Raw genomic sequence first — 101323 nt, 5'->3', positions numbered from 1 at the left:
GTCGACACAACACTGGTTCATCCCTTGAGTTAGGAGCCTTTTTCTGCCTGAATGGTTCATAGGTCAGAGTTAAGTGGCTTAATGAAGAAAAAACACATTCCTCTGAAAAATGCTCAGATACAAGGACTGAAAATGAGGGAAAAAGCAGAAAAACTCTGAAAGAGCTTCAGAAAGCTGCAGAACTGTTGATCAGGACACTTTAAAGGTTAAAGAAACTCTGGCTGCTTGGTGGGAAACAGAAAGAAATGAGGGCTGATTGTCCACTCATGCAACGCTGCTCCCTCACAGTCGCTGCCTTTTGAACAATACGCTGACAACAAGCCAGATGGTCCCATCTCCTCTTTGGGATGCAGCTTCTTCTGATTGGTCAGACCACAAAACTGCTGTCGTGCCCGGAGAAGTTAGCAGTGTTTGTGGATCTTTATGTGTTCATGGTGGAGCTTTGACTTCAACTGTGGACGCAGAAATGAACTTAGTTCACTGACAGTGTTTTTCTTGACCCCACTGATTTCAGGATCATGTTTATCTGATTCTCTAAATCTTTAATGATTTTGGGACGTTTCTTTTATCATAAACTCTTTTCATGCACTTTTCCCACGTCTTTTGCAACTTGTTGCTGAAACCAGGTTGATTTTCTGTCTTTGTGCTGTTTTCCAGTCGAATAAAGAACACAAACGATTGTTAAATCACCGTAAACTGGTTTTATTTACGCCGCTCTGCCACATGTGGACGATGTGTTCAGGTATCTCTGTACTTTTGAGCGTCTTCGGCACATGAGGCGCTCAGCAAAATGAGCTCTCTGTCTTGTCGCAGCTCCTGGTCGACCATTCGTCTCCATGGTGACGGCGGTCAGCAGCACAGCGTGTGAAAGCAGTCGTGAATGAGTCGGTGGGAAAAGCTGCCGCTCGCTCTCTCTCCATCTCCACAGTGTGTTTCTCCCTCGGTCGCCCCTTGTTGTGGTAAACAAGCCTCTGCACCATGTGACCCCTCCCGTCCCCTTCACTCCTTTAACTGGGAACCAGTTAATGACTGGGATGGTTGGTGGGTTACCTAATGGGCTCTTCTCTCTTTTTTCCTCCCCCTTTTTTTCTGGAAAGTGGGGGTAATAAGGAGGAGGAGGAAGGGGAGCAGGATTGTGGTCTTTTGTTGCTGTGTTTCAGGGTTTGTTTGGCTCCAGTCATCCAGAGAATCTGTGCTCCATCTCTGTTAACTGTTTCTCTTCAGCTTCAGATCCCGTTTGGACCCTGATCTGGAGTCTGTGTGTGAACACGGAAGCATAAAAATCCTTCTTCGTGTGTTTGAAATGAACAAATTATCATTAAATCGAAGTAAAACAAAAATGATGCAATTCAGGGACTGTAAAATAAACTCACAGGTGCAGATACTGAACATATAGATGATCTGAGCATGAAGATAAGCGTCATTCGGACACAAAACTGCTGTCATGCCTGAAGAAGTTTGCAGTATTTGTGGATTTTTATACGTTTATTGTGTTCATGGAGGAGCTTTAGACGCAGTTGTGTCCAAATGGAGTGAAGCAGTGTCGAAAAAGAGGAACAAAATGATGTTTTTTTGCAGGAATAAGAAGGAAGAAGGGCTCTTCTCACCCACTATTTACACTGTGTTTGTATCAGTGTGTATATATGCATTTATATCTGTACATATATTAGTTAAGGGTTATAAAACCAAGTTATAAATAAGGAATTATGATGAGAAAGAACATAAACAGGAAGTAAAAGTGACTATTTGTTACTAAATGGGTGGCATTAAATAATCTAAGGCTTCTTCGTACTCCTTTTTTGATCATCATGATTATTATTTTCCTCATGTTTTGTTTTGCCTTTTAGCTCAAAATAAATAATTAAAGCTTTGCTTTCAGAGGAGCAGATTTTGATTCTGATGACCAAGTCTGGAGGCTCCATTTAGAAGCTTCTTCTGGAGCTTTCTGTTAACTAAATTCATTAATTGATTCAGAAGAAATCACCAAAAAATAGTCCAGGAAAGAGAAAATTAAATAAATTAGATTAAATCATTTAAAAAGTTGACTTAGGAACTTAAAAGCTGTTGTTTTCAGTGTCAATTAATTAATCTACTAACATTTCAATTAATTTATTCATCAATTAGTCTCTAAAACACAGAAAAACATAAAAATCAGATGATTCAATGAGTAAAAATCCTTCAGATTTTTTATATTTCTCCTTTAAAACAACCTCATGATTAAAAAAGGCATTCGTGGATCAGTTTCTCAGCTGTTTTTGTGTCATTCTGCTGCCCTTTATTTCATTTCACTACATTTTCCAGTCTGTGATTTATTATCTATCTTTTAGATTTATTGATTGCCTCCCTCCATTTGTCTTCCTTCCCCAAAGGCCGAGGTCACTTCATTCAAGCAGCAGCTGAGGTCTTTTGGCCCCCGTGAACCTTTTCTGTTCCTGTTGCTCTACTCTGCACAGACACTTTAAACTGAGTTTTATATGAATGTTTTAAACTTTTCAGATGATTATTCTCAAAGCAGAGTGTGTTTTTCCATCTCAGGGTTGATCTAAATTAAATTTAAGGGGTTGAACTGACAGGAAATGTAAAAATATGTGGCTTTGTGCTGGTTTGAAAGTGTTTGATATTAGAAGAATGTGAAAAAGAGTTAAAGCGGATGTATTTACATATTTGTGGTGATTACTGTGAACTCCACCCTGCATTCACCATAATTACCCTTGATGTTCCTCTTTTTAATGTTTGATAAGTTCTCGCGTAAATGTCACAAAGAAAATACTTTTACAGATACATTTATCAAGTTGAAATACTGAGGTTATAAAAACCTCAGGGTGTGGACGCCATTTAAAATAAACATAAGAAACAATCCTTTTGTTGGCTGCTTTAAGAGTAAAATATATTCTGTTTTTCACACTTCAAGTCTACAGTTTAGCCTGATTGATAAAAACAGGAAGTTTTGTAAAATTAAAGGGGAACTCTGGTATTTTTAAACCTTATTTCTGGCATTAAATACGTTCATCTGCTCACCGAGAACAGTTTGGTGAAAATACTTTAAGAAGAATGAATGAATGAACGTGTGCTATAGCTCTGTTAGCTCATAGCTGCTGTTATGTGGCTACTTGCAGCTATAGGAGAGCCAACGGAGGGATTTCTACACAGGCACTCTACTGGGACCACTTCATCCACACGCCCCCCTGCAGCACAGTTTATTCACTCCGTGCTCTGTGACAGTCGGCTAACTTCACACAGAGTTTGCTGCTGATAGTTTTGTGCAACATGGCAGGATATTTATCAGATTTTGACAACGTGAACGACGACTTTGAGTAAGATGGACGTTCTTACCGGAGTAAATAAACTGTGCTGCAGGGGGGCGTGTGGATGAAGTGGGCCCAGTAGAGTGCCTGTGTAGAAATCCCTCCGTTAGCTCTCCTATAGCTGCAAGTAGCCACATAACAGCAGCTATGAGCTAACAGAGCTATAGCACACGTTCATTCATTCATTCTTCTTAAAGTATTGGTGAAATAAAGACAGATAATGCCTTATTTAGAGGCTGCATCCTCTAAGCCCCGTTCACTCCGTTATATGGATCTCCAGTTATCTAAATATCTTCTGAAGGACGCCGACTTTCACCAAACTGTTCTCAGTGAGCAGATGAACGTATTTCAGGCCAGAAATAAGGTTTAAAAACACCGGAGTTCCCCTTTAACTTTAAAATTCACAGGATTAACTCAGCTCAAATGAATGGAAGAAAGTCTGACATATATTTGTTCTTTAAAAAAGAACAGCATCACTTCTAATCTTCTAATTTAAACGATATGTAGCTGACAAGTTTCTGATCATTCAGAGACGTTTTCAGAGATGTTTTGTTTCATGATCAGGTTACAAACCAAGAAACTTTGTGAGTAGCCGAACACTGAAGCCTCGTATCGATGAATATCACCGATCTGATCTGAGGTCAGACTGTCTCTGCTGGTGTCAGACAGAAACAGGATTAAACTGATAAAAGTCTGAATGGGATTAAAACTGTTTACTGTTTGTGTGAAGTTTTGATCTGACCTCAGATCAGCCGACACACCTGAAACTAAGAAGATTTCCTATGACAACCAATGTTTATTCATGTTGTATTTAAGTATTTCCTTCAGTTTTGGGCCTAATTCCACCTGATTTTACATCCTTTAAGGCCTTTAATACTCAAGCAGCCAGACTTTACTCTAATCTACTCTTTCAGAGTTTTTCTTTGGACATTTTCTGCTTTTTCACTCATTTTCAGTCCTTGTACCTGAGCATTTTCAGAGGAATGTGTTTTTTCTTCATTAAGCCACTTAACTCTGACCTATGAACCATTCAGGCAGAAAAAAGGCTCCTAACTCAAGGGATGAACCAGTGTTGTGTCGACACAGAACAGACAACTTAGCAAAGAAGCCATTTTAAACTGGATCTTTAGGCACTTTGTTACCAGCAGCCTGTCACAAAGACACATCATTTGTTCCCATTTCTTTAGTTGCATCTATGAAAAACAGCAAAGAAAACACAGTTTGACAGACAGAAAATAGGATTTCTGCAGCAACAAGGTGATTCCCAAAGAGCTATTAGCTGAAAACTTGGCATATCTCAGCATGGTGTGCAGTGTGTCCTTAAAACATTTGAGGAAACTGGACAAGTGGAGGACAAAAGAAGAAGTGTCAGGCCTAAAAAACTATCTCCAGCAGATGAACAGGATCTGAAAGTGATGTCCTTAAGAAAGAGGAAAAAATCCAGCTGTGACCTGACAGGACCTGAGAGATGCATCTGGACCTTCAGCTGATCCATCTACTGTTGGCCCAAGCCTCATCAGAAATGGTCTCCATGGAAGGGTGGCTGTCAAGAAGCCGTTCTTAAGGAAGGGAAACAGGGAGAAAAGGCTGAGCTGTGCCAAATGACACAAGAAGTGGACTGAAAATCAGTGGCAACAGGTCTTATGGAGGGATGAATCCTCCCCAGAGCCCGGACCTCAACATTATTGAAGCAGTGTGGGATCATCTGACAGAGAACGGAACAAAAGGCAGCCCACCTCCAAAGAAGAGCTTTGGGATGTCCTTCAAGAAGCCTGGAGAACTATTCCTGAAGACTCCTTAAAGAAATGACAGAAAGCTTGTCTCAGAGGGTTCAGGCTGTGTTGGAGAATAAAGGAGCTCAGACCAGATATTCTACGAATGCTAATAGTAGCATGGGTCAAACATCTTTGAATGCACCAGTAGGCCTGAATGATTTACAAAAATTTTGGACCAACCATTGCCGCCATCCAAGTGATATCTTTTTACAGGGAAGGTTTTGCTTATTTCAGTAGCACAAACCACTGGAGTCCAGGTGCTTAACTTATTCTGTCACTCTCTGAAGTCCAAACATCGACCAAGAAGGAACTGAACTGTTGAACAGCTGTGGAGAACATGGACAGTTCCTGAGCACTTATCAGAGTATTATTACAAGTTGCAAATCAGTGGTCAAAATGAACATGCATTTAAAAAAGAAACAACAAAACATTTCAATCAGCTTTAAGGATTTTAATGTGTACCATTTAATTAAGCCTAAATGAAGCCTATTATTATTAGTCAACGTTTCAGTGATTTCTGCTTTTACATTTAACACAAATTACCTTTATTTTAAGACTGAGTTACTCTTTAAAAATCCGTTTTAAACTAAAACTCAGCCGAAGAACAACTATAAAGCTGAAGATTATGAATAAGATTGATCAGACAGCAGCGTGTTCTTAGTATCTTCAGATAATATAACATCTGGAGTCAATCTGAAATCTTAAAGTATGAGTTTCTGCTGCAGTTTCTGTTTTTAGACACCTTTTTTCACGTGGATTAATTGGCATTCTTTAAATTTTCCCTTTTTACTGTTTGACCTGTTGAGAAGTATTTCAAATAACTGACGTCATTAACGTCTAACTGAGGATTTCACTTTCGACTAAAATAGCACTGATGAAAAGAAGTGCTCACACACTAAAAGCCGTTTTAAACTGAACTCCAAGAAAACATAAAACTGGATCCAAAGCTTCACATTAACCAACTAAATTAAAATGTAAACATCTTCTCGAAGATGTGACAGATCAAGCTAACTGACACTTTTTGAACAACGAGCCGATTCAAACATTTTTAATCGGTTTAAAATATACTGTTTAAATTACAGATTTGTCTTCTATAAAACAGTATGAGTATCTTCAGTTCGGCATAACTTAATTCCACCATGCATTTATTATTATTATAAAGTTTTAACCTACAAACAACATGCATACATGTATAATAACTAATATAGATTGTGTAAAATTGTGAGATATAAATAATAATTTCATTAGATGTCCACCGAATAAAAGGCGCGGTTTTAATGCAATATGAGAGTGAATGGGAGTGAATATTTTTGGAACAAAGCTCTGCCACCAGACAGTAAAACTTTTAAAATACTGTTTTTCCAATTGAGTTCGGCGTCACGAACTGAACGCGTGAGGGCAGAACGTATGACGGTTGTAACTGTCGTGACTGTAAATATTTTACAGCATGCCGTATTCCAGTTAGAACAGTGAGACCACACGTGAAAGTGGGAAAACGTTAAGTTAAATGCGGATTTATGTCCTTTAGGCTTTATGTGGTGAAGTTTTAGAGCCGCAGTGGTGACACCGGGGCCGGCAGCATGCTGTATCTCATCGGCCTGGGACTCGGGGACGCCGCTGACATCACGGTGAAGGGTCTGGAGGCGGTAAAGAGCTGCTCCAGGGTTTACCTGGAGGCCTACACCTCCATCCTCACCGTAGGGAAAGAAGCGCTGGTGAGTCCAGACAGCCCGGAAAGAGGTTTAAGCTTTAGATAAATATTAGATACACATTTATTCGTATGTAAGGGACTTAAATTGCTATACCTGACACATGAACTGAACCTGATTATGTACCAGCTCACTGACACATTTTTAACATCAACCTCTTCACCTTCTTATAATATTTCTTATTAACTAAGTGAAAAACATTGATGATAATGGTAATAATAATAATAATAATAACAACAATGATGATAGCAGTGTTTTTCAGTGCAAACAAAATAAAATGAATGGATAAAGATGGATATTAGAATCATGGAGGATTAAAAGCGTGAAAACATCCAGTCCTTAAAAACTAGTTCCAGCTGTCTAAGGGAAGAAATATTAGCAATATTATTAAGTTTTAGATTTAACTTTCCTCGTAAACTAAGATTGACATCTAATGTTTATATAAGTTATGTTTTGCGATATGATTTTATACATCATAATCAGCCAAAAAGTTTTTTAAGGAAGTCTAAATGATGTTTCAGATTTGGTCATTTCCTGTAAAATTAGTGTTGATGACTCATCCTGTACATGGGGTATTCCTTTAAAATGATTGGCTGTGCCTTATCAGACTACTCGAGCTGACCAATCACAGTCGACTGAGCTTTTTGGGTGGATGTTGGGCTCTTTAATGCCTTCTCTGTGTGAAAACTCACAAATATTTGAAAACTTTATAAAAAAATGAATTAATTTGCTTGATTTAATTATAATGTGTTGGCTTACTGTGAAATAATTTCACTGTCAGTGCAGCAAAGCTTGCATTAAACCGAACTCCAGTCGAAAATGAATTGGCATCCCAGCTAAAGCCAGGGTCAGTGAAACAAGAGTCATGGCAACCAGGTTCATCCAGACTAACCTTCACTCAACAGATCATAAATAATTAAAGTTAAGTGTCTCATATCTCCATAAGCAGTGTGTGGTGGTTCTGTTAGCAGCTAACATGCTAATGCTGCTTTCAGTCCTTTGATTTTCATTCTCTGCATATTTGATGCACAAAGTAGGAAAACCGTCTGTATGACTGCCTACAGGTTTGTGACTGTGTCCATACGGTGGTTCAAATAATAATCTGTCAGGTTATTTTTGGTTCATCTAGTGTTCTTTCACTTTTACTGGACAGAAATCAGGAGTGAACTTTGTAGATTATCTGACCATTTCTCAATTATCAGTGGCTTCCACATAATGTGATTCAGTAGGCTACAGATGTTGGTCTTATACGTCGTTTACGCCAGTAAATGGATGACTTTCATTGTGAAGTGAAATCATTAACTTTGATGATATTGGTCAATTTTATGTGAGCAAGGATTTAATTAATTATCACACAGCTAAATTCATGAAAAATGATAAAACCTTATTAAGGTTCCGAGTTGTCAGTGGCTTATGACTGCGGTGAATGCTACTTGATATGTGTGTTAGCCACTGTAGCAGAGCTTTTACTCGTGTGTTTACTGTTTTAGCATTGTATTAGCATTTTAGCTGCCATTTAACCGCATAAGTAAGGTATTACCAGTTAGCAGTATGCTAGCATCTTTACCAACGTGCTAAGTAGTTTTGCAGAGTTTTAGCTTTCTTCCCAACTACATTTGAAAAATATGAATACATTTAACTGTGTTTTTTACATATATGTAGGAGCTACCGTAGCACATGATAGCTTTAGCACATTGTCAATTGTTTTAGCAGTTTATTAACTTTCAAGCAGCTTCTGTAGTATTTAATTTTTTTTAAATAATTTTGTTATGCAGGTTGTTGACTATTTGGCAACTAATTTAGCAGCTGATCACTTTGATAAGATAGCTTGGCTTCTTCAGCCGTGTTTTCATTTTTTAGCAGCTATGATAGCACTTAATTACTTTAGCAAAGTGTCTTCAGGAGTATTTTTGTAGTGAGCAAGCCTTTAATTAGTTACTGTATCAATATGTTAACTGGATTAGTGGAGTATTAGCTCTCTGAGCAACTGCTTTGAAATGTTTTGTGTTTTTTACATTTTTAGGAGCTACTTTAGCACATAAAAGCTTTAGCACATTAATTGTTGTAACAGTTTGTCAACTTTCATGCAGTTTCTCTTGTAGTTATATGTATAATTTTGCTTGGCAGGTTGTTGGCTATTTGGAAACTAATTTAGCAGTTTACTATTTCAGAAGGATGTCTTATCTTCTTCAGCAACTCCTTTAGCATCGTTAGCTATTTTAGCAGCTATGCTAACAGATAAATTGAATTTGATCCACCGCTGAGCTGGCTTGGAAGGTCGTTAGCTGATTCTGCAATGCTAGCTTGATGTGTGTCATGTCTTCTTCAGCGTTATGTCAGCTGTGTTTTAGATATTTCAGGAGTGTCTTTGCACTTCAGTGCTGGCGTTTTCATTTTTCAGTGTTCAATCCTTTTTTTTTTTTGCCTTTTTAGCAGCTTTAGCTTTAGCTGTATGTTAGCTTGTTTCACAGATATTTTAGCCGTTGAACATGTTCTTCAGTGGCAAATTGGTTGCTCAAACAATATGTAAAGGCTCTTAAATGTGTAAAGCCCACTAACTGTGTGTTAACTGTTATCTTTTCCTCAGGAGGAGTACTACGGGAAGCCACTGATCTTGGCTGACAGGGATCTTGTAGAACAGGGAGCTGATGAGATCTTGAAGGATGCAGATGTAATGGACGTGGCGTTCCTGGTGGTGGGCGACCCGTTTGGGTGAGTCCACGTCTCAGGACTACGTAACGAGCTGCTCGTATCAATCCCACAGATCTGAGGCCTGCTGCGTCAGCATGTTGGATCACAGCAGAGTTTGATGTGACCACAGAGTTTGTCTCAGGGCTGCTTGGCCCTCATTTCGGCTCATTTCTCCTGAAAACCACCAGATTCCTCTCAGAGTTAATAACAGAGTGCCGAGCTGCACGCCTGCTCCGTCCGACTCTCAAACTCTGTTTGTGTCAGAGTTTACATGAAAAGAGAGGCTGCTGAAAGCTGAAAGTGGGGAAGTTTCGGTCTGTGACATCAGCATCTGGACATCACTCTGTGATTCAGCCCTTCAGTTTTATCACACAAACCTCCTGTTTTTGACCTTTTGTTGGTTAGTTCACTGTCTGTAGGACAGACCAGTGTCTGTGAGCCTGTCATGTTCAGATGTTTTGCTTTTGTTGTCCCTGCAGAGCCACCACCCACAGTGACCTGGTCCTCAGAGCAGTGAATGCTGGGATACCGTACAAAGTCATCCACAACGCTTCCATCATGAATGCAGTGGGCTGCTGCGGTCTGCAGGTATGGCTTTTATTTTATTTTAATCCCACAAACTCTCTCCCAGGCCCATTTTCCTGGGGGTCGGGGTAGAAAATGTAAACATTATCCTTTTCTGTACTAAGTAGGACGGTTCTTCCAAGTCAAATCCTCTTTACAGCCCCTGGAAAAAGCTCTGCAGGACGGAGCCGTCATGCACCATTGTTCCCAGTTTCCACCATAAATCGGAACAGATTCGATCCGATCTGTTGTCCATGTCACTGAGTTGTCTTTCCTGAGAAAAAGCTTGACTGACTGATGCTTTACTTTAGCTTGGATATAAATCTCATTTTCTTCAGTCAGTTTCTTACAATTCTCTCACAAACACTGACTCCTGCTTCTTTTGTTGGACATTTTCTATTTTCAGACATTTTTTTGAGTCTTTAAACCTGTATGTTTCCCTTTTACAACCTTCCCATTTTGTTAGTACCTGCCTCATATTTTAGACGCAGCGGGGAACAAACAACATGATTCGCTGACGTTGCATCTTGGAAACAGCAGCCATTTAGGATCCTTCCTTTACTTTGAGAAACACCTTGTGGTTTATGGTTATTTTCAGCCCAGCATTAGGCTGAAAATAGCCACAAACCTCCTGGGAGTCGGTGCAGAGGGCAGAGACGTCCCTGGTGTTCAGGCCCATCTGCTGCAGCTCCTGATGAAACTCATTAAACTGTATTACTGTTATAACACTGAAAGCATCAAATTAATGTGACCTCATCAATAACTGAGCTGTCAAAGCAGGACCCAGCTGTCCTCACACACACATAAACACACTCTCAGGTTTGATGCTAACACGGCGTCTCCACTGGGAGGTTGTTAATATGCTAATGAGGGGCGGGATATGCAAATGAGGCCAGTTTCCCTCCACTGGGAGTCGGCTTCATCAGCCTCCGCTGTCAGAGGGTCGCCCACTCAGCACAGCACCCCTCCAGGCTTCTGCTGATGTAATATTAAATGTAATTTAGAACAAAAATACATTTAATACGAAGAGATGGAAAAATAAGAAGAAGAAGAAGAAGAAGAAAGGCATAAATACACAGAAAAAAAACATTTATGGTGAAAGAAAACACAGATAAAGTAGAAAAATAGTTTGATCACATAATTTAACATTTCATTGACAGATAAGTTTATAAAACTTGTCCTGGGGGGGGGTTATTACTGAACTATGAGTTCTCGAGTTTGGCTTCATCACGTTTCTGTGAGTTTTTTAATGATCAGCTCGTTGGATTTCCCACGTTATCCCAGTTTTTATAATCAGCACATGTTAGACTGGCTTGGTCCTACATATGTTGTAGGAAACTGATGCATTTTCTACTCTGAGGGAGGAAATGGAAACACAGTTTTTTATCAGTTCTCAGCACCTTTAAAGTGAATCTCTGCTCTGAGCTCCTTTATTCTCCAACACAGCCTGAACCCTCTGAGACAAGCTTTCTGTCATTTCTTTAAGGAGTCTTCAGGAATAGTTCTCCAGGCTTCTTGAAGGACATCCCAAAGCTCTTCTTTGGATGCCGGCTGCCTTTTGTTCCGTTCTCTGGAAGTTCTCATCGGTTCTCGTGTTGTTTTTAATCGGCTGAAGAAAGTGTTTCTAAGCTGTTAAAGAAGAAAAGTCAGAACAGCAGAGTTCAGAGAATAAAAACTAATCATCTGAAGCATGTGGATCAAATCTTTCTGGGTGAGAGACGGAGGAAAGAAAAATTCAAAGAAGACTGGACTCATTTCTCTGAGATGAAGCTGTTTTATTGAAGAAAGTCAAATATTTTCTGCTCTGAACATGAACTCTGAACTTTGTGCTGTTACAGGAAAACGGCCTCAGTTATACCCTCACATCAGTTTGACATTTTCTCCGTCAGATTTCACACAAACACTGAAATGAAGACAACAGAAAACACTTTGTTCACTCCTTCAAAGTGGTGTTTGCTGTGAAAATCTTCACTGGTTCTCACATTAAAGCTGATGAAGGATCTCCTGATTCCTGCTGATCCTGGAAATGACCGTTTCTGAGCACCTCAGAACAGACTTCCTCATCTGTTGGTTGATTTAGAAAACAGCAGCAACATTTGATCTCTGAAACCAATCAAAGTCAGTGTAGCTCCAGAATAATTTTACATTTACAAAGTGATGAGATGTGAACAGAGTCTGTGATAAAGGAAGGTCTGCTGATCTCTCTGTTGGGCTCCATGAAGTGGAAGAGAAACAACAACATACAGACACATCAACACAAGCATCCAACTAACATTTAGAGCTCAGAGAAGTTTAGATTTTCATGTGGAGAAACATTTCTGTGAATAAAACTCATCATTAGCAGTGATATCCTCCATGGCTGCACAAACCCAGGAAAAAGCAGCAAATAAACAGCAAAGAGCTGACAGGATACCTTTATTCCACTTCACACAACTCTGCTGAGGATCCATAATAATAAGGCCTAATCCCAGCATAGAGCGGCTGAGTGAATGTGGTCTGGACTCTGTGGAGGAGAGTCATGGTTCCAGAGACTCTGTAGAAGGACAGAATACCTGCTCTGTGATCCAGGTACACTCCGAATCTGGAGGGCTCAGGAACAGAGATGGAGGTTTTTATGCTGTTGTATATAAATGAATAACTGTTTGGGCCACAATATAATGCCCAAGATTTGTCATTATAACCAAATCCACATTCATTCCCACTTCCTGCTCTGCTGATGTTCTTGTATGCGACTGCTACAACAACTCCTCTCCCTCTCCTCTCCACCTCCCAGTAACAGCGTCCAGTCAGACTCTCTCTGCTCAGGACCTGAGGCCAGTCAGTGAATCTGTCTGGATGAGCAGAATAAGACTGAGTTTGATTCATATATGAAACTTTTCTGTTCCCCTCTGATAGGAACAGCTTTCTGTGTGCTGTGTTTGGATCCAGTTTGATTTCACATGAATATTTTAAGTAGTCAGCTCTGCTCTCTGGTTCTGGTTGAGGCAGTAAAACATCCACCTCAGAGACTCTCAGTGAGATGTTGGTCCATTCCTCTCTCAGGAGGTCCTGTAGTTTCTCTCTGAGCTCTGACACAGCTGCTGTCACAGCCTCAAAGTGCCTCAGAGGACGGATCTTGATGCTGGATGAGGGTGTAGACTCCCTGAGTGCTGACACTGAGGGGCAGTTCTGTAGAAACTGGGTGTGATCCTCTGTGTGTGAGAGCTGCTGCAGCTCAGCATCTTTCCTCTGCAGCTCAGTGATCTCCTGCTCCAGCTTCTCCTGAAGCTCTTTGACTCGACTCACTTCAGTTTCCTGCTGGGATCTGATCTGCTGCTTCACCTCAGAGCTTCTTTTCTGGAGGAGACGGATCAGCTCAGAGAAGATCTTCTCACTGTGCTCCACTGTTTTATCAGCAGACTGATTGATGGCCTCCACCTCCTGCTGAAGCAGCTTCACATCTTTCTCTCGGTCCTGGACTCTCTGCTGGATTTGCTGCCGACTCCCCTCCAGCTCTCTCTGCCTCTCAGTCCTTTCTGCTGCAGCTGACACTGTGTCGTGGCCTTTATGTTCATCCACAGAGCAGAGATAACAGATAGACTTCTGATCAGAGCGGCAGAACATCTTCATCACCTCATCATGAAGAGAGCAGATGTTCTCCTGGAGGTTCTTGGAGGGCTCCACCAGCTTGTGTTTCCTGAATGGAGGTGAATCATAATGAGGCTGAAGGTGTTTCTCACAGTAAGAGGCCAGACAGGCTAAACAGGACTTGATGGCTTTCAGTTTTCTTCCAGAGCAGACATCACAGGCCACATCTTCAGGTCCAGCATAGCAGTGATCAGCAGGAGCAGCTTGGAGTCCAGTCTTCTTCAGCTGCTCCACTAAAGCAGCTAACATGGTGTTTTTCTCCAGGACAGGCCTCGGTGTGAAAGTTTTCCTGCACTGAGGGCAGCTGTGGATTCCCTTCTGATCCTCTCCATCCCAGAAGCCTTTAATACAGTTCCTGCAGTAGCTGTGTCCACAGGGAATAGTCACCGGATCCTTCAGCAGATCCAAACAGATCGAACAAGAGAAGCTTTCTCGGTCCAGCTGAGCTCCTTTCTGCGCCATTTCTCCTCTCAGATCAGCGACTGAGTCGTCTGTGTTCCTGCTATAAAGGACTCCTCACAGCTGCTGCACCTTAAAGACTTTGGACTTTAACTCGTGTCATCAGGCTCTAATCTTTCCAGGAGGAGGAGAAACTTTAAAGAATATCCAGTAAGTAATAAAAACCGAGTGGTTTTATTCATCATAAAGACATAAAAACAGCACAAAGTCCAACTTATTGGATCTGATATCAGAGAAAGAACTGATAAACTTTTCCTTAAGAATGGCTTCTTGTGTCATTTGGCACAGCTCAGCCTTTTCTCCCTGTTTCCCTTCCTTAAGAACGGCTTCTTGACAGCCACCCTTCCATGGAGACCATTTCTGATGAGGCTTGGGCCAACAGTAGATGGATCAGCTGAAGGTCCAGATGCATCTCTCAGGTCCTGTCAGGTCACAGCTGGATTTTTTCCTCTTTCTTAAGGACATCACTTTCAGATCCTGTTCATCTGCTGGAGATAGTTTTTTAGGCCTGACACTTCTTCTTTTGTCCTCCACTTGTCCAGTTTCCTCAAATGTTTTAAGGACACACTGCACACCATGCTGAGATATGCCAAGTTTTCAGCTAATAGCTCTTTGGGAATCACCTTGTTGCTGCAGAAATCCTATTTTCTGTCTGTCAAACTGTGTTTTCTTTGCTGTTTTTCATAGATGCAGCTAAAGAAATGGGAACAAATGATGTGTCTTTGTGACAAAGTGCCTAAAGATCCAGTTTAAAACGGCTTCTTTGCTAAGTTGTCTGTTCTGTGTCGACACAACACTGGTTCATCCCTTGAGTTAGGAGCCTTTTTCCTGCCTGAATGCTTCATAGCTCAGAGTTAAGTGGCTGAACAAAGAAAAACTGGACTGAAAATTAGCGAAAAAGCAGAAAATGTCCAAAGAAAAACTCTGAAAGAGCTTCAGAAAGCTGCAGAACTGTTGATCAGAAACTCTGGCTGATTGGAAGGAATCAGGAAGAAATGAGGACTAAATATTGGGCTGTTTTGGTCAAACTGTGTGATATTCAGTTTGAAAAAGACCAACAGTGACCTCTGTTACATTTACTCTTAGAAGCTGTTCTGTTCCTCCACAGGATGAAGAATGAATCCAGTCCAACTCATTAACTGCTGCTCAGTTACTTTGAAGGAAAGAAATGAATGAATAATTCAAACGTTTTCTCTCTAAACCTTTCATAAGAGGATGGAGCACATGTTAAGACCCTTGGAGGCAGGACTGCACGAGCCCAGTTAAAGGGAGACTGAGGAAGATGTAAAAGCAGAAATGTCGTGGCTCAATAACTCAGATCTGCTGATTGAGGTTTCAGCTTAAAGTGTCACAACACGAGCAGCTGCTGATAAAACAGGAAACAAACTCACACAAGTCTGAATTTCCTCTTTGATTTCCTATTTATTGACACATGTGAAGCCCATGTGGTAACAGCTGATGTCCGTGTGTTTTTATCAGCTGTATAATTTCGGGGAGACGGTGTCGGTGGTGTTTTGGACCGAGACGTGGAGACCCGAGAGCTTCTACGACAAAATCTGCAAAAACAGAGCAGCTGGACTGCACACGCTCTGTCTGCTGGGTGAGAAAAACGGAATAAAACCGTAAAAATGTCCATTTCAGCTTGAATTTGAGCAGCTTCACATTAAAACGACTCACAGTGCATCTTCCTCGCTGCCTTCAGGGAGTCCCCAGGTGTCTGTTAACCAACAAACCATCAATCAACCCGGGGCCCCTGAAGGCCCCCCGTCCCCTAAACCAACAGCCGGGGGGGGGGGGGGACCTGCTGGTGTCTGAGCATTGTTAATATTCATCAGAGGAAATAAAAGAATGGAGTCAGACGCTCATCCATCATCTGCAGAAGCTTTTATTTGGTTATTTCACTGGTAAACAGCTTATAGATCAATAAAATAACCACAGATAAGCAGCCAGAGCCGTAATAATGATGATAAAAGCTCACAATAAAATTCTAAGATGGTCGTGAACTTTGTGCTTTTTGTCACCAGGAAACAAAACATTTGTACATAAATTAAGATGTTTAACATGAGATAAAACCTGTGATCAATATTTTGTGATCGTTTCCTGCTTATTGTTGTTATTTAAGACATTTTATAGAACTTACAACTTATCCAGTTATTAAATGGATCGTTTTTACTTGAGAGAAGCAGAAATAAGCACATATTTGGCCTTTTGTCTCATCGGCTTCATTTAATATGTTCATTAACATAAATTTTTATATTTCAATTCAATTCAATTCAACTTTATTTATAAAGCGCCAGATTACAACAATTGTCATCTCAAGGCACTTAAATAATAAAGTCCAATTCAAGCCAATTGGAATTCAATTCATTGTAATCATAATCCAATTAATTCATATGGAGCCAATTCAAAAATAATATCCGAGCTAAGGAAACCAACAGATTGGACCGAAACTTGTCTTCAGTCCAATCTCCCGTCCTGAGCCTGAGGGACTGTGGAAAGGAACGACTCCCTTTAACAGGAAGAAACCTCTGGCAGAACCAGAACCAGGAAGAAGCCTCTAGCAGAACCAGAACCAGGAAGAAACCTCTGGCAGAACCAGAACCAGGAAGAAACCTCTGGCAGAACCAGAACCAGGAAGGGTGGCCATCCGCCTCGACCAGCTGGGGTTTGAGAAGACAGAAAAGAGGGAAAAGAGGGGGGAAAAACACCATAACACCATTCAAAGGATACCTGCTGGAACAGGGAAACACAAGTTAATAACCACAATAATGTCACAGGGACATAAAATCATTTAGAAATTAAACAGGGGGAAAAGAGAGCAAAGTGAGGAAAGGTGTGACAGATGAGGCCCCCCAGCTTTTCAAGCTGCAACACATTCCAAAAAGAGTGAGAATAAGGCTGATAATGAGGGTTAAAAACACAGGTGACTGTCACCCTGATCTGGTCCTAAAGCAGCCTCCATGAAGGCAAAGATGTTCAGAGGAGCTCCAGTTTGTTTAAAACAAAGTTCCTCAGAGAAAGACTGGAAGGGATCTGCTTATTTCTGCCTCTACAGAGCAGAATATCATTAAAGCATTCAGGGAACCTGGAGGAGTTTCAAGGTAAAGGACGAGGGAGCAAGCCTAAGCTGGACCCCGTGACCTCTGACCCCTCAGACGCTGCATCAAGAACCGTCATTCATCAGCAGCTGATAGAAGCACATGGACAAGGGATTACTGTGGAAACCTTTGTCAAGCACCACAATACAGAGTTCCATTCACAAGCTTTACTGTGCAGGAAAGAAGCCTGATGTTAACCTCGTCCACTTCTCTGGGCTCGGAGGCGTCTGGGATGGACCGTCACACGGTGGAAACGTGTGCTGTGGTCAGACCCATCAGTATTCCACATCTTTGTTGGAAGAAATGGAGCAAAGAGCAAAAGCAGCATCCAGCCTGCTGTCAGCAACCAGTCCCTGCAGCCAGGCTCTGTGATGGTATGGGGTTGGATCAGGGGGCAAAGCTCATTTCCACTTCTGTGACGGCAGCATTAATGCAGAAAAGCTCCCTGAGATTTTACAGCAACATATGCTGCCTTCAAGGCCACATCTTTTCCTGGGACGTCCCAGCATTGTTCAAGCAGACCATGGAAAACCACATTCTGCCACAGTCCAAAGGCCTGGCTGAGGAAGAAGAGGTACGGGTGCTGGACTGGCTGCCTGCAGTCCTGACCTGTCCCCAGCAGAGAAACAACCACCCCCCCGCACTGCTGCACACCTTAAGACCTGTTTAAGGAAGAATGGGACAAAATAACAGCTGGAACTCTGCATCACCTGGTTTCCTCAGAGTCAGAACGGCTTTAAGTGTTGGCAGAAGGACACAAAGTGGGAAAAGGTTCACTGACTTTATGGGATGTTGCAGGTCTGAGGTGTAGAAATGATGTTTGTTCACAGATGAAACAGGAAATATGTTCAGTTCAGACTGTCTGAGAAACTAAACGTAGAAATCACTTTTTTCAGGGTTTTAAAAGCAAGAAAGGTTTGAAAGACTTAACTTAATCATTGATCATATGTATGATCAATGATTCGGACTGATGCTTTACTGACACATTTGAGGGAATATTCAGTTTTTTTTACACATTTTCGATGAGCAAAACACAAAAAATGATAATTTTATCCAGAAAGTTTTCAGAAAATGTAGAAAAATTAATCTCTGTGAATGATTTGATGATCAAAGTGATCACAGATCAATATTCTATCATCATCATCTTTCCAGTATGAGCAGTAAAAACACAGTAAAACCGCCCCCCCCTTGTTTTTTTACAGATATTAAAGTCAAAGAGCAGAGCATCGAGAACATGATGAGGTAAGACACCAGATCGGACCAGAACCAGGTGGGTCACACCGAGGTCTCAGCTGCTCTCAGTCCGGTGATGTCACCGTGGTGTTATTTTCTGAGGTGAACCTCAGGGAGCGCGTGCAGTTCTGAGCCTCAGGGTCGAACCACGGTAACCACGGTAACCACGATAACACGAGGCTGCTGTTTAAGTTGGGATTTTTCACATCAGCTGACTGACTGTATATTTTGCTAGCATCTGCTGCTAACTTAAAGCTAACTGCTAACTTACGGCTAACTGCTAACTTAAAGCTAACTGCTAACTGTTTCCCTCTGGGATCAATACAGTAACTATCAGAATATCTATATTTGGAGCTGGAGTGTTGTTGTTCTGACTGCAGGAACAGCTTCATTATGTCTGTGTTACTGCATTAAATCACACAGCAGGTGTCCAGGTGTTGATGACGGGTAACTATGGAAACAACCTCTCTGGGAGAGCCTTCTTGTTCGGGTCTAATTCGGTTTAAACTGATTTAATTCCACGGTTCTGTCAGAGAAAGTCACTTTCTGTTCGGAAACCTGAAACATCTCAACAAGACCTCAGAAAACTCAAATTGTTTAAAAAAAGGGGCCGAATGTGTCACCTTAAAGGGGAACTCCGGTATTTTTAAACCTGGACCTTATTTCTGGCATGAAATTCGTTCATCTGCTCACCGAGAACAGTTTGGTGAAAGTCGGCGTCCTTCAGAAGATATTTAGATAACTGGAGATCCATATAACGGAGTGAACGGGGCTTAGAGGATGCAGCCTCTAAATAAGGCATTATCTGTCTTTATTTCACCAATACTTTAAGAAGAATGAATGAATGAACGTGTGCTATAGCTCTGTTAGCTCATAGCTGCTGTTATGTGGCTACTTGCAGCTATAGGAGAGCTAACGGAGGGATTTCTACACAGGCACTCTACTGGGACCACTTCATCCACACGCCCCCCTGCAGCACAGTTTATTCACTCCGTGCTCTGTGACAGTCGGCTAACTTCACACAGAGTTTGCTGCTGATAGTTTTGTGCAACATGGCAGGATATTTAGCAGATTTTGACGACTTTTGAGTAAGATGGACGTTCTTACCGCCTTATTTAGAGGCTGCATCCTCTAAGCCCCGTTCACTCCGTTATATGGATCTCCAGTTATCTAAATATCTTCTGAAGGACGCCGCAATTCTCCTTTAATGTTCAAATCATCCATAACTTCCTGTCTGAATACTGATGCTCATAAATACCACCTTAAACTCGTCATTCATGACTCCCTTATTTTGTGACAGTGTTGTATTTGCTATTGATTTCAGAGGGAAGAAGATCTACGAACCTCCTCGCTTCATGACAGTCAGTCAGGCCGCAGATCAGCTGATTCAGATCATCCACAGGCGCAGAGAAGAGGGGGAGGAGCTAGGTGAGTCACCTGATCTGCTTTACAAGAGCCTTCAATCTCAAATTAAATAGAATTCATCCCTCAGTTTACTTTTTAAGAGTTTTGGTCTTGATGCTTAATTTGGTGATGTCAGTAAGTTACAAATATTTAAAATATATTCAGAAATAAGTCGTTCTGATGCAGAGTTGGTGTAATCTGCATGTTTTCTACTTGTTTGAGGCTCTTTAAATTAGTTGTAAAAATATAGTTTTATGGCTTAAAGAACTCGACTCGAAGTTTTTAAGAAAATTGTTATAGTTATATTTTTAAAAGTAGTAGTTTTTAAATATTTTTTAAGTTGTTGATTAAAAAATGTTTCATATTTTCAGAATAATTTAAAAAAAAAATTAAAACTGATATTTGAGGTTTAAATACACAAAAAAAAGTAATGACATTTTCATGAAAGGATTAAATCATGTTAAAGGGAAACTTTATTAAACAAAGTTTGTGATACAACTTTAATCAAAGTGAAATTCTTCATCATACAGAGAAATATCGTCTCATTCTGAGGATTTCAGGCAGTTAAATTAGTGGGTAAATCTAAAAGAAAAGGGTTTGATTTGTTGAAGTTTTGATCAAATATCCCGTTAGCACAGAAACTCGTTAACAGGTCGTTAACTCTGGTTAGCAACGAATCGTATCCGAGTCAAAGGTTGGGTCCAAAGTCCAGGCTGACTGTCGGGGGAGATAAATAAAGGAAAAATATGCTGATAAATCGTTTTTTTTTTTTAAAACTAGCTCTTAATAGAGAGTTTTAAACTAACTTGTAACGCTTTACGCTTCCCATCCCTTAGATAACTTTGAAAAAACTCATATCTAAAGATAAAGCCACAGACTAAAGACCTTGCAAAGATTTCCCATCATGCACCTGGTGGAAACTCATAACAACGATGAAGTCGACCGATAAGCACCTTTAAGTTCACATGAAACATCGTAGAAGCAGTCAGTCGCTCCCCTTTTGGTCCGGTCCAGCTGAACCGTACATTTTTCTGCCTCGTCGCCATGGTTACCGTCAGCCGCAGCTTCCCCTGCTTCCTGTTTGGACTCCCAATACGGGAAGCTGCGGCTGACGGTAACCATGGCGATGAGGAAAGAAAAACGTACCATTCAACTGGACTGTATATTAAACGCGTTTGTTTTAAGGCGGTCAAACACGATGTGAGAAATACCGCCTTAAAACAGCCTGGATCGAGTTTAATGACCACTTAACTCATGGGATTCTTCCTGATTTCATTCAAACTCTGGAAAAGTTAAAGCTTAAACAACTTGAAATTTTCTTGTGTACGAACAGCTAAAGAATCTCAGAAAAAACAACAATAAATCTTTAATTATTTCAAAAATATAAACACAAAATCCCCCCCAAAAATTTTGGGTCTACTTTGGCATAATGCATTGTGGGATATATGCCGAGTTAGTGACGGCCGCGCCACCTTTAATGGTGCATTGTGGGAAATCTGCCGAGTTAGTGACCGCCGCGCTACCTTTGATGGTGCATTGTGGGAAATCTGCCGAGTTAGTGACCGTCGCGCCACCTTTAATGGTGCATTGTGGGAAATCTGCCGAGTTAGTGACCGCCGCGCCACCTTTAATGGTGCATTGTGGGATATCCGCCGAGTTAGTGACCGCCGCGCCACCTTTAATGGTGCATTGTGGGAAATCTGCCGAGTTAGTGACCGCCGCGCCACCTTTAATGGTGCATTGTGGGAAATCTGCCGAGTTAGTGACCGCCGCGCCACCTTTAATGGTGCATTGTGGGAAATCTGCCGAGTTAGTGACCGCCGCGCCACCTTTAATGGTGCATTGTGGGAAATCTGCCGAGTTAGTGACGGCCGCGCCACCTTTAATGGTGCATTGTGGGAAATCTGCCGAGTTAGTGACCGCCGCGCCACCTTTAATGGTGCATTGTGGGAAATCTGCCGAGTTAGTGACCGCCGCGCCACCTTTAATGGTGCATTGTGGGATATCTGCCGAGTTAGTGACCGCCGCGCCACCTTTAATGGTGCATTGTGGGATATCTGCCGAGTTAGTGACCGCCGCGCTACCTTTAATGGTGCATTGTGGGAAATCTGCCGAGTTAGTGACCGCCGCGCCACCTTTAATGGTGCATTGTGGGAAATCTGCCGAGTTAGTGACCGCCGCGCTACCTTTAATGGTGCATTGTGGGATATTTGCAGAATTAGTGACCGCCGCGCCACCTTTAATGGTGCATTGTGGGAAATCTGCCGAGTTAGTGACCGCCGCGCTACCTTTAATGGTGCATTGTGGGAAATCTGCCGAGTTAGTGACCGCCGCGCCACCTTTAATGGCGCATTGTGGGAAATCTGCCGAGTTAGTGACCGCCTCGCCACCTTTAATGGTGCATTGTGGGAAATCTGCCGAGTTAGTGACCGCCGCGCCACCTTTAATGGTGCATTGTGGGAAATCTGCCGAGTTAGTGACCGCCTCGCCACCTTTAATGGTGCATTGTGGGAAATCTGCCGAGTTAGTGACCGCCGCGCCACCTTTAACGGTGCATTGTGGGATATCTGCCGAGTTAGTGACCGCCGCGCTACCTTTAATGGTGCATTGTGGGATATTTGGAGTCAACTGCGAGTATACTCAGTGGACTCCAGAAACTTTTGTTTCTGATTGGCTGTTAGTGGCAGGCCCTGTTCACTCAGCCCAATCAGCTTCATCTTCAGTCTCTGCTCCTCCCCCAGGTGTGACTGAGGACACGGTGTGTGTCGGCGTGGCCCGGCTCGGCTCCGATGACCAGATGATCCGCACAGGGACATTACAGCAGCTGGTGTCATGTGACCTCGGTGGGCCGCTCCATTCGTTGGTCGTCACCAGCCGACTCCACCCGCTGGAGGTGGACATGCTGCGAGTGAACGCAGAGCCGAACGCACTGCAGCACCTGAGCATGATTGACAGCTCAACCTTCACCTCCTAACATGACAGTCTATCTTTGTGGGGACCACTTCTGTAATGATCTGAGGTCTTGAGGCCGAATTGGGCTAAAAGTCCTCACAATGATGGGTTTAGACACGAAATCTGTCCTCATAAAGGCAGCAACCTCACATTTACACACACAGAACAATCGGACGTTCGTTTGTCAATAAATTGATTTCCAAAAAGAATCGTCTGAATCGGGATAAAGATGTGACCGTTCAAAGGAACAGTTCTGATATGAACACACACCTGATATCATCAATAAAGATGGAGATCAATAACGCAGCTCGGAGAAACAGAATTATTTATTACGGCTTTAAAAAAACAAAAAGAAAAAGTGTGAAACCCACCGACAGGTCACATGGTTTGGTCACATGTTTTGGCACAGTAAAAACAGTGACATCACACATACTGCGGACTAATCACGTTCCAGCAGTGATGTCAGCGGTGGTGGGAGGGGCTCAGATTGTCTCTGATTCACAATGAAGGCACTTACCCAGAATGCTTTGCTCCAGTCAACAAAGTGCAGGGGGTGGGAAAGAGAGGGGGGGGCGCTGCCCGACAACCCAGATAGGTAGGTTAAAAAGAAAAGTGGGCGGGGCTGTTTGAGTCCGTCAGTTCTTTTTGCCCCTCCCCCTTTCCTCTGAGTCAATCCTGCAGTGACTGTGAGGGGTCAGAGGTCACCTGCAGCAGCAGATTGAATGCGATTGGTCCCTTCATTTGGAGGAGGAGCTTCTACATGGCGGCCGTGTCGATCTGAACGTACAGCTGTCTAACGCCAGCCTGCGGAGACACGTAAATACCACATTTAAAACGGTTGGCGTCACTACGGCAGGTGAGTCAGAGGAGCGGCGGTGCGTTCAGGTACCTGTGTGAAGATGTTGTGCGTCTGGCTGAGGATCCAGCGAGTGTCGGCGTCCGGCGCAACCAGCAGCTTTAACGTTCCGATATAAACATCAGTACAAAGAGTCCAGAAGTGAGGTTCCTGCAGGTTGTACACGCCCTGCAGCTGCTGCACCTGAACACGACAAACCAGCAATTACACTCGTCCGCAATGCAGGAAATAGACGTATACAAGGGCGGGCTGTCAGTTGGAACCAGTTCTTTTCTGGGTTGACCCCCAAATCCCCAAGAAAGAACCAAACGGCAGATATTTGCTTCTGATTTAACCCTTTTTGAAGAAAACTTCTAGATTTCAACAGGCTGAAGCCTAAAAATGGTCGGAGATAACTCACTACAAGTTGCGGAATCAAAGGCGCCACAATGAAGTGATGTCATCGGTGATGTCATCACATGTAAATTAGGTGACTAAACTTTGGGTCTCACTTAACGTTTTTCCCATTAAATTATTATCTCGACCTTATTTCTGGCATGAAATGCGTTCATCTGCTCACCGAGAACATTTTGGTGAAAGTCGGCGTCCTTCAGAAGATATTTAGATAACTGGAGATCCATATAACGGAGTGAACGGGGCTTAGAGGATGCAGCCTCTAAATAAGGCATTATCTGTCTTTATTTCACCAATACTTTAAGAAGAATGAATGAATGAACGTGTGCTATAGCTCTGTTAGCTCATAGCTGCTGTGTTGTTGTTATTGGCGGCTATCGGGGGGCTTATAGAGGCTTTCTACACACTCGTCTCCTGGGATGACGGTGTAGGGACCAGATCTGCTCGGGGCGCCTGTTGGTGACGTCACATTCTATGATTGGCTGGACGTTGGCACGGTAACGGAAGGGAATGTGATTGGTTCGGACAACTTACTGAAGTAGTAAAAAAAACAACCTGGTGAAGTCGTTTTCGCGGCTCTTCGTAGGAAACATGGACGGGTTTTACAAAGAAATCCAGCTTTATCTTTCGAAAGGGACTTGACCCCCGAGCACATCTGATTCTTATGAAATGTAGTTTGTAATAAAGTTGGAGTTTCTATTAAATAACCTCATATTGGCAAAAAATACATCATTCATAAAATGTAAATAGTGGAGTAAACGTAAACCCAGTACTTTGTGTTTTCTTAGCTGGTTTTTTTGTGACTTTTATAGAAATGCTGACATGATTAGCTCAGTTTCCAAATACATTTTGTATTGAAAAGAAAAGTTTTTTTACGAGTGGCAGATCTGGTACCTACACCGGACCAATCACATTCCCTTATGTCATCGTGCCAACGTCCAGTCAATCGTAGAGTCTGACGTCATCAGCAGGCGCAGGGCCCCGAGTAGATCTGGTACCTACACAGTCATCGACGCCCGCCGCTGCAGCACAGCTTATTCACTCCGGTAAGAACGTCCATCTTACTCAAAGTCTTCGTTCACGTCGTCAAAATCTGATAAATATCCTGCCATGTTGCACAAAACTATCAGCAGCAAACTCTGTGTGAAGTTAGCCGACTGTCACAGAGCACGGAGTGAATAAACTGTGCTGCAGGGGGGCGTGTGGATGAAGTGGTCCCAGTAGAGTGCCTGTGTAGAAATCCCTCCGTTAGCTCTCCTATAGCTGCAAGTAGCCACATAACAGCAGCTATGAGCTAACAGAGCTATAGCACACGTTCATTCATTCATTCTTCTTAAAGTATTGGTGAAATAAAGACAGATAATGCCTTATTCAGAGGCTGCATCCTCTAAGCCCCGTTCACTCCGTTATATGGATCTCCAGTTATCTAAATATCTTCCGAAGGACGCCGACTTTCACCAAACTGTTCTCAGTGAGCAGATGAACGCATTTCATGCCAGAAATAAGGTTTAAAAATACCGCTTTAACAGCATCTTTTTTATCTCTGGCCATTTTTAAGCTGGAGCCTGTTGAAATCTGGTTGTCAGAATGTATGGGTGGGGGTGAAGGTGGGGGTTGAGGAGCTTATCCCAGCTGTTGAAAGGCAGGGTAAACCCTGGTCAAGTCACCAGTCCATCATCGTCAAAATTTAAGGTTTTCTTTTAAAAAAAAAAACACAGAGTTAAAAGTGGAGTAGGACTCTTGGTGGGTGTGGGCCGAACTCACCCTTTGGTAGCACTCTGGCAGGGCGTTGTCCAGTGATGGTGGAGTTCTCTGCATCAGGATCCCAATGGACTCCTTCAGTAGTGGCACCACACTGAGGGTCAAAGGGTAAAGGTCAGGACAATACTGCCAATGTTACCACAACCACTGCTTTACTCTCATACCACCTTAAAAAGTCCTGCTCCTCCCCCCCCACAGATGTGATTACCACACAAAATAACTGTTCCCCCAGAACGGTTCCCCCAGACGGTTAGCTGGAGTTTGGGTTGTACTGGGCCTGTTTTCCATGTGCAGAATCTGTCGGTATTTAACTGGAGTTGAGCTCCGTGGTGACTTCGACTTTCCAGCTGCAGAAACTTGATCCCTGTGGTTGGGTGAAGGCCTCTCAGCTGACCACAGCTCCGCTGTGCTGAGTCCTAAAATATGCAGCTACGTTCTCTTCCAGCCTATCGAACTACATCAGCGCACGTCAGCTTTATTCATCACCGGGCCTTCTGAGAACTCTGACCGCTGCATTTTCATGCCGAGGACCAGCGAGACCAGACTGTTTCCAAAGTCCATACCGGTGGCTTGGCGTGTTAAAGCCCATTAACTCCTAATTGCACATTCTTTACATTAATGGAAACCATTTTCCAAAGTGTCCATCGGGTTTTAGAGTGATTTCCTTCCTTCCTTCCAGGCAGATGCTCACTTCGAGGTAAACCTTCAGTGGAATCTGAAACCTGAGAGTCTGCGTTGACTCATCTTCTAGTTTACTTTGAAGTTCGGTAACTTAAATGACACAGACCACATGTTCTCTGATTCTTTGGGATGTTTTTAATCCAATAAACCATCAAGAATTAATGACAGAAATGACTTCACACCCTGTATGTTTGTTTATTTGTTGAACAGGAGCTTTAAACTGTCAGAAAAGTCCATTTTATTGATCCTTAAGGAGGTTCTATGGGGCAATAAAGACTTTATTTTGTTCTCCAGAAGTTTTAATGGTCACAAAAGAGGTTCTGGGGCTACTTTTGTTGCCAACGACGACGCATTTAAGGCTTCTTCAGAAGGTCTTAAACCACACGGCGAGGTTAAATGGACCCTTAAGGCTGTTGCTGTTTCTAACCACCACTGGAGTGGCTGTGGGGGTCCTTCACATCTTTTAAGAGGTCTTAGAGGCCATTCAAGAGGTTTCTCTGCTAATTAAATATGTGGTTTTACTTGTTTTTGAGGTTCTCGGGGTCTTTGCCATGAACCCTGCTGAGGTCATTCTGATTATTAAGGTTATTTTAAAGAGATTTCATGGTGATCACTTAAAAGATTCTTGTTCTCATATAGAATATAACTTTGTCGTAGATGAGTTGATGGTCAGAGTCATTAATGACGTTAACTTAAGGTGTTAATGGTCATTTCTGGAGGATTTCCTTGTAATTCAGGAGGTTTTGCTGGTCACTGAGGAAGGTCTACGTCGGGGATAATGATGAAATGTTTGGCAGGCTCTTAGTTAATGAGGTTCTTTTGTTTTTAAAAAGTTATTTTGAGGTTTAAATTGCCATTAAAGTGTTTTCACTGAGAGGTTCAACACTGAGCAGGTTAAACTCGTCTATTAAGAGCTCCACAGACCACTGAGGAGGATGTTTGGATGGTTTAGATCACAGAGGAAGTTCTTTTAATCAATTATTTATTTATTTTTCCATATTTAAGTGGACTGTCGAGATCTCTTGGGAGTCTAGCTTTCCTTTAACTTGTAAAAGGTGGAAAAAGATGAAGACGTTGGGGTTGAACCGGTCACTAACGAGGTCATAGAGAAGTTTTATTGGTTTTTCAAGAAGATAAAGGATCTGTAAACCTCTTCGTTTGGTCTGTTGCCAATTTAGGGAGATCAAATGGTTCAGGAACTAATTTATGAAGCCCAGAGGGTCAATAAGTTAAATGTTTTAGCTAAAAAAGAAGGTCTAAAAGCTATAGATGGTTCAGTTTTATGTAAAAAGGTTCCAGTTGTCATTGAATTGATAATAAAAGTTTTTAAAAAAGGTGATTTTAGAGGTCAATTAGGAGACTTCTGGGTAGTTTTTATGTTAATGAGCAGAAGTTTAGGTCATTTAAAGAGGTTACAGTGACGGTTGGGAGGATTATATCAGCAGTGGGAGTTCTCTACTATCTAAGGATTCTGCTTTAAGGATTATCTACATTATCATCATCTGTGGGAAGGTTTTTGGTGGTTAATAAAGATCTAAAAAGGTACTGAAGGGTGGTCGATAACTGGTTAATGCTGGTCCTGATCCAGGTGGTCATCAAACGGGTTCTACTGGTTCCTTAAGCTCCTTTAGTCACTGAGGAGCCTGAAGAAGGATCATCAGCCTTTAAAGCAGCTGCTTGTTCAATTTTCGAACACAAACAGGAAGTGACATCACACTATTGTTCACCTTCCTGTGTCAACACGCACTCAACTGCAGTCTGTCATTACTCGGCCGAGCTGATTGGTCAACAGCGGAGGTGAAGCAGTCCACAACAAAGACGCCGCACATGTTTGTAAGTGCGGTCCCAGCTGACCACAAGGCGGCTCTCGGAGCCCCGCCCACATATGTGGCCCGTTATAGGCTGTAGTTACAGCTGTCAATCAACAGGGTGGAGCTCCTCCTTAAAAACCTTCCGGCCAACGGCGCCACGCTGGAACCGTTACAGTAAATGATGATCAATAAGTCTCACCTCACTCCGATGAGGAGGGCGATCAGCATGGAGCAGATGGGATCTGCGATCATCAGGTCGTATTTCTGCATCAGCAGAGCGGAGATGATCACGCCGATGCTGCCCAGAGTGTCGGCGATGATGTGAAGGAGGACTCCTGCAACGCCAAAACATCAGAGTTCAGTCAGACTTCATCAGCACGACAGTCTGAGACCAGAAGTGGAGTCCAAGGGATCAGGAAACCATTAAAATAGAACATTTTTATATTCAAACAGTTAAAATGTTACAGATTTCCATACATATGAAAAGCTTGAAAACATTAGAACAATGTGTGAAATGGAGATAAAAACAGAATAAAATGATTTGTAAACCTCAAGTTTTATTCATTGTAAAACATAGAAATGTTTAAAGTGAGACATTTTTACCATTTAAATATCATCAAACGACAGCCAAATGGGAAGTGTATGCGTGTGCTTTTCTGTGTGTCAGAAAAGTGAGACATTTTTACCATTTAATGAAAACTTTTAGCTCAACTCGCCTCAAAAAGGAGCAACAAAAGGCTGGAAAAGTAAGAAGCTAAAAAGAAACAACTGGAGGAACATGACTGGGTATAAAAAGAGCCCCTGAGAGAGAAAAAGGGTCAACAATCTGCAACAAAACTGTGGTTTTAAGGTCATTTTACTGGAGTCTTAAAGCTTAAAGCTCACCTGACAGTTTTAATTACACATTCAGAAAGTAAGTGAATAAAATATTAAGGAGCAGGAGCAACATCCTCAGTGTTTGTGAATTCATTTGAGTGACACAGCAGGAGAATTTGGAGCCGTTGTTCTCTGACGGGGATCCAACGTCTCCCAAAATAATGAATAAATAAAACAAATGAGACGCCAGATATTTCAGAAACTTTCCAACATGTTAACTTGATTCAACTTTGTCTAAATTAAAACCTTAAACTGCGGTCGGCTGCAGACATCAGCGAATATATCTGTGTGTTTCTCATCTGTAGATTAATCAAAATTAATGGAAAATTCTATTTAATTATGAAAGAAGACGTTCTGCAGGTAAAAACTGGAAATTGCTGATTTAAAACCAAATGATGACCATTTTTAAACCATGTCTCACTATTTAAAAACACGTTTTAGTCTTCTATTAAAAGACTGTTGCCTGTAACTTCTTGGAAATTAATTTACAAATAAAAATGTAAAGTTTTGAGCAGTTCAGCTGGAAAAATACTGTGTATCCAGCCTTTTTCTCATAGATCTGTGTTCATCTGACATAAATAGAAGGATCATCAGTGGGCTGATAGTGTGAGAGCGCCATCTGGTGGCTCAGAGACGACGTTACACCTCAGGTTCACTGGATTTAGTTTGGACCCTGATTTCACTTCATCTCCTAAAGAAACACGTTAAGAGCCGACCTGAAAACAATTTAACCTCCTAAAACTCATCTGCTTTGAAGAACTCAACATGTTTTTAGATATTTTGTTTCGTCTAAAACCCAAAGAGAGTCAGTTTACTGAAACAGAAGAAGAAGAAGAAGAAAAAGAAGAAGAAGAAGAAGAGCTATTCCTTCTGTTTGAAGCTGAGATTTTAGAAGTTTTCCTTCGGCTCTCACCCTGCAGGATCTGTTTGCTGGCACCTTTTCCAGGCGTGTGCAGCAGGTCATCTGCAAGAAAACAACAAAAGGACAACCGTCAGTGATAATAAATAAGTTTGGCGTAATCTCAACCAACATATAAAAGAGGCTGCAGAAACGGATGAATCAGGGTGTTGGAAAAATTATATAGTTATACTATGACAGAAGAGTCACTCCATCTGTTCACCTTCTATGATTCAAGCAAAAGAGTTTCGACTCTGGTACTAGACTTTCCCATAATATTAACTGGTGAGAAGCACCTCTTATGTTCCTTCCCATAATAATGAATGGGGAGAGAAGCACCTTTCCCCATAACATTGTGTGTTCAGCAAGCATAAGCAACATAAATAGCTGGAGCACCATTTGGTCGGGAGACAACTCTGAGCGGTCTTCCCGACAGGTTGTGTGGATTTGTCTCTTTCTTGCAAGAAATAAATGTTTTGTGTAAATTAATCGTATCCAGCGACTCTGAGCCTAATTTTGAGAGAATTTTTCTAACATATTGGTCCTTCGAGCCGGATTCTAAGTCCTTTCCACCTTCCAGAATCGGAGCTGAAACCGTGCACGGGGGGGTCCAGGACTCCTAACTGAAGTCCTCTCAGCAGGGTTTCTGATAGAGGCCGGCTGCCACTGGCTGGAGGAAAGGTGACAGGATCTGTTTTTGAATCAGTGGACAGACTCGCTGGATTCTTCGTTGTTTAACTTACCAGTGGATTTATGGTAAGGAACCCTTTGTGTTACTATTGTTGGTTGGAAATAGTGTGATTATTAGGGAAAATTTTGATTAATTAACTAGCAATTGATGGTAACTGGAGGCCTTTAAATAGATTGAGTCGTTGCTATTTTCCTAAGAATATTACTATTTCGAATGCAACCTAGTAAAGAAGCCTTTTAACTGGTAACTGTGTAAAAGTTATGGTGGATCACTCACAAATGAAGCAGTCAGAAAAAGTAAGCCTTTTAACTGGTAAACGTGTGTGTTAAACTAATCATGCAACTGAAGACCTGGTTTGTAAACCGGCCTCCAGCTGAGGACAAGTTCATGAAGGAGGTGGGAAAATGTACTGTGGCTCTCAATAAGGTCAAATGCATGAGATTCTTTGTTAAATCCATCAGGGAAGCTGTTGGAGAGGATGCTGGGAGCCAGTTTGACCCTTATTTTCTGGAGCTGTTGAGTCAGCAGAACTTATTGGAAGGAGATCCACGAGCACATAATAAATGTGTTTGAAATAAACTTCCTTTTGTTTTTATTTCACTCTATTTGGGTACAAAATGCTCAATAACTGACACACTAATGACAAAGTAGATGACCACGAGAAAATGGTGAAAAGTAGAAACGCCCACAACTGAAGAATGGATCAAAGTGGTTCATGAAATACAAATTTTCTATTGGATCCGTTCTAATTGGACCGAGTATGAAACAAATTTTCATAACTAATGCTTCCATCAGCCAACGTTGGACCGATCATCGTCCCACGTATTACAAAATAAGTTAATAATGAATTTATTTAATCAAACAGAGAAAATAAACCACAGGTCCTATGACTGGGAATAGATCAGGAAAAGAAAATGGGCTCCAGCCACAACCTCCCCACGAATCCTTAACTGGTGCCCCAAAAAATGTGTCCTCACAGACATTTATGTCACGATACCATCTCTAAGTCAGGGGGGGTCTGTGTTCTTCCACAGCTGGTAAAAAGCCACACATGCTTTTTATTTTATTCGATATCTGAGAGCTCGTTAAGGATCATTTGGACTTTTTCAGCCATCATTTCCTGCTTTAAAAAAGCCCAAAAACGCCTTAAATACCATCAAACGACAGCCAAATGGGACCAAATGGGAAGTGTATGCGTGTGTCAGAGTCTCACTGTGACAGTCTGGTTCCCCGTGACCATCGTGGCTGTGTCCGTGACCTCCGTGACCATCGTGGCTGTGCCCGTGACCTCCGTGACCTCCGTGACCTCCGTGACCTCCGTGGCCGTGCCAGTCTGCCTGTTTGCTGTGGTGGTCGTGTCCTCCGTGGCCGTGATTTACGCTGCCGTTGAACAGAGAGTGACTGTGACCGTGACCTGAGGACACAGAGGGAGGCGTTACCCGTGGTGATGTGCGGTACCGGAGAAAACGCCGCTCAGGAAGGTGCAAACTGATATTTAACTGGGTTTCATTGCAGGTGTGTAAAGCTGAAGTTGAGGTGGATTACCTTCTTCTCCGTGTGAATGGCCGTGGCCTCCGTGCTGGAACACAAAGATCCCGACCAGGTTGACCAGCAGGCCGGCCACGGAGACAGGAAGCAGCCGCTCGTGGTGAACATCAGGCGGCTCCAGAGCTCTCTGACACACACAGGAAGCCTGCTGCATTATCTCAATCTGGAACAATCACCTGCTGGTGCTGGGGGTGTTTTATGGTTTATGGACACATTTATTTCAGGTTTTTAATCTATAATAACTCTGAACAGTTTGACCAACAGATAATGGACGTCTAAAAAGAGCCGATACTGTCCCATCATCACAATAACTAAAAATCACCTCCAGACCCAAAAAACCCTTCAACCACCTATTTAGATGCAGATCTGACACGTCCAGCACAAGAAAAGTCTGTGTTTCTGGCTTAAATGTTTATCTGATAGATTCCAGTTATTTCTTGTACACAAAGTCGCCTCGTGCCGCTCAGGACGGGGATTGGATCAGAGAGAAGTTTCAGTGCTATCTGCTCGCTGGGCTACTTTTTTCTTTCTTTAATTGGCTCTGTGTGAACTGGACTTAATTAACCGGATCTGATTGGATCACAATGAACAACATCTTTGAAGTTCCCTGAGATTTGCTCCTTACAGCATCTTGGTTTGACCGTGTGCTTGAGAAGTGTCGTACAAATACAGCTGAGTTGCATTAATCGGTGCGTTTCTTATTGGTCGGTTGGAGGAAGCAGCAGCTGGTCCCAAAGCCTCAGAGCGTCACAGTTTAACTCTAAATCTTTTGTCTGAGAGCTTCAGGCTGAAAGCCGTCAGTGTGAAACTTATGGGTTAAACGTGTCCGTCTGTGCTACCTCGACTCCTTCAGAGAAGATGAAGAAAGCGGTGAAGATGAGGAAGAGCCCGTTAACGAAGCCCGCCAGAACCTCCGCTCTCACGTACCTGAGACACAACGAGGACACAATGATCAAACAAACCGGTCCGGCCCGGCTGGCGGGGCTCGGCGTGGGGGTCTCACCCGTAGGAGAAGCTGTCGTTGGAGCGCCACCTGGAGATGACCGAGGCTGCGAGGCCTGCCAGCAGGGCGGTGCAGTCGAAGAACATGTGGAAGGAGTCTGAGATCAGACCTAAACTGGACCAAGCAGGAGCAGAGCGACGCATTAATGATGCAAAACTGAAAAGTTTGTTTCTGTCCGACGAAGCACAAAGCCAATAATCAGATTAATCTGGATTACAGCTGCCTCAGAACAAAGGACGAATGCTGCTCCCAAATCTGAGGGAATACCTTCAGCCGGCCCAGTTAAAGCTGATGAAGCCAATTAAAAACATGTCAGGGCAAATTAAACGCATCACATGCACTGAACAGTTTAAACCAGGCAAATACGACCCGTTTAAAACATGTTAAACGGGCCTTTAAATGTAAAACAATGCAGGTTAATTAAAGATGATCAGTTCTAGTTAAATCAATCAAACAAGCATGTCTCATCCAACAGTTTAATGGATAAAAATGTAGTTTTCTCTCCTTTAAACTTCAACCATAAACGGGTTCATTTAAAATTCCTCCATAGATAAAGTGAACATGATGAATAAAGTGGAATCTGAGCCATTTATTCATCATGTTCCTGAAACAAGAAACCATCAATTGTCACGTGAAACCAGACCTAAAAAGTCTTTTCCTTTAATCATTCGTTTCATTCATGTTTTCAGACATAAGAACCACAACTTCTCCAGCTCTTGCTACAATTTCACATGAGATCTGATACTTTTGCACCAATAAACAAAGATAAATAAAGATAAATAAAGATGAATAAAGATAAACAAAGATAAATAAAGATAAATAAAGATAAATACAGATAAATAAAGATAAATACAGATGATTCGACCACAATCTGATCGGTTCACAGCTGTTTTTCCTGTTCAGTGACTCTCATTCAGTCTCATTCATGCAGATAAAACCTGTTTCAAGGTTTAAAAAAGCCGTTTTACACCAATTCAAACAGACTTCCATTCAAAAACTGTCTAATTCTTTCCAGAGAAACAAAAATCAATGATTTTTCTTCCAGAATGAGACACAAACCAAACACAAAAGGGATTAAAGGTCCATTTTCTATTATTCGGGTTAATCTAATGAGCTTATTATCATACTCATGACTATTGGAAAGAGTTTGAAGGACTGGGTTAAAGCAGCGGTGCCAGATTAGACACTCTGGGATATGTTTTAGGATTTAAAGTCACATGAAGAATCACATGAAGGCCAGAGCCTGACGAGGAGGTTTTAAAATGTGTTTCATTTCATCCCGTTTCTTTCCTTTTCTACCAGCAGCAGTTTTCACTTCGATGTCGGAGGTTTACTGATCATCAGAGAGGTCTTTTGTCTACAAACAAACAGAAACGTTCGTGAATCCCGTCACGAGTGCACGGCGCCAGCAGCAACCTCTGACCTGATGACCTCAGAAGAGGGATGAGGTTTCAGCAGGTCGGAGGCGGCATGGAGGAGTAGAAATGGGCAGAAGCATGATGTTACTGAGCGTTTCCAGGCAGGTGAAAGCGTAAAAACAGGCGCTTAGAGACACCAAAAATGTTCTGCACTTACATTTCGGCTTAAAAAGGAGCCGAATCCTTTGTTCTTTGTCTTCTTTGGGATAAAAACTGCATGACTGTGTGCAGAGTATTAAAGAAAAACAGAAAACTTGCCCAAAGAAGCAGAAATCTAACACACAGGACATGAAATCCACTCCGAAATGGTCTCTGAGCCTCGATTTCAGTCGTCTGTGTGAATCTGTCGCCTGCACAGAAGCTCTTTTTCTGTGTTTTCCAGCCAGTTGTCAGAGGCAAACAGTGTGGGGGGGGCCTGAGAACAGCCTGAAGTCTGATGACATCAACTTCCCACTTCTTAGCCCACAGACACAGTTTGATGAATCAAACAAGGTTTCAAAATCAGCTGTGTTGCCTTTTATGGTGAAGAAACTGGATCTTTACACTAAAGAAAACTCTGTCCAGGACAATCATTCAAAAAATCCTGTATTTTTTGTACTTTGTGTTTTTAAGCAGCTTTAGACCCCCTACAAAGTAATTTAGGTCATTTCAGCCTGAAATATTCCTTCCAAGTCGAGTCGATCCTGTATTTTCCTGAATTTACTGTAAGTTTTAATGTAAATTTAACCTCAGAAACGCTAAATAAAACACTGTCAGTTCAATGTTCATCGAGTTTTAGTTTTTATTTGCCTGTCTACATGATAAATGCCACGTTTTGGGTCCACTTTGAGCTGTTCTGTGGCTTAAGCAAACACACACACAGCTGCTCCGTGCTAATGCTAACACATACGTGGCACATCCTCAGCACACGCACACGCACACGCACTCACATGCTGCTGCTGCTAACGCCGTTAGCCTACCTGTTACTCCAGATGCCATACGTCAACTCCACGAAGGCGAAGGACAGGTTGAGACAGAGGAAGGAGAACAGATTCCTGGAGGTTTTATCAGCCAGGATGGACCTGAAAACGACAACAAACGCTGAGAAACTGACACAACTGGAGCCACGAAGCCGCACAAATCCCATTTTTCACCAGCTTTACAGTCACATTTACACTCAAACAGACACGCACTGCCATGGCAGACGCGCACATTAACGTATGACAGGCTGATAAAACACAGTTTTGGTGCAGATGGAGCTCAGAGGACCACGTCAGTTCAGGCTAGCCGGTTAGCAGCATGCTAGCAGCTTATTGAGGCTTCCGCCGGCTCGCGGTTAGCAGCCGTTAGCTTACCTGAACCATCCGGACAGTTTGACCAGCAGGTTGAACTTGGCCGGTTTGTACTCATCGTCTTTCATGGATAAAGGTAACATCTTTACGCCTGAACACTCACACACTCACACAGGACTGAGTCTGAGGGATGCTAACTGTCAACTTCCGGTTTGGGCAGATTTCACAATAAAGGCGCCCGGTTCGTACCCTGTATTTCCACAAAGTACAACAATGAGTACTACAGCTGCTACTTCTACTACTACACATGACTTTATGCTGAACTAGAGCTTGAAATGAGAACAATTTACAGCCATTTTAATTATTTCTAACGTCTAAAGCCTTATAACACTTTCAGTTGATTAAAAAAAAGGAAAATTGTTTGTTTACTGTGTAAAAACATGAACAAAATCTGTTTGGAAAAATAAATTTTCTTTATTGTATTTAATCCATATTCATATTTCAAATAGTATATGTCCTATGTAATGACAAGTACTAATTTCTATTCTTAGAAATGTGATAAAAGTATGAATGAGCATACAGTGAATAAAATAAGAACATGTTAATGGAATATTACCTTAATTTAAGTAAGATTTGTTTAGTATTCTTATGAAACAAAGTAAGTAAACTTTATTTTACCAATCCAGCATGTATTCTTAGTAATACTTTAAGTTGCTCCAGTTTTGCACACAAAAGTGCAATAAATACACTTCAAATTCTGCTTTTTTACAGTTAAATACGGCTAAAATACACTAAAATAAATTTGATAAACTTCGTACTTTTACAGCTGTTCGGTGTCATTTTCATGATGAAACATTTGGATTAAAACCTCACTTCTTTCTTATGAATACTTCATCAAACAACCTTTGATATTTACAGGAAAAGTTGACTGACTTGTTGTTTTGGGGCTCTGAAAAATGACCAGATGTTTCTTTTTGTTCACTCTGTGATAAATAAACCCAAAAACACACATTAGACAGTTTTATAATGGGATGAGTCACGTATCTGAACTAAAGTCACTAAATGTGTCCTGAAAAAGCAGATCTGATATTATTTATGGTTGTTTTTCATGAAAGATTTGACCTCATATTTGTTTAAAGTTGAATAAGCCAAAGAAATATTATTATTATTATATTTTGTAGTTAAAAGTCTGACTTTTCTAACAAAGAAAACTGCTTAAAAAATAGTCAAAAATTGACAAAATATGTTCAAGTCCTCATTTATCTGAACACAACCAGGAGAAAAATGAATAAAATATATTAGATTTCAGCATATCTGAGTCAGACTGACTTATGATGAGTTAACTTCAACTATTGTGGTTTAAACTGGTGATTAAACTGTAAAAAAATATATATTTTATTAATATTTTGCTCAAAGATACTTTTCACACATTTTTACTGATAAAAATTAACGACAATTTACCAACATATTTTGTTCCTTTATGGGTGGAAAGTGTCAAACTTTGGGGTAAATAAAGAAATATATTCCAAAAATATGCTTCCAGTTCACTGTTAAAATACACAAAAATATATTTAACAAACATTTTGACATGAAATACTTTAGTAAAAGCAGATAACTTAAAGTATATTTAAAGTATAATTGATGATTTGTTTTTTAAACCTTCTTCTTCATGTTTAATCAGTAGAATTTGATGCATTTGCTCAGTTTTAAAAGCCTGTCTTATTTCCACCTGTTTTAACAAACATTTTGACATGAAACACTTTAGTAAAAGCAGATAACTTAAAGTATATTTAACAATAAAGTGAAGCAATAAGTCAAAGTGGGACAGCTGCAGACTTCACTGGTAACATTTCTACTGAAAATGTGAATATTTAACAGTTTTATGGTGCAGTTGAGTTGTTTTTAATCAATCCTTCTGAGCAGAAATCGACATAAAAATATATATATTCATAATTTATTGATAATTATTAACATTTGTATGAGGTTTAAGTTTAATTCAAGAGTTTAATCGGATTAAATGACTACGTTTTGCAACAAAATTGACTTCCCAAAGAGATTTTTAGCTAAATAAACTTGATGATTTGTTTTTTAAACCTTCTTCTTCATGTTTAATCAGTAGAATTTGATGCATTTGCTCAGTTTTAAAAGCCTGACTTATTTCCACCTGTTTTAAAAAAACATTTTGACCTGAAACACTTTAGTAAAAGCAGATAACTTAAAGTATATTTGACAATAAAGTGAAGCGATAAGTCAAATTGTGACAGCTGCAGACTTCACTGGTAACATTTCTACTGAAAATGTGAATATTTAACAGTTTTATGGTGCAGTTGAGTTGTTTTTAATCAATCCTTCTGAGCAGAAATCGACATAAAAATATATATATTCATAATTTATTGATAATTATTAACATTTGTATGAGGTTTAAGTTTAATTCAAGAGTTTAATCAGATTAAATGACTACGTTTTGCAACAAAATTGACTTCCTAAAGAGATTTTTAGCTAAATAAACTTGATGATTTGTTTTTTAAACCTTCTTCTTCATGTTTAATCAGTAGAATTTGATGCATTTGCTCAGTTTTAAAAGCCTGACTCATTTCCAGCTGTTTCAACAAACATTTTGACCTGAAACACTTTAGTAAAAGCAGATAACTTAAAGTATATTTAACAATAAAGTGAAGCGATAAGTCAAAGTGTGACAGCTGCAGACTTCACTGGTAACATTTCTACTGAAAATGTGAATATTTAACAGTTTTATGGTGCAGTTGAGTTGTTTTTAATCGATCCTTCTGAGCAGAAATCGACATAAAAATATATATATTCATAATTTATTGATAATTATTAACATTTGTATGAAGTTTAATTAAAGTTTAAGTTTAATTCAAGAGTTTAATCGGATTAAATGACTACATTTTGCAACAAAATTGACTTCCTAAAGAGATTTTTAGCTAAATAAACTTGATGATTTGTTTTTTAAACCTTCTTCTTCATGTTTAATCAGTAGAATTTGATGCATTTGCTCAGTTTTAAAAGCCTGACTCATTTCCAGCTGTTTTCTTTCAGCCGTGCAGGAGTCTGGTGTGAGCAGCAGGTGGCGCTCCGGTGCAGCTGATGTGCTGCTGATGCTCTGCGGTGAATCTGGAGCCTCTCAGGTCGAAGTCCGGTTGAGTTATAACAGAGCTATAGCACACGTTCATTCATTCATTCTTCTTAAAGTATTGGTGAAATAAAGACAGATAATGCCTTATTTAGAGGCTGCATCCTCTAAGCCCCGTTCACTCCGTTATATGGATCTCCAGTTATCTAAATATCTTCAGAAGGACGCCGACTTTCACCAAACTGTTCTCAGTGAGTAGATGAACGTATTTCATGCCAGAAATAAGGTTTAAAAACACCGGAGTTCCCCTTTAAATGCAACATGAAGTCAAACATTTTTAACCTTTCTGACATTTCTGCCTGATATTCACTTCAGTTTCATTTATAAAGCAACCAAATCACAACAGATGTCATCTGAAGGCACTGAGCTCCCCCAGCAGTCTGGGCCTATAGCAACAGAACTATGGGATGTTTCAGGCTCACCTGAGCCATCCCTAACTATAAGCTTTATCAGAAAGGAAAGTTTCAGCCTGATCTTAAAGGTAGAGAGGGTGTCTGCTTCCTGAACTGAGAGAAAGAACAGTTTTTGACTAATTTACTTCTGGTTTTGTCGCTCTGAACAGGATTTTTATGTCTGAGTTAGATTTCAGGGCTGAACAGTGAAGATTCCACCTCCTCCAGAGGCATTTATTCAGGCCACATCTGGATTTATTTAGTTATCAAACATCTCACTCTCACATGTCAAAACACACCAAACCAGCAACAGCTGTTCTCCCAAAACATGTTTAAAATGTTCAGTTACGAAACCCGAGGGTGTGAGTGTGTGCGGTGATGAATAACCAAAGGTCTGGCTGCTCAGTTTCCACGGCAACCACATGCCTCGGCGACATCAGGACGGAGAAGAGGACGCCGACGCTCCTTCTTCCTCCACATAGGGATGAAATAGTGACTGACAACGTCACACAGGAAAGCGTTACTGCTGCTGAAGCTGCTGGATCAGGGGTTCACTTAGTTTTTCACCCACTGCCTCCGTGTTTTGTCTCAGTTTCTGTTCAGTAAATGATGACTCAGCGTGATATCTGAGGTTGTAACTGTTGGATTTTCACAGCAGCTGCTTGTTTTTAGGTCTTTGATGCATCAAACTTTTCTCTTTCACTTCACTCTGTGATTCCTTCCCAAACAGTTAGTTTTAATCCTCAGAACAGCTGAAGGTTGAGCTTTAAAAAACACAGAAAAGTAAGTGAATCTGTGCTTCTTCCTTCAGAGAACAGGCGAGGGGAGCATCCAGAGGTCGGACGCTCTGATGCAGGATTCCTCCCCGTCTGCTTCTTGTTCTCTGACAAAAAGAAACAAATTATAAAAGCTTTTTCCTTTTCCGAACTATGTGCTCAGATAACGGCTCTGACTGATGACCGAAGTCTTCTTATCGCTTTAATTCAGACTGTTACTTCATTTCAAACTGAAGGGCTGCATGTTGTGTCCCTGCAGCCGCTGCAGTTTGTGCCGATTCAGCTGAAACACTTTGAGGACTGTTGATAAATGTCTCCATTCGCTCCATCTGGTGTTTTCCTCCCGTGTGGCGTTCACTGTCCTGCTGTGCCTCCGCGACCTCTCACCTCTGGACGCGGTTGTGTAACGGAGAGATCTGCTGCGTTTTGTCATTTTAATCTCCTGCTCCGCTGGTATTTCCTGCTGGAGAGCAGGGATGATGGGGCTTTTTGTTTTCCTGACCTGCAGCGTCTCCGCCAGCAGTTTTTATTCCCTTTTAGAAACGTCTCCGTGTCTTCAGAGCGGCAGGAATCTTAAGTGCAGAACATCTTTGACCTCTGAGCTATATTTACTGTTAAACATACTCAACATGTCAGCCTGGGTTCAGCACGTGTGCAGAATTGTTATTTCACATCCATGAAGAGCTGCAGAGCAGCATCTTTTTAAACAGCAGCATTCCTAAAAGATCTTTGAAACATTGGAGGATAAATCAGGTCTTAAAGTGATTTACAGCAACAGTTTCTGCACATTGCTGACAGGAAAGAGTCAGCTTCTTTTCAGCTTCTTTTCAATTAGATTCAACTCTATAAACCAGGTCCTGCTCATAAGAAAGGATTCATGCTGCTTCTGATCATCTGGAAAGAAATTAATCGCCTTAAATTTGTTAAAACAGCTAAAAAAAAGTCCCTGAAGCTTCACTTTATGTGTTTTCTTAACATTAAAGCATGAAAACCTGTTCGGGTCGACTCCAAACACAGAATAATGAACCCGTTCTGGAGCAGAATATTAGCTCCCTGAGACAGAAACAGCTGCAGGTGTTCACGAACGAATTAAAGCCGATGTTAATGCTGCTCATCACTGCTGGTCAGTCAGTCCCTCTGAGGCTGGAATGGACCTGGAGAACAGACGAGAAGCCTGACCCAAATTCACACCTCGCATCTAAAAACCCTCGAGTTTCCATGACTACGAGCTCGGGAGCCAACGCGCTTCATGCTGAAGACAAAAGGCACCAAAACACTCTCAGTTCAGCCTGTGACGGCTCCAGGAGTTAGACGGATCCCGCCGCCTCAGCCTAAAAACATCCAGAATCAGAGTTTTTTAGTGAAGTCTCAGAACATTCATCACAGCTGCAGAGTTGAATGATCCCCTGAAGTATTTAAAGGCTTTCTGTGGCAGGTTTGTGCCTCTTTGTGGCTGTTTTCTGTCTTTTAAAATTCAATTAAGTTCAGTTTTATTTATTTAGCTCCAAATCCTAAAATATGTCATCTGAAGGAACTTCAAAGATACTAAAGCCAATTACAGGAAACCAAGAGACTGCATTTAAACTTCTCCCTGATCCAATCCCCGTCCTGAGCTGCACGAGGCGACTGTGGAGAGAAAAAAACTCCCTTTTAACAGGAAGAAACCTCCATCAGAACCAGAACCAGGAAGGGTCCATCTGCCTGGACCAGCTGGGGCTGAGAGGACAGGAAAGAGGGGACAACAAGCAGCGTAACACCAGGCCAGAGACACCTTCTGAGAGAGAGAAACACAAGTTAATGACAGCAATGATGTCAGAGGGAGGAGAGGTGCATCATGGGAGCTCCCCCAGCAGGCTGGGCCTATAGCAGCAGAACTATGGGATGTTTCAGGCTCACCTGAGCCATCCCTAACTATAAGCTTTATCAGAAAGGAAAGTTTCAGCCTGATCTTAAAGGTAGAGAGGGTGTCTGCTTCCTGAAGCCAAACTGGCAGCTGGTTCCACAGAGAGGGGCCTGATAACTGAAGGCTCTGCCTCCCATTCTGCTTTTAGGGGCCTGATAACTGAAGGCTCTGCCTCCCATTCTGCTTTTAGGGGCCTGATAACTGAAGGCTCTGCCTCCCATTCTGCTTTTAGGGGCCTGATAACTGAAGGCTCTGCCTCCCATTCTGCTTTTAGGGGCCTGATAACTGAAGGCTCTGCCTCCCATTCTGCTTTTAGGGGCCTGATAACTGAAGGCTCTGCCTCCCATTCTGCTTTTAGGGGCCTGATAACTGAAGGCTCTGCCTCCCATTCTGCTTTTAGGGGCCTGATAACTGAAGGCTCTGCCTCCCATTCTGCTTTTAGGGGCCTGATAACTGAAGGCTCTGCCTCCCATTCTGCTTTTAGGGGCCTGATAACTGAAGGCTCTGCCTCCCATTCTGCTTTTAGGGGCCTGATAACTGAAGGCTCTGCCTCCCATTCTGCTTTTAGGGGCCTGATAACTGAAGGCTCTGCCTCCCATTCTGCTTTTAGGGGCCTGATAACTGAAGGCTCTGCCTCCCATTCTACTTTTAGGGGCCTGATAACTGAAGGCTCTGCCTCCCATTCTGCTTTTAGGGGCCTGATAACTGAAGGCTCTGCCTCCCATTCTGCTTTTAGGGGCCTGATAACTGAAGGCTCTGCCTCCCATTCTGCTTTTAGAAACTCTGGGAACCACAAGGAAACCTGCAGCCTGAGAGCAAAGTGCTCTGTTGGGGAAATATCCAACTGTGAGATCTTTAAGATGTGATGGAGCTCGGTCATTTAGAGCTTTATATGTGAGGAGAAGAAGCTTAAATTCTATTCTGAATCTAACAGGGAGCCAATGAAGCTAAAACTGGAGAAACATGATCTCTGCTGTTAGATCTCACAGTCATTCAGGTCTTTATATCTTTAAGACATGCTTTCAGTTTTAAATGAACTGATTAGTTTCTCAGCTTTTTGTTTCAGTTTTGTATCAGTTTGTTATTTTTCCAGCTTCCCAAAGGACTTTCTTGTCTGTGCTCCAGGAAAATTTCCTCCGTGAGCCAGAAAAACAAACAGTCTGTCTTTTAAATGTGTGTTTAGGAGCTGAAGGTCTGAGCTGCAGCTCAGACGTCACCACGGCAACCGCCCGAGATTCTCCGATGATGTCTCGCCAACGGAGACAAAAGTAAAAGTAAAAGCTGGGAAATTCCCAGAAATAACAATCCGAGGACATTTCAACATGTCGGCACAAGTCACAGAGGTAGAGTTAAGAAATAAATATCTTTAATAAAAGCAAAGAGGAAACGATTGCACACATCTAAAAACCAACAGCTCATGGACACCAACAGGTTAAGTGTTAAAAAGCTTCAGGCTCTTCCTGTCACCGACGGAGAAAGTGTTTTGATTGGTTGTATTTACATTTCAGAGCTTGCAGACGGTGCTTATAACGCCATCTTGGGACACATTGAACGAATGTAATGATTATGACAAGCGATTGTACGATATAATGAGGTAGAAGTCCCATTTTGGAAGTTGGCAGCCAGATTTTACAACACTGTGGTCTGATTTCTCGGAGGGAGTTGGCCTGCAGTGGGAGCTACATGTTGGGAAATTTAGATTCAGGAGACTTGAGCTGCATGTTAGGATGTAGTAACCACACCTCCTCAGGATGGGGAAACTTAGGAATAGTATCCGCAGACCTGCAGGGGCCAGTCACGAGGATGTGGAAGCTAATGGGACGTGACGGTCACATTTTGAGGCGCCAAAGTCACACTTTTTGGAAGCAAAACCCTCGTCTTGTAAGAATGTTTCTGTTTAGTAACCATCTTCCAGGAGTTAGCAGCCAAATTGGTAGGCAACATCTTCAGATGTGACTTTAAGCCACGCTCTGGATCTTTGTAGCTGAGTCTGTTGGCTTGGTCTCAGCCTCAGGCTGAAGGTGGAGTCGACTGGGGCAGCTGATAAAAGCCTTTCTTTCTGGATCTCCTCATGTAGTCGAGGAGGAGAGCTGAAGCTGCCAACCCGGCGGCCGCACAGATTACTGGGATGACGACGACGCCGAGACTGGAAGGATGTCTGGAGCTGCTCTCTGCTGGAACAGGAAGACAAAAAGGTTGTGATGAACTTCAAACCACAACAAACCAAGTCCAAGACACAGAAAGAGACGGTGAACCAACCTCTGACGCTGATGCTGAAGACTTTGATCTGGAAACCGAGGTCATTGGTCACGTTGACCTGATACAGCCCCGAGTCTCTGGTGGTGACGTTAACCAAAAGGAAAGTGCCGTTGCTGGAATAAAGCTCTGTTCCATTTGTCATTTTCTTCAGAGTCACTGCTGATGGCGGGAAGCTGATTGTTTGGCAGCAGACGGTGACATTTTGTCCCTGCTGGACCACCGGAGAGGGCAGGATGAGGATTGTGGTGTTCCTCGGGGGAGCTGGACAACAAGGAAACAGACTGTCGTCAGATGTGTCAGTGTTATGTGTGCGTTTGGGTGTATTCTGCAGGTGTTGCTGTGTATTCTGCAGGTGTTACGGTGTATTCTGCAGGTGTTGCTGTGTATTCTGCAGGTGTTACGGTGTATTCTGCAGGTGTTACGGTGTATTCTGCAGGTGTTACGGTGTATTCTGCAGGTGTTACGGTGTATTCTGCAGGTGTTAGAGTGTATTCTGCAGGTGTTACAGTGTATTGTGCAGGTGTTAGAGTGTATTCTGCAGGTGTTACAGTGTATTCTGCAGGTGTTACAGTGTATTCTGCAGGTGTTACAGTGTATTCTGCAGGTGTTACAGTGTATTCTGCAGGTGTTACAGTGTATTCTGCAGGTGTTACAGTGTATTCTGCAGGTGTTACGGTGTATTCTGCAGGTGTTACAGTGTATTCTGCAGGTGTTAGAGTGTATTCTGCAGGTGTTACAGTGTATTGTGCAGGTGTTACAGTGTATTCTGCAGGTGTTACAGTGTATTCTGCAGGTGTTACAGTGTATTCTGCAGGTGTTACAGTGTATTCTGCAGGTGTTACGGTGTATTCTGCAGGTGTTAGAGTGTATTCTGCAGGTGTTACAGTGTATTCTGCAGGTGTTACAGTGTATTCTGCAGGTGTTACAGTGTATTCTGCAGGTGTTACAGTGTATTGCGCAGGTGTTACAGTGTATTCAGCAGGTGTTACAGTGTATTCAGCAGGTGTTACAGTGTATTCAGCAGGTGTTACAGTGTATTCAGCAGGTGTTACAGTGTATTCTGCAGGTGTTACAGTGTATTCTGCAGGTGTTGCGGTGTATTCTGCAGGTGTTCCGGTGTATTCTGCAGGTGTTACAGTGTATTCTGCAGGTGTTACAGTGTATTCTGCAGGTGTTACAGTGTATTCTGCAGGTGTTCCAGTGTATTCTGCAGGTGTTACAGTGTATTCTGCAGGTGTTACAGTGTATTCTGCAGGTGTTCCAGTGTATTCTGCAGGTGTTACAGTGTATTCTGCAGGTGTTACAGTGTATTCTGCAGGTGTTACAGTGTATTCTGCAGGTGTTACAGTGTATTCTGCAGGTGTTACAGTGTATTCTGCAGGTGTTCCAGTGTATTCTGCAGGTGTTACAGTGTATTCTGCAGGTGTTACAGTGTATTCAGCAGGTGTTACAGACTACTCTTTATGTGCTGTAGCATTTTCCACAGCAACCTGTCTAAATACAACTTTGTGTTGCCTCATGTTTATTATTCCTTATTAAGTGGCACATTTTACAACTAACTGTTCAATCCATAAACCAAGACAAAGTGGAAAACCCCCATAATTGTCTGGATTTATTGGCTGTTTCTTTCTGTCATGTTTAGCTGAAAAGATAAAATAGCTCCAGTTCTGTGCTTTGTCACTCATCGTGTTTCCTGGCAGGTTAAGATTCACTCTGACACATAACAGGACACTCGAGCGAGAAGAATGTGTGGAGGTGTGAGTGACAGCTAATTTCAGCACTGAGGAGGGTCATACAGAAACCCCAATGACCCCCAGCAACAAAAGGAAAGTGAAATGGCATAAACCTGCTCTGCCAGCTGCTTCCTGGTGAGTTCCACTGATACTTATTGGATCAAACGCAGCCCGGAATAAGTCTGTACATGATTCATTTAAATGCCTTTCAATGGATGGTTATAAACGTCTTCCTTTGTAACAGAGTCGAAGCAGCTCAGCTGAACTTGATGACCTTTTGCTTTGATCTTCACCAACACATCACCACCTGATAGTGGACAACCCCGTCATGTGGGTGGATGTCACGCTGGTTTGCTTCTTTTCAGTTTGCACTTCGTTTCAGATAAACTTGATGAATAAAGTCTGTTTAAGTCGCCTTATTTTGATCTAATGCTTAATCCCTTTTCAGTAACTGATCCTAAATGCTTTAATGCAAGAAACAACAACACTTTCGGACATTTTATTGGTCATTCAGGAGGTTTTTGGAGCTGTTGGGTAAGTGTGAGCTGCAATGTTTTCTTAAACCATGAAGGAAGTCCTGGTCGCTTTAAAAAAAAAAAACATTTAGAAACTCCCTTTCATTGTTTTGAAGGAAGAAAGTAATGTTTTTGTCATGCTGTAATCAGTTCTGTATGATATCTGATGTAACAGCAGCCTGGGTAGATGTGTTAATGTGTGTGGCTGGAACGGTTTCATATTACTCCACATGACTTCCCTCTTCAGAGAAATGGTAGGAACGAGCTTTTCCTTTCATTGAGTTTATCACCCAGGCTCTGGCTGACCCTCATTGTTCTGAAATGAATTAATGTGTCAAACCTGCATTTATTGCAGGTGAAGGAAAGCTGAAAGCGAAAAACATCAAGTGTGGAGTGGAGAGTTTATTTCTGGCCGAGCATCATGTGAGAAAGTGGGAGGTTGACTTCTGACAACATAAAATAATCAGGAAGTAAGAACCGTAAGAAGAACTGAAGCCTAAAAACCGGAAATCTCCAAATTAAAGAGGAAAGAAGGAAATAAAATCTCACCTTTAACAGTGACGGAGCTGGAGACCAGCTGGGAGCCGTGCTGATTGGACGCTTCACACTTGTAGAGGGCGGAGTCTTCCAGCAGGGTGGAGGAGATACTGAAGGTCAACCAGGTGGAGGAGATGACATCAGTCCTCTTAAGCTCCTCCCCATTCCTCATCAGCAACAGCGTGGGAGGAGGAGCCCCCTCAGAGCGACAGGTAAACGTCACCCGCTGACCCTCCACCACCTCCTCACCTGGACTGACCGACAGGGAGGTCGTCCTCGGAGGATCTGCATCACAAACAGAAAAGAAGTTTAACAAAACCAGCTAATCTTACATTAAAAACGAGTTAAAAACAAGCTAAACTTAAATCTGACCCGATGATGAGCCCCTGAAATCCTAATTCTGGGGTTATTAAAACCACGATCGGAGTTTAGCCAAAAACTGGTTGAATTTTAGTTTAACTAACCCAGAATATGAGTTTAAAACACCTTGAATCCGAGTTAAAGTCAACAGCTGATCTTGGATTTAGAGATCTAAAGCGAGCTTTTAAAAAACAATATTCTGAGCCGATTAAAACCCGGATACGACATCTGAATCAGGGATAATTAAACCCAGACTTCATCTGAGATAAATCATGATGATTTGGGCTTCACGGATCCATTAAAACCAGAATCAGACAGTAATTACACATAAACATATGATTTCCATGATAAAACCCACTCACAGTGGACCTGCAGAGGGACGCTGGTCCTTCTGGACCGCCACACGTTTCCGTCCTCCATCAACAGCTCCACTGTGCACGTCAGCTCCTGCTGAACCTCGTCGACCCGGTGTTTCAGAACAGAGGAGATGTTCTGTAAAGAACCGGGGAATCGGAAGAGCTCCGACATCAGCGTCGTGTTCCCCGACAGCCAGCGGACCCTCAGCCGATTGGCTGAGAAGACGTTAATGACATCACAGCGAAAGTCGGCCTCCTGGCCGAGGAGGACAGGACCAGAATCCTCCAGAACAGGATCAGATGGGAACGCTGGGGAGACAAAAACCAGCACAGATTCGTTCACAAATGAAGGATCTGAAAGAAAACGGCTCATTTAAAAGCCAGTCGACCCACAGAGAGCCGACACGAGATCAGGACTGATCTGATATCACCAACATTTCATTATTTGGTTGGACAACATCAACACGAACAAGATGACAGACGGAGGTTCTGGTCTGAGAGTCGGAATAAATGATGGTCTGAACCCTTTAAGGACAAAAGTAACTCATTTTATAGCTGCTGACCCACATGAAGACTTAAAACAGACAAAGAAGAGACAGCCAGCATCACACTACGCTCTAATGTAATTTGTTAATCTTTCCAAGACGTCTAAACTTTCCTGATTCCTTAATTACTGATCTTTAGCGCCTTAAACATCAAAACAGCCCTCTCAGTTAGCTTAAGACCTCTAAAACATCTTCAGCGACTTCTTCAACCTAAGAGACCTCTATAAACTCCTTAAGGATCTCTGGATCTACTTCCGGACCTCTATAAACTCCTTAAGGACTTCTGGGTCTTTTTCCGAACCCCTAAAAACTCCTTAAGGACTTCTGGATCTACTTCCGGACCTCTATAAACTCCTTAAGGACTTCTGGGTCTTTTTCCGAACCCCTAAAAACTCCTTAAGGACTTCTGGATCTACTTCCGGACCCCTAAAAACTCCTTAAGGACCTCTGGATTTCTTTCCGGACCCCTAAAAACTCCTTAAGGACCTCTGGATTTCTTTCCGGACCCCTAAAAACTCCTTAAGGACTTCTGGGTCTTTTTCCGGACCTCTAGAAACTCCTGAAGGATCTCTGGATCTACTTCCGGACCCCTAAAAACTCCTTAAGGACCTCTGGATTTCTTTCCGGACCCCTAAAAACTCCTTAAGGACTTCTGGATTTCTTTCCGGACCTCTAAAAACTCCTGAAGGACTTCTGGATCTACTTCCGGACCCCTAAAAACTCCTCAAGGACTTCTGGATCTACTTCCGGACCTCTAAAAACTCCTGAAGGACTTCTGGATTTCTTTCCGAACCCCTAAAAACTCCTTAAGGACTTCTGGGTCTTTTTCCGGACCTCTAAAAACTCCTTAAGGACTTCTGGATCTACTTCTGGACCCCTAAAAACTCCTCAAGGACTTCTGGATCTTCTTCTGGACCCCTAAAAACTCCTTAAGGACTTCTGGATCTACTTCTGGACCCCTAAAAACTCCTTAAGGACTTCTGGATCTACTTCTGGACCCCTATAAACTCCTTAAGGACCTCTGGATTTCTTTCCGAACCCCTAAAAACTCCTTAAGGACCTCTGGATCTACTTCCAGACCAAAAAACCTACAAAGTAGTTGAAGTAACATGAGGTTTGAGTAAAAGCTTTTCCAGGAAACCCTCAGGATTTAAAGGATGATGTTTTCATTCCTTGAAGGGAGCTTTAGGTCTCCATGGTTTATTAAACATTCTTGTTTAATAAACAAGAATTGTTTTTGCCTCGCAGTGATCGGACGTTGCAGCACTTTGGATCTGGGTTTGAAGGGGGTCATGGTGTTGCTTCCAGCCTCAGTTTCTGAGTGAATGAACTCTTGACTTCAAACCGCTGAGGCTCGGCTGTCTGCTGAAACCATTTCATGTCAGGATTACTGTCAGAGACACTGACTCCTCTCCTCCTGATGTGTGGGAAGGTTTCACAGTGTTTCAATGACTGGTCATGGGGGGTGAAAATGTGTGCGTGGGTGCTGGTATTTGGCTCGATTCTTCATCGTTGTCGCTTCCTGTAAAGTTTGTCCTCCTCATCTCAGACTACAACATTAAGGCTGCTTATTATCTAAAATTCCTGTCAGAGTCTCGACCCCGAGGCTTTCTGTAACTGCTCAAAAACAGTTGTTCAGTTTGAAAAGTCTTATCTGAGTCAGTTTTGAGCTGCGGTTACTCATAAAAGGAGGAAGTTCTGCATTCACTGGGACTATTTTCAGCTCCTGGGAGTATTTTTGGCTCCGTGACGAGGGATCCCTCCGCCCACCGCAGCAGTGCTGTGGTTTTAACAGTCAACAGTGGAAAGTATTTGCTGACAACACGAAAAAACACAGTTTGAGCTCGTTCACACAAAGATGTGTGAGGAAATGTTGTTTCTCTCTAACACTGAATCAACAGTGTAAAACTACCCGACCTTTGACCTCTAAGAGCGCAGCAGCAGGACTGAACGTGTCCAAATAAAGCCGGCTGAGTGGAGATGAATCACGATGAGTCATGTGTGGATTTGTGCACTTCTTAAGAAGCCTCATATCTGATTTATGAGAAGTTTCTCTTTCTCTATTAAACTCTAACTCCTGCTGAGCTTCCAGCATGTCCGGACTGCTGGGAATAATCAGGAAGACGAGCCAAAAGATGGATTTGAATCATTCTTAAGTATTCATTACACAGCAACAACCTACTGGTTCTGCTTCACACGTCCTTTCCTGTTACAGCTCATTTTCTAACACACATATGTCAAAGTCCGGTCCTGGAGGGCCGCTGTCCTGCAGGTTTTAGATGCTTCAACACACCTGATTCAGATTAAATGGATCTCTTCCAAAGATTGTTTCATTCTGCAGAAACCAGCTAATGAGGCATTGATCTGAAGCAGGGAAACAGCTAAAACCTGCAGGACAGCGGCCCTCCAGGACCGGAGTTTGACATCCCTGCTCTTGTTTGGACCAACTTCCGTCTATAAAAAGCTCAAAACAACAAGAAGTTAGCTGGCATAGTTTGGCAGTGAGTCGCAGCAGCGGGGAAACTTTAGTCCAGCTTCCGTTGGTTATGGTGTGTTAACAAGCTCGCCAAAAAGTTCAGTGTTTTTATCACCTGGTTTGAATCATACTTCTAGTTCAGGGATGTCAAAGTCCGGTCCTCGAGGGCCGCTGTCCTGCAGGTTTTAGACGTTTCCCTGCTTCAACACACCTGATTCAGATTAAATGGATCTCTTCGAAAGATTGTTAAGTTCTGCACAAGTCTGCTAATGATGCATTGATCTGATTCAGGTGCGTTGAAGCAATGAAACATCTAAAACCTACAGGAAAACATCTAAAACCTGCAGGAAAACATCTAAAACCTGCAGGAAAACATCTAAAAGATGCAGGAAAACATCTAAAAGATGCAGGAAAACATCTAAAACCTGCAGGAAAACATCTAAAACCTGCAGGAAAACATCTAAAACCTGCAGGAAAACATCTAAAACCTGCAGGAAAACATCTAAAACCTGCAGGAAAACATCTAAAACCTGCAGGAAAACATCTAAAACCTGCAGGAAAACATCTAAAACCTGCAGGAAAACATCTAAAACCTGCCGGAAAACATCTAAAACCTGCAGGAAAACATCTAAAACCTGCCGGAAAACATCTAAAACCTGCCGGAAAACATCTAAAACCTGCCGGAAAACATCTAAAACCTGCAGGAAAACATCTAAAACCTGCCGGAAAACATCTAAAACCAGCAGGAAAACATCTAAAACCTGCAGGAAAACATCTAAAACCTGCTGGAAAACATCTAAAACCAGCAGGAAAACATCTAAAACCTGCCGGAAAACATCTAAAACCAGCAGGAAAACATCTAAAACCTGCAGGAAAACATCTAAAACCTGCAGGAAAACATCTAAAACCTGCAGGAAAACATCTAAAACCTGCAGGAAAACATCTAAAACCTGCCGGAAAACATCTAAAACCAGCAGGAAAACATCTAAAACCTGCAGGAAAACATCTAAAACCTGCAGGAAAACATCTAAAACCTGCAGGAAAACATCTAAAACCTGCAGGGAAACATCTAAAACCTGCAGGAAAACATCTAAAACCTGCAGGAAAACATCTAAAACCTGCAGGAAAACATCTAAAACCTGCCGGAAAACATCTAAAACCAGCAGGAAAACATCTAAAACCTGCAGGAAAACATCTAAAACCTGCAGGGAAACATCTAAAACCTGCAGGGAAACATCTAAAACCTGCAGGAAAACATCTAAAACCTGCAGGAAAACATCTAAAACCTGCAGGAAAACATCTAAAACCTGCAGGAAAACATCTAAAACCTGCAGGAAAACATCTAAAACCTGCAGGAAAACATCTAAAACCTGCAGGAAAACATCTAAAACCTGCCGGAAAACATCTAAAACCTGCAGGAAAACATCTAAAACCTGCAGGAAAACATCTAAAACCTGCAGGAAAACATCTAAAACCTGCAGGAAAACATCTAAAACCTGCCGGAAAACATCTAAAACCTGCAGGAAAACATCTAAAACCTGCAGGAAAACATCTAAAACCTGCAGGAAAACATCTAAAACCTGCAGGAAAACATCTAAAACCTGCAGGAAAACATCTAAAACCTGCAGGAAAACATCTAAAACCTGCAGGAAAACATCTAAAACCTGCAGGAAAACATCTAAAACCTGCAGGGAAACATCTAAAACCTGCAGGAAAACATCTAAAACCTGCAGGAAAACATCTAAAACCTGCAGGAAAACATCTAAAACCTGCAGGAAAACATCTAAAACCTGCAGGAAAACATCTAAAACCTGCAGGAAAACATCTAAAACCTGCAGGAAAACATCTAAAACCTGCCGGAAAACATCTAAAACCTGCAGGAAAACATCTAAAACCTGCAGGAAAACATCTAAAACCTGCAGGAAAACATCTAAAACCTGCAGGAAAACATCTAAAACCTGCAGGAAAACGTCTAAAACCTGCCGGAAAACATCTAAAACCTGCAGGAAAACATCTAAAACCTACAGGAAAACATCTAAAAGATGCAGGAAAACATCTAAAACCTGCAGGAAAACATCTAAAAGATGCAGGAAAACATCTAAAACCTGCAGGAAAACATCTAAAACCTACAGGAAAACATCTAAAACCTGCAGGAAAACATCTAAAACCTGCAGGAAAACATCTAAAACCAGCAGGAAAACATCTAAAACCTGCAGGAAAACATCTAAAACCTGCAGGAAAACATCTAAAACCTGCAGGAAAACATCTAAAACCTGCAGGAAAACATCTAAAACCTGCAGGAAAACATCTAAAACCTGCAGGAAAACATCTAAAACCTGCAGGAAAACATCTAAAACCTGCAGGAAAACATCTAAAACCTGCAGGAAAACATCTAAAACCTGAAGGACAGCGGCCCTCGAGGACCGGAGTTTGACATCCCTGCTCTACTACTTTGAACAGAAACCTGAGACATATTTCTATGGTTTTCAGCTTCCTCTCTGTTCAGTTGAATCTCCTTCAGCTCTAAGAGGTTTCATTGAAAACGATAAAAGCCATAAAGGCCTCTCAGACTCACAGTAGACGTGGACGTGGATGTCTCTGGTCCTGATGACGGCGTCGCACTCGGCCTCACACCTGTATCCGCCCTGATGCTGGAGGTCCAGCTCCAGCAGGTGGAGCTGGGACAGCCCGTCCTCCTGCTGCGTCCTCTGGAGGACGATCCAATCCTGGTCCGTCCTCCTCCAGGTGAGGATTGGGGGGTACAGGCATCCGGAGGCCCTGCAGCCTAGAATCAGAGCCGAGCCCCGTTCTGCTGAGAGCTGAGGACTCGCCTCCACCTGCAGGGGGTGAGCTGAGGGACACGAGTCTCATTAAACTCACATTAAAACTGATATTGATCAAAGCCAATCTATCACGACTGATGACCAGTTCTGTGTCTGTCATACAGCTTTATTAGTTCCTCTCATTTGTGGTTCTACGAAGGTTGAACAAGCTACTGAATGCTATCTGAGCAGCATCCCTCTTTACCTTTAAAGATCATGATATATACGACAGATCTAGTGTTTACTGAGGAAATATCTGAACATACTGAGTCTTTCTATGCATCTTTGCCTGGAATAAGACCCTAAATCCAGATGAGATGAAGAGGAGACGTCGAGGATGCAGAGCAGGAACAAAATGGATAAAAAGGAGGAGGAAGTTTAAAGCATTTCTTCCTTTAATCATCAGGGGAAATGTGAGATCTCTGGTGGATAAAATGGACGAACTTGGAGCCCACAGCAGGAATATCAGAGACCTGGCTGCAGGAACAGCTCTAACAGCTCTCTGCTCAGCTTTAAGACTATCCGGGCAGACAGAGACTGCAGACAGAGCGCTAACAGTAAAGGAGGAGGATCACAGAGCTGGTTAACAACAGATGGTGGAATCCTGGACCTGGCTGCAGGAACAACTCTAACAGCTCTCTGCTCAGCTTTAAGACTATCCGGGCAGACAGAGACTGCAGACAGAGCGCTAACAGTAAAGGAGGAGGATCACAGAGCTGGTTATCAACAGATGGTGGAATCCTGGAGCGTCTCTGCAGCCCAGATGTTGAACTGCTGGCTGTGAGTTTCTGTCTCAGTTCACCTGAGTTACCTGCTGACGCTGTGTGTGACATCATCAGCTGAGTTGTTGCTAAGCTACAGAAACAGCAGCCCAACCCACTGATGGAGACCCCTGAAGGTTCCTACCACACCTTCCTCTCTGCTGCACTTCAGTTTTCTACATTTATGTTTTATTTTGTTATCTGTAACATCTTTAAAAACAATAATTAATCCTGCAGGGGTATAATTTACCTTCAGGGATTAATAAAGGTTTATTGGATTGAAGTGAACACCTTTCTGAACACCCTGAACCTGCCTTTACTCTAAACTACCTTTTCTAGCTTTCACCCGAGTTTTTTACTGCACTGAAGCTTGAGTTGTTCCTCATTTCAAATTCAAAACAATGAATCTTTGAACCACAAGAGAGACATTTGGGATTCAAACTGGCTTCTCTGCAGAGGATGTTTAAGACAAAACTCCCATAACTTAATAAAACTAACTATAAATATCTGATTATTGATCCTGAACATCCCTCTCCTTTATCAACACTTCGTTACGACATCTTCTTTCAGGATGATTACATTTAAATTCTTCTCATCAAAGACAAATAATCTCATCAATCCTGAAAGTTATGAGCTGTTCGGTTATAAAACCAGCTGCTGAAGCTTCAGTATTTGTTTAAATCACAAACCAGACAAACACAGGACAAGACAAACTTCTAAAATATGCTCATAATGCTCCGATTTAAAACCTGAAACCTCTAAATTCCAGCTGTGTCCGATGCTTAAAGTTGGGCAACAACAGTTTTAAGTCACAGTTTGTATCGTTAAAAGATGTAAAAGTGGTTTAAAGTTTGATATATTAACGTTATATCATTCAACATGGCTTCCTAAACTGGCCTGAATTCAAAGATTCACTGATAAAATCACAGATTTTGTGATAATATCCTGAATTTGAAGATTTTCCTTCAGTATGGAGCTAAAAGAGAAAGCAGTAAAAGCACCTCTGACAGTGAAGGAGCTGGACACCATCTGGGAGTCGTACAGGTTGGAGGCTTCACACCTGTAGAGGGCGGAGTCTTCCAGCCGGGCGGAGGAGCGGGTGAACTTTAGCACCGAGGAGGCGGAGTCACTCACCGCAAGCTCCTCCTCCCCCTTCCTCAAAACCAAAGTGGGGGGCGGGGAGCCGTGCGAGCGACAGGTGAAGGTCACCCGCTGACCCTCCACCACCTCCGTACCTGGACTCACGGTCAGGGAGGTGCCGGTGGGCGGAGCTGTGGAGGGGACAGGTGTCAGATTCTCACAGGTGGACAAAAGGAGACAATAAGGAAGCCTGGAAGGGACACAAAGAAGGCAAAAGGACCAAAGGTTCTGACCGTAAACGGTGAGGTTCACCGTGGCGGTGACGTTTCCTTCGCCGTTTTGGGCCTCGCACTCGTACTGCCCAGCATCAGAGAGCCGCGCCTCCATGAAGACGAGCCGACCGCCTGGACCTCGCTGCAGAACCCGGCCGTCTGGCGCCCTGAAGGTCCAGCTGAGGCTCGGCTCCGGGTTTCCCGCCGCAGAACAGCTGAGAGCGAGCGGAGAGTTTTCCATCACCTCCACGGAGTCCGATACTTCCAGGAAAACTGGAGCATCTGCAGGGGAGAGGGAGGAGTCAAGGTTCTGTTCTGTTGGGACGAATGAGTCCGACCAGGGCAGGAAACCGGCAGCAGGAGTCAGGACTCAGAACCAGACCAACGGGATAAAGATCCAGACCAACAGGATAAAGATCCAGACCAACAGGACTCAGAACCAGACCAACAGGACTCAGAACCAGACCAACAGGACTCAGAACCAGACCAACGGGATAAAGATCCAGACCAACAGGATAAAGATCCAGACCAACAGGACTCAGAACCAGACCAACAGGACTCAGAACCAGACCAACGGGACTCAGAACCAGACCAACAGGACAAAGATCCAGACCAACGGGATAAAGATCCAGACCAACAGGACTCAGAACCAGACCAACGGGACTCAGAACCAGACCAACAGGATAAAGATCCAGACCAACAGGACTCAGAACCAGACCAACAGGACAAAGAACCAGACCAACGGGACTCAGAACCAGACCAACGGGACTCAGAACCAGACCAACGGGACTCAGAACCAGACCAACGGGACTCAGAACCAGACCAACGGGACTCAGAACCAGACCAACGGGACTCAGAACCAGACCAACGGGACTCAGAACCAGACCAACAGGACTCAGAACCAGACCAACAGGACTCAGAACCAGACCAACAGGACTCAGAACCAGACCAACGGGACTCAGAACCAGACCAACAGGACTCAGAACCAGACCAACGGGATAAAGATCCAGACCAACGGGATAAAGATCCAGACCAACAGGACTCAGAACCAGACCAACAGGACTCAGAATCAGACCAACGGGATAAAGATCCAGACCAACAGGACTCAGAACCAGACCAACGGGACTCAGAACCAGACCAACAGGACTCAGAACCAGACCAACAAGACTCAGAACCAGACCAACAGGACTCAGAACCAGACCAACGGGACTCAGAACCAGACCAACAGGACTCAGAACCAGACCAACGGGACTCAGAACCAGACCAACAGGACTCAGAACCAGACCAACAGGACTCAGAACCAGACCAACGGGATAAAGATCCAGACCAACAGGATAAAGATCCAGACCAACAGGACTCAGAACCAGACCAACAGGACTCAGAACCAGACCAACGGGACTCAGAACCAGACCAACAGGACAAAGATCCAGACCAACGGGATAAAGATCCAGACCAACAGGACTCAGAACCAGACCAACGGGACTCAGAACCAGACCAACAGGATAAAGATCCAGACCAACAGGACTCAGAACCAGACCAACAGGACAAAGAACCAGACCAACGGGACTCAGAACCAGACCAACGGGACTCAGAACCAGACCAACGGGACTCAGAACCAGACCAACGGGACTCAGAACCAGACCAACGGGACTCAGAACCAGACCAACGGGACTCAGAACCAGACCAACGGGACTCAGAACCAGACCAACAGGACTCAGAACCAGACCAACAGGACTCAGAACCAGACCAACAGGACTCAGAACCAGACCAACGGGACTCAGAACCAGACCAACAGGACTCAGAACCAGACCAACGGGATAAAGATCCAGACCAACGGGATAAAGATCCAGACCAACAGGACTCAGAACCAGACCAACAGGACTCAGAATCAGACCAACGGGATAAAGATCCAGACCAACAGGACTCAGAACCAGACCAACGGGACTCAGAACCAGACCAACAGGACTCAGAACCAGACCAACAAGACTCAGAACCAGACCAACAGGACTCAGAACCAGACCAACGGGACTCAGAACCAGACCAACAGGACTCAGAACCAGACCAACGGGACTCAGAACCAGACCAACGGGACTCAGAACCAGACCAACGGGACTCAGAACCAGACCAACAGGACTCAGAACCAGACCAACAGGACTCAGAACCAGACCAACGGGATAAAGATCCAGACCAACAGGATAAAGATCCAGACCAACAGGACTCAGAACCAGACCAACAGGACTCAGAACCAGACCAACGGGATAAAGATCCAGACCAACGGGATAAAGATCCAGACCAACAGGACTCAGAACCAGACCAACAGGACTCAGAACCAGACCAACAGGACTCAGAACCAGACCAACAGGACTCAGAACCAGACCAACGGGATAAAGATCCAGACCAACGGGACTCAGAACCAGACCAACGGGACTCAGAACCAGACCAACAGGACTCAGAACCAGACCAACAGGACTCAGAACCAGACCAACAGGACTCAGAACCAGACCAACGGGACTCAGAACCAGACCAACAGGACTCAGAACCAGACCAACGGGACTCAGAACCAGACCAACAGGATAAAGATCCAGACCAACAGGACTCAGAACCAGACCAACGGGACTCAGAACCAGACCAACAGGACTCAGAACCAGACCAACAGGATAAAGATCCAGACCAACAGGACTCAGAACCAGACCAACAGGACTCAGAACCAGACCAACGGGATAAAGATCCAGACCAACAGGACTCAGAACCAGACCAACGGGACTCAGAACCAGACCAACAGGACTCAGAACCAGACCAACGGGATAAAGATCCAGACCAACAGGACTCAGAACCAGACCAACAGGACTCAGAACCAGACCAACGGGATAAAGATCCAGACCAACAGGACTCAGAACCAGACCAACGGGACTCAGAACCAGACCAACAGGACTCAGAACCAGACCAACAGGACTCAGAACCAGACCAACAGGACTCAGAACCAGACCAACGGGATAAAGATCCAGACCAACAGGACTCAGAACCAGACCAACAGGACTCAGAACCAGACCAACGGGATAAAGATCCAGACCAACAGGACTCAGAACCAGACCAACAGGACTCAGAACCAGACCAACAAGACTCAGAACCAGACCAACAGGACTCAGAACCAGACCAACAGGACTCAGAACCAGACCAACAAGACTCAGAACCAGACCAACAGGATAAAGATCCAGACCAACAGGACTCAGAACCAGACCAACAGGATAAAGATCCAGACCAACAGGATAAAGATCCAGACCAACGGGATAAAGATCCAGACCAACAGGACTCAGAACCAGACCAACAGGACTCAGAACCAGACCAACAAGACTCAGAACCAGACCAACAGGACTCAGAACCAGACCAACAAGACTCAGAACCAGACCAACAAGACTCAGAACCAGACCAACAGGACTCAGAACCAGACCAACAGGACTCAGAACCAGACCAACAGGATAAAGATCCAGACCAACAGGACTCAGAACCAGACCAACAGGATAAAGATCCAGACCAACAGGATAAAGATCCAGACCAACAGGACTCAGAACCAGACCAACAGGATAAAGATCCAGACCAACAGGACTCAGAACCAGACCAACAGGATAAAGATCCAGACCAACAGGACTCAGAACCAGACCAACAGGACTCAGAACCAGACCAACAGGATAAAGATCCAGACCAACAGGATAAAGATCCAGACCAACAGGACTCAGAACCAGACCAACAGGATAAAGATCCAGACCAACAGGACTCAGAACCAGACCAACAGGATAAAGATCCAGACCAACAGGACTCAGAACCAGACCAACAGGATAAAGATCCAGACAGCTCTGTGGCTTCCATCTGAGTCCTGTTAGTCTGGATCAGAATCTCAGTCTGGATCAGAATCCTGTTAGTCTGGACTCAGATTTAGACCAACAGAACTCAGATTTAGACCAACAGAACTCAGATTTAGACCAACAGAACTCAGATTTAGACCAACAGAACTCAGATTTAGACCAACAGAACTCAGATTTTGACCAACAGAACTCAGATTTTGACCAACAGAACTCAGATTTAAACAAACAGAACTCAGATTTAGACCAACAGAACTCAGATCCAGACCAACAGATCCAGATCCAGAGATCCTCGTGGCCTGAACCCAAGTCTGGATCAGAATGTCTGAGGGGATCCAGTTTGTCAGGACTTGGATTCAGGTGTCAGTCGGAGGCCGACTGGAGCGACCGGACTCAAACTGAGGAAGCTGGACTTACAGCGGATGTTTAAGGAGATGCTGGACTCTCTGGACCGGTTCTGCAGGCCCTGCAGCTCCAGCGTGGCCCTGCAGGTGAAGCTCTCTCCCAAGTCCTGCTTCTGGGGCGTGAAGCTGTACTCGGACCGCACCGAAATGGCTGCTGGATCTCCTGTGATGGCGTTCAGGACCGTGTCTCCTCTCAGCCAGGTGAGGCTCAGGTGCTCGGTGGGATAAAGGTCAAACACCTGGCAGCTCAGGGTGGACTCCGCCCCCAACCTCAGGCGGTCCTGACCTGCGATCACAGGGGCTGAAGGGAAGGCTGGAACCAGAGGAGGACGGGTAAGAATCTGGAAGTCTTTGGGCTCGGATTATTAGAAGGAGGAAGTAAAACTCACAGTAAACCTGAACGTTGGTGATGACGTGTCGCTGCTGCTCTCCGCAGCGGACCTGACACTTCAGCGCTCCTTCGTGCTCCGTCGTCACGCGGTTGATGGTCAGCACCGAGTGAGTCTGGTTGGTGCTGATGGAGGCGCCCAGGGGGTTGTCCCCCATCCAAGACCAGGACACGGCCGGCGCCGTGGGACAGTCCCGGATCCGGCAGACCAGCTGCTGCGGATCTCCCAGGCTGAACAGCGGCCTGGTGGGCGACACGTCCACCTGCAGTCCCTGAACGCACCACGAGGACGTGAGGACCAGCGCTGTGGAGAAAAGCAGGAAAGACTCATTACTTCTCCCATTGTTTCCCACAGAAGTGGAACAGTTTTTAAACGCTTTCGGTTTCATTTTGAAACGCTCCGTTTTCCCACATCAACGCTTCAATGTTCCCGTTTAAGTTGCAATGCTCCGATTTCTGCTGTTTTAAATCATTATTTCAGTGGTAATATTTGACTAAATCGGTCCAGAATCAGCAGCTGCAGCCGGGTTGAAAACCACCAACTTGTTTGAGCTCCACAGGCTTTTTCAGACTTCTTTCCTCGGTGTTTTGTGAGTGATTTGCCTTTTCACCGGTCAGCTACAACAGATATTTATGGTGTCAGAGTTGACTTCAGAGGCCACGAACTTCAGAACTACTTCTGTCCACAAGGACGGAAACACGGGACGGCTCATGTGATTCTTCCTCAGCAGGAAACACTTTTACTTCTGGAAAAGCGTTAAAACTGTGCAAATAGTCTGCAACAGTCAGCAGTTTGACGTTGTTAGTGAGAGTAAAAGGAACAAAAAGGTGGGAAAAGCTTTATATTTTAGGATATTCATTTATCTACAACCCCAATTAAACAAAAGTTGGATTGAAAATTTAAAGAAAAACCCAACAAAATGACTTTAATGATGAATAATTTGTTCAGAACAGAAGATAGAAAACATGTCAGATGTTGAAAATGAGACATTTTTGCTCTTTAATGTAAGATATCGGATTATTTTTGATCCGATGGTCCATGTTTGCCCTCTTCCTTTGACAACATCTGGAACTATGATTCTAAATGTTTTCAGGCGGTGAAACATCTGGACTGCAGGCAGGTCAGTGCAGCAGCTGGAGTAGATGCAGGATGTGGTTTAACTTTGTCCTGCTGAAATATTCAAGGCCTTCCCTGAAGAAGATGTTGCTCTAACACCTGTTTGTACCTTTCAGCTTTGATGGAGCCTTTCCAGATGTGCAGTTATAACACAGTTATTATGTTATAATACATAATATGTTATGTTATAACACAGTTATCCTTTTCTGAGACGAGTTGAGCTAAAAGGTTTCATTAAATGGTAAAAATGTCTCACTTTAAGCATTTTATACGATTAAAAACAGGTAAATTAAAGTGAAAAATGGCTGAATTCTGCTTTTATTCACGCTGATGTTTTACTGAGGCTGAGGAGTCAGAGTCTGGTTGTTTTCTTATTGAACATCTTTGGAAATTCCTTCCAGCAGCTTTTCTTGAACTCGAGTAAAAGGAGGTCATGTTTTCTTCTGCTGTTTTAGAGCTTTTTGCTGTTCAAACACACCTGATTCCAACGACCCGCTCGTTCAGATCAGCTGTGTTTGATCAGGCAAACATCGAAAAACACAGAATTTCCTCTGGAGCAGGACTGGAAATCACTGCTTTAATGCAGTAAAACAGGAACTGGTTCACCGATAATTCAAATTAAACACCAGGAAACACTTTAAAAACACCTTTGTTCAGTTATTTGAATAAACATTTAATTAACTGTGACATAAACAAAGGAAAATAATCAATTTGTGTTGAAGTTTTCCTCTAAAATGATGATTAAAAGGATTTTTTACACATTAACAAAACAATTAATCAGCTCAATACGAGATAAAAGGATAAAGGAGAAAAGGTGAGAAGCAAACAGTGTTTCTCAACCTCCGACCCTTCATGAAGTCACCTGATGAGATTAAAGCCTCTGATAAACTGATATTTGAGTAGAATACGTCTAATTCCTCCTCTGTGTGCTAAAAACAGAGAATATTCTACAGGAACATGTCATAAATGTGGGTTTCAGCTCTGTTTTCACCTCACGTGCGTCCGTTTTATTGATTTAATGAAAGAAATACACAGCAGCTGAAGATATTCCCACTAAAACGACCCTCTGATGGTTCAGAATTACAGAATTAGACTGAAAATAAGCGTAAATCTGTCCATGAAAGCGTCAACACACCCCCTCACAGCTGAGAATCATTCAGATCATGAGCTGAAGCTTACCTGAGAGGAGCTGAACAAAGGTCCTGAAGGACCCCGGCTGATCCATCGTCGGGGGGGGAATCGAACGCGTGACGGATGAATGAATGACTGAGCAGCAGAGCAGCTTCTCCTTTGTGTCGCTGCTTCAGAGTCTGAGGCAGAAAATGAGCTCAACACATGAAACACAGACATGAAACCCTGGGATGAGCCTTTTATGTCCGAGCCCACGGACCACAGCGCCCCCTGCAGGCCGCCACACCTCTCGCATCATCTCCCTTTCTTTCCTTTCCCTTCCCTCCCCCCCTCTGGCTGAAAGCCTGAGTGTTCTCATGAATATAAAGCTGATCGGGGGGGGTTTCCACAAACAAATCAGCCAAAACATCCACTTTAACTTCTTCATTTTTGGTAAAAAATGACATTAAATTAGAGAACAGAAACAAATCATCGTGTTTTCAACCTAAAAACACTTTTTTAAAGACTATTTAACTCTTTTATGGAAATGTTTTTACCATTTTATCGGGTTAAAAATAAGACTTTCCACATTTAAAAACACTAAAGACAGGAATAAAAATTAAACTTTCCATGTTTTTACGATTCCTCTGTTTCATGATCAGCAGCTGATGTTTGGATTGTTGCTTTATTCACAAAAAATGGTAAAATATTGCTCTTTTTTTCCCATTTTTGATTTCTGATGGACTGTACCATTATCAGGCAGCCGGGGGGGGGGGGACCTTCCCCAGAACAAGCAACACACTCATTTAAACATAAATGTAGTTTTTTTTCCTGGACAAAGAACCTCAGAGTTACACGGACCTGAAATCATTTAAAGTTTTAATTCTTCTTCTTGTCAAATAAACACATTTTATGGTTTCAAGCAGTAAAATTAACCTCAAAATGAGCTCATCGTGCCGTTGAGCCGATAAATGAGCAGCAAAAAAAAACACAGAAACAGTAAAAATCCAGAAGAACCGTTTTATTTTCTGTTATTGATCAGTTCAAAGAAATAAAATCTACATTATTTTCTCACTTTTCCCTTAAAAGACTTCAGTTAAATACAGAATCAGCTTCATTTCAGGGATAAATTAACATGATAAAAAACCTTCAAACAAAGTGTTTTAAGGCACTTTGAGCCTCTTTAACTCAAGCTGCTGTTTCCATGACGCCTCAGCGACTTTTAAGCTCTAAAAACAAAACGCACCGATGATGTCATCAGAGAAGGTGCTAAAACTGCTCTGATGTCATCAGCCTGACGTTCGTCCTCCGTGCAACGAGGAAAAGTTTGATTCGCCGCGGTCCCGCCCCCCCACGGACGCATTAATCAGTTTAACTCCACATGTCTGTGATGTCACAGGTAGCTTGAGCCAGTCAGCAGCCGTCACCTGTAACCACATGTCTGTGATGTCACAGGTAGCTTGAGCCAATCAGCAGCCGTCACCTGTAACCACATGTCTGTGATGTCACAGGTAGCTTGAGCCAATCAGCAGCCGTCACCTGTAACCACACGAGTCTGTGATGTCACAGGTAGCTTGAGCCAGTCAGCAGCCGTCACCTGTAACCACACGAGTCTGTGATGTCACAGGTAGCTTGAGCCAGTCAGCAGCCGTCACCTGTAACCACACGAGTCTGTGATGTCACAGGTAGCTTGAGCCAGTCAGCAGCCGTCACCTGTAACCACACGAGTCTGTGATGTCACAGGTAGCTTGAGCCAATCAGCAGCAGTCACCTGTAACCACACGAGTCTGTGATGTCACAGGTAGCTTGAGCCAATCAGCAGCCGTCACCTGTAACCACACCAGTCTGTGATGTCACAGGTAGCTTGAGCCAATCAGCAGCCGTCACCTGTAACCACGTCTGTGATGTCACAGGTAGCTTGAGCCAATCAGCAGCCGTCACCTGTAACCACATGTCTGTGATGTCACAGGTAGCTTGAGCCAATCAGCAGCCGTCACCTGTAACCACATGTCTGTGATGTCACAGGTAGCTTGAGCCAGTCAGCAGCCGTCACCTGTAACCACACGAGTCTGTGATGTCATAGGTAGCTTGAGCCAATCAGCAGCCGTCACCTGTAACCACATGTCTGTGATGTCACAGGTAGCTTGAGCCAATCAGCAGCCGTCACCTGTAACCACGAGTCTGTGATGTCACAGGTAGCTTGAGCCACTCAGCAGCCGTCACCTGTAACCACACGAGTCTGTGATGTCACAGGTAGCTTGAGCCACTCAGCAGCCGTCACCTGTAACCACACGAGTCTGTGATGTCACAGGTAGCTTGAGCCACTCAGCAGCCGTCACCTGTAACCACACGAGTCTGTGATGTCACAGGTAGCTTGAGCCAGTCAGCAGCCGTCACCTGTAACCACACGAGTCTGTGATGTCACAGGTAGCTTGAGCCAGTCAGCAGCCGTCACCTGTAACCACACGAGTCTTTCAGTCCCGTTTGAACTTACGGCATCTTCGTTCCAGAGAGCATGAAGGCTCGCCACGCCGCGTTAAACGCTCGAGCGCCATCTTGTAGGGACGGCCTCTATCGCTTGGTTAGTTTTGTTTGGTTAATAACGGTTAAATCTCGCGGAAAAGTAAAGAAATAAAAGGATTAACTGTCAAAAGGAACGAACTCTTGGTTTTTATGTCAAAACTAAAGATGCGTTTTGTTCTGGAAACTCATCAGAAACAAGTTTTTTTAACAGAAATCGGGTGAAATGTGATTTTAGAGGCCGAAGCAACAGTTTAAAAGTATTAAAATGATTCTGAGGTTTGGGTTCAGAGCCAATCAGAGCCTCTCCAGGGTCCTTACAGGCGTTACGCTGCCTTCAGTGGCAGCTGGGAACTCTCAGGTTTCCAATCTCTGACCCGGAAATCTAGCCACAAGGCGTCTGATTTCCCAGTCGATAAATTTGGGTAAAATGCCCCCAGAAAAGCAGCTTCTGTGGCAATAAAAATGATTTTCAAAGGTCTAAAGAGACCCGATTTTACGCTCCAACATCCTGTTTCTGAGGTCTTCATTTACAAGCATTAACCGAGCTCTCAGGGTCGAGTCGGTGTGGTAAAAACACGGTACCTGATACCTGAGCTGCTGATGTCTGGATCCTCCAGAGCGACAGATTTCTGCCATCACTGATGAATCTTTTCTAAATGACGGTTTAACTTACAGTCAACGAGCTACGACTGCCGAACCCGGTTAGAAAATGACATCATCGCCTATCGCTACATTCAATTCTTGGTGTTGATCGAGAGGCACAAAAACGAAGCGTCTTAAAGGCCGAGCGGCGGCTTTAATCCCCTGAGTTTAGCTGCTGGCGTCCTGTTTCTGGGTCCCTTCTTCTTCTTCATTTATCATTATTGCTGCAGATGAGAATTATAAGAAAACCTGCCGGTAAACGGATCAGGTTGGACGGAAATACTGTATCCGATGCTTCATTTTTATCAAAAAAAACCTCTGAATTATGGTTAAAACGAAAAAAATAGTTCCTCTTCTGTCACAAATAAGAAATATAAAATTATCTCTCATGTAAATATATATCTCAGCCAAACACGCGTGTAGATTACATCATATTTACAGTCAAGCTCATTTACATACAGTATGAACAGGGAGGAGATTCAGTCCTGACAGAAGCCTGATGGACACGCTTCCCCTTCAGCGTCCAACACCAGAGGATTCTGGGAGATGTGGGCGGAGCCTCCTCAGGTCAGACCTGTGGTTTTAGTACTGGATGTACTCAGACTGAAGAGACTGAAAGACAAAACACGACAAGAAGGCTGAATTTCCTGGGTTCACATTTAGCAAAGAGGTCATCGTGTGGAAGCGGAAATTCCAGATCAACTCTGAACGCATCGTTAACAAAACGCTGGATCTGTCACAGCTGCTCTGTCGGTGCAGCTTCCCTCACGTTTATGGAGAGAAAACTGTCAGAGGGGCGAGTTTTCTGCAGCTTTACGGGACCAAAAAGGGGCAACGCAGTGTTTCCAGACAACTTAAAACACAATAAAGAGGAAATAAATGAAGGAAAAGCGTCGATGTGGGAGAGCAGAAGAAGTCAGACATGCAGGCGACAGCTGTGACGGCTCAGGTTAGAGTTAAAGTTTATCTTCAGCTTCAGTCTGTTAGAACAGCTAAATTCATCATGTGACCTCAGTGTGACCTCAGTGTGACCTCAGAGTGACCTCAGAGTGACCTCAGAGTGACCTCAGTGTGACCTCTGTGACCTCAGAGTGACCTCAGTGTGACCTCAGAGTGACCTCAGAGTGACCTCAGTGTGACCTCAGAGTGACCTCAGTGTGACCTCAGAGTGACCTCAGAGTGACCTCAGTGTGACCTCAGTGTGACCTCAGTGTGACCTCAGTGTGACCTCAGAGTGACCTCACCTACATGCGTTTGTGGACTTGGAGAAAGTTTATAACCGAGTCCCCTGGAGTGCAGAGTTCTGCGGGTTAACCGGTTCCTGTAGAACCAAAGTCAGAGCTGTGTCCTCAGTCTGGGTCCAGAGTGGTTCTGGTTAACGGTTGGACTCCACCAGGACTGCCCCTCGTCTCCGGTCCTGTTTGTGGTTTTTATGGATCTGGAGGTGTAGTCGGGGGGAGGAGGGCGTCTGGTTCTGAACCTCAGGGTTCCATCTCTGCTTTCTGCAGATGATGTGGTTCTGTTGGGTTCTTCAGGACCTTCAGTTCACAGCTGAGTGTGAAGCAGCTCCTCCAGATCCGAGGCCCTGGTTCTGAACCTCCGGGTCGGGCTGAGTCTCTGCCTCAGCTGGAGCAGTTTCAGCATCTCTGGTTCTGGTTCTGAGTGATGCTGAGTTGGATCAGAGATGGACAGACGGATCGGGGCTTCGTCAGCAGTAATGAGGGCGCTGCTCCGGTTCGTTTGGTGAAGCTGAGCCGGAAGGAGAAGCTTTCAGGTTCCTGCTCCATCTTTGTTCCAACCCTCACCTGAGCTCACAGATCTGGGTTCTGACCCAAAGAAGGAGGTCGTGGATACAAGCGGGTGAAATGAGTTCCTTTAGAGGGGGGCGGGGCACAGCCTTAGAGATAGGGGGAGGAGCTCCACCATCCAGAGGGAGGAGCTCCACCATCTGGTGGGAGGAGCTCCACCACACAGGGGGAGCTTCATCATACAGGAGGAGGAGCTACATCGTACAGGGGGAGGTGCTCCACCACACGGGGGGGAGGAGCTGCAGCATCTGGGGGAGGAGCTCCACCGTACAGGGGGAGGTGCTCCACCGCACGGGGGGAGGAGCTCCACCATCTGGGGGAGGAACTCCATTATCTGAGGAAGCTCGGAGTTGAGCCGCTGCTCCTCCACATAGAAAGGAGTCAGCTGAGGTGGTTCCTCTGGTTCGGATGCCTCCTGGGAGGAGGCCCCGGGTCAGAACCAGAACCCACTGGAGGGATTATATATCCCATCTGACGCCTGGAGCCTCATTCTGCTGCTCAAAGACCTGAGAGGATCCACCGATTTATTTCTCACGGGACTCGTCTCCATCGATCATCTCAGAACTTTGTGCTGAACGAACAGAACTCCTCTCAGCACAAATTTACTGTCCGAACGGGGAAATCACTGGACCGTCTGAGCCTTTTAAACCTCAGCAGGTTCCTCCGCTCAGCAGCAGCTTCAGGTTAGTGTGAATCAGTTACATTTAGACAATCAGACACCCAGAAACCTGCCGACTTTCACCTCCCACCGATGAACACGCTCAGAACCACAGCTGGAAAGATTTAACACGAGTTACATCACATTTAAACCCCTTAATTCGTCAGATCAAAGATGGCTGAGCGTGCTCATAATGACGAGGTGTCCCTTCGGGCTGTGAATCTGTACGATTTAGTGGTTTTAAGACCAAGAAAAATCAGCTTTGGAGGCGTTTTTTGTGGTGCCAGAGCTCGGAAACGAGCTGTGAGACCGTGATGCGACACCTTGTCATGTGACCTGCCGTTACTGAGCCGTCAGAAGAGTTGATCATGGGTGGAAAGAGCTGAACAGCAGGAAGTCAGAGGTCAGAAACCAGCAGGAATCATCGGATTTTAACCCTTTAACTTCCACACTGAGACCAAATTGTCTCTTGGCGTGTTTTTGTGAAAAACGGGACGTTAAAGGGTTAAAGAGCCGTGTTTTCATTGGCTGAGAGGCAGCTCCAAAGCGGTGAGAGAAAAATGCTGCATCCAGCGTGTTAGTGATGTCATGACGCAAAGAACCAATCAGCAAAGAGGGGGGCGGAGCTGCTGCTGTGTCAGAGGACTTACAGGTATGGAGCGGCTCAGGTAGCGTCCCGAGGGGCCCTTCATGGCGCTGTAAGCCCCGCGGACCCTGTAGGCGCCGAAGTCCTGAGGCCCCTGTCGAATGAAGCCTTTCCCTGCGGGGGGCGCCACGCAGCCGCCGTAGGGGCCGCTGTTGTTGTTGACCTCGTGCTGCATGCTGCGAGGTCCGTTACCAAAGCAAGACAGAGAGGCTGGGGCCAGAGATGAGGGGGAGGAGCTTAAAGAGGAGGAAGAGGAGTACGGGGCCTTCCTGTCGTCCTCGACCTCTGCGGCGTACAGATTGCTGAGAGAGCTGGCCAATCGCGAGCCGAGAGCCGAGCTGAGGTCAGCGGGGGGGCGGGGCACATACGACAAACATGAACAACATGAAACAAACACAAACTGCAGCTGATCCGAGGTCAGAAGCCGTCAAACTGACTCACAAATCCGACCAATGACGTCATCAAGAAAAACAAAAACGTTTCTTCATCAACATCAAACATGTTTTTCAGTTTAATCTCAAATGATGTTTGATCACTGAATCAGAACCAGTTTGAACCAGTTTAAACCGGATTAAAATTAGATCTGAATGATTAATTTAAAATGAATCTATACCAGAATAAACCTGAATTTAATCCTAAACAAGATCAGAATTAAAAAATCTGGATTAAAATCTGATTTAAAGCCATTTTAGGATCAAACCAGAAACTGAAAACCATCTTTAATCTGATATAAATAAAAAAAACAAGCTGCACATGAGCTCTTATAAACAATAAATAATAAATAAGGTACGACAGGTGGGTATGAAACTGAAAAAGTATAGAAAAAAAGAAAAAATTGAAAAACAAACAAAGGAAAGAAAAGAAAGGAGAAAAAAAGAAAAGAAACAAATAAAGAAAAAAGAGAAACAAACAAACAAACAAAAGAGGAAGAAATAAACAAATAAAGAAGAAAAAACAGAAAAATAAACAAAAAAAGGAAAAAAGAGAAAGAAAAGAAACAAACAAACAAAGAAACAAATAAAGAAGAAAAAACAGAAAAATAAACAAAAAAAGGAAAAAAGAGAAAGAAAAGAAACAAACAAACAAAGAAACAAATAAAGAAGAAAAGAGAAAAAGAAACAAAAAGGAAAAAAGAGAAAGAAAGAAAGAAAAGAGAAAGAAGGAAAGAAAGAAAGGAAAGAAACAAGCCAAAGAAAGGAAAGAAACAAACAAAGAAAGGAAAGAAACAAACTAAACAAAGGAAAGAAACAAACGAAACAAAGGAAAGAAAGAAAGAAAGAAAGAAAGAAAAGAAACAAACGAAAGAAGGACGACATGCTGAAGTCAGACTGATGAAGAGGAAGGACGGGGGGATAAGGTGATGAAGAGGAAGGACGGGGGGGGGATAAGGTGATGAAGACGAGCTCTGACCTCCTGATGTTGGACCCTGGTGTCGAGTTCCTGCCGATCCTCTTGGCTGCAGCAGAAGCAGAGGATGCTGGGAACTTGGGGGACTTGAGGGGGGAGGCGGAGCCTTGGCCGGCGCCCAACGACAACCTGAACAGAGACGCACGATCAATACGATCAATACGATCAATACGTTTGTTCATCATGGATTAAACGTGTGGAGGCAGACGGTACCTGAGCGGCTGAGAGGAGGAGCGGCTGTGCATCTTCACCTCCTCCACCCTGAAATCAAACACATCTGTCAGCTCCACCCGTCTGAGTCACATCAGCGGCTCAGACTAAACGCTGGCGGCTCAGACTAAACGCTGGCGGCTCGGACTAAACGCTGGCGGCTCAGACTAAACGCTGGCGGCTCGGACTAAACGCTGGCGGCTTGGACTAAACGCTGGCGGCTCAGACTAAACGCTGGCGGCTCAGACTAAACGCTGGCGGCTCAGACTAAACGCTGGCGGCTCAGACTAAACGCTGGCGGCTCAGACTAAACGCTGGCACCTGGAAGTCCTGCTTCTGAGTCCGTTTCTCCAGCGTATCTCAGCTTTTTAAGCTAAAACCTTTCTTCCTGAGGCGGGCTTTTAAACTCTAACTGTTTTACGCTGCATTTTATCTTTGCTCTCGTGTTTTTTGAAGCACTTTTAACCTGTAGAAAACCTGAAGAAAATCGAGTTCTCACATTTTAAATCATCGTGATGCATCTAAACATAGATTTGACGCCACACCTCAGTACCACGATGAGGTCGAGTCTACAAATCCTTTATCAAACTTTATAAGCTTCACAACAAAGAGGTGAATAAACAAAAATAAATGACAACAAATAACAAAAATAGTCATTTTTCTATTTTTTGGTTGATTTTTTAATTTTTTAAAACTTAAAATCATCCAAAAACCTATTTAAATGACTCGTTATAGAGCAGAAAAGGTGGTGGTTTCTTCTGAAAACATGATATTTATGCAGAGTGGGTGAAATGTTACATTATGAATGAATAATTAAATAAGGGGTTAAAAAAGTAGCATAAATAAACTTTACTGATTTGTTTTGTTTGTCCATAATAATAATCTCAGGAATGACTAACAGGAGTTCATCCTGGTGCTCTGGTTCAGTCTCACGGTTCTGGTTCTGGTGGCAGTACCTCAGGACTGTGGTGGTGGCTGGACGGGGAGGACGGCGGCTCTTCAGGGCTCTCAGCTTGTCTCCCTGCGTCAGGCCCGGCCCGCCATCAGTCAGCTCCCCCTGGAAGGTAAAACAAACTTATCATAACTGATCCAGAAAGGATAAACTCTGGTTCTGATGGAAACAAAGCTCCCTCCATAAAATAATCCCAGATTTAATGAATCCATACAAGAACACTGGAAAGAGATTTCCATCATCGGGAGTCTCCAGGTTCTAATCTGAAGAGTGAAACAGATGTTAAAGTTTCACGCTTTGATTCCATCAGCGACGCCTCGTGGTCGCTGAGTTGATCTCAGAGAGGAAGCAGCACAAATGGCGCCACAAATACTTTTTATAAAGACAACAGGGAGGAAAAGGCAGCAGAAAAAGGGGCGAAATATGACAAAAGGGATGATGAGATGAAACGTCGCCACCGTGTGGCGTTCAAAGGATGAGAAACAATCTGAATTCTGCCGTTTAACCTTTTAAAGGGGAACTCCAGTATTTTTAAACCTTATTTCTGGCATGAAATACATTAATCTGCTCACCGAGAACAGTTTGGTGAAAGTCGGCGTCCTTCAGAAGATATTTAGATAACTGGAGATCCATATAACGGAGTGAACGGGGCTTAGAGGATGCAGCCTCTAAATAAGGCATTATCTGTCTTTATTTCACCAATACTTTAAGAAGAATGAATGAACGAACGTGTGCTATAGCTCTGTTAGCTCATAGCTGCTGTTATGTGGCTACTTGCAGCTATAGGAGAGCTAACGGAGGGATTTCTACACAGGCACTCTACTGGGACCACTTCATCCACACGCCCCCCTGCAGCACAGTTTATTCACTCCGTGCTCTGTGACAGTCGGCTAACTTCACACAGAGTTTGCTGCTGATAGTTTTGTGCAACATGGCAGGATATTTATCAGATTTTGACCACTTTGAGTAAGATGGACGTTCTTACCGGAGTGAATAAGCTGTAGACGAGTGTGTAGAAAGCCTCTATAAGCCCCCCGATAGCCACCAATAACAACAACACAGCAGCTATGAGCTAACAGAGCTATGAGCTAACAGAGCTATAGCACACGTTCATTCATTCATTCTTCTTAAAGTATTGGTGAAATAAAGACAGATAATGCCTTATTTAGAGGCTGCATCCTCTAAGCCCCGTTCACTCCGTTATATGGATCTCCAGTTATCTAAATATCTTCTGAAGGACGCCGACTTTCACCAAACTGTTCTCGGTGAGCAGATGAACGTATTTCATGCCAGAAATAAGGTTTAAAAACACAGGAAGTTCCCCTTTAAGCTCCTCCACCCTGAATAAAACGGGTCCCACATTAACATTAACTCTCTACCATCAGAATTATGCCTCAAAATAAAATAAATCAAATAATAAAACGCTGCATCAGTGACGGCCTTCAGAGGAAACGTTTAAACCAAGACGTCCGGGTGAGATTTGCAGAAAATGACTAACAAGAGAAGACGTTTTGGTTCAAATCTTGGCGAGACTTTCCCTCAGAGTGACGGATCAGAACCTGTTGCCCTTTATCGGGTCGACCGAAGATAAAAGTGAAGATAAACGTCCCACCAATGACTTCCTGGAACTATCTGCGCGAATCACGACACGATCGAGCATCTCAGTAACAACGGGAAAAGGTGGGCGTCTGAATAAGGCTGGAAACGGGTCTGACCTCATGCAGATGGTCGGCGCTCTGCGATCTGAGCACGCCGCTGCTGTAGGTGGAGCTTAAGGACAGCTCGTCCATGCTGCTGATGAGGTGAGGCACCGCCTTCTCCTCCAGCTTCGCCTTCTGGGAGCGCTGACCGTCGCCCTGGAGCCAGAGCGCCGCCTGCTTCCTGTTGAACACACAAACGCTCAGTTTTCTGTGACAAATCTGCTGGATTTAGATGTGTCGTCAGCTGCGGTTTGTCTTTCAGGGTCCTAATAACACGGCTTTAAACGCAGGATATCACCAGTGAGCCGTTTAAACATCATCTCTTTGCTTCGGTCTTTAAAAAATAAGTGAAACTAAAGTGTGAGCTCAGAAAAATGAAAAATCTGACACAAACTGTGGGGATTTGTAATGAAAGTGATGATAACTGATGAGGATTTCTTCAGCTGCAGAGTTCAGACTCAGAAACACGGGACAGAGCCGATAAAAACAAACATCCACCTCATTTCCACTCCATTGTGTAGAAGCAGAGTCAGCAGAAAACCAGGTGAAGGTTAAGGAGAGAAACCAGTAAAAGCTGTTTACCTGCCGCAGCTCAGTCATCCTTCACCAACAAATATGTCGTCGTGTTCATTTAACCCCGAAATGTCCTGCTCTCTGTTTTATCAAAGACTGGCTGAAGGGAACCGTCTAAAACTTGGTTTATGTGCGTAAAGATGAAACAAAGTTGGTGTTATGACATGTTTTTTTCTCAGTGTGGAGGTTAAATGTCAAAAGAATCAATAAGTTTGAGATTTAAAGACACTCGGATGTCAAAGTTCAGCCGAAGCGTCTTCTTTGACCTCACAAGTGATGGATTCCAGATTTAAAACACGGATCAAAAGAACCCGACAAAATATACGAATCAAACCTTTTGGAGGATTTTAATTCAACTGTTTCATTTAATAGGAAAAACACAAAGAAATTAATCAGATATGACACAAAATAGACCTAAAAACTGATGAAATAGAGGTAGAAAAACAGTGGAAACGTGAATAAAATGAATCACAGTTAATAGTTTAATCTCCTCCGGCTGCTTTGAGCCTTTGAGGACTTCTAATAATGAAAAATAACTGCAGCTCGGAGCCTCGTTGTGGACCATTTTATTCCAGTTTTCACCATAAATCTGAACTTTTAGCCGTTTGCTGATTGATTTTAAGATTCTTTTACTGCTTTTTGAGGCTCTTCATCCAAAATATTGATCCGATTTGCTTTTGGTGAATGAACCTCCTGCAGCTGGTCTTTTATTTACTTTGAGCCTATAGGCTCATTCCCACTGTAGGAACCGTTTGTAGTTCCTAGAACCTTTTCAGGAATGGGGCCGTTGTTTCGTGCATTCGGACATACGGGAACTAGGGACCACGGCCCTCGGGAACTAGGGACCGCGGCCCTCGGGAACTAGGGACCGCGGCCCTCGGGAACTAGGGACCACGGCCCTCGGGAACTAGGGACCATTTCAGCTCCTTCAGGGTCTTTTCTGGGTTCCATAGCAACATGACGTAGGTGTTTGGTGGCTGTAGCTCCGCCCCTTGTCTGAAATGTTTCCTCATTCGACACGGACCCAACCGGCGCCTGCTCAATAAGTTAAACTCCTCGTTGTCTCCTTTGTCTGCGGCGCTCTGCTCTCCTTCTTTCCTCCATGAAAGGAAGAAGTATCGCCCGCTGCTGGATTCTCCGTCTCCTGACTCTCGCTGTGAGCTCTTCCAGCCTCCATCTTAGACGCCTGATGTGATCGTCCATGATTAATATCACCGCCATGCAGACCGTGAACACGGCGGCCTCCTCGCTCTCCATGTTAGTGTGGTATACAGTGATATACCAACATTGTTCTTATTTATAGGTTTAATATTATTTGCATTAAGAGAAGGTCGTGAATGTGTTGAAAATTGTGTGTTGTCTGATCGGGAAACGTTCGTTTATTGTTTGTCAAATGGGCTGATGCAGTATCTAAATCTCACCAGCAGAGGGCGCGCTCGCTACTATGAACAGGGACTAGGGAAATCTCGCGAGAATACGCTGAGAGAACGGGAACACACACCTGAGTGTGAAGATGTGTGTGGCGTAAAGCGAGAAATAATATACCTTTTTGGCTTTTTGCAGGTAAGAGAGAAGAGTGGTAATTGTGTGGTTGATGGGTGAATGTGTTAAGTGTGAGTTTATGTTGGATTTTAGACCACATTGTTCAGAAACTTTACTCGTTTATAAAACCTAACGGTCTATCAGTTGATAGTACTCGTTGCCTAGCAACCGCGAGCAAGCGTAAGGCTGGAGAAAGCTATGAGCGGGTGTAAAGAGCCCGGACTGTTCGCATATTGTTAATAGATAAATAAATAAGTTAAGATAGAGACATAATTGATTTAGTTAATGTGATAATTTTGGTAGATATGAATGGCTGATTGTGTGTTGGAGAAACAAATTGATATTTAATGTACAAAATAAGACAACTGGTCTGGAATAGCAATGTAACGGTCATGATTATTGTTTGGATGTTTTGTGCAATGTTCATAATTCATTATTGTTATGTAAATACGCTGAGAGGACGGGAACACACACCCGAATGTGAAGATGTGTGTGGCGTAACGCGAGAAATAATATATATTTTTGGCTTTTTGCAGAACAAAAATAAAAGACTTTCAAATTAAATGTGTAGTGGAGGACAACTTCGATTTGTACCACGCTACATCAGCTTCTTGGTGGTGTTTTCTTCTCCTCTCATTACTTTTCGTGGGGTTTGTTTTGTTGCTGAGTGGCGCTAAAGTAACACGTCTGTCGCAGACGAGCGTCACATCAGTCCCTGTCGAGGTCCCAGACTCATGTGGGAATGCAAAATTAAACAGTTCCCCTGAAGAAGGACAGTTCTTAGAACTAAATTAGAGGTAAACAGTTCTTAGAACGTCTCTGTCCTTTTATTCTCATACAGAGAAATACCGACAGACTCTAAATACAGTAAATATTAAACTTATTGTTCAAGTTTTTTAGAGTAAAAGTCACAGGAAATGCGTGAATATGAACTTTTTCTGCGGATGAATCAGGCTTGAACTCTATATTCTAAAACCCATTAAAGGAGCCAAATTAAACAAATGTGCTGAAAGCTTAATGTGGAACTTTGTGTGATAAGAAATAAATACAGCCAACACAAACAGGGTGGCTGGAAGGAGCAGATACGAACCACAACGAGTGGAAACAGAGGCAGAAACACAACAAGATAGCACTTAGTTTGTTTCTAACTGTGAAACAACTTAGGTTCAACTCCTCAGAGTGAGACCTCTGTGCTGAGCTCAGGGTTTCCAGCAGAGAACAGCGCTGTGAGGTGCAGGAATCCCTCGCCTTCATTTCCCAAAGGTGCTTTTTATGTCATCCAAGTCCAAAACTGGGGTTAGAACTCAGGTGGGCCGAGGTCAGAGGTCTTTAAGTCATGCCGTAGGTTCTCAGGTGGACCGAGGTCAGAGGTCTTTAAGTCATGCTTCAGGTTCTTTTTTAAAATTCTTTTTTGTCATTTTTCTATTTTTGGTTGATTTTTAAATTTTTTTTAACTTAAAATCATCCAAAAACCTATTTAAATGCCTCGTTATAGAGCAGAAAAGGCGGTGGTTTCTTCTGACAGCCACTGTAAATCACCTCAATGAACCAGAAACATGAGGGATATTCATACAGAGTGGGTGAAATGTTACATTATGAATGAATGATTAAATAAAACTGAAACAAAAAGAGACTCACTCTTCCAGGAAGTTCTGCTGTGGGCCAATCACAGAGCCCGGTCTGCAGATCCTGATCCAGGCGATGGCCTCGCCTGCCGTGAAGCGATAATGTTTCATCAGGTAACAGCCAATCAGAGTGCCCGTTCTGCCCAGACCAGCTGACAGAGAGAGAGAGATGAAGCAGTGAGTCAGCAGAGCGGCATCACACAGTTAACCTGACTGTTAACCTTTGCTGGAGGTTTCCGCCTGTCTGTTTGGATCAGAAACACTGAACAGAGCTGCAGATGAACTCATTGACCCGCCACACTCAAACTATCAACCTCATAACTGCTGTGGTCAGACAGACGAGTCTCACATCTGGACAGAGCCAGAACAAACACAGACACCAGTCTGATGACCTGATCCCCGTCCTTTAACCCATTAAAACCTGCCTGCAGCATGAATGCCTGCAGCATTGGTTTCTGCACAGCTCTCTTAAGGTCCCACCACAGCATTTCAGTCAGGCTGAGGTCTGGACTCTGACTGGACCATTGCAACACCTTGATTCTTTTCTTTTTCACACATTCTGCTGTAGATCTGCTGCTGTGTTTGGGATCTTTGTCCTGTTGATGAGCCAGTTTCAGCCCAGCTTTAGCTGTGGGACAGATGGCCTCACATCTGACTCTAGAATACTTTGGTATCCAGAGGAGTTCATGGTGGACTCAATGACTGCAAGGTGCCCAGGTCCTGTGGCTGCAGAACCAGCCCAGATCATCATCAACTAAAGACTCCCAGCTGAAGCTTTAAGACAGGGATGTCAAACTCTGGTCCTCGAGGGCCGCTGTCCGGCAGGTTTTAGATGTTTCATTGCTTCAACGCACCTGAATCAGATCAATGCATCATTAGCAGACTTGTGCAGAACTTAACAATCTTTCAAAGAGATCCATCTAATCTGAATCAGGTGTGTTGAAGCAGGGAAACGTCTAAAACCTGCAGGACAGCGGCCCTCCAGGACCGGACTTTGACATATGTGCTTTAAGAGGTAACAGAGCTCCCTCTGCTGGACAAACTGACAAACTACACCTCACATCTCTGAGGACTGATGGCCAGGCGACATTAACGGGACATTAAAGCAAGCAGGGGGGGGTATAATGACAGGGAGTCTCTCACCTTTACAGTGAACAGCGACGGCGCCGTCAGTGTTCTCACAGATGTGAAGGAAGCGCCGTACGACGAGGTCACTGGGCGTGCTGCCATCTATGAAGAAGAGGTCGCAGTGGTCGAAGCCGGCGTCAGTGAAGCGCTTGGCGTCGTAGATCTTCTTGTTCAGGCGGATCACGGTGGTCACGTTGTGTTTCCTGAAGTAGGGGAAGTAGGCCTCGGGGGCGTGCAGAGGATAACCTGCAGGGGGCGGAGCAACCACGCACATTTTAAACCTTTTATGGAGGTCATGTGAGTCCAGCTGAATTCACTGCACAGACACCGTCTTTAAGCTACTTTAACAGCGTTTTGTGGTTATAAAATCAGGATTTTATTAGAGCAGAGCGACCGCCAGCTGGCGTGTTCAGTCTCGGCTTTCCGCTCATTATTATTTAGGTAATCAATTATTCTATCGATTAATCGAGCAACCTGATAAGAAATACTTATGAAATACTGATTTAAACTCGAAAAAGAGAGACAAACCAATCACAAATGAACCTATAAGCTCCATCAGGCTGTGCCGAATGTATTTTAAAATCTATTTTAAAATCTGTGTTCACTTCCTTTGGGAAATTCACCTGTACTTGGCAGAAAAGTTTAGGGCTGTTCACACCTTCTTGGAAGCATTTATCAGTGTGATTTGCTATCAATTAAAAGAGTAGATCAATAGGTATCATTACCCAGATTCGGGGTCAATATTCCCGTCACACCAACAGCTTTCTGAGGTGGCGTTTTCTGCTCTTAGTTTAGCCTTAATTGAATGGGGAAACACCCCAAAGCTGCACACTGCTTCCTTTTGGGTAGTTCTGGTGATATTTCAACAGAAATTAAAGACTATTTGTCCAACACAATAAACACAAGCTGCCTCAGCTTCCTTCTGTTCTCTGCTAGCATCAGAAACTAGTCCTGGAACTGGTCACTTGGTTCTGCTGTAGTTTATACTCAATACCACGAGATAGAAGACATGTTTTATTTGTATGAGAACCTCCCGATGGATCATTCTGAATGTCTTCACATCCAAAATGTTCCAGTAAACTCATGAATGAAATCAAACGCTGTATCAGAGACGCCGTTAGCTCCTGCAGCTAACAGGAAGTGTTTGGCCGTTGGCTCCTGCAGCTAACAGGAAGTGTTTGACCGTTAGCTCGCGCAGCTAACAGGAAGTGTTTGGCCGTTAGCTCGCGCAGCTAACAGGAAGTGTTTGGCCGTTAGCTCGCGCAGCTAACAGGAAGTGTTTGGCCGTTAGCTCGCGCAGCTAACAGGAAGTGTTTGGCCGTTAGCTCGCGCAGCTAACAGGAAGTGTTTGGCCGTTAGCTCGCGCAGCTAACAGGAAGTGTTTGGCCGTTAGCTCGCGCAGCTAACAGGAAGTGTTTGGCCGTTAGCTCGCGCAGCTAACAGGAAGTGTTTGGCCGTTAGCTCGCGCAGCTAACAGGAAGTGTTTGGCCGTTAGCTCGCGCAGCTAACAGGAAGTGTTTGGCCGTTAGCTCGCGCAGCTAACAGGAAGTGTTTGGCCGTTAGCTCGCGCAGCTAACAGGAAGTGTTTGGCCGTTAGCTCGCGCAGCTAACAGGAAGTGTTTGGCCGTTAGCTCGCGCAGCTAACAGGAAGTGTTTGGCCGTTAGCTCCTGCAGCTAACAGGAAGTGTTTATATGGAAGATGTCCAAATGAAATTTAGAGTATTAAAATGTGTAGTTTAGTTTTTGTTTAGTTATTTAACTTTTTCACGGCAGAGACAGACTGAACATGAACACTCACCGTTCTCTATCTTAGTTTTAGGATGAGGTCCGCTGAAGGCCAGAAACTTTCCCGGGACGATCCAGTTCAGGTCACCGTTCTCCACTCGCTGCCGACAAACAGAGTCAAAGATTAAACATCACAGATGTGGAAGAGCTCCTGCATCGTTACAGATGTGGAAGAGCTCCTGCATCGTTACAGATGTGGAAGAGCTCCTGCATCGTTACAGATGTGGAAGAGCTCCTGCATCGTTACAGATGTGGAAGAGCTCCTGCATCGTTACAGATGTGGAAGAGCTCCTGCATCGTTACAGATGTGGAAGAGGTCCTGCATCGTTACAGATGTGGAGGAGCTCCTGCATCGTTACAGATGTGGAGGAGCTCCTGCATCGTTACAGATGTGGAGGAGCTCCTGCATCGTTACAGATGTGGAGGAGCTCCTGCATCGTTACAGATGTGGAAGAGCTCCTGCATCATTACAGATGTGGAAGAGCTCCTGCATCATTACAGATGTGGAAGAGCTCCTGCATCATTACAGATGTGGAAGAGCTCCTGCATCATTACAGATGTGGAAGAGCTCCTGCATCATTACAGATGTGGAGGAGCTCCTGCAGGTCACACTCGGGTCATGTGGACACAACAAATTAAAGACTCCTGATTATGGATAAAAGTTTAGAGCCATTAAACCTCAACAGATGAATCTGCAGCTCTGGATGTTCTTCCTGCTGTTTTAGACTTGGTTAAATACCCTCATCATCCTGAGGGGGGCGCCACAGTCTATATTTTTAACTATGAGACATCACTCAGCTTCACAAACCCTTCTTCTTGCTGCTGAATGAACATTTTAACAATAAAAACTCAGCTGAGTTCGATCCGTTTCTGCTTTTCTGTCTTTCTGAGTTTGTTTTCAGTTTCTGATCAAACACCCGGACTGCCTGAGACGACCCAATGACCCGTTGACAGGTTTTTCTTCCCACTAAATCATTTACGACTCTGCAGCTCCACAAAGGCGACACGCTGCTGCCCTATGAGGCGGGTCGGTGCTGGGTTTTACCTCGTAGTGTTCGTACTCGTCCACGTCGAACGTCTCAAAGTTGAAGAAGCCGTGCTGCAGAGCCTGAAAAACACAAAGAAAACAGATTCAACAGATAAAAACTGTTTTTAACACTTACTTTTTCCAGATAAAGTGTTTAAAGAGTGTCTAATACGTGTTTATTTGTGAGTTTCCATGTGGAGACACCACCTCAGCCAGTAAGAACATGACTGAAATGGCATCTTTCACAGACTCTGCAGTAAGAAACAGCTTCTCTGTGGACAGGCTGCCTGTTTTATTGAGAACTGGAAGGCAAAAAGTGCTGAATTCACCCAGCGACGGGACGATTTAGCATGTGACCGTCTGTAAATGTCCTTTAAATCAATGCTGAATTTAAATAAAAACAAAAAACAGCTGATACAATCTGCTCAAGTTAACAAAAATATAGAAAAAAAGCTTTAAATATCAACTAAAAAGGCACAAAAAGGGAAATAATGCAGGTTTACAGCCACCAAATTAAATTAACTCACATTTTAGATGTAACACAACACAAATTTGGACAAAAAACGAGGTTCAGGGTCCTGTGAGCTGAGACAGTTAGAGGTCAAACTAGCTATTAGACTGAAGAACGACCTCCTGAGAAGTTCATTTGGCACACATCAGTAACTTAATAATGTGTAATAAGTGTAAACTATTAACCAGATCAGATTATCTGACGCATGCATCAGTAATCAGCCACTGGTCCACTTCAGGGCTCTAACACGTATTCATTAAAACTTCCATGTAGAAACACTCAGTGACGACTTGTTCAAATCGACTCTGATCAAGATTATCAGACAGCTGCTGTCCTCTGATTGGCTGCCGTCACCCTGCTCTGTACAACAGCTTCTCTCAGCACGCTGAGCTGTTATATAACAGTAATCTGCTGACAACTGAAGACTCTCAGCCTCCAAACCGCCGTCTGCTTCACCATGAGTCACACACAGTTAGACTTTTTATTTTTCTGGCTTTTTTAACTCGTTCTGAAACCTCTCGCAGGATTGGTTGAAGACGCTATGATGACTGACCACAGACTTGCTCTGTATCTGGTGAATACTTAAAGGTGACATATTATGTAAAAACTCCTTCTTCCTGCTCCTGGGAGCATATATCAGGGCGTCTGAAGTCACCAGCAGGTGTAAAACTCTCCAAAAACACAACCCTGGTATTTATTTAGTTCCCCTTTGTTTGAAAGTTCCTCTTTTAACGAGCCATTCTGAGTCCTTAAGTTGGCTCCGCCTCCTCTGCTAAGCCCCGCCCCCTCACATCCACCCTGCTGGACGGATGAAGCCAGCTTCTGGTGGAAATGTTCTGCTGTCAGCTGCACTGAGGAGCATGCATCTTCCATCCAGCAGCAGCCTCAGAGGATATAAGAGCCCAGTGGATAAACTATATCTGAGGCTAATGTTCCAGCAGAGTTAGCTAAAGACTGTGAATGTGCAGCAAACACTTTTCATCCCACTGTTTTAACAACTTGGTCCAGTTCAACGCTGGACTGAAGGAACTGAGCCACAAAGAGGATCAGTTCCAGCTCTCAGAGCCTGAACTTCAGAGCAGGGAAATGGAAGCATCTGAGAAATAACTCCTCATGGTTTATTTATGATTTATTTCCTGCTTTAGCAGCAGCTAACGCTAACAGCTAAGCTAATGAAGATGACGTACACCAACTTCTAAGGAGTTACTGCTGTTCCTTTCTGAAAGATGAACATTATTGTTCCCACATTACTTTGTTAGCTGAAGCTTTCTAGCTGAACGGTTCCGTTCTGTAACTCAGACAACCTGCAGCTGTGTTTAAGGTGTGTTTCCAACACAACACCGGTCCTCTCCTCACTCTCGCTGTGCTAACGTTACATTATCGGCATGTTTCTGATAAAGATGGAGGTCTCCAGGTACAACTGTTTAATGAGGTTAATATATCCAAAATGTTTAAACGCAGTAATTAACGGTGCACATGCATTACTACGAGTTACGCTGTGCACATCTCCGGCTTGGTCCATTACTGTTGATGAGAAAGCATTGTTTGCTAGCATCTGCAGCTAGCTTACAGCAAACTGCTAACTTACAGCAAACTGCTAACTTACAGCAAACTGCTAACTTACAGCAAACTGCTAACTTACAGCAAACTGCTAACTTACAGCAAACTGCTAACTTACAGCTAACTGCTAACTTACAGCAAACTGCTAACTTACAGCTAACTGCTAAACTGTTTAAACTGGCTTTCCTCTAACTGTTCGGTTTGCTTTATCTTCCTTTCATATCATCTCTTCCAAAGTGGATGATATGATTCTGGGCTGAAACCTCCACTTTGTTTCCTGTTTTGTGAAATCTGGAAAATGACTGAATGCTGTTTCTTCTGAAATAAAAATCAGTCCCTTCCCCCCATGTGACATCATCAGAAAAGGGGCGTGGCTACGGATGCTGGACACACTCACCACACAATGAACCGAACATTTTTATCCTTTTCTGACAGCCTAAACAGCCCTTTAACCTCATCAAATAAAACAATAAACAGATCTTAGCGATCCTAAATCACTCTACTGTTCAAAAAAGGTCAAGTTTCACTGAAAATGCTCCTTCTGTGGTTTCAGAAACAACTGCTACGACGAGGTCTCCACAAAAAGGACCAAAAGACGACTTCTGGTGTAAACTGGGACAAATGATTAATTAAAATGTATTAAAATCAGATTTAATCTCTTTCAGGGGCTTAAAGAACCGCTAATCCAGTACTCTTTGTGATGAAATCTGTTTCTCTACACATCAAAAGGGGTGAACTACACTTAACTTTTCTACCAAATGCAGACAACCTTTTCAGATTAAAGCATGTGGAGCATCTTAAAGCTTTAATGGGAGTCTGTAGGTGCACTTAAATCAGCCCAGTGAGCTTAAAAATGTGCCGAGAAGAACACCGAACCGACACTTGGATTCAACAGGAGTAAAAAATTCATTTAAAAATAAAAAACAATGTTGATTTTTGAGAAAAAGACTTTTCTCGTTGAGGTTTAAGCAGCAGATGGCCTCACCTTCCTGATGCCCTGCAGACAGTCCAGCACTGAGAGGTTGTAGGTGCAATTCCCAAAGGAAGCGTCCCTGAACACACAGAAAAGAGATTTAAAATACCTTCAGCACAGCCTGATGGAGCTTAAAGGTTTGTCATCGTTACAGTCACCAAATAAACCTGCGGCCGAGGCAAAGGGAAGATTAGTTAGAGTCCTGCGATGCCAACAGCTCCTGCCAGACATCTTTTTGTCAACTTAAGCCATTTAAATACACAAACTGCAGCTCTGAGGTTTTCCAGACATGTTCCAGGGAAATGCTGAGAAAGAAACGGTTCATCCAACCAGAAAAGGACTAAATGTGAGATTGTGTGAACATTAACGCTCCCGAGCACCGAAAGAAAGTCTGAAATAAACACAAAAATATGGAAATGGATAAATAAATAGGTTTATTTTATGATAAATGATGATTTATGCAAAAATAATTCAACAGAATGTGAAATTATTACATGTTTTGCTCCAATTTAAACCAAATTAATTCAGGTTTTTGTTAATGTTGCAATTCATGAATATTTTTTAATTTTTGTAGCATTTATGAACATATAAACTTAACAATTTGTCCATTTAAATACTGTATATCCTTGTATTAATTTCAGATTATGGCAGTTTCGGTCCTCCTGGAATCAGCAGCGGAAAACCCTAAAAACTGAGTGGAAAAGAGTCATAAGATGTTGTTAAGCTGAAACCTGAAGGTTTCCACCACTCCTTCCTCTCTGCTAAACTTCAGCTTTCTGCATGTTTGTCAGCTGGTTTGCGTTTTATTTCATCTTTCTGTAACAACAGCTGATCTTAATCAGAATAATTAAAGCTGCAGGAATAAATATCGTCCCTTCAGGGTTAATGATCACAGTTATGCAGACGATGCACAGCTTTTTGTGTCTCTGTCACCTGGAGACTGCAGCAGACCAACTGTCTCAGTGTCTGGAGGAAATAAACTCCTGGATCAGAGAGAATTTTCTACCATTAAATGAAGACAAAACCGATTCATTCTGTTTGGCAGCAAAGAGAAGAGGGTCAGCGTTGGTGAATATCTGAAAACTCGAGCCTTAAAATCACAGACCAGGTTCCTGAGCTTGGAGTGTTGATAAAACTCAGATCTGACATCAAAGCTGTCACCAAAGCAGCTTTTTACCAACTCAGAAACACCAGAATTAAAGGTTTTCTCTCCCAGAAAGACCAGGAGAAACTCCTCCATGCATCCATCTCCAGGAGGTCTTTTAACTGGACTCCACAAACAGAGCATCAAACATCTGCAGCTCATCCAGAACGCTGCTGCTGGAGTTTTAACCAGAACTCAGAGACCTGAACGCATCACAGCAGCTTTAAAGGCTTCACTCTGGCTTCCAGTCAGTCACAGAATAGATTTTAAAAGCCTTTAAAAGATGGTTTACATCTGTGATGTGTTCAGAGAATATAAACCCAGCAGAGCTCTGAGATCCAAGGACTCGGGTCAGCTGGTCCAGTCCAGAGTCCAGACTGAACCTGGAGAAGCAGCATTTAGCTGCTATGCTGCAAACAAGTGGAACAAACTGCCAGAGGAGATGAAACTGTCACCAAATGCAGACATTTTTAAATCCAGGTTAAAAACAGTTATTTTCTCATGTGTTTATGCATGAAATCTGCAGGATATCTGTTAACTTATCCAGACTGTTGCCTGTTTTTATTCATTTTAATTCTGTTATTTCTTTCTATTCTTACATATTTTAATGCTTTTTCTGCTCCCTGCTGCAACGCTTTTATGTTATGTGAAGCACTTTGACTTTTTCTGTACATGAAATGTGCTAAAAATAAACTTGACTTTGACGAATGAAGTATGACTGAAGTGAAAATGCATCTCAGGCAGAGTTACTGCTGCTGGAAAGTGAACGTGTGAACTGTCTGGACCTTCTGCTCATGTGTGAAGAGGCCTCAGCCTTCCTCCAGGAACAGAAACTGCAGCTCCGCGGGTTGTCTATCGGCAGCAGTAGCAGCATGCTAACAGCATGCTAGCAGCATGCTAGCAGCATGCTAGCAGCGTTAGCATTTAAAGATGCAGACACTGACCGATTGTCATGAAATCAGTATTCCTGCAAACCAAAGCTCTGACTTCTCTGCTCACCATGTGAGAACCAACCGTCTACGAAACTCTCAGGAATTTTTCATGATTTCTTCCTTTAGTTTCGTTTCCTCAGCCCCATAAACCAGGAAGATTTAATGCACTATTCTCATCAGAAAGAACACACATTTGGCTGAATGACGAGAAAAAAAACATCAAATGTTTCACGCAGTTATCTGTAAAAAAGTAAATAAAAAGAGAAAACTATGACTTCAGAGGTTTTGAGACCTTTCTTCAATAAAAGTATGATTTTAAAGTCTCAAGAAGGACATTTTTATGGAGCTCTGGAGGGTTTTTAAGCACCACATGCACCCAGGGTTGCAGAGGTGTTAACGGGAGAAATCTGACCCCAAACTCCAAATCAAAACCTGAGCCGCAGGTCCCCACAGAGGGATTATAGCAGGCCGCCATGACTCAACATCCTTCAGCTCAAAGCGACACAGCCCTGCTCAGTTTGAGGTTAATCCACCGGGAGCAGCAGGGTTGTTCGGCTATTCTGGTCCTTGGAGTGTGGATGTTTATTTCATTATCAAAGCGGTGTCAGAGGCTCTCGCTGAGCTCATGCATGCCTCCGCAGCTCGGTGAGAGGAAGGATGCTTTAATATGGTCCCGACTGAAAGGACAGGTCATGTCCAGGTTACCGTCAAACAAAACAAGATGCTTGTTTTCTGTAAACAGCCCGAGATCGAGGGCCATCTTAGATAAGAGCAGCGAGATCACACCACACCTTCAGAGAGGTGAGCAAACAACTGACAGCTTCTCCGAGAGTTCTTCCTGCATGACGGCGAGTTCTGGCACTGCAACACCATTACGTAAATACTAATTAGTCTGGAAATGCTCCAACAGTCTGACAGGCACTGAACAAAAGACAGTTTCCCACAGAGACTGTCTGACACAGACAAAGTCTTAATCCAGCCCCTATTTCTTCATATGATACCAGGAGAACTGGAAATAAGTGCTGAAACATGATAAAACGTGGATATAAACAGAGAATCTGAGGCAGAAACAGAGTTTTTTATCAGTTCTCAGCAGCTTTAAGGTGAATCTCTGGTCTGAGCTCCTTTATTCTCCAACACAGCCTGAACCCTCTGAGACAAGCTTTCTGTCATTTCTTTAAGGAGTCTTCAGGAATAGTTCTCCAGGCTTCTTGAAGGACATCCCAAAGCTCTTCTTTGGATGTGGGCTGCCTTTTGTTCCGTTCTCTGTCAGATGATCCCACACTGCTTCAATAATGTTGAGGTCCGGGCTCTGGGGAGGATTCATCCCTCCATAAGACCTGTTGCCACTGATTTTCAGTCCACTTCTTGTGTCATTTGGCACAGCTCAGCCTTTTCTCCCTGTTTCCCTTCCTTAAGAACGGCTTCTTGACAGCCACCCTTCCATGGAGACCATTTCTGATGAGGCTTGGGCCAACAGTAGATGGATCAGCTGAAGGTCCAGATGCATCTCTCAGGTCCTGTCAGGTCACAGCTGGATTTTTTCCTCTTTCTTAAGGACATCACTTTCAGATCCTGTTCATCTGCTGGAGATAGTTTTTTAGGCCTGACACTTCTTCTTTTGTCCTCCACTTGTCCAGTTTCCTCAAATGTTTTAAGGACACACTGCACACCATGCTGAGATATGCCAAGTTTTCAGCTAATAGCTCTTTGGGAATCACCTTGTTGCTGCAGAAATCCTATTTTCTGTCTGTCAAACTGTGTTTTCTTTGCTGTTTTTCATAGATGCAGCTAAAGAAATGGGAACAAATGATGTGTCTTTGTGACAGGCTGCTGGTAACAAAGTGCCTAAAGATCCAGTTTAAAACGGCTTCTTTGCTAAGTTGTCTGTTCTGTGTCGACACAACACTGGTTCATCCCTTGAGTTAGGAGCCTTTTTTCTGCCTGAATGGGTCAAAGGTCAGAGTTAAGTGGCTGAACAAAGAAAAAACACATTCCTCTGAAAATGCTCAGGAACAAGGACTGAAGATGAGCGAAAAAGCAGAAAAACTGTGAAAGAGCTTCAGAAAGCTGCAGAACTGTTGATCAGGACACTTTAAAGGTTATAAGAGTCTTCAGAAATGTTGCTTCAGATGTTCAGAAATAATAATTTTCAGCCAGTTGAGCCTCAGTTGTCTGACGGTCAGCGAACGCCTCACTGATGACCCTCCCTCAGTGGGCGTGGCCTATAAGTCCAGTTTAATCCTTCAGCAGCCTGCAGAGAGCTCAGAGCTCCTCATGAGGCCGACAGAAGAACAAAGTCGTCCTCCTCCTATCAGCAGCACTCTGCCGTTATGTAACCGCTCAGTGTGTTGGTGACAACAAAAAGCCCTTTATGCCACATGCACGCACACATGCACGGCTCGTCTCAGTTTGCGTGTTCGTGATGAAACAACAAACTGAAGCTTCAAACCAACTTTATTCCGCCTGCTTGCAGCTGAAAAACACAAATGACACCATCTAAAAGCAGCTTATTTCATAAAACAACACGTCTTTCTCCAGGAATTAGACCAGACCAAAACCAGAGATCATCACTCAACATGTTGTCGACGCTGAAGACAAACACCAGGAGCAGCGCTCCTGGGCTCCGTTAGCGCTGCTTTTCATTATCACCAACTTCCTTCCACCGGAAAGTAAAGCAGTTAATGATGGAGTGGTTTGGGCTGAGCTTTTAAAAGAAGGAGAGCTGTGAACTGAGCCCAAAGGGACACAAATCCCTGGAGGCTCGAGTGTTTTCACAGCGTTTAGATTTAACTTATTCCACAATCACTGCAGTAACCTGGTTAATCCACCTGATTTGTTGGGGTTTAACTTCTTCTGCCGAAGTCACAATCACACAGCAGTTAAAAGTGGAACTTTCACACCAAGAGGAACTAAAACTTAACCGTTTAAACATTTAATATTTCATTATATTCAACCTGGCAAATCATTAGGATTTATAAAGGCAGGCTGGAGGAAGAAAAAGCCTGTAAAGTGTTCAAAATGAGCCGATTCATCACAAAGTCACCCTCAGTCCTGCTGCACACTGACCTGAAAGGCAGGTAGGAGGCGTTGGAGCCAGAGATCAGAGCTCGGAAGGCTTCTTCTGGGGTTTTCTTCAGGTAGATCACCTGAGAGGGAGACACAGATCACAGGGTTTACAGTTGGTTTCCATCTCATCTGAGGAACAGCAACAAACTGTGGGGCTCCTGAACCATACCTCTGATGCCAGTTATAAAAATCACCTGCGGTCACATCTTAGAGAGGCTCTTTATTAAAATTATGTCACTTTTATCACCGACACTGTGGCCAAACTGTGGGAAATGATGAGTGTATTTGGGAGAAATATGTCAGAAAGGTTTCTAATCAGGAAGCTGAAGGAGTTTAAGGTCAGAGTTTCAGGTCAGAGTTTCAGGTCAGAGTTTCAGGTCAGAGTTTAAGGTCAGAGTTTCAGGTCAGAGTTTAAGGTCAAAGTTTAAGGTCAGAGTTTAAGGTCAGAGTTTAAGGTCAGAGTTTAAGGTCAGAGTTTAAGGTCAGAGTCTGTGAGACGGACACAGATCAGCCTGGTTTTAACATTTCTGCATGGTATGGATCTATGGATCCATCCATTATCCATCCATCTGTCTATCCATCCATCATCCATCTATTATCCATCCATCCATCTATTATCCATCCATCCATCCATCATCCATCCATCTGTCTATCCATCCATCATCCATCTATTATCCATCCATCATCCATCTATTATCCATCCATCCTTTATCCATCATCCATCCATCCTTTATCCATCCATCCTTTATCCATCATCCATCCTTTATCCATCCATCATCCATCCTTTATCCATCATCCATCCTTTATCCATCCATCATCCATCCTTTATCCATCCATCCATCCATCCATCATCCATCCTTTATCCATCCTTTATCCATCCATCCATCCATCATCCATCCATCCTTTATCCATCAGCTTCCACTGAACACTGGAGGTCAGTCAGACGCTGGAGGTTTCAAACCTAAATGTCTTTTATTAGAGGAAATCTCCTTTAATCAGAGTAACATTAGATTCCCTGACTTCACTTCTGCTTCAAGCTCTCAGATTCCTCACCAAAACCAAAACCAAATGATCACCGAATGTTTCAGATTCAGTGAACTTTATTTATCCTGAATGTGCAGGTCGGCTGCAGAGCCTTCCCAGTTCTCCCAGTTCAACACCACAGCCTGGATCAGCACCTGACACCCAGCAGACAGTTTGTCTCCTCATCAGAGCGCCGCCCTGAGGGCTTCAGAACAGGTTCAACGGACAGAACAGGTCCAGACTGAACACAGCTCCTTTAACTGGACTCCAGTAACCTCTGAGCAGACTTCCACAGTGAAACCAGCTCAATAAAATCCTGATAAATAAGTCCGGAAACATCAAACTGTTGAGTCTGGACCTCTTCACCGTGTCTGAAGCTGAGTTTTGGTTCAATGTTTTCCCTGAAGTGGATGATTCTTTAGTTTTGGTCACATTAAGATCAAAATCAGGTAAAAGGCAGCTGGGATCTGACTGAGGGCCTCAGAGGAAGCTTTACCAGGTGGTTTTCTTCTTTAGGCGACCTGCAGCCGTCTGTGTGGACGATAAAAAGCCTCCAGGTGATCCGATATTTGAGCTGACAGCATGAGACATAACCTGCTGAACTCTCCACTCAGAATAAAACCACTTGTTGTCCTCAGTGTGTCAGTGGGTCTGATTCAGAGCCTGAAGCTCCTGTTTCCACACAATGTTTCAGCCGTTTCAACAACATGAAATATTCAGCACACAAACCAGTGCAGGTGAGTAACTCAACAGGTCGGGCAGCTTTACCCGAGGACAGCAGTTCATTCTCCAAAAGCATCACTTCAAATGTTTGTTTTCAGTCAGGCTGAGAGAGGAGGCAGAAATAAGCTGCGGAAACCTCTGCTAGCCGACTGCTGCGGTCAGATTAGCATCTGTGAGGCAACCGCAGAACAGAAAATTAAACGTTTTTAAAGCGTTTATCTGCAGAACTCACACCTGAACCCAGACTGGGACCTTTTCACACTCGAACTGGAGCAGTTTTAAAACCACTTCAGATTAAAAAAAACATCTAAAAAGCCAGAAAACGTCACGAGTGAACCAAGCAGCTTGTAAAACGAACATTGAAATATGTTCCATGGCTGAATAACTTCTCCAGGTGTTGATTAAACCCACAAACTTTCATCTAAGTTCAAAGTTTTGTGTCTATTTATGCTGTTTCGCAGCTGCATCCAATGCATTTAAGGCCCAAACTGAAGGGTTTATGCATGTTCTGCAGCTGTTTTAGTAGCAGAAGCTGATATGAGTTGCTCTGGGATACAAACAGGAAATATTAAAACATTCAACTTATGGAACTTATGTGAAAAGCAAAGCTCTGAAACTACAGCTCCCATGATGCTTTGGGAGGCATCAAGCCCAGTGAGGTCAGTTCGTGAGTTGGTGACAGGCCACAACTTCTTCTTTATGATTATATTTCTTTACATTTAGCCAAACTGCACCTGGGAAAGTGAGGCTCTTTAATTCTGTGATTTCTGAGGGAACTCAAAGGGTTTTGGGGAGTTTTCTTGATCCGATTTGAAGCTCTAAGAACATCAGACTGAGTCCCTCAGTTTGTAAATCTACTGATCAATAAGATGTACTCACGGCGTAGCCTCCGATCAGCACGGCAGCGTTGGATCTCTTCCTCTGGTCGAAGCTGGTGTAGTGAACGATTCGCTTCCTGGTCAGAGTGAACGACTGCAGGGGGCGACACACTCAGTCAGAGGCCATTTTATTCAGTTACAATCTGTCAGATTTGGTGATTTTCTGCATTTTCTGTGCATCTCTTACAGGAAAGACAACACAAAACTGTTGAAATTGACCCTGAAACAGATATTTTTCTAGATAAACTGACAAATTAAGACCCAACAGCTTCAGTCTGAATTAAAATCAGAGCTGCTGTGTCCCAGATAACATTCAGCTGCAGGTTCTCACAGAGGACCGTGAAACCATCGGCTCTCATTAGAGCCTGGCTGCTGACCCCATCATTCCCAGAGCTCCTGTACACGATCCGCTCCCGGAAACGGATCAGAAGCACGAAAACAAGCTGCTTAAAGACCAGGCTGGACTTTCTCTGTTAGGAGCTCCTCACGGGAACATTTTGGGACCAGTCCTGTTCACACTGAACAGAACCGGCGCCGTTTGGCCCATATTAAAGGGGCCAAATCTGCCCTAAAATGTCCTTAAAAAACCCACCATGACTGAGGTGGACACACGGATATATTTAAAGAAGAAACTGAGTTATCGCCCCTGCTGGTGGTAGCAATGAGCTAATTCCAGCTAACTGCTGGTAATAAACTAGGAGCTCCCTGTTTGAACAAATAAAACCCAGTAAAGTTAAATAGTTCTGTTTGCTCTGAAGCTCTCGGTTACATAATAATTGTAATTATGTCATCTTACAGAACAGGAAACAACATTAGAACGAGTAAAGAACCAATGCATGAGTGAAATAACCCGAACGCCCACCAGAAAGGGGGATTAAGTTTTATTTAAATGGCCACCATGATGTGGAGATGATGATTTGATCTGATTAAAGATCCCAGAGGACTAAACGCTTGGCCAGAACTGACAAGAGAATTGAAAATAGCCGACTTCCTGTTGGGTTTAGGTTGGAGTTCAGATGTTTTCACGTGTGAAACAAACTTTGTTCATATTATCCGTGAATCTCTGCAAACTCAAATTCCTTTTAACTGCAAACCTTCTTGATTCTGAATCTCAGCATTTGTGGTGCTTTCTTTGCCACATCAGTCAGAAAGAGATTTCATGAGTTTTGGAGCGTTTCCAGAGCCTCAGAAAGGCAGTTTTATCTGTAAATAAACCCATAAATGCTGCTCGTACAACCGGGCCTTCTCACCATTTCCTTAAATATCCGGTTCTCTTTGGGTTTAAAGCCCTGTTGGCCGCCTGAACTCTTTCTGGGAAGGATCCTGAAGCTCAGCACACCTTTAATGTGAAAGCTTCTCTCTTTCTTCTTGTCACAAAGTCAAACCGGGTTGGCCGGACGGGGTCAGTTCTGACTCAGAACTCGGCTATTTTCAGGCCCACTTTCTGACTGGAAGTCCCATAAAACCAACTTCTGCATGAATTTGACTCATTTGGAGTTTAATCAATTGGTTTGAAGTGTATAAATGAAGCTAAACTGGACAGAACCGGGCCTGCTTCAATGGGGGCCGATGATGGTCGCTTCTGAGCAAACATCAGGCCTCAAAAAGGAGCAGAAACTTGTGACAAACATCAGCGAGACGCTGAACACGTGGATCCAGACCATCCGGTCGGCAGGTCGCCATGACGAATGACAACAGTCGACAGGAGGAATGCAGTCACCATGACGACGCACATCAAACACAACACAGAGAAGACGAATGCGTTACAGTTTCAGCCAAACCTGCTGGTGTGTGTGTGGAAGTGTGCATGAGAGGCAGCAGTGTCACGCTGCATCTGCCCCGTTGCATTCTGGACATTCCTGCAGAGGGCGAGTCGCCGGCAGAAACTCACCTTCAGCTTCTTGTTGAGCTTGCAGCAGTATCGGTACAACATGGCCAGGTTCAGCGGTCCAAAGTCTGCGTAGAAGCTGCGGAGACACAGAGGACGCTCGGTTTAAAGCACGCCGGGCTGCCGCCACTTTAAAGGGAAACGGATGGCGAGCAGCAGCAGAGTGAAAGTCTGCTGAAATATCCTCCCTTTCAAAAGCTTATCAGATTTCTCCGTTCTGGAATGATCTAAACCGGACGTTCCTCCTGCTGCAAGGCCTCTGAACTTTCAGCTGATTCTTCCGTTTGTTACCTGAAGCCAAAAGAAACACCTGCACAAAAAAAAACCGGGCAAACGTCTCACTGCGCTCCTCCGTTTGTCCGCTTCATGTCTGCAGCGCACGATGGAAACGTCCTTTTGTTCAGGGCCAAAGAAAATTAATCATTTATGTTTATTCGCGTTAAAAGATCCATCGATTCATTTGATAAGAAAAATGTACTTCAGGAACCAGCTTTAGCCAGAATCAGTTTGGTGATATGAACAAAAACATTCCTCCTGATGCTGGTAACAGGACCACAGAACAGCAGCTATTAGCTCTGCAGCTAACATCCAGCTGTGCTAACATCTGTTAGCGTCTCTCCTCCCGTCTCTGCTTTCATCAACTGTGTTTTAATGCAGCTGAAATCCTAATAAAGCCTCTTATTTCCCGTTTTATTGTTATCAGACAACACAGTGGAGCAGAACATGTTGGTGGGAGTTAAACGAGGCATCGAAGCTGTTCATTTGGAGGATTTTCTGTCATCGAGTTACTTGAGGAAACGTTTCAGCCTTGGAAAAATACTTTTTAAACGTGTTTAACCTGCGAAAAACAAGCGGATTAAATCCTTTCCCATTGGCAGCTGTAGCGTTTTTATCCTCCAGTAACAACAACCACCTTCAAGTCGAAACCTGCAGCAACACGAAGGGACATTAAGCTGTAATGAAGCGGCTGTTTGACCCATTTCTGATGATCACGACTTTCTGAGATAACTAGTTTATATTTTACCCCAAATAAAAAAAACACTGGATCGGTCAAACCTCTGGTTGATCTGAGAGCATCAATATGAGCGAGTAGGCCCTGAAAACCTGAACCTACTCATCTACACACACACGCTTTGGTTTCCTGCTGCAGGTGAGCACCCAGAATGCATTGCGGCAGGTTGAAAAACTTACTTTTCGTAGACGAACTCGTCATCGGTGCAGAAGTAGTGCGTGTTGGCGGTACTTTTGGGTTTGCTGCGTAACGTGGCGAAGTACAGACGCTCTGCGAGACAGAGAAAGGTTTAGATTTAGTTCATTAACTGCATCAGAAACAGTAAAAAGGTTAAAAAAGGCTGCTGTCGTCCCCCAGCCAGACAATAGGCACCCTAAAAGTAACAATATACTATCACACAGTGATCAAAAATACAAAAAAAGAAAGGAAAAAGATGGAGTTAAGACAGCTAAAAGAAGATAAATCAGTAAGAATGAGAGAGAACAGTGAAGCATCAATACAGTCATGCAGGGAGAGCAGAAATGAGTAAAAAACATACAACCGCAGCACATACAACACGCCGTTAATCATTCAATGAATAATAAAGCAGCACATACAGCATGGGGGTGCAAACATCACGCGCCGACAGGCAGAAACCATGATATCCATGCAAATAACACACAAGTCCATTCCTGAATGGGACCGACTTGGTTTCTGAGGGAGTTCACTGAAAGCACATTCCGGCTCTTTCTGTGTTCTGATCCGGTGACGATAAATCAGACGTTTACAAGCGGTTCTGTTCAGTTTTTTCAGTTTTTGCGAGAGAACAGTGAAGCATCAATACAGTCATGCAGGGACAGCAGAAATGAGTAAAAAACATACATACTGCCGGATCAGAAACATCTGAAACTGTGAATAACTTCAGACTGAGCAGGGAGGGCTGAAACTGCCCCGAACCAAAATGACTCGATAAATAAGTTTATATGAGAAGAAATGCTGATAAAAAAGCAAAGATATTCGAATAGATTTCATTTTACCTGGAATATCATTAATTTCTTTCTTTCTTTCTTAATTATTGATCCATTTATTCCCTCCAAATGATTGATTTCTTTCTGTAACATTTAATATAATCATTGTAATTTAAACTCAGGTTTTCTTTTTATTTCCATCTCTCTGTTTCTGCTTCTTTCTGTAAATGAGGAGGTTATTTTCATCCTAAATGTGGGTCTTGGTGTCAGATTATGGCCGTTTCAGCGCTCCGTGTTGGTTCTGAAGCTCCAGAAAACAAACCTGTCAAAGGAGGCAAACTTTACCAGGGTTCAGACAATAAATGTGCTGCTGCTTCCAACCTTTTAACATAAAATCACTTTGTGAAACAAGCAGATTAAATCAAAGCCAGATGTTTGTGGGTTTTTTAATCAAATGTGAACAGAGCCAGACTTAAATCAATGATGCTGCTGATAAGAAACAAATTAACTTGCATAAAAAGCTGCTCCAACACATGAATGTGTGTAATATCACTGTCTGTGAAGCTATTTGTTCCTCCAAACCCCAAACACTGGACCCATTTCTCTAAAATCCACACTGATCAATGAATTACGAATTTAACTTTAAGGTAGAAAGCTTCACGAACACGAGGCAACAGGATCCATCTTCCCTCGGGACACCAAGGCGTTCCCAGACCATCCCGAGCCGGCCGAGAGCTCTGGGTCTGTCCTCCGGACACGTTCGAAACATCTCCCCCGGGAGGCGTCCGGATGGCGTCCAGATGTTCCAACTCCCTCAGCTGGCTCCTGTCTTGGAGAGTAGCAGTAGCTCTACTCCGAGCCCCTCACAGCCGCTAAAACTGAGCCCAGAAACCCTTCAGAGGAGGCTCATTTTTTACTGTTTTTATCTGCACTAACGTTCAGAAGGTTCTTCCTCCACCCGTAAACACCTCCAGGAGACATCTGAACTCCACCACGTGAGGCTGAAACTCTCCAACCCAGAGTTGGTAACCCATCTTTACCCTCAGAGGTGCTAATATTTATCCCAACCGCTTCAAATGGAGTGAACACTGTTAAAAATGCTGATAATATTCACATATTTCTCTTCATTATCAAAGGGTCTGCAGTTTCAGAAAACTGAACTGTATGTGTGCAGTCCTTTAACATCAGTTATACGAGTTATTTTTACTGTAAAACACTGAATATGTAACATTTACCACTGAATAAAATCTTTATATTAATATTTTCTAACCTTAAAATCAATAAAATTAGGGTTAGGGTTAAAAAAACATCCTTAAACACATTCATTCAAGCTGTTTTCAGTTATTAGTTTTTCTAAACCAACTCTTTTTACCCCCAATAATGCTTCAACTTTCAGAAACTCTCACTTTATGAGCCTTATTAATGTCTAATTAACGGTTTCTCAGGAGCATCCTGACATCCAGAAACGTGATAAAATGACTGAGACAACCTCAAACTGTTCACCCGGCTGTGAATAACTCCTGATATCATCATGACAAAGCAGCAGCTTGAATAACTAAGACTAAAATAACTAAGCTTCAGCCACCACTTTTAGTCACTCTGCAAAGAAAAATAACCATAAAAACGTCTCTAATTCCTCTCTGAGGTTAAAGACTAACAGACACATTAATACTGTAAGTAACCCTCTGATCTGACACTATAAATGAAGACAACTAAGATTAATTTACTCATTTCTTCTGCTGTTATTGTTGTGGTTTAATCTTGTGAAGACTTCAAATCTTTTTTTATATTCATTTTGAGCAACAGTCCTGTCAACTTGACGTCATTGGTATTCATTAACCTCCAGATCTGTCATTAAACTTCTTTATTAAGTTACCTTTGATAAACTCCGCGGCTCCCAGCAGTTCGCAGTCCTCTGCCATCCTGAACAGGGCAGACAGGACCGAGGAGTGCTTCACTCCCTCCACCGTCATATGTCCGTCTAATTCCTGCGTTGACCTACCTCTGCCGCTTGGCTCCAGAAACTTTTTAAACTGCTAGCAGCTCGGTTAGCCGTTAGCAGGCTAGCACGCATCCGCACAATAAAAGTGTTAAAAAAGTTAAAAACTCTCTCCTCAGTTCGCCATCGGTCTCTTGGGTGTTCCCTCACTCATTCTGGGGTCTTTTCTGTCGTTTCGCGTGTTATGTTTACCGTTTTTGACCGGTAAAGGTTTCCCTGTTAGCATGTTAGCATGTTTACGCCGAGGAGGCTTGACGACGCTCCGAGACTGAAACTGATTGAGCAAATCCCTCTTTAAGACTTGTTACCGTGACAACGAGAGCCGCTCTCATCGCGTTCGCAGCCAATAACAAAGCAGTGCTGCCTTCACGGTCCACTGAGAAACATTAAACAAATGAGACTTTCAAGTACCACAGGGAACAACACACGAAACAAACTACATTTACCGAAATTTAACCGAACAAATTACTTTTGAGATCGCCTCGTGCGTCTTATGCACGTTTTTACGCAATTATTTTGACAGTAATTTAGGGAAAAACACAAATCATCATGAACTTCCAAGAATACTTGTGTACAGACAGAAAATAATTACGTTCTCTACAGTTTATTTTAAATAGATTGCTGCACAGCTCAAGCACTATTAACTTAACTATTATACTAAATTAAATGCAACATTTTAGTCTTTATGTCACAGTACAGCAGCATTAGATAAATATGATTCATATTCACTTCTTCCACTCTTATAATGTAACAAATACCCTTATTTTATATATTTATCTTTAATTTGTGAACTGTTTTTACAGTCAACTAAACTTTTAAAAAAGCTGATGTAAAACCCACAGAGTTATTAGTTATTTTGTATTTTTGAAATTGCAATATCGATGTTAAATCCGTATAAAGTCTCAGGATTTATACTTTTAGGTTAAACGGTGTAAAATCTTTACTTACACAGTAAATAAGTTAGTAGTGCCTCTATATGTTTATTTCAACTTTAACAATCATGATCAAAAAGACAAAGTTATGGATAATATTCAAATTTGAACTCAAAAGGATTTTTTTCCCCACTTAATGAATATGATATTGACTTTATATCTGAGAATGCGAGGACTCAAAATACAAAATTATCAGCATTCTCAATAAACTGTGCGGTGAAATGATAAAACCTTCGGGTTATGAAGTCTTTCAATTGAAAAACTACAAATGTTATTTGTTATTCCAGATTATTCACCTGAAGTTTATCCTTCTGCTGTGGATCTGAGTTTGAAAGGCAGGATTTTAGGTACAAATGTTTGAATTAAAAGGTCTTAATAATTTATCAGAACAGATTGATGCTTTGGTCACAAAGACCTTTTTCTCAGGGTCTTCAGAAAGGTCGTTGAAACCTTTTCTCAAACCGAGGAGGAACTCTCTGAGACACTGATACTGGCAGGAGGCTGAGGTCCATCTTAAGCTTCATAAGAACATCTTCTTCCCATCCGCTACTAGCCTCATCAACAAGGCCCGGGGCCCCCTTTGACACCGACTCTCTCCCCTTCCAGACCGACAAGCTACATTATCATAGATCTTATTATCTTCAGACCTTCAGTCTCTTTATTTGGCACCACTTTACCCTGTTGTATATCTGCACATTTATAATATTTATAGCATTCAGCTTGTACTACAGCTCCTTATTTTTTGAGATTCTGTATTTATATCTACATATATTTTATTTATATCTTTATATTATTGCACCAACTCCACCAAGTCAAAGTCCTTGTAAGTACAAACTACAACATCAGTAATTTTACTTGTTTTTACATAAAAGTTGATTTTGAGTTGTTAAAACAGGATTTTTACCTTAAAAAGAACTAAATGTTGTCATTAAATTTGTTTACAAATATTTCAAAGAGTCACAGTTTTAAATCTAAGAGTCATAATCATCCAGAAATTTTTAAAAATGGGATTTTTATCAGTTCAGTGTCGACTTTGTATCTTAGAATGTAAAACTGACCAAAACTCATCATTTTAACTAAAGAAACTAAACGTTGATGCGATGAAACTCTCTTCGGTTGTTTGTAATTAGTTTAAAACGCTCCAGAACAACAAATTAATGTCTCATGTCTGATCAAACGTGACACTAAAGACTCAGAAGTAGTTATTTATTGCTTTGTTCAGCAGTTGCAGCACATCATCAGCTGCTTTTTCCTCTTCTTAACCATCAGTTTTCAGACATTTTCAGACATTTTCAGACGCTGCAGATGGATTCAGGCTCAAATCTTTGGTGAAATATCTCAAACTGCTCTCAGTTCTGCGTCTGGATGTTTCCTCCACAGGTAAAATCAGTCAGAGTCAGACTTTTATTGGGTTAAGTTGCTCTTTTGACCTCATTCTAACTGAGCCAATCAAAACAAGGAAAATGATGCCGATGTGTTGGTAACAGAGGAAATAAACTGACCCGATGTTCAAATCAGACTCACCTGCGATCAGAGAGATCCACACACAGTTTGGAGCTGACCCCGCTCCAGGTCCTGGTGCTGGTTGGAGGATCCGGGGGTCGGCCTGGTACGTCCTCCAGCCCCCGGTGTCCGCCATGCTGCAGGGCGGCGAGCAGACTGCGAGGACGCCGCTGAGCCGAGGAGGTGTCAGGTGACCTGGATCAGGTTACTGGCCGTCCCAGAGGGGACGGAGGTGTGAGTTTACAGCGTCCTCGGGTTTCAACACACATTCAGGTCTGAGCTGGGCTTCCAGCTGTACACACTGTACATCAGCTCACCTGCAGCAGGTGAGTTAAAGAGGTTAGAGGGACAATCAACACGACACCGTGCCGATGACGCCACGGAAACAAGGCGGGAGCCACAGGAAGTGCTGCTTCAGCTCCACCAGACCAAGTCCACCACATTTCCCATTTAGTTCCTTTTTCCCTTCATCCTGCAGGTAAAGACCCAACTGAGCCGTCCATATTTCATATTCAAGTAAACTACATTACCCAGAATTCACATCCAAACAACACACAGAACTGATGAAAAGATGAATAAACCTAAGAACAGAGATGTAACTACATATTACTTTGAGATGTGGCATTTAAATGTGACATTTCAAGCCCTTTTCAACAGTTTGGTCCAAATACCTGTTGGTTTAAGCACAGCGGCTCTCTGCTCAGCCCTGTTTCAACACCTTTCTGTTAACAGTCTGTTTCTGGGGAGGAGACTTAGGAAAGACTTCAACCCCACCCTCAGCCATGAACTACCGAATGCTCTAACTCTACAGATAGATACAGATAATTACTATTGATCCCAGAGGGAAATGGTTAAATATGTAGCTGTAAATTAGCAGCAGATGCTAGCAAACAATGCTTTCTCATCAGCAGTAATGGACCAAGCCGGAGATGTGCACAGCGTAACTCGTAGTAATGCATGTGTACCGTTAATTACTGCGTTTAAACATTTTGGATATATTAACCTCATTAAACAGTTGTACCTGGAGACCTGCATCTTTATCAGAAACATGCCGATAATGTAACGCTAACACACAGAGAGTGAGGAGAGGACCGGTGTTGTGTTGGAAACACACCTTAAACACAGCTGCAGGTTGTCTGAGTTACAGAACAGAACCGTTCAG

The 101323-nt window shown here is 43.2% G+C and overlaps 5 protein-coding genes across 7 annotated transcripts; 1 reads left to right on the top strand and 4 right to left on the bottom strand.

Moving 5' to 3' along the window:
* Positions 1-6523: 6523 nt before the first annotated feature.
* On the top strand, positions 6524-23429 carry dph5 (diphthamide biosynthesis 5). The gene is made up of 7 exons (XM_072388890.1): positions 6524-6795; positions 9377-9501; positions 9960-10068; positions 15610-15730; positions 18431-18470; positions 19786-19889; positions 22607-23429. The coding sequence occupies exons 1-7, from the start codon at positions 6661-6663 to the stop codon at positions 22837-22839; spliced, it is 867 nt and encodes a 288-aa protein (XP_072244991.1). The 5' UTR covers positions 6524-6660; the 3' UTR covers positions 22840-23429.
* On the bottom strand, positions 11817-14207 carry LOC140311496 (tripartite motif-containing protein 16-like). The gene has a single exon (XM_072388880.1). It carries the CDS (start codon positions 14131-14133, stop codon positions 12460-12462), a length of 1674 nt encoding a protein of 557 aa, XP_072244981.1. The 5' UTR covers positions 14134-14207; the 3' UTR covers positions 11817-12459.
* slc30a7 (solute carrier family 30 member 7) lies at positions 23126-36252 on the bottom strand. Its single transcript, XM_072388889.1, has 11 exons — positions 36088-36252; positions 35713-35814; positions 33336-33449; positions 33172-33259; positions 32330-32459; positions 31998-32198; positions 30109-30159; positions 28519-28654; positions 25831-25921; positions 23707-23856; positions 23126-23621 (listed from the first exon to the last, which is right to left on the bottom strand). The coding sequence occupies exons 1-11, from the start codon at positions 36165-36167 to the stop codon at positions 23574-23576; spliced, it is 1191 nt and encodes a 396-aa protein (XP_072244990.1). The 5' UTR covers positions 36168-36252; the 3' UTR covers positions 23126-23573.
* A 7341-nt stretch (positions 36253-43593) lies between these two features.
* On the bottom strand, positions 43594-63073 carry vcam1b (vascular cell adhesion molecule 1b). 2 transcript variants are annotated; one of them, XM_072388872.1, is made up of 10 exons: positions 62911-63073; positions 60616-60918; positions 60240-60539; positions 55987-56247; positions 55615-55884; positions 53606-53881; positions 48016-48318; positions 47306-47578; positions 44509-44769; positions 43594-44423 (listed from the first exon to the last, which is right to left on the bottom strand). In XM_072388872.1, the coding sequence occupies exons 1-10, from the start codon at positions 62954-62956 to the stop codon at positions 44260-44262; spliced, it is 2457 nt and encodes an 818-aa protein (XP_072244973.1). In that variant the 5' UTR covers positions 62957-63073; the 3' UTR covers positions 43594-44259. The 2 variants fall into 2 exon arrangements, with proteins under 2 accessions (XP_072244973.1, XP_072244974.1); XM_072388873.1 differs by having other exon boundaries at positions 43594-44420.
* Positions 63074-63847: 774 nt separating this feature from the next.
* On the bottom strand, positions 63848-98004 carry cdc14ab (cell division cycle 14Ab). 2 transcript variants are annotated; one of them, XM_072388870.1, is made up of 16 exons: positions 97604-98004; positions 94960-95050; positions 93772-93847; positions 91882-91974; positions 89257-89336; positions 84124-84190; positions 81086-81148; positions 80054-80141; positions 78271-78501; positions 77141-77279; positions 73403-73568; positions 71692-71792; positions 70739-70786; positions 70529-70654; positions 69123-69456; positions 63848-66618 (listed from the first exon to the last, which is right to left on the bottom strand). In XM_072388870.1, exons 1-16 carry the CDS (start codon positions 97698-97700, stop codon positions 66589-66591), a joined length of 1830 nt encoding a protein of 609 aa, XP_072244971.1. In that variant the 5' UTR covers positions 97701-98004; the 3' UTR covers positions 63848-66588. The 2 variants fall into 2 exon arrangements, with proteins under 2 accessions (XP_072244971.1, XP_072244972.1); XM_072388871.1 differs by lacking the exon at positions 69123-69456.
* Positions 98005-101323: the final 3319 nt, after the last annotated feature.

The sequence above is a fragment of the Leuresthes tenuis genome, unplaced genomic scaffold (assembly GCF_036924035.1).
Source record: "Leuresthes tenuis unplaced genomic scaffold, fLeuTen1.0.hap1 SCAF_7, whole genome shotgun sequence".
Taxonomy (NCBI): domain Eukaryota; kingdom Metazoa; phylum Chordata; class Actinopteri; order Atheriniformes; family Atherinopsidae; genus Leuresthes; species Leuresthes tenuis.
This window is presented reverse-complemented; position numbering and strand designations above follow the sequence as displayed.

Coding starts and splice junctions, on each gene's coding strand:
- slc30a7 (XM_072388889.1), bottom strand. CDS start 36,167: ATGTTACCTTTATCCATGAAAGACGATGAGTACAAACCGGCCAAGTTC. Junction 35,815..36,087: donor AAACTGTCCGGATGGTTCAG/GTAAGCTAACGG, acceptor TGTCGTTTTCAG/GTCCATCCTGGCTGATAAAA. Junction 32,199..32,329: donor CCATTCACACGGAGAAGAAG/GTAATCCACCTC, acceptor CTGTGTCCTCAG/GTCACGGTCACAGTCACTCT.
- LOC140311496 (XM_072388880.1), bottom strand. CDS start 14,133: ATGGCGCAGAAAGGAGCTCAGCTGGACCGAGAAAGCTTCTCTTGTTCG.
- dph5 (XM_072388890.1), top strand. CDS start 6,661: ATGCTGTATCTCATCGGCCTGGGACTCGGGGACGCCGCTGACATCACG. Junction 9,502..9,959: donor GTGGTGGGCGACCCGTTTGG/GTGAGTCCACGT, acceptor TTGTCCCTGCAG/AGCCACCACCCACAGTGACC. Junction 18,471..19,785: donor AGCATCGAGAACATGATGAG/GTAAGACACCAG, acceptor TATTGATTTCAG/AGGGAAGAAGATCTACGAAC.
- vcam1b (XM_072388872.1), bottom strand. CDS start 62,956: ATGGATCAGCCGGGGTCCTTCAGGACCTTTGTTCAGCTCCTCTCAG. Junction 48,319..53,605: donor CATCCACGTCCACGTCTACT/GTGAGTCTGAGA, acceptor TTGTCTCCCCAG/CGTTCCCATCTGATCCTGTT. Junction 44,770..47,305: donor CAGCTCCGTCACTGTTAAAG/GTGAGATTTTAT, acceptor CTTGTTGTCCAG/CTCCCCCGAGGAACACCACA.
- cdc14ab (XM_072388870.1), bottom strand. CDS start 97,700: ATGACGGTGGAGGGAGTGAAGCACTCCTCGGTCCTGTCTGCCCTGTTC. Junction 89,337..91,881: donor TGCTGATCGGAGGCTACGCC/GTGAGTACATCT, acceptor TCTCCCTCTCAG/GTGATCTACCTGAAGAAAAC. Junction 69,457..70,528: donor CCAGGGTCCAACATCAGGAG/GTCAGAGCTCGT, acceptor CGCTGACCTCAG/CTCGGCTCTCGGCTCGCGAT.